We start from the raw sequence: 116,966 nt of genomic DNA on the forward strand, positions 1-116,966 counted from the left end.
GAGATGCTAGGGATGGAAGAAGACAATTATGTCCATTCTGCTGCAGTTTGTCTTCTGACACAAACTACATTATTAGCCTCACTTTCCGATTTGGCAGAGTTTTACATTAATTGCTATTATTACGTTATTACACACCATTTCAATGCAATGGTCATTCATTTCAATACACAGGGAACTCAATACAAATAGGCAAAGAAGCCATCAATCATGCACCACTGGTGAACTCAAAACAAGAGCGAATACCAATCGTATTCACTGAATTGATTTCTGTTCCAGACATGGGACAAGTAAGTGAACATCGGCATTTTCTGCACCGATTTCCATCAGAATTCCGTGACAAGTCTAGAGATGCTGAGGACTGAACCTGGGATGTTTTGCCTGCAGAGCATGGACTCTACACTGAGCCAAGGCCCTTCCATCATTTATGTCATCTGAGAGACCTTTGTAAAACATATCTACAAAAGTTACTACCTCATAAAACCCACCTACACATTCGTGGTCTTAGAAAAGAAACAGAATTGTTAAGTTTCTACACCTATTTGCCACAGGTAATGAGGAAGTAGGTTTTTACAAGGCAGATCTAGGCTCTGTGGGATTTAGCAGAGAAAGAAGTCTGAAAATGCAATGGTATGGATGCTTTTAAAAACATAATATGTGAAAACATGCATCATAAAAGTGATCAAGGTGGGAAACGGCTGCAATGCAACATCTTTGAAGACACCAGCATTGAATTTTGTAACATAACCAAGGGTTTATTCCACAATATAAACTGCAACATTTGATACAAGCTACCAAAAAAGAAGAAAAAGCCAAAATACAGCTGTGGCCATTACTTTACAGAGCTTTCTTGTCTCCTACATCACTAGTTCATCAGTGACACTAGAACCTAAACATTTGCTTTCTGTACATTAACCAATGCTAAAAGCACCACACGCTGTTCAGAAATAGAATTCCAGTCACTGAAACCAGACACAGAAGTTATTGCTCAGATAAATAAACCTAGTCTACAAAATCAAAGGGGGGGGGGAATCTAAAGTTTTCAAAAATGTTCAAAAGAGTAAACAGGGATTTCTTCAAAAAGAGGAATTATGGGAATTCTTAGTGCAGTGTTTTGCACCTAAACAGAGTTGATTAAATGTGCTGGTAAATTTCAAAGAGGTAATTTAATGCTATACATGAAAAGGTGCATGTTTTGATGCCTTCAAACTGGCGAAAAACCCCTGTCTGAACAGTCAGCATTTCAAACCTCAATAACCACAAACAGCTTAAAGGATAAAAATACAAAAGTGTCAAATTGTTTTAAGGTCTGAAAAATGATCCCATTAGGATAGAAGTAGCACCATTTGCAACTTGGCTCTAAAACCAGCCCAGTGGCTTTATGGAGGAAAAAAAAAGCTAATCTTCTGTTGTAGAGTCCTTATGTTCATCAGGCATGTTACTTTCGATATGGGGAGTCCTTTCCCATACAGCTCACACATATGTAGTCTTCTTTTTCTGCCATTTCTGGAGAGACACCCACACATACTTGATGGAACCACTGATTGCAGCAGCCATCACACTGGACCCAGTCCACCTAGACACAAAGAGAGAGTTAAAAGTCTTCACACAACAACAAATATAGTACATCACTCTTATATCTGTTTGCTAGCAAGTTTTCTGTAGCTACCTGTCTAGCAGTCTACTAGTACCATATCCCGTACTGGGCACAATACTTTGAGGAGATAGAAAAACTGGTGTTCAGGCAACAGTCTTAGGGTGAAAGGCTGAAAGAACTGGGTTTCTTTGTCCTGGGTGACCTACAATGCCCCTTCCAACTCTATGATTCTACCAAACCATGCATTTTTACATCCTTTACAGATATTTCCTTCAATTTACCTCATCACCTTCAGGCTGCAGGCAGTTGACAGCTGGGCAGATGGCATCCTCATCTTCAGATTCTTCTTGTTCAGAGAAGGACATATCCGAAAGAAGCAACTGACTTTCACCAGACCGCTGTATGTCAAACAACCTGTTTCTTTCCAGCTTGCTAGTACCCAGCTCCCTCAAATGAGATAATTTCAGTTTTTTCTTGTTGGGAGCTATTTTTCTGACTCGTGTTCTCATCTCACTGCAGAAATCTCCTCTCTCAAAATGTCTCTTCAGCTTCCTTTCCACAGAGCAAATTCCATCTCTCTTCCCTCGACAAAAATCAGTCTACAAGAAACATGCATTATAAGATCATAAAGTACCATGTAGCCAGTTCCTTATACTTCTGCATGCTATGCAGTAACCATCCACACATTTAATGAGAAGCACATATTAAGCATAATACTTCAGCATCTCTTTCTTATAGCACTTAAGAATGAGATTTTTTTGAAAAGTTTTACCATTTTTTCAACACAGATACAAAAAACCTCCTTTCACCTTTTAAGTGCAAGGGAATTAATATTGAGAGCACACACACTGGCTGTGAACTGCCACAGCATGCAAGCTATCCCTAACCACTTTTGGAGCTCGTAAGCAATGTCACAAAAACCTGGACATTAGAGCTTTGGTTTGGCAAAGCTTATGCAACAGAACGTTTGTAAGAATTCCATTGCAACTGCACATCTGGTGTGTTTTGGGGGGGGAAGGGGTACAGAGAAACAACTGAACTGGATTTCTAGTGTGCCCTTTCTATCATCTCCTGGTGGCTGATGTTGAGGGAGGGGAGAAATAAAAGTGATACACAGGAAAATGCTTCTGTGTGTGCATGTGCACTGTTGATGAGAGGGGGGAAGCCTGTATTTACACTACAGCAATTAAAACAAGATTTTCAAAAGCAGCAGATTCAAGCAATCACTCCCTTTCTGAGATGGACCCCAGTCCTAAATACTTACCTTTTCACTTGTTGGTCCTACTGGTGACCTCTGTTCTGTCTTTGCAACTGGGCTTTGCTTTGTGAATAAGATCTCATACAACTCTTGTATTTCAGGTAGTGAAACCTGTAGTAGTTGGGCTTCCATCATCAGTTCATTCAGCTCTGTACTTATGGCTAGAGTGACAAGGACAATAATTTTTAATTATCAGTGGTGAAGTTACATAGTTTTAAAACTTTTCTTTCCAAAGCACATCAAGCAAATTGAAATTATTTTTACAAACTCTCTGCCTACAAGACCCTACACAAAGGAGCTCATAATGTTATGTTTAGGATTTCACACTGATGAATGCTAAGTACAGCATACTTACCATGAAGGGGGATGCAGTTTTGTCCTGTAGAGAAAGGAGAGTGTAAATGCATGGGTCTGTTATTCCAGTCATGTGGCAAAGAGAAAGATGTAGCACCAATTGTCTGTGAAACCTAATTAAAGAGAAGCAATTAAGCACCACATTTCTTTAACATGCTGTGAACTTGAACGATCATGGTGTTAAAATGTAACTTTAAATTAACAATTGATTAAAATGACATGCCCAATATCTTAGTTTTAGAAAGTTCTATTGTTATTATTTCAATTTATTAGCCACTCTTCAGCATAAGGTGCTATGTCTGGCTACAACAATTTAAAAAACAATATTATAACCATCTAAAACAAACTGAAGTCACTGGATTAGGTCCTCTTTTGGACGGGAAACTGATTAAGGAACAGGAAGCAGAAGTGAGGAATAAACAATTTTCCACAACAGAGTAATGCATGTAGGCAATATCAGTATTGGAGCAGGTGCTATTTAATTTAGTCATAAGTGATCTGGAGTTAGGGGTGACGTAGCAAAGTTTGCAGTAAATACAGTACCAATTTATCCAGGATTGTGAAAACTCAACAAACATGTGAGGAACTCCAAAAAGCGTCTCACCAAACTGGGTGGACGGCCAGCAAAAAGGAGCAAATGAAAAGCCATTGAAATGTGAAGGGGCAAAACATTCTAACCACACATTCAGTAATAGGGTCTAATCTGTCTGTGACTTGGGGGGAAAAGTTTTAGGGGGTCAAAGAGACAACTAAGGAAAAATGTCAACTCATGTGTGTAGAAGTAACAAAAGCAAATTCCATGTTATGATTGCCTCGTCTCAAAAAAGGCACATAGAAAACAGGAAAGAAAAGGGCAACCAACATTGTTAGATAAGAATAAATGATTAAATGGGAATGTGACAGAAGTTAACAATGTTATATACTGTACGTTATGGAGAAAGTGAAAGTGTTTTATTTTTTACTCTCTCTTATAACATCAGAAATTGGGGTAACTCAATGAAACTCCTTGGCAGTAGATTCATGACATACAAAATTAAGTACTACACAGGATACCACACTAGACCTTTAGTCTGATTGAGCAAAGCTTATCTCGCACTGCCATGCAAGATGTGCCTGTCCTTTGCAGACAAAAGACTATCACATTAAGGTAGGGGAGAAAGGAGCCTCATTTTCCATGAAAAACACATAACCATTTCATTTGGGGAAGACACTAGAGTGGTCAACATTTACACCACTTTAAAATGATGGCAAATTTTTGCCTTCTCTCCAGTTTGGCCTTGTGATACCACATAGTCAAATCTAATTAGACCTTGGGGGAGGGGGGGTGTTACCCCCCCTAAGACAAATAGTCAAACAAGTTTCATCCCAACCCAGCTAAACAGACTGACATCAGATCAGCTTGTCCACAAGCAGACTGGAGGTCCATGACAGAGGAGCTGATGAAGGGCCAGAGACGCAAGACTGATAAGGAGGATTTACTCTATTCTAAATGATAGTTTAGGACAGGAACATAAGGCAGCTTAAATCCACAGCGAGGCTACATATCAAGGAGGGAGAGTAGAATTCATGGCCTAATAGGATAATCCATTAAGTAATAAATGTGTGTGAACCAAGGCTGGGAATTAGCATGTAATTCCTTAATAATTTACCACAGTATTGTTGGCTCAGAGTTCAGATAAATGTGTCAATTAGATGTTGCGCAACACATCCTGGTGAGCTCCCCGTATCAAGGAGAACCTTACCTTACTTGTCTCTTGCAACTGGCCTGCCATGGTTTGCCATCTGCTGTACAGTATACCTGAGCCCACTTTGTCTTGTACAAGTTTTATATTCCCTGAGGACAACATCTGCTGTGCTCTATGTTGCCAGTTCACGGTTCTCTCTATCATATACCGTAAAGCATCTCCCTCAGGCAGTCTCACTCGAATACGCTGCAAGGAAGCCAGTAAAGGTAGAATCTTTTCTAAAGGTGGCTTTTCAGATCTATGACAGTGAGGGCAGAGCCACACCCGAGGTTCCTGCAAAGTTCTGGGCACTGAAACACAGCTGGTATGGAACACCGCTCTGCATAGTTCACACTGTATCATTGGTGCTGCGGGCTCACTCTGGCAGAGACAAACTTTGATCTCTACATCCTGTTCAGTGGAGAATATTTTTTTTTCATTTGCTGCTCTAAGTGAATGCAGTGCTTCCATCTCCTTTAAGCGGGCTTCACCAAGTGTGGCCATCTGGAAGAAAATGACATGAAAACAGTCAAATTCCTCAGAGCAAGGTTTTTAAACTGAAGGGCTTAACTATAATTTTCTCCAAATCTTGCAAGAAAGCTTTAGATGATCCTCAGGGTCCTGCCAACTCTACAATTCTATTATTTGAACTAGGGAGTCAAACCAGATGCGTTCTTTTTGAACCTTTTTTTATTTAATGGCACATGGTCTGACACTTCATCAAATGTTAAGGGATACACTTACATGTAGAGTAAGTAAGAGGCTTGACTTTCATTAACAGAAGATCCATCCCAAACACATCTTATCTCAATCCTTAGAAAGTCCAATTTTTAAAATGTATTAAAACATGCCCTCTTACACAAAAAGCTATACAGTCATACCTCGGGTTATGAACGCTGCGGGCTGAGCGGTTTTGGGTTGCAGACTGTGCTGAACCTGGAAGTACCGGAACGGGTTACTTCCGGGTTTCGGCGCTTGCACATGCGCAGAAAACAAAATGACGTCACACGCATGTGCAGAAGTGCAAAATCGCGTCACGCGCGTGCGCAGACGTGGCGCTGTGGGTTGCAAACGTGCCTCCCGCACAGATCACGTTCGCAACCCGAGGTATGACTGTACTAGACAAAAAAGGATTAGTGTGCATCTCCACACCAAAGGAAATGGAAAAAATGAAGCATCATAAAAGAGAAAAGCTTAATCTACTCAACACCTATTTCCAAACCCATTTCTAACAGTATACATACCGCAGCAGCAGTTTCCTTACTCTCAGATAAAGCTCTTTCTAAATCATTTAAACTCTCTAATTTGGTGCTCTTCTTTTTTCCATTTGGGACAGGCTCTTTTAATTTCTTCATTCTTCTTTTAAATCCCAATGTTCCAATATCACATCTTGGGCACAACACCTGGTGAAGAGTCAGAACAACCATTATTAATCCTGGTGTAAAACAGCATAATCGTATCTGCCTTGTAAATGGCCAATCCACAGTAGCTGTGTTAGTCTGTTGTGGCAAAAGCAATAAAGATCCATCCGAATCAGGATGTTCTATGCAAGGTCATGCTGTCAAAAAAGAGAGATGCAACAGGACACTGACCTGTTTTGCAAAACACAGCAAGACAAACTTGTAGGTTCCTGGAGAGGAGCTCACAATAATTTTACTCCTCCCAAGTACTTTTTACTACTGTGCCACACCTAGTTAAACCAAGGTTTGGCTTAATGCTTTACCAGAAGTGCTACTCATGGTCCAGGGGTCCTTTACCTTTACCTTACCCTTTACTCATGGTTAACTGCTCACTAAACATGAGCTGTAGCCAAGAACAAACATGGGAGGGGGCATACACTGAACAGAAGACTGCACATACATCTTTTAAAATATGATAGTCATCAGTCACCTGAACCTTCAGAGCTGTCAGTTCCAGCACTTACTTCTTGTATAATCCCACTTCCCATATCATAATGATCTGGGAATATCAAGGGCCAAACTAGTTACTGCACACAGTCATGTATAACATCGTCCTGATAGACCTCTCTGAACTACGAAAGCCACCTTTTGGAGGGACAATTAGGATTAATGTGGTCCAGCTCAGGACTTCATGGCTTCCATGACAACCATGGATCAGTCATAGGTTTGTCACTGGCCTGACCCAGAAAGCATATACTTTTGTCTTTGCCTTGATGAGGAACTTGTCAATATGGATTCTTGCATTCTAGGTGAATTCCTGGCAGCTTAAGATGTGGAGGCCTTAGTTTCACTGTGGAATGGTGAGATGTGATAGGCCATTGGCAGAATGGAGCCTGAATGCCCCTGTGGTTTTCTGTGGAGCTTCAGGCCAGACAATGGCTTAAGCACAATAGGCATAAGGCCTGCTGTGAGGGTAACTGAACATTTACTACTAGAACACATAATTGTGCCTACTGCATAGTGGTGAAGGCAACAATGAAGGCTTAATTTGCAGCCTCCATCAAATCCTCGAGTAGCTGCCCAGCAGAGCTTTTGACAGAGGTGAAAGGTTTGCTGATATCTGCCACAGGAAACAGGAACCCTCAGAAGCCTGCTATGGGAGTTTTGCTAGGCAATTTTAGGCCAAAATTCTTGATTTCATAGTGATCCAAATACCATAGTTGGGACAAATCTATGTCAGGTGTCTTGTCCAGTTTTGTGGGATACTTTCAGTCAACCCTTGACTCTTAATTTCTATGTGGTGTGTACATATCACAAATACTGAATTAAAAGCATGTATACACCATAAACTGCTTACCTCAAGAAGAGAATAAGGTGAATTCTCAGTCAAAAAAGTATTGCTTGCACACTCTTTCCAAGTTTGAACCTCGGCAACTAATGATTCTAATCTTGGCAGATATTCAAGATGTACTGGAATAGAGCGACTTCTAGACACAAGTTCCACAAGTGTATCTAACACAGGCACACGTCCACCAACCTAACAGTGTAGAAACATTATTTTAAAAAAACATTAAAGTAATTGCATTATTCTGCTGCATGCCTATCTAAGGCAGATACGGAGAACTTGTGGGACTCCTGATATCGCTGGACTACATGCTGGCTGGAGTTGATGGGAGTCCCAACAAGATCTGAAGGATCACAGGTTCCCCATCCCTACCCTAAGGAAACATCAGTTGTACAATTTAAATTTCTGCCAGCAGTTGAACACCACACAGTCTACAGAAACAAATGAAGTTAGAGTGAAATCACGGATGATCAGTAGATATATCTTTCCTACCTGCAAGCCCTCCACTTCCTGTAGCCAGTCTCTGGCCTTTTTTACAGCCTCTTTCAGAGCTATGCCATTTGGAAGGTAAGCAGGAATTTCCTCAATCTCCTTCACTGCTGCTTCAAGACTACTTAATGACTGCCGTGGTCTTAAAATAAACAAACGTATATGATCAAAATGTTGTATTATTACTCAAATGCTAGTGCAAAATTGCTATTGGCCAAACAATTATAGCATCATAAGGCACTTCTTGTCAGTATGGGATGTCAACAGACAAATTAGAAGCATATATAATTCAGTTTAAATTACAGGCAATCCCCCATTTATGTGGGGGTCACATTCCAGGTCATCACATGTGTAAGCCCACCCTGCTTCTCTTCCAACGCTGAACATGCACAAATTACAAATTGAGAATTGCCTGCATAAGGTTCCCATATCTTGAAGGCCAATAAGGAGGACGCGGGGGGAGGGATTCTGGGGAGGTGGGGGCTCCTTTAAACTTCTCCACTGGGGGTGTGCAGCTGCCCGCCTCTCAATGGAGAAGTTTAAAGGAGACCCCCACCAAGCCTCCGGCACACCAGGTGGGGGATCCATTAGACTCCGCCCCCCCAGCGAGGCAGCAGCAGCAGAGACAGGCCAGCGCACTTGCCCCATCCAAGGCTGCCTTGGTGCATGGGTTGGGCAAGGCAAAGGCAGCCCAGCATCTGCATCAGAGAGCCCTGAAGGCAGTGCAAGGGCTCTGTTGTGATGCTGCTGCTGGGCTGCCACTGCCTTGCCCAGCTGGGGAGTGGGAGCAAGCCAAAGCAGCCGGCTCCTTCCATGCTCTCTCTGCCTGCATATGCTGCTTGCAAAGCAGTTCAGCAAACACATGCATACACACACAGACTCCGTCCCCCCCACCCCGACCCCAACACACTTTTTTGCTAAGGAAAATATCCCCCACAGATGCAATTTTTACATTTTAATCAGAGGAATGGGGACCAAGAGTTGGAGGATCTTCTCAGCCCAATGGTGATAACAAAAAAATAAGAGGGAGGAATTCAACATTGCACTCTTCTGATCTTTCCTCCTCCTATGTGCTGCTCTGGGGAGTATTCCTGACCCTTCTGAGTGGATTTGGGAAAGTGGGGGAGGAGCGAAGCCCATATACACTAGTGAGAGACCTTGTGCTGGTCTTCACTAGTGCGCATCGTTACCTGAATCGGGGCAGAGTTCTAGCCTGGTCACTTTCCTGACAACAGTTTTTTATGTGCAGAGATTCTGTATGCATGTATATATATATTGTACATACATACAGAGAAGCATTGAGACACATAAGGCTCCATCTTGAAGTCTAAAGTGGTACAGGTCAGAAACAGGTTAATGCCTGTAGTTAAAACTAGGCTCAATACATTATTGTAGGACTCGTCGTCACCCAAATGCCTTCAGGTGGAAGATGGGTTAACCATTTCTTGCCTGCTGGGACAGAGAATATACCATCTCACTTTCCTGTACACAGAGTACTACAGACTCACCTTTCCTCATTTTTGTGAAAGTTTGGGGAAATAATTACTTGAAAGCAGTGTGTGGTAACTGCAATAGTTCTGAAAGAGGAAGATTCAGTTTTTACCTGGCTTTTATCAGGGTTCTAGCCTTGTCATCCCAGTGTTCAGATACTGTCAACAGCTCTTGCAGCTTAGCCATTGCCTTCTCAACAGCAGGATGAGGAGCGAGCCCAACACCAGAGTCTATAAGTCTTCTCATATCATCTAGAGTAAGAGAATTTTGGTCCAAGCAAACATGCTGCACATCTTCCAGCCAGTGGGCTTGCTCTAGGCGTATCCGTAATTCACTTAGCTGGGGAAGATCAACGTCAAAGTCAAAACTGACATCCAACAGTTCCTGTATTTCTGAAGCACTGGGAATTTCTTCAGAGAGGAGTTTTTGGCTATACTTCTGAAAGTCTTCCACACGATTAAGAAGATCCTGAAATATAAAGCAGCAAAATATGTCAACTCTCCCACCAAAATATCATGAAATCTATTCTGTCACTTTCACCTGAACAGCAAGCCACCTAGCTGGTTTTTCAGAATGCCAGGCGTATTTGTTTCCAAGAAGTAAAAAAATAATAATTCCTCAGATTTTAAGATTTCTGAACAAATCTCATTTTAAGAGCTTATCAACTTTGCCAAGATCTGCTTAAATAAATAATGACCAAAAATTCAGATGTGTTTCAGAATTTTGTATGAGTTAACCAAGTCAACTTTATTTGATTTGGATTTTGGTCAGGGAGAGCTCCAATCTGAATTCATATTCTTCCTGTTCTTAGGAAGTGACAACTCCCTGGGGTAAGGTTTCTACACCAAGAAAGCAGAGAAAATTAGTAATGCAGACCTGCCAATTTACATTCATTTAAAACTATGTTCAAATACATACAACAAAATATGATATATGTCTGGTTTGCACAAAACACTAACCCACGGTTTATTAAAACCACTGTTTGATTGCGCAGGGGCCATGCTAATCTTCTCTGTATCGTTCCAATTTTAGTATATGTACTGCCGAAGCGAGCACATATACTAAAATTGGGGAGACCAGGAGCTCACCAAGGGGGAGAGACCAGCTCACCAAGACAGTAGCCAAGTTCCTCTATTTGATTTTTTGTCGCTGAAGTATGCTACAGGATCCTGCCCTTGCTGGAAACCCACAGAGATGAGGCAGATTGCTCGCCTCTTCTGCCCTTTGGCAGGTGACTGTGCTGTTGGGGTGGTGACAAGATCGTACTGGCCTATCTATTCTGAATGTATTCTGAATGTTCTTATGTGATGCCAATAAAGGATACTTGCCTTGACTGTTTGATTGCCCGAACCCTGCCCAACAGCTTAACTATGGTTTGTTTATTCCCAATAAGTTGTTGGCTCAAGTGGCATTTGTTTCTCTATCCAAATTCTTGGAACATTCAGTAATCTGAGTGTTTTCTTAGTATTTTTTATCTGGAGCACTCTAATTTACCTTCAGCAATGTTGTTTGGCTGATGACACATGGTAAAGCATAGAGCTGCCTAACAAATAAACGGAGTTCATTCACAGTCAGCTGATTTTGAGATTTTCCTCCTCCAGACCGATACCTGCAATCACACAGACATAGTTACAACATGCTTCCAATTATTTGCATAATCAGAAATGATTTTTTTAAAGGGATTTCTGCCCCGCTGTTCAATGAAATTCCTACAGTAGATGGAATTTTGTTGCAATTGATACTTTTTCACCTGCTATTTAAACTTCATATAAGCTAGGGGTGGGGAACAGCATGTGGTCAATCCCAAGTGAAGTGTGAATGTGCTAATTTTACTCTTCTGAGAGAATAATGAGGCCAACACAAGTTTCATACAACAATGGCAAATCTTAAAGGTGCAGAAGAAAATGGTCTAATTTTTTTTACAAACACACTGCAACACATGAACATTAGAAGAACCCTGCTGGATCAGACCAAAAATCTATTAGTCCAGAATCCTGTTTCCCACTGTGGCCAACCCAGTGTCTATGGGTAGCCCACAAGGAGAACATCATGGGGAAAGTTCTCAGTCACTGTTACCCCACAATTATTAATATTTAGAGGCCACCCTTGGAACCTGCAGACAGTATGCAGCCATGAGTAGTAGCCATTGCTAGTCTTATTGCCTATGAATCTGCCTAATCTCCTTAAAAAGCTAAACTGATGGCCACCCTCAGATCCTGCAATAGTGAATTCCAAGGTTTAGCTATATGAAGTACTCCCTTTTATCTGTCTTGAACCTCCCATCATTTAGCTTCATTGGATGACATCTCTCCACTTTCTGTACACTAGGGGTGGATAACATCCAGTTTGCAGGCCAAATCTGGTACACTACTGAGTCAAAACTGGTCTGCAAGGCCATTTTCTCTAAACCACGTCCAACCGCCCATCAACTGACATCACTGGTGACATTTTACTTAGTGCCAATGTGCGTTATTTTACACTTGCATGCACTGAGCTGTATTTCCCATTTTAATGCACAGTTAGCAGACATATCTTTTATTTTTACTACCTTGAATAATTTGGTGTCACTGTTGGCCATCTTACTGCTTACCATGCTCATTCCAATTGTCTACCGCCACACCAAACATAAATTCCTCATTCAAAAACTGAGAAGCTGCTTCTGCCACTGAAAGAACTGGTGCACTCAAAATACATTCAGTGTAAAAAAAGAAAACTTGAGTGCTTTTGAAAGAAAGTATTTTCTTCAGTACCATGTGATGCTTGCCTCTGTGTCTTTTCCCACTCCTGTTTTGCTCCTTCTAATCTCCTCTGGTGTTTACCATTGCTAAAAGAAGCCTAAGAAAGTTACACTCTGTTCCTGCCAACACCCCTCCCCTCAAGATATGGGAGATTGCCACCAAGGTTCCCTTGATGATGCAGGAGTGTCTGTAGCTATTTCCTATTAATTAGGTCAATGTGGCTATCTGAGAACAGCAGAATGAACAAACAATTACTTCATTGTGTTATTTGCTGCAAATTTCCAAAGGGAAATTGAACATTGCTCAGCTCTCTTATAGCTCCAGGTAATGCCCATCAGGAAGTGAGAGCTGGACCATAAAGAAGGCTGATCGCCGAAGAATTGACGCTTTTGAATTATGGTGCTGGAGGAGACTCTTGAGAGTCCCATGGACTGCAAGAAGATCAAACGCATCCATTCTTAAGGAAATCAGCCCTGAGTGCTCACTGGAAGGACAGATCGTGAAGCTGAGGCTCCAATACTTTGGCCACCTTATGAGAAGAGTAGACTCACTGGAAAAGACCCTGATGTTGGGAAAGATGGAGGGCACAAGGAGAAGGGGATGACAGAGGACGAGATGATTAGACAGTGTTCTCGAAGCTACAAACATGAATCTGACCAAACTGCGGGTGGCAGTGGAAGACAGGAGTGCCTGGCGTGCTCTGGTCCATGGGGTCACGAAGAGTCGGACATGACTGAACGACTAAACAACAACAAAGCCCATCACCAATGTGGATGGCACTGTGGGTTAAACCACAGAGCCTAGGGCTTGCCGATCAGAAGGCCGGCGGTTTGAATCCTCACGACGGGGTAAGGTCCCGTTGCTCGGTCCCTGCTCCTGCCAACCTAGCAATTCAAAAGCACATCAAAGTGCAAGTAGATAAATAGGTACCGCTCTGGCAGGAAGGTAAATGGCGTTTCCGTGTGCTGCTCTGGTTCGCCAGAAGCGGCTTAGTCATGCTGGCCACATGACCCGGAAGCTGTCTGCGGACAAACGCCGGCTCCCTCGGCCTATAGAGCGAGATGAGCGCACAACCCCAGAGTCGGTCACGACTGGACCTAATGGTCAGGGGTCCCTTTACCTTTAATGCCCATCATCATAGTAACTGATGATGCCAAGCAAAGATATGCATGTTTCTATTCACATTTAACCTCAATAAAAATGTAGGTAATTTAGCTATTTATACTATAGGGTTGTATTCAGCATTTTTAGAAGCAAAAAATGTTTAAACACTCACAATAATTTAAAGACATGAAGCAAGTTTTCCTAATAAACCCCCTGGGAATTTGAAATCAAGCTACAAAACACATATTAAACATACCTAGTTTGCCGTTTGCCATTAAGAAGCTGTTGTGCAACTGAGGCACATTTCTCTGCATCCTGAGTAACTAAACGAAGGTGTCGCAGCAAATCATTGTCTGGAAACTTCCTCATTTCAGATTCTTCAATTAAAGCTTTGAAATTCATGAGACCTTTGGGAGAACCAAAATTTATGGTAATTAGAATAGTAAAGTGCACTATTTTGGGTCTGCACTCTTATAGTAAACTATTCTACTTTCTTATTTATTTATTTTAAATACTGAAAAGTCTTAAAAATATATCCCATATTTTTCCGTCTATAAGATGCCCCCATGTATAAGACCCCCCCCCCCAATTTTGGTGGACTCAGATTTATAAGACACCTCCTAATTTTCGACATTATTTTTTAGGAAAAAACCTAGTCTTATACATGGCAAAATACGGTATATCAAAGCAGTTTACAGCAATAAAATATAAAACTGTACAATAAAAACCATATAAAAAAGTATAAAACAGGCATTAATTAAACTCTGTGGAAGAATGTATTCTTAGTTGCCTACGTGGCCTGGGGAATCTCTATTAGCAGAGTATTCCACAGGATTGGGCCTTTAATAGTTGTACAATGAGCCTTCATTAACTTGGGGAACGACCAATGGCATTCCTGCAGTTGATTTTAGTGACTGAGCTGGGGGGAAAGGGTTCAGGAGAGCTCTGGGGTACCCTGGACCTAAGTTGTTCCAGGCTTTGTAAATTAATACAAAAAGCTTGAACCTGGCTTGGTAACAGGCTTGGTTGCTCATCTTCAACCTATACAGAACTAGGCTGCAGTCATATGTACATTTAGTGGAAAGTAAGTATCACTGAACTTAGTGGAATTTCTGGGTACATGTGATAAATAACAGCCTGATAATATCAAACTAATAATATTTGACAATATGTAGTCATAGCACAAAAACAAAAAGGTAAAGATACATACTTTTTTTATTATTAACTTTTGCCTCCAAAGCTTCATTTACATTAGAAGCCCATTCATTGTAGGATTCAGCGCGCAGCTTAAGTGCATTCATCATTGGATAGAGTTCATCTAATGTGTAACGATATCTGGAAATAGTACAGAATTTCTATAAATACTTGCAAATTTGAAATTCTAAGTGAAGCATTTTGGCATGTACTATTCTACTACAATCTGCACAGTAAGCTGAAATGTTACGGAGACTGTAGCCACTGCCAAAGGTAGCAGCCCCACTTCTCCCCTTTCTAAGAGCTAAGAAACAAAAATGAATGATGCAATGTCACTGTGTTTTAAAGCTTCCCCACCTCCACAGCCAGAATTCAATAATGTGAACTGGGGATCACTGAGCCTGTGATGCAGTTACGTCATATTGACACATTTTTATTTACTAATTGATGGGGGAGGAAAAGGAAAGGAGAAAAGATGTGGGGTTGACCACACTCTGTCAATTCCCTATGGGAACTGACGACAGGGAACTGAACTTGGCTGTCCATTTTCCCCCATCTATTCTTCTCTCATCAAGAGTTACTTCTGACCACAGAAGTGGTCCAAAGGTCCAGACAGCTGTGGAGAAGTGATTCCGAAAACAATGGGATGGGGAGGGATTTGCTTTCACCTTTGCCCTCCCTGTGGAACACCCCCCCCATCAGATGTCAAGGAGATAAAGAACCATACAACTTTTAGAAGGCATCTGAAGGCAGCCATGTATCAGGAATTTTTTTAATGTCTGACATTCTACTACGTTTTTATATGTGCTATAAGCCACCCAGAGTGGCTGGGGAAACCCAGCCAGATGGGTGGGGTATAAATAATAAAATTATTATTATTCCATGCAAATGAGATTATGCCCATTTGCCTTCAGTAGCAAGTAAAGCTCTGCAGGATGAAGTACAATTGCCTCTGGTCTATTTTATGGGAACTCTGCTACGTGTTTAAGTTTTTTCCTCCTCCGGAGATGACGCGTCACTCTACTCTTTAAATTTCTCCTCAACCCCTGCTTTAGAAGGAAGGGATAACAGGTAAATCAAATGGCAGGGCTGCATATATATATGCAGGTATATATATATATGTATACCTAAAGTGTGATAGCCGCAGCAACAGGTCTGCAACACAACCATGTCTATATAACACCCCCCCCCCCAAATAACCTACACAGTGGCAAACAGCAGCATGGAAACACTTCCTGGTAGTTTGTACCTGCTTTTCAGAGATACAGTATTTTAGAGCAATAAGGATGGGGAAAACTTGGGAAGGAAGTCATAAAATCAACTACAGAGAAAATACATAAGTGACATAAGCCAGAAAGGACCAATCATATCATTTTTTCAATCCAACAACTTCTTCCAAAATAATGTATTACAATATTAAGGTATTTATTAGCTAAACACTGAGGGGGGAGCAAATCCAAAGATACACTGCCTATCCCCAAATGAAACTGAAAATGCAAAGAATTCACCTAGAACTACCCCAGAAAAAGCTATGCTTCTGTAACTTCCCTCCCTCCCATACATACAACTATGCTCTGTTGCTGTTTATTTAAAAATCTAACCTATTATTGGCTGTGATAAGAAACCAAACAAAATTTGTTGTTTAAGCTTCTAAGATGCAATCTTTTACTACACACAATATTCAGCAAAAGCAGGAAAAAGAAATACAATTATACTTTAAGAGAAACATTTCTATTCCTCGGAATAGATTTTGCAAACAAAATCTTACCCCATTTTGTATTTATAAGCGGGACATGTGCAGAGGTCCTCTACATGATACAGGCATGCCAATAAGTCAGGATTACAAGAACAGTAGACTGCAGACATGTAACAAGTGGTTTTACACTTTATGCACTGTCGTTCATCATCGGGCAATATTTCCAAATTCACTCTCTCTAAATCTGTAACCCCCTGTAATAAACAACAGTCATTCACTTCATAGGAAAGTAAAAACAAAGCAGTTCATGGATGTTTGTAAATTTCAAGAATGGCAAGGTACCATCCTGAGAGATTCAGGCATAGCTACTTTCCATAAAAATAAATTGATTCACTGCATGTAAACTCTACATTTATGAGTAAATTACCCCATCATGCAAATTAAAATTATTAACCATTATCATTTTTTGGAATTAAGGATTTTAAATAGTGAAGCTAAACAGCTAAGACATTACCTTACCAAAGTTAGTAAACAAATAATTAAACTTTTCAAAAAAATAAACGTTACCTGAATTAACGACCAAACATTCTGATTGTTTTTTCTAATATGGACTACCCATGAGGCAGCTACTATGCAAGCAATAGAAGTAGGAATCTTTCTCCTTGCTAGTTGAGAGTACAGGACATAGAAATGTAGGAAGCTGCCTTATGCAGTGTCAGAACATTGATCCATCTACCTCATTACTGTTGGCATATTTGAGAGAAGGGACATTCCCTGCCATACCTAGAGATGCTGAAATTGAACCTGGAAGCATGGCCAAACAGAGACGTACCTAGGAGGGCCATTTGCCCCAAGGCCTCAAGTTCAAAGGAAGCCTCAAATTTAATTCAACACTTGTTATTTTGGGGGAATTTGATGTTTCACAACTCATTTTTATGTACATTGGACCAGATTGCGACACACCCTCCCAGCTTAGAAATGCAAATTTAAACAAATGGATGATTTGCTAAAAGACACCATTTTTGGTTAACTGATATGGAGTTCTGTCATATGCTTAATATCAACTGCTGTTTTACATGAAAGTACCATTTTACCTCAGTAATTTATGCATTTCCACAGGAAAAGGGTAGAAAAGCCTAAATTTTAAAAAATCAAAATATGTCTATTTTTCTGTTGTGGTTCCTTATTTTGTTTTTGTTTGTTGTCATGTTTCATAGTTATTATGGCTGGGGCAGTGGAGCCATTAGGGCAACCAGGGCTTAAAACACCAAGTGCTTTTTAACACCCCTCCCCCCAAAAATTGCAAAGGCACATTTTTTCCTGTTCCATATATCCTTCCACAACCAATTTAAACTCTGAGAGAAGTGTGTGTTCTCCAGGAGGACCTTCTCCAGCTCCTGTTCACTGGCCTATCAACTCTCTGCACAACTCAGTCACTCAGTCCAAAAGTACTCCTATGGCCAGGAGGTCTCATCCATCTGAGCCGTGTTTTTAACCCTTTATCTCTCAAGTCCCATTCCACTCAATATTCAACACCACTTTAAGTATTGAAGTGAATAACTTGGGAGGAAAAAATGTTTTTCCCCATAGCTTGGAAGTTCATGGGGGCCCTTGTGTGGCACCTTTAACACTAGCGGTTTCAGGCTGCAATCTTGTACATACTTATCAAAGAGCAATCCCACGGAACTCAGTGGATCTCAAAAGTAAGCCACCACTGGCTAGGGGGCCTCAAAAGTTGTAAGTGGCCCAGGGATCTGAGATGGCCCTGCTTAGAGAGACCTGTAAGCAAAGTAGGTTGCTACCACTGAACTGCTTGCTTTGAAACAATTTCACTGCTAATCGCTTAACTTCATAAAACATACCAGTTTACACACAGCCTCCCGTAAAGCCTTTTCATCTTCAATCATAATAGCCATGTCTTTCTCAACAGTAGATGCTACCACTACATCAAGAGTCTCTGCTTTGGCAGCCATTCTGCATATCATTTCATCATGAGAAAACACACAATAGCGGTTTAATAAGCGATAGTGCTCCACACATTGACGTCCTAATGGCAACTAGAAGAAAAAATACAATAAACAGATTTTCTTAATGTTCTCAGGTGAGGTGAAGCTGTATAAAGCAACAGGTTCTTGCCAATACATCACTGGCCAAAATATTAAATTAATGCAGTCCACTTGATCCAGAATAAACAAGGTAAGCACAGCCCATTCTAGGACCCTGTACAAATAAATATTTAAAACCATTCTCTGCAGAAAGGAATTCAACGCTAATTAAGATTGTACAGTGCTATGTACAAAACAGAAGCATAACCAGAAACTTGGCAGCACACTTCCAGCTGAAATGTTTCAACCATTCACACAATTTGGAATACATCGGCAGAGATATATCCATTTTACTTCAGTGGATTGGAAGATCTCGGCAGTCAAGAATGCTATATGCACAATGAAGCCCTTCTACAAAATTTTGAATCAGAAACAAAATGTATAACATTCGTTTGCTTCTTAAGGTGAGATGATGACAAGGTGTCCAAAGAATACAGCAAGATCTTTTAAAACCGGATTTCATATTCTAAAAAAAGAATAAAACTCATACTATCCACACTGTGATCCAACTCACAGAAGTGTTTTGAAGGTTAAAGGAAACAATGGCCACACCTTCAAATTTCAGAATATGCTTTCCAACAAGATGGCAATAAAATGGAAAACTTACCCAGTCAACAGTGCAAAAATTAACAGCTTCAGCAAAGTTGAAACCTTGATTAAAGCCACTATGATAGGCTCTTGGAAACGTAATCACAAATTCACCAGCACACTGGTTGGTACGGTAAATCTATGGCAAAGCAAAGCAAACCAGAAAATGCTGAAGTTGAAAATTTAGAATTTTTAGGAATCTTTTAAAAAGCCATCTAGATCAGACCAAGCATCCATTTGGATTCTAACCATAGTTAATCAGTTGCATCCAAGAAACCCATAAATGTGGTGTAAAGGGAGAAACAACCCTCCATGTTCTTTGTCCCCACCATCTGGTATCCAGGAGTATGGACTGCTTCTGTACATTTACATATCAAATCTATTTGGTGCTGACAGAAATATACTGTGAGTTTGTCCAAGTCTTTCTTTCAAGCTATCTATGATGACAGCCATCATCAGAAAGAAGTCACTGCTGTTCGCAAAGTGGGACAGCTGTCGAAACCCATGGATACTGAGGGGTTCAATTATCCAGGTGACTCAGCCTCTAACTCCAATACGCTCCCTGTCACATTATGTTGGCAAACATAAAGGGGCTAAATATTAAGGAAGCTATTCAACTAAGCTTTTACTCAGCGCAGAGCCACTGAAATTAATGAACATGACTAGCCCAGAGCTAGTCATTGCAACAGGTTTGCTCTTTTTAATTTAACATGTTTATTAAAGTTTTGTAATAGTACAAAGAGAACGTTCAAGTAACTAATCAATGTCTCTGCTACGAGTAAAACCAAGTTGGACACAACCTGTTTTACCCAGCCTACAACCTGTTTTCCAGTGACAGCATGCTACTGGTGCTGCACAAGATGATGCAAATTAAATGGGATGCGTAATGCTGTGGAGCTGCTTTTGTGGCGAAAACATGAATGCAACTCTCAAATGTGATCAGGAGAGTTTGGTGCTTTAGCTATTTTATATTGTTTTGATTTATCTTTTGTATATTTCTTTTGTACTACTATGTCATTCACTGCTTTGGGGGATTTTGAGCCAAAAAGTGGTATGTAAACAACCCATAACTCCACATCTTTTGGTACCAGGCCAAGACTCCTCGGGATTTTATTGTAAAATGTTTTCTCTTGCTACTTGAAGAGTTTTGTTAGTTCCTTATTGTAATGGTTATCTTACTGCTGCAGCAGGGGAAGGGGGATTTCAATAGCTCATAATTGGTATATAATCACTGTTATAAGGATGCTTCCATCTTCACTTTAAGTCAGACCACTGGTCCATCTAGCTCAGTATTATCCACACAGATGTTTTGTTGCATAGAATGTTTATATCTTACTTCTGCAAGTCACCTTTAAAGCTTTGTAGTATTGGGAGAAGGAGAGGGAGAGGAGAAGAAAAACTAATAACAACTCTTTCCGTTTATATTTTGCATTCTGATGTAACTTTCCACCTTTATTCCTTTATAGGAATTACTCCAAAATAGTGCCCTTGAAGAAAAATCATTACATCATTTTACAGTCACAGAATTCCTACCTGGAGACTAATTTGCACAAAAAGCAAGCAAAGTGTAACAAAGGAATTAATAATCTTCCACTGTGGAATTGTGCTCCTTTTTTTTGCACAATAGGAGCTTGGAACAGCAAACAAAAATTGGTTTTGATAGTTTCAAATTAATTATTGAGAAGCAAGGACAGTATTGCTCTTTCTATAGCTATACCTCATGAAACATCACAACTATTAAGTGTTTGCAAAAAAGCTTGAAGTTTGTCAGGTACAACAAAACAACTGCTTAAGCTATGAACTTTGCACTGGAAAGGGTAGGGGTGAAAACAAAAGCTCAATGACATACAGGCACGCCATGAGACATTAATGTATTGGGATTCATAATTGTAACCAGCTGGTGTAAAAGGTCTGGCTGAGATTCAAATAGCTCAGGAGCCAACTTCTTCATTACATCTTCCAGTTGCTCAGCTGCATATCCTGGGGCTCCATACCATGTTTTAGGCTCCCCCCTGCAAACATAAAAAAGCAGATAAACTACAATAATCAACCATTTGCAGGTTTTAGGATCATAATTATGTCCTATAAGTGGGGAGACAATTTAGGTATGCAGAGATACAAATACCTAGATATTAATGTTAAAAGGAAAGGAAACATTATAATTTAGTCTGGTGCACAAACATATCTATATGTTCCATTCCCTATAAACTCACCAGTGCAGATAGTTGATGGAATAGCTCCAGTGATCCTCAATATGCCAGCAAAATGAAGAAAAGCACATCCCTACATATAGCCAAGGCAACTTCATTCCACATATATCTGCAGTGATGTGAGCAAGTACAGACTGTTCCATCACAGGCATATTGTTCAAATTCCATCCACTATCAAGATACTCCTGAAAGCAAAGCAAATGGGAGAGTCCACAGGTTTAACACAAACCACATTTAAAAAGCAGTTTTCTATTTGAGGAGGACATTTTTCTAATTTGATAACTTTAAAAAATGCCATAGAATATTGCATGGGTACTTTACCACCCGAAGTCTAGCTATTGCTTTAACATTAGCTTTTCCAGTAAAATAAATTTATATTCCTATTAAGTTCTTATTGCACTTGTATCCTAATACATGTATTACAGATCACCTGGGCTGCTTGGAAGTAGGATGTCTTAGCATTGCTGAGGTATAATTCTCAGCTGTAAAATAAAATAAAAATAATGGTTCCATACTGCAGTTAATACTGTTGCTTCATTTCCATTAGCATCCAGGAATGCCCAGCCGTATGCTGAAGGGCCAAATGAAGATGGGTACATGTGGATGTCCACACACAACTGTAATTTTACAGAACTTATGAAGAGAAGGGGATGCAAGAAGGGTTCATCGAGGAGCAGGGAAATTGTGGTTCTCTGGACTCCAACTCCCATAATCCCAGTCCACTAGCCATACTGACTGAGGCTGATGGGAATCCGATAACATCAGGAGAGCCACAGGTTTTCCCACCCTGGATTACTCCTTCCTCCCACATTTCCTTGATGTGCTGAACATCAGAACAGTAAAATAACTCTCAGTGCAGATGGCATGGATTTCCCCCTGCCTCTTCTAACTCACATGAGCTGCAGAAATCAGAAAGCAACAAGAGATCCTGCTGCTTTCCACCACAGCCCAGTGCAAATGAGAGCGAGATCTTCCCTTCTCAGCCTTGAAAAGCAGCAGGACCTCTCACTGATTTCAAGAAACAAACAAATAATATTATTATTTATACCCTGCCCATCTGACTGGGTTTCCCCAGTCACGCTGGGTGGCTCCCAACAGAATATTAAAAACACGATAAAACATTAAACATTAAAAGCTTCTATAAACAGGGCTGCCTTCAGATGTCTTCTAAAAGTCAGATAGTTGTTTATTTCCTTGACATCTGATGGGAGGGTGTTCCACTAACTCCAGTGCCATATGAATCAGAGAACGGAGGGGGATTTCATAGTGTCTTTGAATCATTTGCAAAAGGTATTTCACTGTTTTGCAAACCTCCCCAGCTTTATGCCACACAAAGTCCTCTTCCTTCAAATTGGAGTCTAAGGGCAGGGGGTCGGGTGGAATTATGACAGTAATTCTATTCCAGTGCAACAAGGAAGGGTGGGTGGGAAACCTGGGCTAGAAATGTAATGAAGGTAGGTATGGGACTGTAGGACAAAGGTGATGTACACCAGCCAGGGCTACAATGGTCTTCTGATTCCCTCCCCTTGCAATAGTTGGAATTTATGTGCTCCAAAAAGGAATGTGAGACAAACAAGACAAAGCCAAAACAACAATTATTTGATGGCCAAGTCATCTGGATGATTTGTTAAAAAAATAGTATGTGAACAAAAGATTGTGATTTTGGACTAAATAGCTAGTTTAAAAGCTTCCATGGTTGAAATAAGCATAGAAACTCTGAGCAGCTAAGTAATTGGCTTCAAATTATTCCCATCTGGGATATTTTTGGCTTATTTTACCACATTGGAAAGGAAGTGCTTGATCTGGGGGAGTATATTGTTGTTCCAGAATCTCATTCACGTCTAAAGTGATAGCAAAGTGCTTTCCTCCCTCCTCTTGGAGAATCAGCAAGATGGCCGTTTTGGAACTGAAAAATACCATAACAACCACCTAATTCACAAGCAGAGAAACCGCCAAAAGGCTGAGGCCAGTCCGAGTTGCTCATTTCTTACTTTGAATCCATGAAATTTTATATATGTTTCTAAACAGCCAAATATAAGTTAATAATCAAATCTTACCTCTTCTTCTGGTTTTAATTTGATTTTCCCACCTCTCACAGGAAACCCACTGCCAAACTCCTTTGAAGCAATATCAGCACCATATTCCACTGTAACATCCTCTTCAATTGTGCTAACAAGACGCCAAAACTCTTTCTCAACCAATTCTGTAGGAACCATCTGAACAAGAGGCAGGTAAAAGTTACTCACTAACAAAAAATAAAACAGCAGCATGTTATAAATATAAAGGGCCGAAACGGAATTGTGAGGTGGTGAGGGTTAAGTGTTACTATCCCTAACACAGAATGCCATCCCCTATCAAAAAACAGGGGGAATGTAGCAGGTATGCTGCAAATACAAGTAGGAGAGGCCACAATGAAACCAGACAGACAAAGAGAGCTGGAAAGGAACTAGAAGTGCACCTTAGTGGTGAAAACCATTAAAATGAAGGAAAATACCACTTTCATTCTTTCCCTGGACCAGTTGAAGTGCCACATAGAAAGAAACTTGGGGGTCCTTGCATGAATAGAGACATGCCAATGAGAAAGATGAGATGGACCAGTGGATGATTCAGGCATCTCAGGTTAATAGTTAAAATATTTTAGGTTGGGGAAATCCTATTCCTAGGGTCATAGATTTAACAGTCTCTAATGGGCATCAATAAGAATTACCGTATTTTTCGCCCTATAAGACGCACTTTTTCCCCTCCAAAAATGAAGGGGAAATCTGGGTGCGTCTTATGGGGCGAATGCAGGCATCGCGGACCTCTCCGCTAGCAGCGGGAACGCTCCCGCTGCTGGCGGAGAGGTGCCTGCATGCCGAAGCCTGCGCGCGCTGAGCTCAGCGCGCCCAGGCTTCGCGGACCTCTCCGCTAGCAGCGGGAACGCTCCCTCTGCTGGCGGAGAGGTGCCTGCATGCCGAAGCCTGCGCGCGCTGAGCTCAGCGCGCCCAGGCTTCGCGGACCTCTCCGCTAGCAGCGGGAGCGCTCCCGCTGCTGGCGGAGACGTGCCTGCATGCCGAAGCCTGCGCGCGCTGAGCTCAGCGCGCCCAGGCTTCGCGGACCTCTCCGCTAGCAGCGGGAACGCTCCCGCTGCTGGCGGAGAGGTGCCTGCATGCCGAAGCCTGCGCGCGCTGAGCTCAGCGCGCCCAGGCTTCGCGGACCTCTCCGCTAGCAGCGGGAGCGCTCCCGCTGCTGGCGGAGACGTGCCTGCATGCCGAAGCCTGCGCGCGCTGAGCTCAGCGCGCCCAGGCTTCGCGGACCTCTCCGCTAGCAGCGGGAGCCAGCACTGGGCTCCCACGGCTTGCAGAGAGCTGCCTGTTTGGGGGCTGGGGTCGGGGGAAGCTCGGGCTTCCCCAACCCCGCGCCTGGGGGGGAAATAATTTTTTTCCTTTATTTCCCCCCCAAAAAACTAGGTGCGTCTTATGGGACGGTGCGTCCTATAGGGCGAAAAATACGGTATACATGAAATGACCAGTGATACTTGCATGCAACATTTTGCAGGGGTCAGTACTTGCTTTCTGTTACTACAAACACATGCAGTTTTAGGGAGTCAGTAAAAAATTTTTATTATTTACACTGGTACTGTTAGAAGATATTGTACTCCACAACTCAGTGTTAAACCCTTTTAACTAACACATTAAATCAGAATAAATGCTAGAGGAAACATTAGAAAAGGTGACAAGATAAGTTTGTCAGGTAGTAACTAATACCAAAGGACTTAGCTGATGGGCGGTATGGAAGTGTCATGGCAAATAAATAAGTACCAAGCAGGATATAAATCCTTTCTTGGGCCGTCAAGTTGTTAAAGTAGCCACCTGTTCATTAAAATGCAAGTTACACCGAATTCCTTTAAAATGCCAGGATAGCAGTGGGAGAGGGAGGCAAGAATCTTTCAACACCTTAACTCCTTCCCCACACTGGTTCTGCCCAGAGTGTCAATTCTGAATCTTCAACTTTATCATGTAAAAAAACCAAATGGGAAACAGCTGCCATTCTGTCTTATAATCGCATTGCCACCCACTTTATAAGGATGAGATAGAAACACTACTGGCAGCGTTTTGTTTCCCACTCCAAATTCATAACTAAATTCTCCATTTTTGTTTTCTAGATACCAACACAAGAGTTTCCCCTGAATGCAAATTTTAATAAACCCAATAATGAAACCCAAGTTAACAGACTCATTAGAAGTGTGAACATACATGCACTGGCATATTGAAATAATCTGACTTGAAGGCATCTGCCATTTCTCCAAATGTGCGAAGTGTGTAGTCTCGTGCTGCCTGTTCAAAACCAAATGCTTCTTGTGGTTTATTACACTCCTGTGTAATTAAAATACAGCACTGAATTAACAAAGAGAAAACATACCATACATAAAGCAAGTATTTTTTAAAACAAACAACAAAATGGGCTTCATCCAAGATGGACTAGCACGGATCCATTTTTACAGGTTGACAAAAGGAATTGCAGGTTACACTACACGGATAAACAAGGAGTAGAGAAATGTAGATGGTGCTCTTCAAAAGCTCCACCACCTTTTTCTCAAAATGAGTACAAAGCATTGGGGAGAATGCTCATTGGCAGTTTGGGGGACAGAGGGCTGACAGTGGGAGCTTCCCATCAATCCTGGGTCACAGGGTTCAATCACTCACATCTAATTATCTAAACCAAAGGTCCCTGTGAGGCATGTATTAAAAACTGACCATAACTGGATGGAGTGCAACATGGTGGCAGTGTACATTTACCATAGTGGTAATACAAATCACCTGAGTAAGAGAAGATGTCAAGCATGCACATGTTCTGTACCCTTCTGACAATATAAAAGAGTATGGCCAGGGTGTGTGTGGAGAGAATGAGGCTGGACCGGGACACAGAGCAACTGACATTAAAAATTAATTAGTAGAAGGCCACTCTTAACATCCCAGACCCATAAATCAACCTTGGAGAGGGAACTGCCTAAAAGGTAAGTGGGAAAGCTACTGATAAGAGTGAAATTAACTCCATAAATACAGGACAGTATTGGAAGGGGTTTTGTAACAAGACCCAGGCAGACACACACTATACTAGTATGTGCGGGTGCCCTATGATGAGAAGAATCTTAAATTGTCTCCAGGAGGAACAATGGAGCCACCAGAACCCTTTGTTGAATGATAAGAAGGGTCTGGGGCTCTAGGAGTATGCTGAATCTAAATTAACTCTTATACTGAATGAGTAATTGCACCATGGGGTTTGGTAGGATGAAGGTGTACAACAGTGGATTGTCTCCAAAGTAGCCTTAAGTTGCAGTCCCATCAGAAGAAGGATTACTACTTGGATAACTACTTGTGCAACAGAACCCCCCCCCACACCTCCATACACCCTGTACAGCAGATCTGGGAAAGGAGCAGGGCACTTGTGCAGATTAAGTACCTCTGGAAACCCTTCTGTTGGTGGGACATATTACTTGGATACCACTCAGTGAACTCCAAGGTAGAAGAGAAGTCAAAGATTTTTGCTTAATGTATATTAGTCTACTTGGGTGCTGGCCTTTTATATTTGTGAGCCCTGGGGGGGGGGGGATATTTCACCCATATTTTATTATTACCTGAGCTAGGCATTGGGGGCATCTCCAGTCCCCCTTGGGAACATCATGAAGAGGTGGTATTAAGCAAAAGGTATGGTAACTGTCATCACAGCCATCACATAGGAGCAGACGATCCTCATCATTACCACTGCCGCACAAGAGGCAAACATACAAATCCACCTGTAAAAAAAAATTGCCAAAGTGAGGGATGGGGGATTGGTCCCATCATTACCTTGCTTACTTCTATGCATGGTTCTTGGTAAGAAAACACTTGACAGATAGATATGATGTAGGCATGTCATGTGTATGCAGAAACACATTTCATTTCTTTATTCTTACAAACATCTCAAGCTAGAAGCACTGTGATCCAAACGCCCTTTGAAATGGTGAAGATTCATGAACTGAATGTTTGAGAAGAAGTATAACCTACTAGCAGCACTCCACAGAAAGCTCCAAAACAGGGCATTCTGGGGGAGCAGTTGTGTTGCCCCAAGACTTCACTGCTGTGACTTGATGGCACTGGGCCCAAGCCTGATAGCTGTGCCAACTCCAGACTGGTGCAACCTTCGGTCCTGGGCAGCTTGGGTGGCAGAGGTACAGAAGCATCCTGCCACTTCATTAAACCCTACTGCTGCCAGGCCAGGTTTGGATTGCACCATTAATGCCCCAATTGTTTGGAGTGCGTTATCTATGAATAGATGGATGAAAAAAAAGAGTAAAGAAAACCTGGTGTGCTACCATCAAAAACACCCTTATTTTCTAATAGTTATCCCACCCTTCCATCAAGGAGCATAATGGGATGCATGAGCCACCTCATTTTATCATCTCAGCTGTGGCTGCTATAAAGAAATATGCAGTCAGTCTGTCTCCTAGAAGAGAAAAAGGATCCAGTAACAGTTCCAAAGCTTCCTGCATCTCAGCTTTTCAGAAAAAGCAGCTTTCCCATTGCACAGCAAGATGAAGCACATGACACAGATATCAGATGGAATTTGCCATATGTCTACTGGACAGCTGAATGCCAAAATTGAGATCTCATTCTAAATGAATGAGGTAATTGTAGAACCTCATTTGGATCAACTTTTTGCAAAAACATGTTACAGTTAACACATCATATTTTTTCTATATTAACCAAGAATCAAAAGTATTGCATCACTGTATTTCACAATACAACATACCAAGAAATCCTTTTTCTACTGACTACTAAGTTCAAACTACAAGCCCATAATTTTCTACAATCAGCATTAAAGGGGGCGGGGGAGAAGAGTACTCACTGCATTAAAGCTTTTCTTAGAACGTCCCTTTGGTTTTTCTCTTTCTGTTTCCCAGATGGGTTGCTTTTTTTCAACAGTTTCCCGTTTCACAAGGCCTTGAGACTCTTTATCTGATTCAGGAAAATATATTTAGAAAATATTACTCAAAAGTGTTTGAGACAAAATAGAAATGCTTTTAGAAGAGTTTAAATAGGGCTGTCACCCACTTAAAGAATCCTTAAGTGATTAAATTGTGTGAATATTTATTAATTTATTAAATCTGCAAGTCAGGTAAAAACAAAGAGAAAGGGAATAGGTTCTTCTAAGATGGTGCCTACCACCTACTTACAATTTGTTAATTTACTTATTTTTTACAGAAGTTACATTTTAAAAAACCAACAGTCTCAGCAATGTATTTTCTCTTGTTAAAGGTCAGCAAGTTCATAAATTTCAAAGCTTTATTTTAAAATAAAAGGTTTTGCTTCAAAGCCACCACAATTTTGGCAAATACTACATCCAAATGAATATTGGTCAAGCTATAACTTGGATGTTAAAAAGCAAATGCCTACTATTTTATTCCCCCCCACCCCCACCCCACTGATACACTTACCACTTTCAGGCTCAAGCTTTGGAGGTGTGGTTCCCATTCTACGTCTCAAATTGTGAGTTTTGGTTTCTGTAGCTTCCTCCAAATCAGTTTTAATATTAGTAGCCTAGAGGGGAGGGGAATTAAGCTTAATCTTTATTTATTCTTCCTTTTTGTTCAGTACAGAATCACCTGTCATGAGCTTATAATATGCAACAGTAGACCGCTCCTGGAATAGTTATTTGGATGTGTTCAAATGTATAGTCTGCCCCATAACTTATTGATGACAATAGTAAGATTATGCAAAGCTGAAAAGGAAGGAGTGCTTCTGACTCCTTCCTCAACTGCTGGCATTTGAATTTCTCTTATGGAAGCACAGTAACGACAATGCTGAGGCATGTTTGCCTGAAGTATCCAACACCTACAATTAATATTTTACTGATAAACTAGAAGAATGAAGTCCCATTCATAGACATTTTGTTCCCTACTAAAAGTAGGTAAGAGTTTCATGTACAGATATTGCTCCTGCACAGCTGTAGGTGGATGCCTAAGTCAAAGTCAAGGCAATTCACACAATCCAGGCTAAAGCTGCATCCCAGACTATTCAGAAAGTTTAGATTCAGCTGCTTTAAAACAGATGTGCTAGTATATGATTAAAATTACAAAAAAAAAACACCACCAATTCAGACAATTGATAAGTCACCTTGGTGGTTCTCCAGAGAACTGTAAAGCTTCAGGGATGCTACACTTAGTTTAAGACACCCAAATGGAAATTTTTCCTAAACTAGATTCTAGTAGGAATTCAAAAGAATGTTATGTTGCTTAAGGCCTTCGGTTTTCAAGGGCAACCAAAATTGTGCGTGACTCATGATTTCTGGATCGTCAGCATTTCTCAGCCTCAGTTTACTCAAAAGTGGAAATTATGACATATATTCTACAGAGCTGTTGTATAGATGACTACAAGAGATTCTAAACCCCAATGTGTATAAGAAATGTTGTATGAATATAAACTGCATTACTTAAGATGTCAACAGCTTCAGACAATATGAGGAAATGCTAGTGAAATCTAGACCCTGGTTTCAAATCCTTGTTAAATGGGAACCCTGGTTATCCAGTTGCTGTTAGTGCTAACACAAGACTTCACTGTGGTTAAGGCTGAAAGATTTGTGGGAACAAGGAAAGGCAGTGTGATCCTACAACCCACTCATAATCTCTCAAAGAGTATGTCTTCATCAGTCCATAAATAAAACTGTAAGTGCTCCTCAGAACCATAGGCAGTGATGATGTGGAAATATTGGAACTGCTGTTTAATTTCTGGCAAGGAAAATAACTACTTATAAAGTATTTCTGTGGCTTTGAATTATGGCATTTTAGAAATCAATACATGAAAAGTCAATCCTACCTCTGCTCTCATGCGTTTTGCTCGACGAGCAGGTGGACAAGTTTCAGACAGCTGAACAGACTGTCTTTGAGGAATATCATGTGGTTTATATTCCTTGTCCTTTGTGCCACTGGTAATATCTGGCTTCTGAAGACACTAAAAAAACAAGCAAAAGTGATTTTTTCCTTTCTCTGTTTTCTAACAAATATTTCACACTTTTTTTAAAAACACACACCAATGCAAGGTATTTTTAGTAGCTAAAATAAAAAACCATACACGATTATATTCACTACAGATGAATTAAAATGACCAATCTGTACTTTCTAAAATGGTTTAATAATGGCAAATTTATTTGAAAATAAATATGTTACAAGTTTTGTGTTCTATACGGCATTCCAACAGTAACTGCAGAAGTAAATCTGGATCCAACAATCTGGCAGTTTTGCAGTGGTGGCAACTAATGACAGTGGATAGAAGAAAAGTAGATTGCGATCATTTACATCCAAGGTACTCTGCATGGGACCTGCAATAGAATTCTTGACAATTTCACCATTCCTGTGGATTGCTATTGATAATAACATTTGAGTTTTCTGGGCAGTGGGAAGAAAATACCAAATCTGCTATGAATATACTGAAGTATTGCATGTTTTTCTCACCCTTCCTTCCTAGAGAGAAGGATAGTGTACATTTATTCCCTACCATGCACATTTTATTGTCACAACAAGGCTGTAAGATAAGGTTAGGAATAGAGTGATGACTGGCCCAAGGTCTCCCAAGGAGTGTCATGAAAGAGAATCTGAAATTGGGTCAGTCCTGGTACAACATTCTAATTGCAGCCCTCCAACCACTGGCTCTCAGGTAGGCACAAATCATTAAATGTTTTGCTGAAGAAGCAAAGAACACAAGTAGTTACCAAGCATAAATGTTTTACTGCTAGGAAAAAAAGAGAACAATATTTATATTTATTTCACTAAAGTTATACACTGCTTGATGTAGAAAATACACTTTTTCTCCATGCCCACTTTAAAAAATAAATCAATCTTGACTGCTATTCTAATGGAGGGGAAGATTAAGTCAACATACATGTACCTGCACCTTCCCCCAGCAGGATTAGCAGCAGATTTGCAGCAGGGGGATATTAAACAGAGAGTGTTGCTTTTCCCAGTATTAAAAAAAAGAAAAAAAGAAATGCACATCTGTTTTGACACCAAGGTGCCATAGTCATAAAAAGCTGAACCTGAATTCTTTGTAGATTTAACAGAGACACAGTGAGAAACAGTTCTCAACCTTTTGATCATTCCTCTTCTGCCAGCCGTGCATTGAAATATGTTTCCTAGCAAATCTACAACTGAACTTACAAATCTACAATTGAACTGAAGTGTTGTCTGATCAAAATGTGGTACATAGGTAAATACCACATGGTGGTAGCACAGGGATGCCCAGACAAGGAAAAAGCTAAAATGGCCTGGATGCATCTGAAAGTTCTCTCTCTGCTTGACCATGTACACCATGCCTTTTAAATAACCATAATTTTAATCATTCACCAAACTACTTATATAAACCTCTACATGCACAAAATGGCGTTTAACTTTTTCCCCACACAGCTTTCAAGAATCCAAAAGTTACAGAAGCACCAATAAAACAAAATTCCATAGAAGGTTGTCAATTCTCATCACAGTGCTAATTGTTCTCCTGAGGAACATTTAGACTTCAAACAAAAAGCTATGAAGATACAAGTAATAGACAGGGGAGAAGAATAATCATAGCTGCTAAAGAATCATTTTGCATCCAACAACAGCACTTGCTTGAAGGGTAGAAGCTTTACATATGAAAAAATAAAATTTTAAGTAAATAATTGCAAAGGTATATACAACAACAAATACCACAATACTCCATAATATCACAAATATATAGCTGCTTAAAAATGAATGCAAGATATTAATAAGAGGCAACTAATTTTTTATACAGCATTTGCCTCCAGATCTCCCTCTCTATATTATACACTAACACACAATCACGGAATACAGGAAATACTGTCTGAGTTAGGCAATGAACACTCCACACTAAATTAAAATACAGTGAATAGGCCTGAGTCAATGGATCAAGGATAAACCAAGTTAATGTAACATGCTTTTATAGAAACATTATTGAAAACACAGATTCACACAATTCCTTGATGCACTTCACAGAATATAGAACTATTTTGCACAGGTGGATATAGAGGAAGCACCTAAAACAGTTTAGAAGAGAAAAGGGAAAGGACCATCATTTAAAAAAAATGTTGAACATACCTTTTCCAGAACTGCATCATCCACTAAACACATCAGTTTGGAACAAATGTCTGGCGCCTATTGCAAGAGAGAGCTTGGAGAGTTACAATTTAAAGAAGTGTGACCCTGTGAAGTGGGGTCACAAGTAGCTATTTGAAAGTTATTTCCTTCTAAGTGGTCCTTTTCTGAAAAGCTGCAAGTTTTCATTTCAGGAATATAAAGACACCTATACCAGGACTAGATTTTCAGTAAGTACATGGGCATTAAGAGAGCCCTGTTTTAAGATGGAACAAAAAGATCCTCTTCTATAAGTTCCTATTACAATAACTATAAAAACCTGAATACACAAGGCCAAAGTAGCAGATCTTCATAAGATGCTACCATGACTATATAGCCTTTAGAGCAAAACACAGACTGCAATGATTTACTGGCTTCTACTGGACAAACAATAGGAATGTATTAACAAAGTTAATGACAGAAACACTAAAAATGCTTTTCTGATACAAAAATCTAGTATTTTTACTTCAAAGGTTTTGCCCTTGCATTATTAGCATTTTTACAAATAACCAAAACATTCAGAACTTTGAAAAAACACACATATAGATATACTTCATTGAGAAAATATGAGTTTTATTTTTACAACCTACAATATACCATTATGGTTATTTAGTAGAAACAAAGGAATCTACTTTCTATGAGTTAATTAAACCCTTTTAGCTCACCAGCAGCTATGTTTCAGTTGGCCTATTACAGTCCCTCCAGAATGAGGTGGTTCTATGCATATTGTGCAAACACAGCCACTGTAAGTAAGCTTATGACACAGAGACCATTAAGTTTAAAGTGCCTGTCATATTGCAGAATGGGATAAAATTAGAAACAACAGCTTTCTGCATGATCCTTGAATATGAAGAGATCCCGGTTATTACAGACACAGCTAGAGTTTGACGGCTATTTTGATTACTACCATACATCCATAGCTTTTACTGTGTAGGCTAACTTAGTGAATGAGCACCACAGTGCCACATAGACCTACAGATAGGTTAGTAAATGTCTTAAAAGACAAATTCTAAAAAACAATACTATGGATATTTAGAATGACCTCTAATGTGCTATCAAACAGCACAACTACTATGAAGAATAAACAAAGACTAATTCAAAGTATTCTATGCTCAAGATGGGAGGTAATGCAAGCACAGCCTTTTAATTGTGATAAAGAAACCTTGCACTAAAATGTGCAGCTTTCTTTGCAACTTCAGACTTCAGTTTAAAGCCTATCCACCTTCTGAATTTATATCAAACCAAATAATTTCAACTTATTTTTCTTTTTTTTTTAAGGAGAAAGAAAACAAGATCAGTGTAAAAGAAAGGAAGGAAGGGTATAGAGGAGTCTGTACACACAAGGATACAACTTCTCTCAAATTCCAAAATAAAAATGCCTTTTAGCAGACCAAACTAGTTTTAAAGCTAGTGTTACATATATAATTTGGATCTCTCCTTTTGCTCAAAATACTTCAATTATTTAGAAATTACCAGAAGTGATCTGTAAATCTTTAAAACTCCTGTATTTGTGGGTAAGGGGGGAACCCTTTATGATTTTCATTTGACAAGAGAGAGAGACAAAGAGAGAGGGGGGTGTCTGGGAAATCTGCCTGGATCGTGAAGTTCTTCCCATTCTATTCACTTATTTATCAGATAAATTTCTACCCTACGTTTTAGGGCTTGCAATAAACAATTTTAGAACAGAACTGACATACAGCATAACAAAAATAGCATTTGATAAAGTTGATGGGAAGGGAACAAAAAATCAAAATCTAAACAGAATAAATATTTAGGACCCAATTAAAGAGTTCTAGGGAGAAGAAATTATACAAGGGTAGGGACATCACTATATAGGCCATGTCCCTGGGACCTGGCTGCCTGAATAATGGGGCTGAGATAGGACTTTAGAAATCAGTACCAGCACTAAGTCCAGAAACGAAAAGGTAAACCAACGCAACTAATACAAAATTAGTGTTATATAATCAAACTGCCTAATCCTCACAAGCATCCTGGCATCTGTTTCCAGACTGTCTTCAGAAACAACTCTACATACAGAAAATTACAGTAGTCTAGTCTGGATGTACCCAGTGCATGTGTAATGAGTTCTTGGCCATAAAAGAACTGCAGCTCAGTGAAATATAGCATCTGCTTTGCAAGCAGAAAGTCCCAGGTTCAAACCCCAGAATCTCCACATGGGGCTGGGATTGTCCCGTCAGAAGCCCTGGAGAGCTGCTGCCAGCTGCTGTAGTTAAGTGGCCCAATGACTTAAGTATACGACAGCTTCCTATGTTTCTATAGCTCAGCGGTTCTCAACCTGTGGGTCCTCAGATGTTGTTGGACTACAATTTCCATCATCCCTGAGCTCTGGCCTTGCTAGCTAGGGGTGATGGGAGTTGTAGTTCAACAACATCTGGGGACCCACAGGTTGAGAAAGGCTGCTATAGATGGTCTAAACTGGTCTTTGATCAGATGAAGCCTATCCTTTCTACATACATTTCTACTCTTTCAATAAAGCAGTGTCAAGTCTTTTCAGACATACCAGCTTGCTATATACCAACTGCACAACTACCTCAGAAACTGCAGATAAACTTTAACCACTTTGGGTCCAATAAAGTAAGAAGCTTACTCCCATTCAGTGGAAGCTAGGGAAGGAACCCAAGCAGGCTAGAACTGCACAAATGTAAGCTAAGAAGATTAGGACACCGAAAATGTGTACTGTAAAAAAGTGCTGCATAGAGCCCTCAAAGCAAAGTACAGCTTTAGATGTGGTTCAAAAGCTAACTACCTTGTTTCTAACTGTGAGGAAGGAGCAAAGCAGTCCAAACCACTTCCTTTCTACTAGGCAAGAATAGCCATTGTAAGTATCAACTTCTTGATCAAGCAAGAAGATAAAAACCCTAAAAACAGCAGCTAATATACCACTATGTCTTTGTGCTCAGTGAAACCTTAAAAAATTATATTAAAATTTCCATGACTCTACTGTAGCAAGTCTTTTTTAGAACTCTAAAAGCATTCACCAAAAAGGAAATTGAAAGCAATGTTGAAACATTGGAGAACACTTTCCCACAATGGAAAAATAGTCAATTTGTAAAGAAGTTCACAATCTAGGAAAAGTAGTCAATACTCACCAGCAGACTAGCTCCAGTCTGAAATAAATTGTAAGGGTAAAGAATGCGCTCATAATGAGCACGAATATGTGAGCCCACAGCTTTTCCAGGAGCAAACCCCATCTTGGTAGCTATTTTAGTCCATTTTCTGTCCTTACACACCAAGTCAAATCCACCTTCTTCTGCAACTAGCTGCAAATGAAAAGGATTGCACATCAAGATTTACAATTTTACAGGGTCATTTCCGACAAATATAACTCAGAAAAGGAAACTGCTTAACTCCAGTGAGCAGGTGCTATCTTATAAATAAATGTCAGATCCAGAGGAAGTTATTACCTTAACACAATTACTTAGGGTGTCAGACAAAAACAAAGCTTTAATTAATACAACTACTTAATCCCCGTTTATCTAGATGCTACATTCTAAAATATTTATCAACTCAAGGGCCTTCAGGACCAAACAAGTTTATTTTTACTTGCTTACGACTGAAAATTAGCATGACTTCAGCCTAAAAGCATGTGAAACTTACCCTATTAAGCTGGAATAAATCCAAGATCTTTCTTTCTACATGTGGAATTTTCAGTGTGCATCCCTGAAGTTCCCAAAACTTTGCAATCTGGTCCAGAAAATTCAGTTTTACGCGGGTCTGAGCCTGTTCAGAGTGTGGATTTATTATACAGTTTAGTTATTATTTTCAAGTACAAATTTAATATTCTCCAATCTATTATGCATAATGAACAAAGAAAGTGAAAATAAAGGTGATTACTGTCTCTTCAGGTTAAGAAGCACTCATCATCCTGGGATGCAAGCAGAAGTATGGAGGAAGAATCTGCTGTGCTTTTAAGCAACCATGTACACCACCCAAATGTGAGTTCTTCTCGGTGCATGTAAAAACTACATCTGGTGGGACTTGAGCTCTACCTACCTGTAGCGAGCAGAATTTGCCGTTTTAAAATTCTGGATGTTCTAGAGCTCTAGTCCTTTTATGAAGCTAGATCTTTGGAGAGCTAGGAACACCATGTGGATTCCCATAGATGGGTGGAATCTATGGTGAGTGGGAGAACATTTGAGCAAAGCACCACAAAGGAAATGTTTGACATATGGATGAGAGCCTTGAGTCTTGCTCAGATTCTCTGACAGCACAGCTGAAAGGACTGGTGACTGGAGCTTTAGGGTATGAGGTTTGAAGCCCATGCTCAAACCAGTTTGAAGTAATAACAATTCTGAGATTCCAACTTTTTGTGTGTGTGCAAGAGCCCTTTCTTATTACACCATTTAAAGAGTACTTTCCAAGAGCTTTGATATATCCAAGGAAGGAGGATGCTGGAGAACAACATGGTATCAGCTACTGGGAGAAAGGCCCAACTTGATTAAGATACTTCCACTCAGTCTTCAAACATGCAGGTTCTGCCACACTGGAACTGGATAATGAAGCTCTCCCTAAGTCAAGAGGTTGTCATGCAAAAGAAGAGTCCATGGGAATGCCGTCCCCATCTTGGAAAACCATGGCCTTTAAGGCCAGTATGGGACCACAAAGTGAACTGAACCCTCTCTTTTCTCAAGATTTGGGAGAGGAGTAGGAATGGGGGGAAGGCACAAAGCATTCCTGGAGGCCATGGTGAGGACAGAGCGATTGACTAAGGAGGTGAAGAGATCCACCTGGACTGTCCCAAAAGTGGGACACAATTTTTCTAAACACCTCAAGATGAAGCATTCATTCTCCACGAAGGAGGTGCTCCCTGCTCAGTCAGCTGGCTTGAGCATTTTCAATCCTTTTGAAGTGCTTTACACAAATGGAGAACACATGTTCTTCCACCTCTAGTGCCACTCTGTCTGTGTGACTGTTGGTCTGTGACATTGCTGGTTAAGATTAGGATCGCCCCCAAATGTCCCTTGGTTGCAAAGTGCTGGACTATGAAGTGGGCTGCCCTTCATTCCAGGTTGATGAGGAGAGTCTCCTCTGAGGACTAGGTGCCTTGGAGCATCCAGCTGCTGGAGAGAGGCCCTCTGTCTATCTGATATGATGACTGTCCAAGGGGGTTGTCTGAGAGGGAATCCCTGGTGAAGGGAGGATTTCTGAAGCCACCACTGAAAAGAGTGACATACCAATCTTGGCAGGGAAATGAGGATATGTCACTTGGCAGCTATGGAACTTCAATGAGAGAGCAGCAGCCACTGAAGAGGTCAAGAATGTAGTATTGCCATGAGACCCAGAATTTGCACCCTGAGGTTCACTCATGATTTTGACAGAACTGAGTGCCGCTTTGACCTTGCCTATCCTCTCTGGAGACAAGGACATTGTTCCCACAACAGAGTCCACCAGGGCTCCCAGATGAAGAATGCGCTGCAATGGAAGGCTTGAACCATGCAATCAGAAGAGGTCAAAAAAAGTGGCGAGATAGAATTTTAGCCTGGGTCGATGAGAGAATTAACGCTCCAGAGTATTCAGAATTTTAAAACAGTGAATTCTGCCTGCTACCACTAGGTGGCATTTAAGTCCCACCTGATGTCTTGCATGCACAGGAAAAGACTTCTGAACAAATGCAAATACTGTATAGTATTTTAATACACACTACATATATTTATTTACTCCTGCTTCTTTAAAACGACAAAAATAATAATCATCTGATATTTTGGGTAGAATGGAATGTTAAAAGTAGTCAAAAGGAGCTTGCAGAATGAGCAGAACAAGCTTAGTGACTGTTCAAAACAAAATAGCTGTCAACACACCACCAAAATGCACTTCTGAAGCACCTCCACATCTTAACCGCTGGAAAGGGGAAGGCATGACTCAATGTCACATAAAACATGTAACAGCCAAGATATTTAGAGGAAAAGTGGTAGAAATACCATCTAAGATTGTCTTCTCCTGAAGTCCTTCCCAGATGAACCAGTAGTGTGGTTTTTCCAGGCTTATGAAGTACCCCTTCTTCACATTTCTAGAACATTTGAAACTTTCCACTTTTCTGTATCTTATTTCCCATCTCACTCCTACGCGGATACTATTTTAGGATATCCTCATGTTCATTACACTTAGATGAGAAGGCCCTCTTGGTTGCGCTACACTTTAGAGATGTGAATTTGGCAGTAACCAGGAAGAGGGCCTTCTCTGTAGCAGCACCTTCCCTATGGAACTATTTACATCTTCTGCAGACCAACACTAGTGTATTTCAGCACTCATAAAAAACATACCAATGCCCCCCCAGGCTTTTGCTCGTGTTTGATTCCACTATAGGGTATCAAACTTTAATTTTCCTTGGATCACTTTTGTATTTTTAATATTTTGGGAATGGATCTTTACTGATTTTAATTGTTCTTAATTGTTTAATCTGTTTATACCTTTGTATACCATGAGATGCCAAATGAAAGAAAGCATACTTAAATAATATATCCCTGGGAAGCTGAACATTAGGCAGAAAAATATGGTGTATACTGTCTCCAAAGAGACATCTTTAAAAGGTCAAAATGTTTGAGAAGCCAGCCAGAGAGCTAGCAGCTGAGGCTCTCCAGCTAGAATTTATGTCTTTGTCAGATCCTCAAACTGTGGAGGGAGAGGTAGCATTCTAGAACTTCTCTATCCAGCCTTACAGATCACAACAACATGGTGGCTAATCACCACACTTGTTTCCTCTTTTTGTCTGAAAAGGAGATCTGCTATTTTAATTAAAAATACTGCATTTTTCTCAACAGTTTTAGGCACCCAATCCATCAATGGCCACTGGGAAGTATTTACGATTAGTTAATTCATTACCTCCAACTCATTCAGCCTTTGGATTCGTGGAGTAAAGTGAAGTTTATCAACATCACAGGCAAATGGAGGCTGCCAATCCTAGGAAAGGGGGGAAATAATTCAGTACAGAGAAGAGAATTGTTTGACAGACCAAAACTGATATACAATTTAAAAGATCTTGTTCACTTTATTTTCAGATGTAGAAAAATCTAACAAAAAAATATAGTTCACAGTTACTTCTTTAACCTCCATCCAGCTTTGCAGGGTAAGACACTTACTGCAAGCACATTTCTCACTGTGCAATTTACTCACACACATAACCACACACAAATTGTCAGCTGTACAGCATTCCCAAGTTTGAGCCAGTTACCACTTACTGATTTAGTAGTGTAAACAAAAACCACCTGCAGCATAAAATGGCCCAGAAAAGCATTGAATTTTGCCACTGGGGTGTGTTTATTACTCCAGCCAATTTAGTGGATTGGGGTAGTAAAACACTTCACTGTTTTTTCATAGACAAATGGTCATGGAAAGGTCAAGCAAATGTCAGTTGGTTGGCACAAACTATGTTAACACCGTTTGGAGGACCTTTCTCTAACCAGGAAGAGTTTTCTTGTAGGTTTCTAAATGGGGTAAGAAAAACATCCCCCCCCCAAAAAAAAACCATTAATGTTAATTCTCAGTTGTAATTTCTAGACATTTTACAGCATTTTCTAGACATTTTACAGTATTTCCAGAGCATTTTTAAAATATAGTTTTTACACTTTGGAATTGTTTGCAATTTAAAATAAAAACATTACTTTCTTGTTTATACAATATCCCATGAATATGTTTTCTGGTTCTGGGTGTTTTGGGTTCTGCTGAGCACACTTCATTCGATACTACAAACACAAATATTATACGGGGTAAAAATGCTACCTCACATCATACAGTGCAGATCTCATTGGCATTAGAAAATGCATGCCAAAAACCACTAGTGCTGGAAATCTAGTCAAATACAGTAGAATGCTGTCATCACCAATATTACTACCTTTTTAAACACTTTTCAAACACTGGAATTAATCCAAGTCATTGCATGAGCAGAACAACTTTAGCTTGCATAATGGAACCTCTCATCCTTCTCCGACCACACACCACCCCCAAATCTGTTCCAGGGGAAGGCCCAGAACAGGTGTGGGTGGGGAGGGCATGTGGAGAGAGGAGAGGAGACGGAAGTTGCACCGTGTGGGTAGAAATTGTTTCACTTGCACAGTGATTAAGTTGGATACAACTCACTGTTTCCTTGTTTTAATTTTTTTTATAATACTCTCTAAAATTTAATAATAAAAATTAAAAGGAAAACAATGTGTACCAAGTCAAAGTAAATATGTATTTATATGGAAATATTTTGAAGTACGGAAATCTATATAGAGAACATAGATTCTATGAGTGTGGGTGAATGTGTGCCGCTGTAGGCTGACTGATCTACAGAGGAGTTTGTAGATGTGGATACTGAGAGAGGTTAAGTGTACTGAGTGAGTGCAATTCTACATTTTGGAGGTTGATCTCTTATATTCTCTTATATTGTATTATTTATAGATTTTGATATTTTCCATAATGTATCTATTTTCATTGTATTTTTTGCGTTTCCTTTGCATACTGCTTTGTGATCTTTTCAATGAGTGATGGAGCGGTGGATCCAGTGCTCAAGCAGCCAAAAGAGCCTTAGGATTAAACTCCTCATGGAATTTGTGGACCCAACCTCAAAATACCTCATTTCAGAATGTACTGCCTGCTTCTGCCAATGGGAGACCCATCAGTGGGAGCCTTCCAGCAGGCTGAGCACAGCTACCTCTCCCACTAGCTGTGCTTCACTCTAATGTCAGAGGCCAGCAGAGAAGCATCACAATCCCATCTTAACCTTCTCTAGCCATAAATATGGAAGGAGAAGGAAGTACAGTTAGCCTCTGTTGTCATCCAGAAAGACAAGGCAGCAGAAATTTAAATTTAAAGGGGGAGTTACACAACTGCCACACTAATATGAAAATTACCCACAACGTAATTTTCTCCTCCCCCTCTGCAAGTCCTAAAATCAAAAATCAGAGAGGGAAAGTAAGTGCCCAGACAGTACCTACAGGAGAGAACCGAAGGGGAAGAACACCCCACCCCATACACAACAACCCACTAGTTTTCTTCTGCAAATGTTCCCTAGCCCACATTGCCTTAGAAGGGAAAATACTGGAAAACTAACTAGTTTTTCTCCCATAATATCAGGTTTGGCCCACTTCACACATGGCATTTTTTTTTCTATATAAAGATGGCTTTCAGATGGTCTAGTTCACACTTCACATTAAGCCATAGTTCAAAGTTAACTATGGTGTAATATGAATGCTCATCATGCTATCACATGCAGCTAAGGATTTCTCACTCCACCTTCCCAGCTCCTGCCAGAGTCTGGCTTGTGATTATATCCAAACAAGGATTCCTGGTTCTTTCAAAAGCACAAGCAGTGGCCAACATTGCTTGTTTCCTAATGGTTCATCAGGAGCAAGCAAAGAGAACAAAAACTTTCAGTGGCATTCACTACAGTGCATTCATTTTTTAAAAAAAACTGAAGTGTGGTTTAATGTGACTTGTGAAGCAGACATATGGAAAGTGGTCCTGATACAAGCCCACTCTGGTAACTCTCTGTTTCCTGTTAAGTGTATGTTCTGAAATCTCCATAAAGTTTTCCAATTCTGTAGACTGCAAGTGCTATTTTTCTCTGCTACATAACCTTTTCACACAAGTTACCACACTGAAAATTTAGCAAACCTATCATCCCTTTTCCGGACTTGGATTTTAAAATATTGCTAACTTTTCCCATACTGATTTATGTTAATTTTCTCCACATTTGTTCTCCCTTTTCTTTTCACTTATGCAAAGTAGCTGTCACCCCCCACAACTACTTTGGAATGAGTTATAAATCAGCTACAACAATATTGTGTGTATAATTTCTAGCTCATCACAAAGCCATGAAATTAATCAAAAATTTGCTTGAGTCCTTTTCCTTAATATAGAAGGATTAATGATAAACTGTTGTTTTGCTTCACAGAACTGAGTCTTGCTATATGAACATCAGACAGAGAGGGACTGTGGTACAGTGATGAAATTATTTTTCTAGTATGTTCCTTCAAGATAAGAAATCATGAAAAGACATGGTCCACGGTATAAAACAGTGATGTGCCAACTTAAAGATAATAATAATAATAAGGGCAATTACTGGTAGGAATATCTAAAAGATATATTTGATGGCATGCTCTGGAATTCTTTTAATAGCATTGAAAAGGGTCAATGAAGTCTTGAAGACTTCATTACCTGCATAAATCCAGCATTTCAAATACTAAATTTGCCATTTTTTTTAAATTGCCCCACACAGATAACCCAAAAAAGCTTGATCATACAAAAAGTACTTTGTATTCAAGTGCCATCTTACAAGTACTACCCAATTAGTGCTTCATACTGAACTCTCCATGGGACGTGGGTGGCGCTGTGGGTAAAACCTCAGCACTTAGGGCTTGCCGATCGCATGGTCGGCGGTTCAAATCCCCGCGGCGGGGTGAGCTCCCATCTTTCGGTCCCAGCTCCTGCCCACCTAGCAGTTCGAAAGCACCCCTAAGTGCAAGTAGATAAATAGGTACCGCTTTATAGCGGGAAGGTAAACGGCGTTTCCGTGCGCTGCGCTGGTGCCGGCTCGTCAGAGCAGCTTTGTCACGCTGGCCACATGACCCGGAAGTGTCTCTGGACAGCGCTGGCCCCTGGCCTCTTAAGTGAGATGGGTGCACAACCCTAGAGTCGGACACGACTGGCCCTGACAGGCAGGGGTACCTTTACCTTTACTGAACTCTCCAGCCCGGGTTGTTTTAAGGTGTTTATGTACACCAAGCTTCTTAGTTTGTGCAGTACACCAACTCCAGGCTATGTTCACTGCCTTAGGTACATTCACTTGTCTCTGTCTGGTTCATAACACATTAGGCATGCCTCAGCATGCCACAGTTCATACAAATAACCAGATTGGTTTCTACATGTTTCTACAGCGATGTGATAATAATGCACAGGTTTTGCACAAGAAATCACTTTGATCTATGTATGCCCTTTTAGCAAGACTTGTGTATTACCAGTTGAAGTTTCTCTTGGGAATGAAATTGCAATATTAAATTACATTAATATAAATCAGACATGTGAGGTATAGTCTCTGTAAAATTCACTTCTAGGTCTTTGAGAAAGAGGGGAGGACTGATGTTCAATAAGGCATCACTGATCAAGCCCTAGACCAAACTCTTAAAAGTTTTTTATAGTTAGACCAAGATTGGGGATATAACCTGAAGGTAGAGGTTGGCTGGAATTTCTTCAGGTAGGATGTTGGGTTTATGAGGACTTTCCAAGGGCAAGAAAGCAATTGGGGAAAACCACCAAGAACTGCAGATTTTCACAACCAGTCAACCAAATTGAGACTACTAAGAAGCAAGTTCAGAGAAGTGGTATTTAGCAAATGAACTGCAATGCAACTGGTGATCCTTTACTAACAATGGCTTGAAAAGAAAACTTAAAAGGACCGTGTTACAACTTTTCTTAGAGAAACAGAAGCTATCATTTGAAAAATTGCACAGCCCCTTTTAAGTCATGCAATGTAGAGTTGGTTCCCACATCCCTTTGTTGGACCTCCCAAAAATAAGAGTGTACTCTTGAGACCAATAGCATGCACAAGGAAAGTGTTGAAAACTATTCCAGAATTACAAGTTTTTCATCTGATTGTCCCATCCCAATAGTAGAATATGAAAACTAAGATACAGATTAGATTTAAGGTAATGTCCATCATCAGCAGGTAGGTCCCCGCTTCAGATTTTCCAAATGTTCATATTTTTAAAAGCATATATTTTGAAATTAACATTTATACCACCTGAATGTATAGACTTAGGGAACTGCTAGAATTTAATCAAAGTACCAGTGTGCCAAGCTTTGGCAAGTTTAGGTCTGGTGAAGGTATTTTTCTTGGCAAAGATCATGTCCTTTTGACAGCAAAAATCTAATATGCATGACCTCCTGACTCCATTCCAGGAGAAGCACCTGTTGAATTCCTTTTTGCTATCAAAGGTACAATGTCTATGCCAGGCAAATACAGTGAAGAGGTCACAAGCTTGATTGAAAGCTATCGTCTTATGGTAATGCTAGAAGACTGTACTCCATGTTGCTATAGATATGACACTTCATATAGAATAGTAAACAATACTATCATAACCTCATTTCAGGAAGCAAAATGCCTAAGAAACAGACTAAGTTTCACCTTTTTATGAAGGTATGTATATTAAGTCTTCTACAACTGGAAGGAATAAGGCATGTGATGTTGAGAGTGATTCTGCTATCCCAGTTGTTCACATCAAAGGATCACTTGATAATAAATAAAATTTGAAGCAAGATGCATATTCTTTATGTTCAGAGTAAGGGCTTGATCGGGGTAATAAAAAAACGATAGTTACATGAACAAGCTCAAACAAATCTTAGGTATGTGCACTTCCTTTCCCCTTCATACAAAAAAAGAAAGATGTAAAGCTACTATTCCTGGTTAGAAACAAATTGTGGTTTGTTGGTTTACAAACTTGGCAAATGGTGGTTTGTTAATAAGTTAGGCTCAAAACCTGGGTCTGATCCAAGGCTTGTGCCAGCTCATTCAAGTAACAACAACCTATTTCAGTGCCGCCACCAAGAAGGCAATGTCAAATGCTGAAATGTGCACATTTAAGCCATTTTAACTGTCTTTTTTTCTATGAAATGAACATTATTTGAATCCAAACATTCCCGTTTGATGATTTCTGGTTGGGCTATTAGGAAAATGAATTCTTAGTCCAGAAAGGAGGTTTTCAGTTACATTATCAACATTGCCTTTATAGTTCTGGTGCAGATGGAAAGAAACATTTGGAGATCTGGAAGTCATTTTACCTGCCTGCTAGACATCAACACAATTACAGCTGGGAACAAGCTTTAATTTTCAGAACATCGCTTGCTACAGCACCTTTTCCAGGGAAGGCCTGGGAGTGAAGATTCATCTGCCTTCTGGATAGAGCTCCAGAGAAACAATCACCCATCCCACTTAACTTTACAGCATCTCTACAACAAGTAGGCATTTAGCAGATGGTGTCCACAAAACCCACTATCCTTTGGGTGGCATTTGGGACTGGTAATTTATGGTGTGGGCATTTCTTTTCTTTTTAAAAAATATAAAGGTTACAACCCCATTTTTTCTTTTTTGGCTTCCTTTATCCCTCCCGCCTCCCCATTGGTGTACAGGATTTTAAATCTGTAGATTTAATTCAGTACACAAGTTGCACTAATTTCAGTGAGACTCAATTATCCGTAACAATCACCCTGATCAGAGTTAGGAGCATCTAAACCCTTTGAAATCCATGGTCTTAGGCATGCCTAAGCACACAATCAGGCTGTGTGCTGGACTGCAGCCTATAATATTAAGTATTCTGAGACCAGTGCAAAAAAATCTTCAGTTTAAAAGCAGATGGAACCTACGGTCCAGAATTTAATTTCACATCAAATACACCAACATGAGGTGTTGAGTAGCATTATTTGGCGATATTAAATTCCATGGGCATTTTGTCTTCTACATCATTATTTGTGTGCTTCATTATTCAACAGTTTCATTTGAAAACATACAATTCTCACAAATGTCCCTCTTTTAAAAATATCTGTCTGCTCATATAACCAACAAAAGTTGGAGTAACAAGTTTAAAAGAAACACACTCAAAGAACATGGTGGTAGAGTGTACCTCATTCAAAATGGCAGCAGACTGCATCTTGAGTCAGAACAAAGCATTAGTGTTATGGGTTGGAGGGATTATTACATACATACAATTCTCATTGCTCCTCCCCCCCCCCTTTTTAAAAAGCTCTTCAGCAAGGCAACAGAAACAAAAGGGATGTCATTTTGTCTCTGTAGAGCTGGAAGCAAGAAAGCAGGCTCCTATAAACAATTATTTGCTACCAAGCGCTGCCAAAATTAAGTGACAAAAAAAACCAACAGGCAAACACCCAGCAATGAATCCTTTGGAACAGAGATGGCCAACTTGTGTCCTTGAGGGTCATATTATAGTCTAGATACTAATCCATGGGCCATCAATATTTTGTGCGCTCTGACCCACTCAGGGATGAGCAGGCCCTTTTATAAATATGGTGTCACCTACCAGCAAGGATCTCAAATATATGGGACACAATGCTTTCATATGATAAAAGGCCTGTGGTATGTGCTTCCTTAAAAAATCACCTCAAAGGGCAGCCTGGCAATACTTTACCTTTCTAGAATGCACCTAAACCTGAAGTAATTTCTGTGAAATGTATGTCTCATGACTTATTTTCCTAAAAAGTAAATCTTGATTGGTAGGACCACTGGGACCAAACAATCAAGCCAGGCCATCTCAGCATTAACAACATACATAACGCACACACACTTTACCTCCACCCTATTCAAAGGCGTTAAAACCACAACCAACCACCAACAATAATTTTACAAACACAGGGATTTAAAATGGATGTCATGTAGGTAGGTATGATACACAATCTTAGGTGCTGTTTTTATCTTGTTCAGCCAGACTTTTTAATGCATACACATGTACAATTAAAACATAAAAATGAAACTGAAGAGAAACTTTAAAAGATCATATATTAAATGGAGTTACTTTCAAATCAAAAGGCTGTCCTACTTAAGTGTATATGTGAGTTCCACCCACCAATCACTCTTTGCACACAAACCTTACTGAAATAAATGGAATTTAACAGGAACAAAGGTTGACAAGATTTCACCTAGTAGAATAAGAAAAGTTCCTACAAGCTACTTTCTTCAGTCAAGGGTCAATCTTCAGTTATGTTTTCCAGTTAGGACTGAAAGTCATACTGAAATGTAACTGGATACAGAGAATGAATAAAATTCAAGTTTCACTGCAGAACTCAAGTTCATCAATATATCTCATTTATACTCAGCTCCAAATTAACATTTCAAGTATTTTAACTAGAATGCAAGTTGTTTGAATCCATATTTACCAATACATCTCCCTAAATGAAGATTGCCCTCTTTTTAGTGAAAGTAGTGTATACCCCTTGTAACAAACAAATCTTTGTTTCTTCAAATCCTTCCTCAATCACAGTTTACCTTTTTTAAAAAGGAAGTGCAAATAACTGGGGTAATAAAGCTGAAGCAAATTATACTGAGAAACATTTTTTTTTTAACTGAATTGAGTTAGTGGCTCAAAATCACCCCTTCTATAGCCCTCTGTAGTGTCTGTTTATACTGGTAATGATGAAGACTTATCACCCTTCCCACTATGTATCGCACTCTAAAATGGTGGCCATGTCTGCCTAGGATTCTGAAAGAAAATATCTCTGAAAACTCAATGGCTTCTATTTATATATTCCCAACTTTAAAATATGGGTGCCAGTATTAAAATTAACCCAGATGGAACTAAAGTGGCCACAGAAAAGCTTTTTGTGGGTACAGAAAACATGGAAATAAGAAAATCCACAGTCCTAGCTCAACCACAATGCCAACATGGAGGGCAACACCCAAGCAGCTGTCTCAGGTTTTAACACAGTGACTGCTATAAAGTATTTCTCTTGATATTAGTAGCCCAGTCCCCAAGAATTTGACAATGCTTAAACTTTGTTAGACAAACCATGTGGAACAAACACTTATTTACCTTCAAAATACCCTACTATAAAAAAGGTAAAACGGTGACAATGGCTGCCTCTTTCTAGCCATAAAAAAATCAACTACTTCTGCTGCATTAAGTCTTTAGGAAATAAATAAATAAATAATGTGTTCTTTCTTCACTGTAGTTGCCTGTGAGGTAAAACTTGTTCCCTCAATTTAAAAGTGGGCTTGCAAGGCAGGTTTTGAGCCTTAATAAAGTTTCTTCCACCTCCCCCTTCCTCACTCATTCTAAAAGCTACACTCTTATTACTTAACTAGCTCCTAATATGATCCTGTGCAGAGAAACAAAAGCCTCAACTGGGTCTTGAGAGGCTTTTGCCACTGGAGCTACACTAGCACGAGTCATCCCAAAGGAAGCACTTCGGGACCAACTTCCCCGTTTGATTTGGAAAACTAGCAGCTGAAGAAACGTGCCTCATTGTGTGAACGGTGTGCGTTTCTTGCTTTTTCTCTTTTCTCCCCCCCAACCCGCGGGATAAGACACACAAGGCAACTTTATTTGGGTCGTGGAAGAGGAGGAGATGGGGGAGACGCGGGAGGGGAGCTCCCCGAGTGGAAAGTGAGCCAGGGGCCAAAGTGAGAGAAGAGCCATGGGGGCGAGAGGGGGAGAGGAAAGGAGGGAGGGAGGCGAGAGAGAGAGAGAGAGGCAGAAAGCTCACTGGCAGCCATATTAGAGTGGGTCTCCCTCGGGGAGCCAAACCTCAAAAGTCCGCTGGGCTGAAGCGACACAAGAGGGCCATTCTGCACTCCAACCCATGACCCCGTTTCTGTGGGGTAAACGCGAGCCTGGCCTCCAAAGCGAGTCCATATGGGGACAAGGACGCCTTTGAGGACTCTCTCAGAGCTCGTCCAGAAACCCAACGTTTGCCCATCATTCAAGGGTCAATGGGTGTAAGTGGGGGGCTCTTTCCCCCCATGAAGGCGTGCAGGGGGGGCGAATGGAAGCCCCCCGAGACGCGCTGAAGATTAAAGGGGGGAGGGGGACCGACGGAAGATGTACAAGTTTACTGAGTGGGGATGTGTAAAATGATACCTGCCCCCCCCCCAATGCAGGGGTCTTGGGACCGGGAGTTTTTAGGAACTTGGACGGCGTGGGGGGGGGCAAAAGGCTCGAAGGGGGAAGAGATGTTGTTGTTGCCCCCAGACTCTCTGCACGCAGGCGCCCCCCCCCCGGTTCCTGCTCGGCCGTCCGCGGCGTTGCTGCTGGGGGTGGGGGGTGAAGTTGGCGCACAGGTCGGTCTCCCAGGCTCACTCACCGGCGGCGGCCGCACCTTGCAGATCCCGGTCTGCTCGGCGATGGGCCGGATCTTGTGGATGAAGGCGAAGGGGTCGGCGAACTCCTCCCAGCTGGGCTCGAAGACGGGGCACTCGGGCGGCGGCAGGAACTCGGCCATGGTCAGCCCTGGGTCGCCGGCAGGACGGGCAGCGCCGAGTCAGGCAGCCGTTCCGAACAATCCCCCAACAGCCAAAGCGTCGCCGAGCGCCGCTGGAACGGCCCGTGTGCCTCCGCCAGAGCGAGGGGAGGGGGAGAAAAAGAGTCCCGAGGAGGAGGCCCGGCCCTATGGAAAGTGCCTCCTGAGGGACCCGCCCGCCCGCTCCCCCACGCCACATGGGGTGCCAGCCCCTTTTCTCCACCGCACCCCTTTGTTCGGGTTGGCTCGCGGACGCCCAACTCTCTCGTCCGAAAGAGCTTGCGCAAAACACGGGTTGCCTGCGTGCGGGCGTGCTCGCTGCTCTTTGCAGAAAGGCCTCTTCTGGGACGGCCGAGTATAGGGCCCGTCTTGGCTACGCCCTTGGGGCCCATATGCGTAAAAAGTAATGGGGCTGCAGCAGGAGCAAAGAAAGTATTGCAGCCGGGGCTGGTTCAGCTGTGTTTCTTTCCCCCTCCCCCAAAGGGAATGTGTCTGTTTTGGAAAGAGGGAGCGTGTTCTCCCTAAGAGGTTAGGCCTTCAGGCCCCATGGCAGGCTTTCATTGTTTTGGTGGGATCGATCCAGTGATCCAGGAGTCCATTTGGACTCCTGTTTGCTGACAAAATGGGACTGAGGAAAAAAGGAGCCACCTTTGCAATTCGCGTTCTTCGTCTGGGTACCCATTATTTTGTTTCAGGGTACACAGTACACTCAACATAGTCACTCCATTTTGTTTCTCTGACAAAACCAGGAACCCCTAACAATCATCTTCATTACATGCCTTCCACTCTAAAATCTGTATTTATAACTTAATTTCATCGTTTTCCCCTAATTAATAACTAATAAAATGATTCAACTAGCTGTGCTTTAAATAGCTGTTTCTGACTTACTCGGCACCTATTACGACAGAACAGTTTGTCCATAACAGGAAAATGTCCAATCTTTCCAAATGTGCAAAGATTGACATTCTGATTATGAGCATATTTTCTTGCTGGTTTTAAGTGAAGTAGCTTTAATTTTGCCAGCCCCAGGCACTTTTAAAACAAAGCACAACATATTTATGCATTTAAAATAAGTTTGTTTCACATATGGTGGGATGAAAATCACATTTTGTTTTATTAGGATGCTGTATTCTCACATTGATACTGCCAAATGATTAGCAATTACATAATTCTGAAAAACTTGTAAATGTTTTAAATGTGCTATAGCTTAATGTTGAAATACTTAAATATGCCTAAATATGCTTCACGTGTTTAAATATGCTTCAGTAGGCAGGATTCTTACCTTTTTTATATATAAACATACAACAGATCCACTTGTTTTTTCAGATGCAGTAGTTAATTCTACAAGGGAATAATGCACATGCAAGGAAGATTAGGACTCCGTGGTTTTATTTAGCCATGCATTGTTTTAAACATACTTCATTGTCAAAAATATATTAATGTGTCTCAGCAAGGTACAGTATATGAAACAAATAATAGTCTGACATTTAAAACTGAGTTTGGGTTTGCTCATACTTTATACTGTTTCATAGATAGAATTTTGGTTTCTTTATGTGGAAACCATTCCTAATTCAAAATGGAGATTGAGCCAATAGGGTTAGCAGTATCTTTTCTCTCACATTAGTTTTCTTTATTTTCTTTATTTCTCGTGCATTTCTAATATTACCTTTGCTTTTTTCAAATTAAACAAAATAACAGCCTGATTATATTGTATGTAGGCTTATGGGTAAAGCCCACCAACTTCAGTTATTTGTTTAATTTTGTAACTTCCCATAACCCAATTATTTCTTGATCCTGATCTTTAGAGAAGCCAGAGCTTTCCAAATTGTGTGTTGCAAAACGTTAGTGTGTTGGCTGCAGTGTGTAGGTGTGTCCGCACAAACGCTCCCAGTGCTTCTGCTAGGGCTGGAAAGGGGTTAGTTTAATCTCAGGTTTGCTAGGAAAACTGGATCACTTTGTCATGAAATGATGCATGTCTAAGAAGTGTATCACCAACATGAAAAATTTGGAAAGTTCTGTCTAAAGCTATGATCAAAATCATGTGGTTTTGTATTGATTCCAAGAGAATGCTTAAGGCTGCAATTATAACTTATTTACTTGGGAGTAAGCCCCATTTAACTCAGTAGGACTTCCTTCTGGGTAGATACGTTTATGCTTGCATTTTAGCTCTAATAGTGGGGAGGGGGACACTGAGGGAAGTTTATTGTGTGGCTTGTACATTTTAAGTCATGCACAGATTATACATTTGATCACCATAGTCAACATCACATGATATAAATTGTGGGTTGCTTTTCAAGTAGGTATGGATCATTTTTAGTACCATGCATTTTGTTAGAAGACTGCAATCTTCAGTCCATTTCCTTCAGAATAATACTGCTGTTTTAAATTTAGAACTAATGAGGAATAAAATGAGGATATATATCTATCCCAAGTGTGTGTGTGTGTGTGTGAGAGAGAGAGAGAGAGAGAGAGGATTCCATTATTAAACCACAATAATTATTTTATCCCTAAAATATTATGTTCTGTATAAGTTAATGGCTCCTCAACCAAAAGATAAAGGCCTTTTCCAAACTTCTTATTAAATTAAGTAGAGCAGGAGTACCGCAGGATTGGCAAAATCTCGTTTAGTCCTGTTGTGCAAAACTTTAGGATTTGTCTTTGTGGCGTGGGGGTGGGGACCTACAACGTGACTGCTGCAATGACAGATTCCCTTCAGTTTCGCCAGCAACAGGGGATCACTAGAGGCCTCTAAGCTAATGAGCTCCATGCAGAGAACGCCAACCACATGGGTTTCTACTCTCTAATCCACCTTCTTCGCCTTTATGATCTATGTTTACATGTGCGGAGGGATCCTTCACAGCTGACAGCCACCTCAGTGCCGGCACTTCTTTTTTTAAAGAGCCTCTCTATTCTCTGGGATAGGCCAGGGCTTGGGGGGACGTCAGAGGGGGAGGGAGGCCGAGCTGTTTCATTGTCTGCGCCTAGCTCTGTGCAGTGGGGAAGCCTTCCCTTTCCAGTGCAAAGCAGTGCGTGCGGCAAAGGGGAGGGGGAGCGCACTGTAACACTGCTATCCCTGTCGCTTCCTAGCGCTCATACAAGACTTGGAGGCCCCTTGGTTCAGAGGGGACTGTAGGCAGATCACTGGAGTCCCCAGGACAATGGGAATTAATGGTTGGATGGGAGAAAGAGGGCGGGGGGGCACTGCTCGGCGCAACTATCTAGCAATCCTACCACAGGTTTACTTAGAAGTAGGCCCCACTAAGCTCAATAGGATTTATTCTCGAGCGTAAGGCTGCAGCCTTAACGTCTAGGCTATCTTTATAAACAGTGCCACGCTTCAGGGGGAGGGGCGGTGATCCACCGGGGAGCTGGCAGTTGTTAACAGTGCTCCGCCTACTGATCTGTTCTCCCTGGTGGGGCTTCCCCCCCCCAAAAAAGGTAGCTTTGTCGCTGTTCCTCTCCCCACACCGGGCCACAACCTTTCCCCTCCCTGCCCCATACCTTCTCCATGAGATGAACTGACACCATCACCCCCGCCCCCCGTTTTATAATCCTTCCTTCCCCAGCAGAACCCCTTCGCTTCCAGCAAAGACCGGGCTCCCTTCCAAGGGGGTGGGGGAGATATTGGAACTGTTCCAAAAGTTGTGCACAAAAGAGGTTCCTCCTCTTCTCCCCCCCCTCCCCAAATGGAGCCACTGACAAAGGTTGCTGAAGGGGTCCGCTCCAGACCTTCTTCCTCGGCACCCACGGTGCTGATCAAGCCATCTTCTCAATAGTACCCCAATACACACACACCCCAAATCTGGAGACGCCCATTGTAATCTCATACCACCCCGAACTCCTTAGTAGTTATGCCTCCCTCCTTTAGTATTGCACAAAGCTCGTGGGTTCCGCTACCTACCCCGCACTAGCGGGGATGTGTCCCCCCCCGGTATCAGTTCCAGCAATCCTCCAGCAGCTGTCCCAACCCTCCGGATGAGTATCGCCCCCTCCCCCCGTGTAGTCTTCCATGCTACTCTAATCCTGCCTCCGCACCCCCAATTTCATTACTGGGAGTGGGTGAGGAACTTGGGGTTCGGGCCAGGTGATCCTGGGGGGGGGGTGAGCAGCCCTAAAGGCGTGCAGGTTAGCAAACAGACACCCCCTCGGGCCCCTACTCCGGGCCACTGCCCCCGTCGAGGCCGATGAGCAGGACAAAGGGAAGGGGCAGCCCCCTCTGGTGTCAGCTTCTCCAAGGGAGGCGCAACCCACCCCGGACGCAGCCAGGCCCCCTCCCCACCCCCTCCGCATCTGGCAGGGGTTTGCCTTATGGAGGCCGGCGAGGGGAGTCGAAGGAAGCGCCTCCATTGGTGAAGAAACACATCGAGCATTATTACCAAAGGGAGGGAGGGCGTGTTGGGCTGGCGGAGGGGGGAGAGGCATGAGGCTCCCCTCGGGGGTCGACCCAGCAAAGAGGGATGATGGAGCCAAAGAGCCGATCGACAAGGCAGCCACCCCACCGCACCCCACGGAGGTGGCTCCCCATTGAGGAACTCTCTAGGACCCAGGGGAGCAGCGGGCGCTGCACGTAGCACACGTGTATTCGCTCCCGCATTTCTGGGCCAGCCTGCTCCTCCCTCCCGCCCCCCTCCGCCGTCCAACATTGCAGCCATCACTCCTCTTTCTCCGCGGTCCTGACACCGCCCCCTCTATTATCCCGACTTCTCCATTGCCCCGCGCCCTTCTCTAAGTATGCGCTAGGCAACTTCTTCAGCATAGCAACAGCTTAAGGGGAGCCTTCGCCGTCGAGCCACATGGGATCAGGTCTTTTAACTTCCAGCGCCACCCTGAATTTCGAGGGGACGTCGTTTCCACACTGTGGAGTGGGGGCGGGTTTGCCAGCTCTAAAGCGTGGGCCTTTTATCCACGCGGGTCATCTTGACGAGGAAGTTACTGAGTTACGGAAAGCAAGGCGTTGCCCCACCTCCCAGTACAAGCTGTGGGTGAAGTTCAGCACAGCTGTAATCTAAGTTAGTTGCTGTGTCTACAGAATCAGGGAGTGGTGTTTTTTATGATGGATAAATAAAAAAATTAGCAAAAAGGGCATGTGTGTATTAAAAGCTACAGTGGAGCACAATCCTTTGTATGTTTACTCAGAAGTAAGGGTCATTATGCCCGAAAGTAAGGCCCAGGTAACAGCACAATTCTAACCACAGAAGCTCAGAAGCGAATGCTAATGATTTCAGTGTGGCTTATTTTCAAGTGAGAATGCACAGAATTAAACAGATGTAAAGAAAGCTTTCATCAAATGCATTATGCTAAGAAGGCTTTTGTATGATCATGATAAAGGTCAAATATATGTGCCTGCATTAAAAACAAACAAACCCACAGCCTTAAAGTCCTCTGTAGACTTTATGCTGATATCCAGTGCTCAGCACTGCTGTATGCAATTTTTAATGCTACTTGATATTTGGCATTCAATATTTATTAGTTAAGATATTTTAGGCTGTCTTTTAGGCCTAGGATCCTGACAAGGCAGCTTCCATTAGACAAATACAGAATCATATTTAATACAAATAAAACCACCATAGAACATCTAAAAACAATAGGAAAGCCGCAGAAATAATAACTGTAAAAGAACAACAAAGCAAAATTGGCCACTTTTGAAAGGGGTAAGGTAGGATTAAGGAACCAATCAAGAAACATTGTCTGCATTGCCAGTAAAAAAAGCATGCACCCCACAGTCTAAAGCACTCACATTTTGAAATAAAATTTCAAAATCAAAGCTGAATTTTTAAATTTCAACAGCCATTGACATCTTGAGAAATTCTGTTTTAGCTCTCTTGCAAACATGTTCCTAGCTGACTCCAAGGCTCGAATAATCCCAAGGCAATCTCCTCCTGCAATAAAAAACAGCAAACAGAAAAGGCCAACATATTATTGAGAATCCACTTCCCCCACTGACTGGTTCCCTACAACTCCTATATGATGGACCAGACATGGCCTTCAGATTCCAGCCAGACTTCTTCACTCTGTTCTGTGTCCTTAGACCAGGATGGGGAACATAAGTAAAAGGGGGCAGAGAAATGGATGCAACTCTTAGCTTTACACAAAAGGCTAAATGGCAACCACTGAAAAATCAATGGTATCTCTACATACGTCTCTCCACCTGTCCCATTTTGCTGCCTGAGGCGAAACAGAAAGATGCCACCTCCTGTCAAGGTCATGCTTACTGAGGTTAAGCGGCAGTGTCTTCTGGTGAGATCTTGTGAGGTGGTAGGCAAGGAGTTTGCAGTGATGCCACCCACAGGATTCCGTCGCCCGAGGCGGCTGCTTCAGTCTACCTCATGGGCAGGCCAATCTTGCCATCTACGCATGCAAGAGGCATCATCAAAGTTCAAGGACACATTCCGTCCAAGTTAAAACACGCAAAAAGAGCCAAAAGGAAGGCCAGTGAATGTCTGACATTATTTTATTACATTTCTATCCCACCTTTCTTCCATTACAGAAATTGCAGCAATGTAATGGGATTTGCAGGCAGTTTCCTATCCAGGCCAGAGTTAGATCTCACCAGACTGAGATGTGCAAAAGATCACCTAAGAGGCTGTGCCATATGCCTTCAGACCAAATCCTGGAAGGATGCTGGGTATTAAGAGTAAAATGGTGTGATTATTTTATCTATATATAGATATTGGTTCCCCCAAGCATACATGCCTACTCATAATCTCACACTCGTGTGGATGGTTCTATTTTGGCTACTACATGAAGATCCATCCTAGGAGGACAAATTGATGCTTAGAAGTAGGATGTTTTCATCTGAAACCAAAATGAAAATAATCCAATCTTGATTTCTTTGCAGATTTGGGATTAGCAATGGCCAGGCAACAAGAATCCACAGGAAAACATTTGTAGTGTTTATAGTTAAATGACGATTTCTGGCAAACTAGCCAACTCATCATATAAACTCCTCATATACCAGATCTGTTCTTATTCACATGTTCCACTAGATGGCAACATATAAAACAGGATGTATTTGCCTCTAATGGTCAAACGTTAGGACACAAAAAGTTTGCTTCGGAATACAGGCCAGCGCAAAGCTAGCTGAGTGACGAATGGGATGGGATGTTAGGCAGTGAGAGTTTGCCGTCTCTCTCTCTCTCTCTCTCTCTCTCTCTCTCACACACACACACACACACACACACAAACACAGCAGCCTCAGATAGGGGAAGAAAGAATATTCAATGGCAATAAGAAACAAAAACCTAAGAATCAAACAAGCCACACATACAGAGGACATCCTCTTTCACATGCTTTTATCAGCACTTGGATTTGTGGCGGGAGTTTTTATTGTCAGCCAGATATGTATCTACCCTGGCAGGACACAAGATTCACTTTAAAGCTCCTGCCATCTGCAACAAGCTATGCAAATGCATCTATATTTCTGTTCTGATATCTCTCTTGTAACAGCTCAAATAATCTTCCCCTTAAAGTGGCCTCTGCTTAAGAGAGGGATAGGTTATCTCTTAGGAAAGTTTTTGAATGTCTGGAACTTATTTTCTGGCTATGTGATTCAAGGAATTTATTTCCCTTTCTCAGTCTATGATACCCATAATACTTGTTCTGCTTTGGCAGAAAGGTGTATAAGTGTGGCAAATAAATAACCTTAACATCTTAAATGCTGCACTATATTAGTTTTTAATATGTATTGCATTTCTATTTAATTTCTTTTTGGAAAGGAGGTTGCTAGTTATTGTAGAGAAAACAGACATGACATTCGCAATGTAGGTTTGCCAATTTACCAGAAAAGAGCAGCCAGGGTTGCATGTGTACCTTCAACAGCAGCCTGATCTGTTAAAACCAGCAGGTGAAAGTTTTACATGGGGCCAGCCAGCACAGCTGATGGGAGCTGTGGTTCAAAAACATCTGGAGGGCACCAACTTGGAGAAGACTGTGAGATAGCAATTAATTCCAGTAACCGGGTATCTCCCTTCTTCAAACCCCTATGCTGCGGACAAAGAAAAAGAGGCCAGATCTCACATAGTATTCCACAAACATTCTGCAATATAGAAAGATTGAGATGTACCTTTACACAACTAAGAAAACACACATTTCGTGGCTACTTCAAATTGTGACTGCATGTATGGTGCTTTACAAACATAACTGTAGCCAGTTAAATTACCAAGTAGTCCCAGTAACTGCACCATGTCTCTACACATCATAAGAGACGGTTTGCATTGGCTTTGTGATGGCAAGTAGCTGATTTATCCAGCAACCATCAGAAAATAAAATACTTGTTAAGCAGAGCAGCCTTCATGCAGGAATTTCAACCAGCTACCAAGTAGCTGATTGTTTGTATGAATGGAACCCAGTTATCTGAGACCAAACATCAAAAGTATTCTCTCTGTCCACTTGGGGGCTTAAATAAATTTGCAGATAAGGGCATTCAATCGCCACAATGCACATGGAATTTTAGAAAACTCATTCTGCCAAATAGCCTCCTGGGAACAAATGAATTTAGAAATGGAGAGCATCTGTTTCTGATCAGGCCAGACCAGTTTTGCTAGGCACACAACCTACCTACACATGCCTTTTCCCACATAGCACTGAGTCATCAGCTGTGGCATAAGTTTCCTTTGTACTTTCACCATCTATAATACGGAATGGCAATTAACAGCTTTCATTTCAGACTTTGCACCTCAACAGGACCTCAGCTTTTAACTTCTAAAAGGATTGGATGAGTTTTATCTAGAAGCACAATCTGTAATTGTTGCACAGTGCACTGATACCTCCCTGGCACCTTCAAAGTCTGCAAACCCCAAACATAGATAGCAGCCAGAGACTTCACAACCAACCAAGGAGCCATGAGCCATGGCAATACATACTATTGAGACTGGTGTTAACCACTGGTGGAGGAACAGGGGTGTGGGGTGAGCGCACTGCCCCTGGTGGCACAATCCCAGTGGGGTGCCATCATGGCTGCCCCCTCGCCCACGCTGGGTGCCACGCCATGCCCCCAGGACATGTGTCACGCCCCTGCGGGTGGTGCGCCATGCCCCCAGGATGTGTGCCAGCCACGCCCCCGCCTGCTCTCTGCCCCCCTCTCTGGAGCTTGAAGCTCCGCCACTGGTGTTAACACCCATACTAACCTCTGGCAGAAACCATTGCTCTGGCCCAATCACAGCTGAGCTGGTGGTTGGTCCCTAATAGCTGATTGTGGATCACAAGGTGGCTTGTGGTCAGAGTTTGTCTGCTTGCATTGCTTTCTGGGGAGGTTGATCGCACTGCGCCAATTCAACAGTTTCTACAGGCAGCACTTTAGGCACGCTGTCTTCAGTTTAAGGCAGCTGAAATTATTTTTTTGCCACTCGTTTCTCTCCTCCTTTTTTCTTTAAGGCTGCTGCAGCTTCAGATGTGCATTAATGAAACATGTATGCTGCATAATTCAATGCATACATGCACGAAATAATTTCTCATTCCCCCCTGTAAACTGATGTAGTCCCACTGAATGAGGATCAAGAGCCAAAACTGGCTTCTGGCCTTGTACTAGAGCAACCTTTCTCAACCTGTGGGTCCCCAGATGTTGTTGAACTACAACTCCCATCACCCCTAGCTAGCAAGGCCAGAGCCCAGGTATGATGGGAGTTGTAGTCCAACAACATCTGGGGACCCACAGGTTGAGAACCACTGTACTCGAGCTTAACTGGGTACTGGATCCCCCCCCAATGTATTAAAAGGTCTGGATGCATTAAGACGTAGGCAGCAAGTGCAGAGATGCAAAAAAAGAGCCAGTGTGAAGTAATGGCTAAAGTGTTTTACTTAGGCAAGGGTGACCCAGCTTCACATTTCTTCTCGGTCACAGAGCTCATGGGGTGCCCTTGGTCCAGTCACTTTGGCTAATGGACTCCAGAGGATTATTGTTGTAGGGAGTAATGAGGAAATATCATCTTCTTCTTGTTTGGCGATCACTCATAGCCGAGTAAGATTGTCTTCCATAAATACGATTTTAACAGTGAGTCTGTCAGTGACTGTGGAGGCCAATTCTGGATCCCTGCACTCCTTGGAGTAAGAGGATAAAAGAAAAAGAGGCTCACGGTTTCACCAACCCTGCTTTAGTCATTTGTATGGCAAGAAGGATTAAGTTTGCAATTTCCTTTCCTTTCCCTCTTTTAGTTTAAATTCAATTTCTTTGTTAAGCTCTGACGACCGATGTTTAATATGCTGGTCTGGGATTCCAGACCTTCAAAGGAACCTACTTGCAGCCATTTATCACCACGGCACGAAACTCTCTTGAATTAATGTGGGCGACAAGAAACCAGACCACATGGGCCATGGAACAAGAAGCAACAGCGGCAAAAAAAGACTTGACAGGAAATGCTCAACACAGGAAGGAAGTCCTATCATGCTTTTGGCAGCACTCTGTAAACAGTTATAAAAACCAACACAAAACAATGTCCAAAAAGGCCTCCAGTGTGAGTATTTGTTTGTTTTAAAAAGTATCAGCATTTCTAAAATAACAGTCATTACCTTTTGGAAGTAATAATTGGGCTTTGGGTTTGCTTCAGCTTTAGCCAGATTTTGAAGCTGTAAGGATCACCACTATACACCTTTACCTGGGAGGAACCCCACACGGTGGCACATACTTCTGTGTAGACATGCCTAAATCTACACTGTTACTACATACTACTATCAGTATGCGGATGATACCCAGCTCTATGTCTCTTTCAAACTGGAACCAGTGAAGGCGGTGAAGATCCTGTGTGAGTGTCTGGAGGTGGTTGGAGGATGGATAGTGGCTAACAGATTGAGGTTGAATCCTGACAAGACAGAAGTACTATTTTGGGGGGACAGGAGGCAGGCAGGTGTGGAGGACTCCCTGTTCCTGAATGGAGCAACTGTGCCCCTGAAGGAGCAGGTGTGCAGCCTGGGAGTCATTTTGGACTCACAGCTGTCCATGGAGGCACAGGACAATTATGTGTCCAGGGCAGCGTCTACCAGCTCCATCTGGTATGCAGGTAGAGACCCTACCTGCCCGCAAACTGTCTCACCAGAGTGGTGCATGCTCCGAGCACAATTCATAGTGTTGGTGTTGACCTTTAAAGCCCTAAATGGCCTCTGCCCAGTATACCTGAAGGAGCATCTCCACCCCTATCGTTCTGCCCGGACACTGATATCCAGTGCTGAGGGCCTTCTGGTAGTTCCCTCACTGTGAGAAGCCAAGTTACAGGGAACCAGGCAGAGGGCTTTCTTGGTAGTGGTGCCTGCACTGTGGAACGCCCTCTCATCAGATGTCAAAGAGATAAACAACTAGAAGACATCTGAAGGCAGCCCTGTTTAGGGAGGTTTTTAATGACTGGTGTTTTTAATCTTTGTTGGAAGCCGCTCAGAGTGGCTGGGGAAGCCCAGTCAGATAGGCGGGGTACAATTATTATTATTATTACAAACATAGGCCCTAGGACAGGATGGGCAGCTTGCAACACGTGGCCTAGTTTCATAGAGTTTGGATTTGATATCCCGCTTTATCACTACCCTAAGGAGTCTCAAAGCAGCTAACAATCTCCTTTCCCTTCCTCCCCCACAACAAACACTCTGTGAGGTGAGTGAGGCTGAGAGACTTCAGAGAAATGTGGCTAGCCCAAGGTCACCCACCAGCTGCATGTGGAGGTGCGGGTAATCGAACCCGGTTCACCAGATTACGAGTCTACCACTCTTAACCACTACACCACACTGGCCTCAAATAGGGCTGGAGTGGTGGTGGTGAGCAGGGGCCAAGGCAAGGGTGTCAGAGTATGTTGTCAGGTATGGGCCAATGGGCAGCAGTCTGGAGAATACCAAAAGCTAGGAACAAGAGTCCAGTGTCAGATGACTTACCAGAATCCAAAAGTGATCAAGTGGCTGAGCTGGAAAACAAAGTAAGGAATGCTGAAGAAAAATCAGGATCAGAGATCAAACCACAAGACAGGACTCTGCTAGAGCAGCATGGTGAGAAATGCAGGACATGCTAGAGCTCTGGTAGGCCTTGTTCAAGAAGGAACATAACAGTGGACCACCCTTGATACCTATAGGTCACAAGTAGGGCTTCCCATGAGCTAATCCAAATGGAAAAGGAAGTCCTTTGGCTCCTCTTAGGCTGGAAAGAGTCTAATGGGAAGCCTGGGCTGAGAGAACCAGGTCAGAACTAGAAGATTCTTCTCAAAGAGGCTCATGCAGCTCACCACATAGGGCAGTGGCCAGCGGTTCTTGAGCGAAGGGGTTGGCTGGCTTCCCTTTTGCTCTGACCCCACCTTTTTTTTTTGCTTAGGACCCACCTACTCAGTGTTGGATTTCTATTCCTTTCGCAGTGCAGATACTGTGTAGGATTGGCTCATCACATGTCTGTGTTATGCATTCCAGCACCAATTGTTGGAATCAGCGGAGTGGACGTTTACTGTACTCTGTTTCCGTTTGTTTTTGCTTTCACTTCTGACTTCTCTTTGAGGAAGACGAGCAAGAGAGAGGAGACATGTTCTGCATAATGCTTAATACAGTAGCTTTTAGTGCTCACAACTCCAGCCTAGCTCTGTCTGCGTTTATCTCTGCTGGACTCTGAATGTGCGCTCAGTGTCTCCAAGACTGAAGGGAGAGTCAGGCTGGAAACATTCCTGCCGTATGTCTGGGGGTCATCCTAGCCCCCAGCTGACACAACACTCCGTCTCAGCATGCTTTACTTTACAGTGGTACCTCAGGTTAAGAATTTAATTTGTTCTGGAGGTCCGTACTTAACCTGAAACTGTTCTTAACCTGAGGTACCACTTTAGCTAATGGGGCCTCCCGCTTCCGCTGCACGATTTCTGTTCTCATCCTGAAGCAAAGTTCTTAACCCGAGGTACTATTTCTGGGTTAGCAGAGTCTGTAACCTGAGGTACCACTGTATTGCCATATAAAGTAATTTAGGGATATCATGCCTCTTTGATCTGCAAGGTTTAAGAACAAGATCCTGCAGTATATGCCAATTTAATCTAGGCAGACTGTTTTGCCAAAGTATTTCCTACGAAGGCATCGATTCTCCCTGTGACAGAGGAGCATCTCTCCCCATAAAATAAACTAAAGGAAAAATAAAGACGCCTACAAAATTACTAGAGTCATGAACTCCCCACAGCTTTCTGCAAAACGTCTGTTACTGGTAGTCAAGGCCAAACATACAAGGCTAAACATACATCAAACCTATTCTGTTCCATGCCTCCACTGAAGCTTGGGCAAATAAGAGCATGACCTATTTTCGGGAGTCTTAAGCTTTTTTCTTTTTGTGCCAGGAACAGCATGTGACTGGAAAGTGACATATTAAAAAAGGCCTTGCCTGCTTTTAGGCAATGACAGAGAAAATTATTAACAGGGAACTCAGACTGTACCCACACCATCACATCATAGCTCTGTGAAATGTGGAAATATAAATACACACCAATAGCATGATGTGTTTACAAAAGTGGATCTGATCAGAAATGTAGTTTTCTCCTCCCACAACCCCCATTAACAAATAGTGTTTAAAATATTCCAGATTTTTTAACATCAGGAATTGGTCAGCAATAGTAACAAATACCAAATTTATTAGATCTCTGGCACATTGCCAAACAGTAACCAGTGGCAGAACTTCACAATTTGAGTGATCTAGTAAATATATGTGATTTTAAGGCCTACCTCCCGCCTCCTCAGACACTTTATATAACTACCGTATTTTTCGCTCTATAAGACGCACCAGACCATAAGACGCACCTAGTTTTTGGAGGAAGAAAACAAACAAACAAAAATATTCTGAATCTCAGAAGCCAGAACAGCAAGAGGCATCGTTGTGCAGCGAAAGCAGCGATCCCTCTTGCTGTTCTGGCTTCTGGGATAGCTGCACAGCCTGCATTCGCTCCATAAGACGCACACACATTTTCCCCTTACTTTTTAGGAGGGAAAAAGTGAGTCTTATAGAGCAAAAAATACGGTAAGTAGAATTTGAGCAGCCATGTGCCACAGACAGACAGACCTTCGATACTACCAGATTACTTTGGATTGCCACCTGTAGCTAAGCAAAACTCTTTACATAGGTAGGCTGCTAAAATATGCCATCTTCATACAATACGAACAGGCATCAACTGGTTCACATAATTAGGGGAGCAGCAGTTGATACAGTATATCCAAATTTTCATTTCAACCAGCAATTCCATCTTACCTGGGTTCCTCTGCAGCTTCTCTTCCCCTTTTCTCATCTTCTACACCCTCTTTCATCCTATTGCATGTGGTATCTTGTTCTGGAGGTGTATTTTCCCTCCAGTGAGTGGGCAGGTTGTGAGGAGCTAGCCATTTACTCTTTTGTTTCTACTTTTAATTAGACCAATATTTAAAAGTTTTCGTTATTTAGCATTTGGCAATTCTGAATAAGCATGTCTAGGACTGGAGTATTTTATTAGCTAAAAGTAGAATTTATACACACTACTCACAACAATGATTAACATTTTCAAGCACGTTTGAAAACAGCTTGGCTTTTCGTTTGTTTGTTAACAACTACTTGCTAGTGCAAGAGCAAGTAAACTGACCACCGAAGTTTGTTAGTGGCTAAGCCACCAACGTAACCCAATTTCTTCCCAGTGATCTATCTCCTCTCCCTAAAATCTGCCTGCTTCAAGTGTTTAGGGCATGTAGCAATGAGACAAATACTCCATGTTAGTAAATAGAAAGGTGGTTTTATTTGTTTGCATCCAGCTGGATGCTTTAATGCTTGCATCATCATCAACTGGCAAGATATCTCAGTTATAAAAGTGTTTATTCCAAGCGCTCTGGCATGGAATGCCAGGTGTTCTGTTTACATTTGAGATTTGCTTCCCATTTACTTTATTACAAAGTAGCAAATGGTAACAGCCATACAACAGACATGCGTGCAAGTCTAATACTCCTCGCCTTCATCGTCACCATCCAAGGAGTCTGTGCCCACTTCTTCATAATCCTTCTCAAGAGCAGCCAGATCTTCTCGGGCCTCCGAAAACTCCCCTTCCTCCATTCCTTCTCCGACATACCAATGGACAAAAGCACGCTTGGCATACATCAAGTCGAATTTGTGGTCCAGGCGGGCCCAGGCCTCCGCAATGGCTGTGGTGTTGCTGAGCATGCAGACCGCGCGCTGGACTTTGGCCAAGTCACCACCAGGAACAACCGTCGGAGGCTGGTAATTAATACCCACCTAGAAAACAATAAATAGAAATGCAGACAATGTAAATTTTCCTATATCACAATAGTATCTAATTTGTGTGCATTTTCAAGTCAGAAAGGAGCTGCATCTGTACACAAGCCAGCAAGCTCAAAGTCAAGATCATCCTGCGTTAAGAACACCGGGGCTGGGAGTGTAGAACTTCACATTTGTTCTAAAAATCTTTTGATCTGGGCTCCTTTCCCACATTGATTTAAATGTAAGAGATGTCTAGTTATATCCATTTCCTGAGGGGTATCCTGACACGTTCCCCACAAAGTAGCAGTTGTGTTATGGGGAAAACTTTTACCCATTTGCAAAGTGCAGTATTTTGCGCTGCTATTCTTCACAGCTAGCATAGTGGGCAGCTCTTATAACTGACACATGGATGGGACTTTCAGATACCCATTAGAGCATTAGAGCCTTCTTCCAAAGGCTGCCTGTTCTTTCTTTCACCCTTTTCTCCTCACCCAGTGAGAAGGATTAACAAATAGCTCTTGCCAGAAGTCATAACAGAGAGATTTTCTACCTCCTCCCATTTCAGCTTTCCTTTCTTTCCCGCCCACTTCTCTCACGTGGCATCTCAAGGGATGCAGGTTTCCCACTCCTACATTAGAAGCTGAAACATCATTAGTCATCAACATAATTCTTTTCTCTCTACAGGCCTACATCATTTTATAATTTTGTTAGGAGCTAGTGCTCCCATTTTAAACTGCCCCCACAAATTGTACATTAATCTACCATGACTAACGTTAGAAGGCATTTTTATATTGAAAAGTCCTGATCGTCAACGTTCGAATCAGCTTTAGTTAGTTCATATATATGGCAAGCTGAGTATTTACACCCTCTTTCATGTAGGGTCTGCAAAAGCAGGAAATGGTAGATACCCTTCCACCAAGATTGTGATCAACCATCCAGTTCAGGGGATGGCTGCATGCCTTTAGGTCATCTTAAGACTGAATCACAGTTAATTAAGCCTGCCTACACCATTTATAAAATTACAGTGGTACCTCGCAAGACGAATGCCTCGGAAGACGAAAAACTCGCAAGACGAAAGAGTGTTTCGTTTTCCGAGTTGCTTCGCAAGACGGATTTCCCTATGGGCTTGCTTCGCAAGTCTTGCGCCTTTTTTTTTAAACCGCCAATGCATTCCTACGGGAAACCGTCAATACACAGTGGTGCTTCGCAAGACGAAAAAACTCGTAGAACGAAAAAACTCGCAGAACGAATTAATTTCGTCTTGCGAGGCACCACTGTATATACTTGAAATGTGCTTATTCAATCACCTACAGATCTTGACATGAATCAGACCATTCTGAATGCCATCAGCAGCGCTTACCTTAAAACCAGTAGGACACCAGTCAACAAACTGAATGGTACGCTTCGTTTTGATAGCGGCAATAGCAACATTGACATCCTTGGGGACAACATCTCCACGATACAGCATACAACAAGCCATGTACTTGCCATGGCGGGGATCACATTTCACCATCTGGTTGGATGGCTCAAAGCAGGCATTGGTGATCTCAGAGACAGAGAGCTGCTCATGGTAGGCCTTCTCTGCTGAGATAATGGGGGAATAGGTTACCAGAGGGAAGTGGATCCTGGGGTAAGGCACCAGGTTTGTCTGGAACTCTGTCAGATCCACATTTAAGGCACCATCAAATCTGAGAGAGGCGGTGATTGAAGAAACAATCTGACCGATGAGGCGGTTGAGGTTAGTGTAGGTTGGGCGTTCGATGTCCAGATTCCTACGGCAAATGTCATAGATTGCTTCATTATCAACCATGAAGGCACAGTCAGAATGTTCGAGGGTGGTGTGGGTTGTCAGGATGGAGTTATATGGCTCAACAACAGCAGTTGAAACTTGGGGCGCTGGGTATATGGCAAATTCTAATTTTGATTTCTTTCCATAGTCGACTGAGAGGCGTTCCATAAGCAGAGAAGTGAATCCTGACCCAGTGCCACCTCCAAAGCTGTGGAAGATCAGGAATCCTTGCAAGCCAGTACACTGGTCAGCCTGGGGAGGGGGGAAAGGACATTATAGCAGGCTAGTAATCCTAACATTTGAGAATGGGTTTTGCCCATTCACTTTTCTACCTTCTAGTGTGGTATTCTGCCCAGCAGCAAAAAGTTCATTTATCATTCAACTCAACCACTAAGCAGTTGTAAGAAAAAAGCAGAGACCAAATGTAGAACTCATCAGCAGGAACTGTGAGCAGTTCCCACACCAACCAAACAGATCTGCCAGTTGGAGGTAGATATTTCTTATTACATGGAGGTCACAAGCAAATTTTGCAAGTTCATTGACTGAGCAGGCCATATGTAGTTTTATTTCTTTAGAGTATTTCAGTCACCCAATAACTTACATTCTCTGGGAAATCACAGCCTAAAAAGATTTTTTAAACTCACAAAATACCCCCCCCCCTTCGGTTCTCTAACCCAATACTATTTTATACATAACAATTGAGAAAGCTAAAATCTATACCAGACCAACAAAAATAGCAATCTAAATATTTTAGAGTGTAAGAAAGTCATAGCCCCCAGAATTATCTTATTGTAGTTATCTATAGCCTCATTCTTCTTTGACTCAATTCTAAAACCATGAGAGACGAGACCAAATCCATAAAAAAATGGCAGAAACGAATGTAAAACATTGTATTAGTTGCCTTACATAGACCTCCTAGACAAAGAGGTAGTACAGTGGCTAGGGAAGGAAGAGGGTATGTTTGCTCAAGTCTTATTAGTTTAACCCATGGGTAGGCAAACTAAGGCCCCGGGCAGGATCCAGCCCAATCGCCTTCTAAATCCGGCGTGCTGATTTAGTGTGTTTTTACATGAGTAGAATGTGTCCTTTTATTTAAGATGCATCTCTGGGTTATTTGTGGGGCATAGGAATTCGTTAATTCCCCCCCCCCATATAGTCTGGCCCCCCACAAGGTCTGAGGGACAGTGGTAACCACACCAAACCTGTCACTTCAGGACTGCCACATGGTTCTAACCAGAGTAAAAAATACATGAAGCAACAGTCTGTGTTCTAGTAGCATCAAAAGTTAAATACCCCCCCCCAAAAAAAAAATTAGATGGAGCTACAAAAGAGCTCGAGGATATTAACATTTTGACAGGCACAGATTGACGGGTGAACACTTGTTGACAGAATTAATTTTTAAACAGGGCAAAATGTTTCAATGCAAGTTTGTGCAAAAGCAACAGAACTTACCAGTTTCCTGACGCGCTCCAGTACGAGATCAATTATTTCTTTGCCTACAGTGTAGTGACCTCTTGCATAATTATTAGCAGCATCTTCCTTGCCAGAAATCAGCTGTTCTGGGTGAAAGAGCTGTTTATATGTCCCAGTCCGCACTTCGTCTGAAAACAAAACCACAAGTTATTGTACAATAAAAATGAAACAAATAAAATTTACAATTTTGCTTGTGCTTGAAGCACCCTAAGTAGTTTTGCAGGTTTATAGAACTTGAAGAGAACTTTTTTTTCTACTGACAGGCACTGCTAGCGATTGCCTAGAACAGGTTTTGTTAGTACAAGAACAACTGATGTTTAAACAATATACAGTACACAGGAGTATAAACAGCTGGCAACAGTATCCAGTATGTGGGTTAAAATGTTTTTCCAGCTACAATTTCCACAGGGTAGAAATGCTAGTCTGTTGTAGCAGAGTGGAACAAAGAGTCTTGAAACACCTTAAAGCAGGCATGGCCAAACTTGGCCCTCCCGATGTTTTGGGACTACAATTCCCATCATCCCTGACTACTGGTCCTGTTAGCTAAGGATGATGGGAGTTGTAGTCCCAAAACATGCCTGCCTTAAAGACTAGTAAGTATGTTAAGTGTCTTACCTGTTATACGCAAAGTAGACCCACTGAAATAAATGGACATGACATAGTCCATTAATGTAAATTGGTCTACTCTGAGTAATAATTACTTGGATATAACCTTTCACCTTTTAAGATGCCACAAGAATTGTCCCATCCCCTCATCTGTAAACACTTTCTTGTAAAAACTTAGGCAAAACTCAGTATTTCACATACCATTACAGATATTCATAAGTGACATCTTAACCCAGGCTTCACTTTCATCCAAGTCACAGCAAAGCACTACCTAATTTCTCAAGGATTACTGTATCTTAACTTAAGGTAAAGGTACCCCTGCCCGTACGGGCCAGTCTTGACAGACTCTAGGGTTGTGCGCCCATCTCACTCAAGAGGCCAGCGCTGTCCAGAGACACTTCTGGGTCACGTGGCCAGCGTGACATCGCTGCTCTGGTGAGCCAGAGCCGCACATGGAAACGCCGTTTACCTTCCCGCTAGTAAGCGGTCCCTATTTATCTACTTGCACCCAGGGTGCTTCCGAACTGCTAGGTTGGCAGGCGCTGGGACCGAGCAACGGGAGCGCACCCCGCCACGGGGATTTGAACCGCCGACCTTTCGATCGGCAAGCCCTAGGCGCTGAGGCTTTTACCCACAGCGCCACCCGCGTCCCTGTGTACCTTAACTTAAATAATGATAAATATGTTAACCACATGTTTAGAAATACTGTGCCTTGCTCTGGCTATGTCTACAGTTAAGGTCATGCAATGTCTTTTATACAGAATCTAAATTACAACAGGGAAAAACTGAATCCTCACGTTCCAGACTTTTTATTATACAACTATCCCACATCCCATCTCACGTCCATTCCAACCACACAGGCTGTATTTACTTTACCTATCACTGCTGGCTCCAAATCCACAAACACAGCACGAGGGACATGTTTTCCTGCACCAGTTTCACTGAAGAAGGTGTTGAATGAGTCATCTCCACCACCAATTGTTTTGTCACTTGGCATGGTGCCATTAGGCTGGATCCCATGCTCCAAGCAGTAGAGTTCCCAGCATCCATTGCCGATTTGCACACCAGCTTGGCCAACATGAATTGAGATGCACTCACGCTGTGGGGAAGGGAGACAGACAGAAAAGGTTAATGCCCAGTTTCCTCCTCCTTTGTTCTTTACTGAAACTGAAATGCAAACTGCCACCAAACCCATTAAAAGAGGAACATGCACTTAAAGAGAAGCTACCCAACCACAATTCAATTTACAGTTACCAATATCCTGTGGGATAAAAAAAGAGAGGATTAAATAGTCTCTGTGTCCCATAACTGCCAACCTAGCCACTACTGAAATAGTACTGATAGCAGATGGCCCACCATTGATTGCATATACAATACAGTGGTACCTCGCAAGACGAATGCCTCGCAAGACGAAAGAGTTTTTTGTTTTTTGAGTTGCTTCACAAGACGAATTTCCCTATGGGCTTGCTTCGCAAGACGAAAACGTCTTGCGCCTTTTTCAATGCGTTCCTATGGGAAACCGTCAATGCATTTCCTATGGGATACCGTGCTTCGCAAGACGAAAAATTCACAAGACGAAAAAACTCGCAGAACGAATTAATTTCGTCTTGCGAGGCACCTCTGTATATGAATTATTCAGTTGAAAACAAATAAACCCATCTAATTTAGGTTGAAAACTCATCTTACCAATAACCACCTCTCTAGCTGCTGTACAGCTCAGTCAGTAAATCATGAGACTCTTAATCTCAGGGTTGTGGGTTCAAGCCCCACGTTGGGCAAAAGATTCCTACATTGCAGGGGGTTGGACTAGGTGAACCTCATGGTTTCTTCCAACTGTACAATTAATTAATTTTGAATTTATATACTGCCCTATACCCAGAGGTCTCAGAAAAGATTACAATGTTTATAAAATAAAAATAATAACCCAATAACACCCCCCCCCAAAAGAGCCACATTTTAAAAGGGTATAGGATATCTACTACTCAAATTATTTCCCAGTTACTATCTTGCCCAAGAAGTAGAAAAGGTCCTTGGCCATCTAGAATCCCTGGCAGCTCTGCTTTTCTAGAACCAATCAAGAAAAAAAAATATTAGAAACCCAAGATGCTTGAGCTTTGTAATTAGATTCCCATATACATTCTTATAATGCACTGTGTACAGCATTAATAATTTTTTATTGTGAGTCACCCAGGGAGCCTTGACTAAAGAACGGTATACAAATATGCCAAATAAAGCACAGATTAGTCCATTTAAAGAAAAAAATGGTCTTTTTCCAAGGAAGTTGTCGTCAGTTTGGATTGTGATGTTCATGTGCAAACATCAAGCCAGATGGTGATATATTGCCATACAGAAATTATGTTTCAATTGGGCTAACACAAATCCTAAATCTACCCTAGTTAAGGTTCTCCCCATTCCAGTTACTGTTTTTTTCCAAGGTCCTTCCCCCCCAATGTAATTTAAATATTCATCTCTCATACTACTTGTTGACTGGTGCTGCTTTTCCTTGGTTTATTGATTTTTTAATGCAAAAGAGAAGAAGTTAAGCTTGTCCCCAAAGTATTCTTTATCTAGAAATAATGATAAAGCTAACTCAATTAGCAAGCTATTGGTGCACTTTTAATTAGCTGTCCTAATTTGTTAACTTTACTCCCATGTGTCTCAAAGCTCAGGTGATGCTCTCTTGTAAGGCCTATTTTGAGATATCCCTCCAGTTCTTACATTTAGATATTTCTGTCATCAATTATCCATACTTGGTAATTTTCTTTTACCACGGAAGGATAATGATCTAAATTATACAGCTCACAACGGTATTTCAGTTTTAGTTTAAGCAGCAGTTAATAACTTAATTGTATATATTTTTAATGTTAGTAAGTGCTTTAAATCTCATTCTGTTCTTTTTCCCATCAAAACTTGTCTCCCCTTTCAGAAGGTCTCTTTCTTTCCACCTTCCAGACACCTTATTAGTGGTTCCTGGATAAATGGCCAAGGATATAGTGCATGAGGTTTAATGCTCCCACCATCTTTCAAGCTGAGTATTTGCTTAGTGTGAAAAGTGCCACAGGATTCTCACTTCATTTCAGCAGCAAGCTGGGAGGCACAGAACAGGAACATCCAGTCCTTGGCTTGCCAACACTGAGAAAACAGCCTCATGGCTGATTCATGTTCCTGCTATCTGCCTTTCATCTATTAAGCAGTGCACTTCATAGGATACCCATCGAGAGTGGTGGTGGCTTACTGGGCAATCCAGCAGTATTGTCAGGATTTGCAGCTACAACCAAAAATCTGGAGATTTAGTTCTCAGACATCTGTGCACATTCAAGGGTTGTACCCAACTTAAGTTTTTACGTGAGTGGAACTAACATTGGTTTACAACCCCAAGTCTTTTACTACACCCCCTCAAAGCCAGGGACAGCTGTTAATGGAACGCAGGCACACCTCAGCTAAGGCAGAATGAAAAATATGAAGCACAGACAGAAAGATGACCTAATCAAAGTAAATAGGTCCACAGCTAGCTAGCAGTGGCTGTAACTACAGTGGAAACCTGGAAACATTCGTTCAGTCGAAATATCATACACGGGAGTTAAAGCATATCAAAAGTGCAACCCTGAGTGTGTGTGCTTGTGTATGAGGCTTACTGGCTTCATAATTGAATAAACTCTCAAGAATATTAGGACAGCAGATGAAATCTTCAGTTGTTGATTAGAGTTTCCTTTGCCTAAGGAATCATGAGGAGGAATGATCAATAATTTCTGCTACCTGTTACAGTGCTCCCTGCTATTTCATGTCTGGCGGGGGGGGGGGGGAGAGAATCACATCCCTTCTTGCAGTTATTTAACTGGAACAATCGGAATTGTTGGCAAGTCACTCTTGATGCAAGACATTTGTAATCTAAAACTCAACTAAGGCCATAATTTTGATGGACAGAATACAGCACTTTAGCCAGATGTTAAGAAATGCCCTCTAAGACAGAATTCAGGTCTCTGTAGTCATTTCAAGATTTAGTGTCTATCACCATTACAGCAATGTTTCTCTTGCCTTTTGGGGTTTTTCGGTGTGTGTTCACAAAGTTGTACTTGGAGAACTCACTAGCAAAAAAGGATGGAACGTAACAAGAAAGCCCTGGTGCCAATTTTGAAAGAATGAAGTGTGTATTTGTGCATGTGTGTACGTGTACACACACACACACACACACACACACCAGTCAGTTTGACAGGATGGAGCAATTCACATTAAGGGATAACACAAAATAGCAATGTGAACTTTGGGCTAAAAATCAAAGAGACAGACTTAAAAACAACAACCCTAAAACCCCAGGATGTTGAAATACCAGGGAAGGGAAGGACTGAGAGAGGCAGCCATCTTCTTTAAAAACTTCCCACCATTTTGCAGCAATGCTGCTTTATAAACTTGTAAAAAGGGGAGTGCAGTGAGTGACCAACACAGCATCAAACTAGTTCTGATACCCAAGAAAGCTTCCAGCATTCTTTAAAAAACCACAAAAAAACCACTACCTGGTCAAAAATAACCAATTAAGTCTTGAAGGACTTAAAACGGAGGCAAGCAGGACAGAGGGTGGTGGATCAAAAACTCTCGCCCCTGCTGCCCCTCCTTCCCATTCCAGACAAAGGAAGGGGGCTCGGAGATGTCAGCTCGAAGTCTCCCAGACAAGTGAGTCATGCCCAAGCCATTTTAAGTCTCAGCTTCCTTTTTGTTGGTCCTTTGATTTGATTTGAGGGCATGTAGGCATCTCTTGCATATCCCCAAATGCATGTCTAGGCCCTGAGACGATTAAGACTGCGAATCTCAGCAGCGGAGGTTTCAAGAGGAGCTGGCAGAAAGGACAAGCGGGGCAACTCGAGGTTGAGGCAAAACGAAACACTGAATCGGAGAAAAGAGTCCAAGTCCAGCAGCAGCAGCTGTTGGCTAGTCTCCCACGCGAGGACTTTGGACGCTGACCTTTTGCAAAAACCCGAAGCTCAGCCCGCCAACTCAGCTGGACGCGCGACTCGGGCGGGGAACCAGGAAACGAAGAAGGGCCCGATCCTGCTTTACTAGCTTCACAGAGGCCACCCTTAGGGAAACCTGTGGGCCTTCCGAGATCGAGGGGACCCCCACCCACTCTGAACAGTCCTGCATTTCTGTCGTAGCTGCTTTCTATACATGGACTGCGGTCCTAACCGCGTCTACTCAGAAGTAAGTCCCGCTGCATTAAGCAGGGCTTACTCCTGTGTAAGCGGGGATAGGATCGTTGTCTTAGCAAAGACTTTCCGCTCTGTTAAATGCGCATTACACACCGATCTACAACCCTCTTTCCCGCCCCGAAGGACGCGGAAAAGCCCTTCGACATCTCCACTCGCCCCAGCGTCGCTAGCGCGGCACCGAAAACGGAAAGGAGGATGTTAGAAAGCCCGACGGCATGACATTACGTAAGGCCAAAAAAAAAAAAAAAAAACACATAACGCGCGCCTTTATTAATAGGCACCGAGGGGAGAAGCAGGAACCCGGCGGGAAGGAAAAACCAAGCAACCCTCACCATGTCTCCGACAGGCTACGAGGAGTCTGTGAGGTTGTCGGTGCTCTGGCTTCAGCAGACGCGCTACGGGTCTGATCAGCACCACGAAAACAGCTGCTCTGAGGACCGGGCATCCTTTATATAAGGGGCTCCGAAGGAGCGCTTCTCTCCTCGCAGCCGATTGGACAGCGCCGGAGTCCCCTTGCCCCGCCCCACGCGCCCCATTGAATAGGGAGCCAAAGGGAGACGCCCCCGGCCCGCCGCCATTGGGCAGCGGGTATGAATTTGACCATTCGCGGGCAGCCATAGGGTAATTCGTAACGAGGCGAAACTGGGAGACGAGTTCCCGCCAAACCAAAAATGATCGGGATAGGAGCGAATCCCCCAAGCTCTCTCTCTCTCGTGCTATATCCACCACTGGCAGAACCTGCTTTTATGTCAGGTTCACATACCTGGGCTTGACTGCGGCCTTGCGGAGTCCAGCACAAGGCGCTGCTTCCCTGATTTTGGAAAATTTCCAAGTGCGTCGTCCCCCGGAGGCTGGGGGTTGGTCAGTTGTTTCTGGACGTGTCCCTTGAGCAGTCAAACCTTCCGCCCACCTTGTGCTGAACCGCTTGCCGGAGAACCCTGCGCTCCTCTTTTGGCTGCGCTTTTCTGCACAACTTGGCGACATCCCGCGAGCTTGCAAGACGGATCAGGTTGAAGAATGAAAGCCGGCGGGAGGTGGGTTGGACGTGAATCCGACGGGTGCCAAGAGATGCACTGATCGATTCATTCCCGACGCACTTCGAACCATCGATGCTATTGGGAAACAAATCCAGTTTAAATTAGGTTGAACCCAGCGCTCTATATGGTTGTGATGAACTTACTTCTCCAAGAGTTGCCAGGTTTGGGTCCCTTTTTGAGAGGAGGTTACTAGAGGCTCACTGGAACTTTGTAACATTTGCATTTGGTGACAAATTTGCCGGCTGCCCAGTTTAAACACTCCAGCAGGCACACAAAGGCCGCTGCTCCCGTGTGACGTCTCCAAGAATGAGAGCGGGGTGGGTGGGTTAACTCTATATCAGCGATCATTAGGAAAGAGATAAAAAACTGCCCTTGATGGAAATCTATGGTAGAGCCATACTTCGAATACTGCATTATAGTTGCCATTGCTGTATTTCAAAAAAAAGTTTGCAGAGTTGAAGGAAGGGATAACCAACATGATCAGGGAACTGGAGTAAATACCCTAACACAATTTGGAGCTTTTAGGTTGGGAGAAAAGAAGAGTAAGGTGTGTTTGTTGGGGGGGATGTATATGATAAAGGTGTATAAATGTATGCACAGTGTAGAGAAAGTGGATAGAGGGAAGTTTCTCCCCACCCCCGCCAACCTCATACTAGAAGCTGGGGTCAATCAATTAAGCTGAATTGTGGAAGATTTGGGACAGATAAGAGGGGCTACTTTTTCCGCACAATGCTAAACCATGGAATTTAGCTACCACAACTATGGTGGTGGCAACCAGCTTAGAGAGCTTTAAAAGAGAATTGGACAACTCCACAAGAGAATAAAGCTGCCATTGGCTACAGTGGTACTTCAGGTTACATACGCTTCAGGTTACAGATGCCGCTAACCCAGAAATAGTGCTTCAGGTTAATAACTTTGCTTCAGGATGAGAACAGAAATCGTGCTCCTGCGGCGTGGTGGCAACAGGAGGCCCCATTAGCTAAAGTGGTGCTTCAGGTTAAGAACAGTTTCAGGTTAAGTACGGCTCTCCGGAACGAATTAAGTACTTAACCTGAGGTACCACTGTACTAGTCATGGTGGCTGTATAGTATTCCTCCCTCTAGAATCTGAGGCTTCCTGCTTTTCAGTGTCATTCACTGGGGAGCCCAAGCAGAAGATAAAGATTGTGCTTTTGCCCTGATTGTGGGCTTCCTCTGGGCATCTGTGGGAAACAAGATGCTGAACTAGAAGATATTTACTCTGATCTAGCTGGGCTCTTGTGTGAAATATCAAGCAGAGCTCCCACACTGTTAATAATTGTGTAAAGATTTCAGCAGGCTGGGCTTGTCATGCAAGTTACACATGCCAAAATTCTCTCTCCTACATAACTATTAAGGGTGTTGGAGTCTTGTCCACTCTTTCATCTAGTAAGACAGGTGTGGGGAACCTTCAGCCTGCCAGATGTTCCTAAGCTAGGATTTCCATGAGCTCCAGCTAGCACAGCAAAAGCCCAGGGATGATGGAAATTGTAGTTCAGTGGCTTCCCGAGGGTCAAAGGTTCCCTACACCTGTAGCAGGGAGGCAGGTGTAGCATCCTAAAATATGGATAAAGCCCAAGCTGAGTCCTCTGCATATTTTTCTGTTTTTCTCAAACTGCAGCGTATGTTTACACATGGATTAACACATTCTTAGCTAGTACCTTCTCTGATAGTTGTCCAAATCAACAATCAGTTGGCTAATTATTTATTAGTTCTCATGCCAACACATTACCAGCACTCTTGTCAAGTCTACTTATTGCCTCAGGGCAACCCAGACAGCTGACAGAAATCTGATAGAAAACAGATACAATATAACTGAGGTTTTGCCAATATGTTACATACTGTGAATTGTCATTCCAAACACTTATGAACTAGTGAGACCCAGTGAGTTTGGGGATACATTTCTGTCAAAGTAAACGTGTATAGGATTATGCTGATAGTTAACTAATCATAGATAAACTATTATTTCCAGGAATGATAATAAGAGAATGGATTTTTTGGTAGTAGCTCCCTGTCACCATTTAGTAAAATCCTGTGATATGTAAATATTAGTTAGGGTAGTTATGTTTTATTATTTACTTTGGACAAATTGAGGTTCATTGGCAGCAGCAGCGGGGGGTCTGGATAGATCAAGGGCTCTTGGGAATTGAGTGTCTCATGAAACAGCTGCCAGCTGCTGGAGATTTACAGCCCCTTATCTCAAGGCTGGTACCCAAGTTTCTAGGACACTCACCTGTTCCCAACTAGTAACATCTTACAGCCGGGCCTGTTATGGGTTTTTATCTCCTGACTAATTCTGGAATGGGTATGTCTGATTTGCACAGGGCCACCCAACACATCCACCCAGGTCTCAGTTAAATATGCCAAGTCTGCCCCTTCATTCACAATCAAATCATGGGTGCTTTATGTTTTATTCTGGACAGACCTGGCATTTAGCAACAATACCACCAGTTTCTGCATCATGGTAATGGAAGAGCCATTATCACTGTAAATTATAACAGCAGTATTTAAATATCATTTTCCAATGATATTTAGCACTTCCCAAACATTATCTCAAAAATCCTCCTTACAATAACCATCTTTAGGGATATCAGAATTATTATCCCTATCCTGCAGAAGGGATTTGTACAAGAGGCTAAGATAATAATAGATTGTTCAAGATAGCCTAATGAGGTCACAGCAGAATTTGAATGCAAGACTTCCAAAGACTCTGTTCTTGATTGTTTTTGTGTGTGTGAGCAAGCCTCTTTCTCATTTAAAGCAGCCCAGCAAATGTAACCTGGTTTGTCCTTGGCCTTTTCCCAGTAGGAGACTCTTACTATAGAGAATTTAATTATTGCTTCATGGTTTCTGGAAGGAAAGAACCTGACCAGGAATTAACATGGTATGTGTGTGTGCAAGGGGAACGTGGGTTGGTATTGGCAAGAGAAACACAGGAGGAGTATTTACAGCTCTGGGAGTTGCCTGCCTGCTGTAATTGCTGTATGTGACTTACTTATTAACCAGTCAGACAGGCCAGGCAAGATAGACCAGGGATTATTTTGCATTCTTGAGTGTGTTAGGTAAGGCTGAGGGATTTTTAAACACCCGCATAATACATTTCGGTGTTTTTTTTCCCTTTCATGTTCTTTAAATACTTGTGCTTTGCAGTAATCCACATAGCAGTAGGGTGCATCACACACTTGGTTTCAGAGCCATTGGTTGAACAAATAAATCTAATTTTTGATGGCATTTGGCTACTTTTTTGGCTGTAGGTTTTACTTATGAGTCTGCTTGAATCCATGCATGGTGTTTTGGAAAAATTGGGGTTGGCTTTTGCAACCCAAATTCCCAAGGGACTTAGAGTCCCTTAAGTCCATGATCGGTCAGAGAAGAATGGATCGAGGCAAAATCCAGTGAAAGAAGGAAAATATTTATTTTTCTGTTGCAACAGAGTCCTCCCCACACTCTTTGCAAGGAGGTGAGCAACCAAGAACAAAGGTGTGCAAGCCCCTTTAAAGACTTTTGAAATTGCCCAACCCCTTAACCAAAGACCACCCCAAAGCACCATACATACATCACAGAAGGAGACTGTCCATAGCAGAAATTTGAGTGCATGGCCTCTCTCCTGTCTGTCAAGATACCCTATAATGTTTTACTGATTGTATTACCTGGACAGCCTGACCATGCTTTTGAGATAGCAAATACTTTAGTTCTTGAATCCAGGTAACAGGCATACCCTATTCATACACAAAATATGCCCTCAAGACAGGATTTGAATGATTTGTAAGTGAAAGAACTGTTGGGAAATATTTCCCCAATATATTTCCATCTGCAGAGGAAATATTTGGAATCATTAGGAAATCCAAGATGGCTTTTTGGGATTGTTCTGTCTGCTAAAATAAAGTGTAATTTTTCTCAGGGAATATTTTGTGTGTCTGCTGTGTGTGTGCACCCTAATCTTTTTATAGCAATGGGAGTTCGAAAGCACATCAAAGTGCAAGTAGATAAATAGGTACCACTCCGGTGGGAAGGTAAACGGCGTTTCCGTGCACTGCTCTGGTTTGCCAAAAGCGGCTTAGTCATGCTGGCCACATGACCTGGAAGCTGTATGTCAGCTCCCTTGGCCAATAAAACAAGATGAGCGCCGCAACCCCAGAGTCGGCCACGACTGGACCTAATGGTCATAGGTCCCTTTAACTGGTTTTGTGAGCAGGTTGCCACCACATGTATGAATAACTGATGTGCCTGTTTTGAACTGCGTGAGCTCCCAATAGATGGGTTTGTGTAGTAGAGAAGATGCAACTGGGGGTAGATATTGGCCAATGAAATACATTTGAATATGTCTTACTGCAGAATTACCCAACCTGGTGCCCTCTATGTGTTTTAGACTACAACTCCCATCAGCTTCAGCTAGCATAACTGTTTAATGTCTACCCAGCTCTCTTCTCACATTCTTGATCAGCCTCTGGTACAGTGGAACCTCGGTTTTCGAATGTAATCTGTTCCGGAAGTCCATTCGACTTCTGAAACGTTCGTAAACCGAGGATCAAAGGGCTGGCAGCAAAAACCATTGAAAAAATGGAGAAATGTGCCTCAGAAGCCATTTGACGTCTAAGGTGCATTCGAAAACGGAAGCATTCACTTGTGGGTTTTCGGCATTTGGCTTCTGAAACATTCAGCAGCCGAGACGTTTGAAAACTGAGGTTTGACTATACTCTGCATGTGAACTTTACACTTACATTGGGCTATATCCAGCTCAAACTTGAGAAATGTCCCATGCCAAAAACAGGGCCCCAGGGCATTCTTGGCTGAATCTGGCTTCTATCAAAATCAGTCCTGAATGATTCACCAATATTACTGGGCTTGAGTTGAAACCCAGAGCAAGGCAGTATAAAGATCGCACATGCATATGGCAGAATAGCTGGAAGGAGCTCTGGAAGGAGCTCTTTGTACTTCTAGGCAGGGCTGTAACTAGGGGGTGATGAGGTAGGCCCTTGCCATGGGTGCAGGTGAGGGTGAGTGCGCAAAATCAGCTAGAAATATGTCCATAAATATGTCTATAAATAAAAATATTGATAATTGCCTCATAAGAAAATGTTTTAAATAGAGGGTGAATTGAATGGGTGGAAGAGAGGTGGAAAAAAGAGCTAATTTGTCAGTGTCTAGAGGGTGCAATCTGGACGGTTCTGCCAGGGGTGCAAGATCACCTAGCTATGGCTCTGCTTCTAGGCAGGAGTGAGGAACCTTTTTGGGCCTGAGAGTCACAGGCCCTTCTGGGAAGCCTTCCAGGTGCCACATGCCAGTGGTGGGCATGTAAGTTTTAGGGTTGTACAGGAGGCTATTTTCTACATACACTCATACACCCCTCTCTTGTCATTTCTCCAGGCACACAAGAGGCAATGTAAAGAGTACAAGGACATATTCCTTGGGAGAATTCCTAGGGTCAGGTGAAAAGGCCTGTGGGAGGCACATTCAGCACCCGGGCCTAAGGTTCCCCACCCTGTTCTAAAGGGATGCATTTTCATAGAATTGTAGCATTGGAAGGGAACATAGGGGCCATCTAGTCCAACCCCCTGTAACACAGGAATGTTTCGTCCAATGCAGGGCTCGAACCCCTGACCCCGAAATGCTCTACCAGCTGAACTTTCTCTATTCCCCTTTGCTGCGATTCTAAATGCCAGGCATTTTTACTGAATTGCACAAGGCTTGAAATTTAACCTCACGGGTTTCATTTTGGAAATAACAAGATGAATATGGGGATAATATCAGTAAAGGATAGTTTGCAGTGTTGTCTTTGACTCATCGTTTGTCACTCAGATTGGAGGAAAAGAGGATAGGAAAGTTGGCACTTTTAACTGGGGTGGGAAAGTCCACACAAGGAATCACAGAGATAGTGCTGTTTCAGCTGCTAAGGTTGATCCCATACATGGTTTTGCAGGACAGTCTTCCTCAATTTAATCATTGCAAGAGTTGATATAATAAATGTGTGATTTATGAGGTGTAAAACAACAATGCTGTATTGTTATGGGTTTCCTAGTAGATCACTATGAATGGGTTTTCTGTCCATGTGAGTTGCCTTGAAGAAATACCTGACTAGCCTCTTAGATTTTACAAGATAATTGATAGCTATATTAAGATGGTGTGTATCTGTGTTAACTAAGATAGCCCAAGAAAACTAAGTGAGCCTTGGGAAATTTTCTTCCTTTTAGTCAAGGGAAGCATGACAAGGTGTGAGAAGAACAGTTGACTGCAGTTTTGAGTGAGACCAGAGTTTTCAGAAAAGCCCAGAGACACAGGAACTGCTTAGCTTTTGGACTTTGTGAGCTGGCAGTGTTTTGGAGTGCTAGTTTTTTTTCCTGGCTGGAGTCCTGAAGTGAGAGCATTGAACTTTGGCTCTCATGTGGACTGTTTAAGCTATGATTCCATGTGGACGTTTCCTCTCTGCATATATAATATTTATATATCACTATCAAACACCTAATTTTATCTTGACAGCTGAAAATCAAAGAGTACAGACAGCTTCTCTTTAATTTAAATTTTAATGCATGATTTTATGAGATTTCCACTATATTTAAAAATGAGACTTGCAACCGTACCATATCATTTTGCATACCAAAGACTGCAGAACTTGATTTCTTGTTTAACCTGTTAGGAAGGAATCGGGCCTACGTAATTGCGTCATCATATTTCTTAATCCATTCATTACCAAATGTCTTTTTAGTCTTTCATCCAGTACAAAAACTCCATCAAATGTATTTCAGAAAACCTGCTCTTTTAAATATGTCTTAATCCATACAACAATGTTAACCATAATTAGAAATGAATTGCAACATTTAGGGCGCAACATATATCACATGACTGCTTTGTTGCAGAAGGAAAGCACAGTTGTTACGCGGATCCACACAATACATTTCAAACACATTCAATGCAAATTTAAAACACCTTTGCACCTGAAGGTTGCACATTCCTTAATTAATTGGCAATATAATACACTTGAGTGAATACGTGACAAAACAGCTTAGCTGTCTGCATGGGCTCTCCGAGTGAAATTGCTGCTCTTTCAGAAGAACATGAGAAAAGCCTTCTGGTTCTGGCTAATGGCACATCTAGGCCAGTGTCTCTGTTCGCACAGTGGCCAACAGATAGCAAACCTGAAAGCAATATCTAAGCCATGGTTAGGCAAACTAAGGCCTGGGGGTTGGATCCGGCCCAATCACTTTCTAAATCCGGCCTGCGGATGATCCGGGAATCAGCGTGTTTTTACATTAGTAGAATGTGTCCTTTTATTTAAAATGCAACTCTGGGTTATTTGCGGGGCCTGCCTGGTGTTTTTACCTGAGACGAATGTGTGCTTTTATTTAAAATGCATCTCTGGGTTATTTGTGGAGCATAGGAATCCGTTCATTTTTTCCCCTCCAAAATATAATCCGGCCCCCCACAAGGGCTGAGGGACAGTGGACTGGCCCACAGCTGAAAAAGTTTGCTGACCCCTGATCTAAGCACAACAGCTGTCACCAAAACCCATGATTCCCAGTAACTGGAATTCAGAGGCATACTGCTTCCTACAGTGGAGGTGGCAAGTAGATGTTGTTTGCCTTATCCTGCACGAATTTGCCTAATCCATTTTTTAAGCCATCCAAGCTGGTGGCTATCACTACTTCTTGTGGGAGTGAATTCTATAGTTTAACTATTATCCACACTTAGCTTTTGCCCTGCTCTTTCCAGGCACAGGCCCACGCTTAAAAGCTCAGCGTCCAAGTTGGATTGTCCCATACCTGGAGCTTTCCCCACAAAAATCTGCTCTTTAGTGCTTAATCAGCACAAACGTCAATTTGGGTTTTCTGTGGATTTTCACTTGCTCTGATTGAGCTTTAAAGAGCGGGTTTTCACGGGGAAAGATCTAGAGTGGAAAAAGGGTGCTTAGGCACAGAGCTTTAAGGCGCAGTCTGTGCCTTGAAAACATGGAGGAAAGTTAAGTGTGGATAAGTGCTATGTGTGTGTGAAGAAGTGCTTTCGTTTGTCTATCCCAAATCTTCCAACATTCAGCTTTATGGGATGTCTCCAGGTTCTAATATTACAAGAGTAAAACTTTTCTCCCTCCATTCTCTCCAGGCAATGCATAATTATATACTTCCTTCTGCAAGATAGTGATATCTTGCAAAGGGCCTCTTTCTGTTCAACCAGATGTTCTGAGTTTGCAAGAAGAATGATGAGGTGAAATTCTCTGGTGTATATCGTAGTGGAGATATGCCTGGGTCTAATTTTTACATATGATTTGCATTTATTGTGCCAAAATGGTGTCTAGTTTCATCAGTGGGTTTTAGGAATCTATGACGGATACAGATATCACTCCATAACGAATCAGCGCTTCCTCTGTGTTTTTAATTATTTATAAATTCCCCACTTTCCCCTTTAATATTACATGAGGCAAGGGTATAGACATTATAGATTTCTAAAGAACTTCTAAAGAAGTTGATCATTGTAAAGAATGTTTCTGATGCACAATTTTCACAAATGGCAAAGACTTCTGAACAATAGTATAAATATTATATTAAATTGGTAAAGTAAATACCTGATTTTTGAGTGAACAGAGATTTACCTGCCAATCTACTATATACTTTGCAATGTTGCCTGCTTTGCTATGCATTTAGATACATCCCAATATATACAGTATAACCAAATTTTGCATGGAATTGCGGAAAGCAAGGAGCAATTTCAAATATGTTTTGATGCAATGGGATGGCAGTTTCGATCAAAATAGCAGAATTAACTTTTCAAACCAGCACTGATGTTTTGGACCACTTATAAACTCCATCTCCAATTCCTCGAAAGATTCCATCAATGGTGTCTCTGAAAATTTTTACACATCACTTGGGAAGACAGGAGAACTAATGACAATGTACTGGAAGAAGCAACGATCACCAGGGTTGAAGCAATGATTCTTCAACATCATTGGACTGGTCACGTTGTTCGGATGCCTTCCAAAGCAACTACTCTATTCCCAGCTTAAGAATGGAAAGCAAAATGGACAACAAAAGAGGTTTAAATATGCTCTCAAGGCAAATCTTTAAAAATGTAGTTTAAACACTGATAACTGGGGAACACTGGCCTGCAAGTGCTCCAATTGGAGAATAGACTTTACCAAAGGTGCCATGGACTTTGAAGAAGCATGAACTCAGGGCAAAAAGGAGAAAGGAGCTAAGAATAAGGCACTTTTGGCAAACCCTCAGCGGAAACCTATGTTCCCACTGTGGAAGGACATGTGGATCCAGAATTGGCCTTCACAGTCACTTACACACTCACTGTTAAGACTGTTTTATTGGAAAACAATCTTATTCGGCTACAAGTGATTGCCAAAGAAAGATGGGCTTTTAAATGTGCTTGTAGGAGGGTTTTTTATGTTGTCTTTAATTTTTATGTTCTAATGTTATGTATTTTGCATTTTCATTTTGTATTTTTATGTTATGCAGTGGACAGTGTACTTTTTTCTTATCTGATAGCATGATTTAAGTATCCCTTCTAAATTTAATCCTACCAGATGTTCCCCACATATACCTATTGCTTAACAACTCTTCTTCTTCTTCTTCAAATTCAGTATTGTAATAGGTGGCTGTCAAAGGAGACAGCCCAGGAGTTAACATGTTCTTGGATTTCTGCCAGTTCACAAATAGAGCGCTAGGACACAAATAGATCTCTGTCTCTAGGGGTAGAATTTAATAGTTAATAAAAGTTTTTGATTGCAATACCATAATGCATGCTTTAAATCTGCTGTTATGCCTTGCTGCTCCAAGGTCAATAAGGAACTTTCTCATGGTTTTTTGCGTTAACATGCAACTTGGAAGCTTAACTGAAACACTGTTGAAGAAGCGCACTTTACACTGAGACTCTTGAGTTTTGAAAATAAGAAAGCTAAGTTTCTTAAAGGAAACACATTCTTGATAGGAAAGATCCTAGTTCTCACTCAGGTGGAGATACATGGAGCTCACTGATGTCTGCTGGAGAGACTCATGAAGATGTCTCATCTCCCAGGATGAGCATGAAGAAAAGGAAGTAGGAAATGAGGCCAGGGGCTCTGAGAGTATCAGTATAATACTGAATAAATAGATCAGCAAAAGGAAGACTGGAGGTTCCTCCCTATTTACCCTTCCCATGCCAGTCTACAAAGCAAGGTGAGTTGCAGCCCAACGCCTCCCTCGGCCAAAGCTTTTAAATGGGCTAGCATGGCTACTTCATAATTCCACTTTAAGCCGGGGTCAATGGGGCTTCCTTTTAAGCACTTAGGACTGTAGCCTGTCATAAATGGATGTATATGCAATGGTTCATGAGCATATAAAAATTATTGATTAAAAATATTATAAACATTCTTTTAAAGGAAATCTGCTTGATATTTGATATTGCTTTTTTGTTGTTGTTAAAGAATAAGTCCCCAGTCTAGCAAACGTTAGTCATGAGTTAAGTTCCACTGAAAACAAGGGAAACTTGGTAGATTGGGAGTAAAACTCCAATTCTAAACATGAACTCAAAGTCCCATTGTGCTAGCAGGAGTCCTGGCACTGGCTTCAGCCAGCAGACCTACTTAGTTGAATCTGGCCCACTGCAATGTCCTTCAAATCTAGTTCCCTTATAATAACCCTCCGCCTGCCAAATTTCCCTATGGTACGCACTGCCTAAAGGGCCAGTACTTCAGCCTCTTCTTCAGCCTGTCCTGGCAGAATGAGCCAAGTCATGATCTGCACAGAAAGGAGAAAAATAATGAAGGAAAGGCAAGAATTTCCTGGCGTTCCACACATAGTATCTCGTGAAGGAATGTTCTCCAGCTAGCACTAAACAGTAGCTAGGGGCCTTTTGTTCCATCGCAGGACGATGCTGCCTGAAGCAGCCTCCTCTGACAGGTGCCTGTGCTGAAAACTGTTGATGTGGCATCCCTTTCCTGACTGTTCTTAGAAGCAGCTCTCTTGGCTGGGGGACAAACACACTATGATATACCAGTCCAGTTCAGTTCAAACAGGAGCGGCCAAACATCTTCCTCTCAAAGGCCACATTCCCTTAAGGGTAGTCTGTCAGGGGCCACATGTTGACTATGGATAGGGCTGGTGGGAGGCCACCCTGTTCTCTCTCTCCCACTGTCGCATGTCCAGCAGGCTGCTGTAGGAGGGGCACATCACTCCTGTCAGAGGCTTGAACCAATTTGCTTGCAGAAATTAAGCCAGATGGGTGGGGTATAAATAATAAATAAATAATAATGATAATGCTGATGATAATATTGCCAATACAGTGGTACCTCGAGTTACAAACGCCTCAGGTTACAAACGCTTCAGGTTACAAACTCCGCTAACCTGCAAGAGTTACCTCGAGTTGAGAACTTTGCCCCAGGATGAGAAAGGAAATCGTTTGCCGGTGGTTCAGCGGCAGCAAGAGGCCCCATTAGCGAAAGCACGCCTCTAGTTAAGAACAATTTCAGGTTAAAAACGGGCCTCCGGAACGAATTAAGTTCGTAACTAGAGGTACCACTGTACAGTGGTACTTCGGGTTACATACACTTCAAGTTACAGACTCCGCTAACCCAGAAATAGTGCTTCAGGTTAAGAACTTTGCTTCAGGATGAGAACAGAAATTGTGCTCCGGCGGCGCGGCGGCAGCAGGAGGCCCCATTAGCTAAAGTGGTGCTTCAGGTTAAGAACAGTTTCAGGTTAAGAACAGACCTCCAGAACGAATTAAGTACTTAACCCGAGGTACCACTGTATTGGTACATAAGCTGAAGCTGGACATAGGCTTTCCTAGCCACAGCCACCTTGGCCTTGAGTGACAAAAAAGATGATTTCAGGAGTGTCCCCAAAATACACAAACTTCAAAAGAAGTGCACCCTATCAAGAACAGCTACCGTAATTCTGCCCCCTCCAGGGCACCCATAGCACTTCTGCCTTGCTTGGATTCAACTTCAGTTTATTTATATTACATTTCTATCCCATCTTTCCTCCAAGGAAATCAAGTCAGCAGATATATTGGTTCTCCATTTTATCCTCATAACAACCCTGTGAGGAAGGTTAGGCTGAGAGACAGTGAACTGGTCCAAGGCTACCCAGTGGACTTCATGGCTGATTGGGGATTTGAGCCCATCTCCCAGGTCCCAATCCAACACTGTAACTACTACACTACACTGAAGATGAATTATTGGGTCAGATCTAGCTCACTACCACCTCCAGGCACTGACTGAGCAGTTGCAGTGCCTTGCTTGGTACAAGTGGAAAAGAGAACACTGTGTGTGATATCAGCATACTGGTGACTTGGTGCTCCAATCCTGATGGCTACTTCCAGTGGCTTCATACAAATAGCATGGACAATTAAGACTAAACTGTGCGCGACTCTGCAAGAAAGCTAGCTCTGGCCTAAGCAGAAGTCACCCAGGGCTATTGTCTGAAGCTGCCACAGAATATGAATGGAAGCACTGCAAAGGAGTGCTTCCTACCTCCCACAGATGGCCCAGAAGGATAACATGGTCAAAAGCCACTGAGGAGAATCAGCCACTTAAGAAAATGTAGTAAAGAGGTATGAAGGAAGCTGCTGCACTGGAAATAACCACTGCTTTAACAGGGACACATTCATTTATTTGCAAGACAAGTGCTGGATCCCAGAAGCAAAAAAACTCCACACTACAGCCCTGAAGCAGTGGTGCCACCATGAGGTGTACATTTGAAATGGAAATGTCATCATGCCCTCTCCGTTTTACTTTCCAGGTCATTTCAGATGCTTGCCAAGAAGGGCAATGGCTTCTTCTCTGGTGTCCCAAAGGACTGGACAATATCTAATGGGTTTAAACGATAGGAAGACAGACTTTAACTAAATTAGGAGAAATGCTTTGAAGGTTAAGAGCATGTCAACAATAGAACTAATTCCTTAGAGGGCTAGAGGGCTTCAGGAGAGGTTGGGGGTGCTCTAAAGCTGGGTTTTCTCAACTAAGCAGGATGTTGGCACTAGAAATCTACTCACTAGACAGGGGAAGCCCAAAATCTAGATGTTGCTGGACTCCCAACTGCCACCAGACCCTGCCAATATGGTCAGCAGTCAGGGATTATGGGAGTTGTAGTCCAGCAATAGCTAGAAAACAGCACATTGCCTATTGCTGGTCTAGAATATTTTTGCCTAACAAAAGCATTGGGCATTTCTCTTCGTGAAGTCCTTTAGCAATGTTCTGTAGTTCTAATTTACAAATAGTTCCTTTGATCTACCAGAGAATCATAGAACTGTAGTGTTGGAAGGGATCCCGAGGGTCATCTAGTCCTACCCCATGAAATGCAGGAATCCCAACTAAAGCATCCATGACAGGTGGCCACCCAATCTCTGCTTAAAAACCTCCAAGGAAGGAGAGTCCACAACCTCTTGAGGGTGTCCTTGCACTGTCAAACAGCTCTTACTCTCAGGAAGTTCTTCCTGATGTTTAGTTGGAACCTCATTTCTTGTAACTTGAATCCATTGGTTCGGGTCCTAGCTTTGGGAGAAGGAAACAAGCTTGCTCCATCCTCCATGTGACAGCCCTTTAGATATTTATCTCTCCTCTCAGTCTCCTCTTCTCCAGGTTAAACAGTCTCAACTCCCTCAACCCTTCCTATGATGGGTGTTTCTACATGTGCTACTTTGTTTTTATCCGTCACTGTTATTGAACATAATTCTCATTTCCACAAAAGTAGTGAGATTTACATTTAATATATTTTATCAGATAATTGTTTTAACATCAGAATTCTGTTTCTATAAATCTAATGGGTCATTTTTGGCAAGGAAAATTGATAAAAATCGAAAAGGACTATGCGGAGAAGTGGAAGTAAATCCAACTGAAGCATTCTTTCTTTGTCAAGATTTGCTGTGTTTTTAATTAGCTAAGATTCATTAGGTTCATTATCTCTGGCAACATTTTATAGAAAGATCACAACATACAAATTGAAAAGCTTGGTTTACATTTAATTAAATACAAATATTTGTAAAGGATTAGAAGGTTAGCTCATCCAATGACATTCTTTTCTTGTACTTTTCTTCTGCACTCTCAAAAGCTTCATTTTATTTTCCCACATTTAAAAAGTCCCGCAACCAAGAATTGGCTTTCAATAACATTTATAAGATAGAAATTATAAAATGTCAATTATAAAATGTCAATTGACAGAGATATAGCAGTCATGTCTGTAAACATTAAAGTCAAAAGTATGCACCCTTTGGTCCAAAATACAGCAGAAAACCATAAATCTGGATATGATACTGCCCAAAAGCAAAAAAAATAAAAAAATAAAAATAAAAAAGAGGCTAGAAGAATTCTTCCAGTTGCATTAATATGCTCATCTTACAGGGGATAGATGGTTCAGTGTATCTCAATATTTTTCTTTCACTCAAAAATTAAATAAAGCGAGGTCTTTGCTTCAAATTACACCAATGTAATCTGCAGGATTTTAGACAAGAACAGCACTCAGGGCAAGAATTAAATGGGGAAGAAGGGGTTCAAGGGAGTCGTAAGTCACTTGACAAGCAATATAAGCAGACACTTCTTTCAATGCAACATGTTAGGGCACCATTCTTGAGCCGTTTTCAAGGCTGCATGTTGGCATTACAAAGTAGACATTAGTCTGCTAGTCTGAACCAGCCGACAGGAAGATCATTGATCTTTTGGTCACCAGCCAGCACATCATTCATGGGACACACGGTCCAAGGCCACATAAAAACTCTTTTTGTCATCCAAGCAGTGCCAGCCAATAGGACCGATTTCACAGTCTGCACAGATCAGGAACTTTATATTTCCAACATCCTTGGTGAAGCCAACATTTTCAAAAGAGAACATGTCATCAACCAGCCAGTGGTCCTGTAGGACATCCCCATCCAAGTCACTGTTACCCACCAGGGCGGTCTTCTTCTTCATAGCAGGGAGGAAAAGCTGTCGAGCAACAAAACAAGCAAGTCAGCTGCTTTTATCGTGAAAGGAGCAACATGGCTGACATGATGTGCTGGTACTTACTAGGGGATAGTTAGAGATCTCTACAGTTTCCCAAACACACAACTCCCTGTCTCTTCACTGTTACTTTGAATATTCCTCAAGAGTGGCTAACTTGTGGCCCTCCAGACATTGTTGGACCAGAACTCCCTGACTATTGACCACGCTGGCTGGGGCCGATGGGAATCAGAGTCCAATAACACTGGTTAGCCTCCCCTAGCATACACAAGCTGACTAGCAGCAAACAGGGGTGTGCCTAGGGGCTGCCCAGGTTGGCCCCTGCCAAGGGTGCAGGCCCAGGTGGGTGCAAAAATTGTGTCTCTCCACACCAATAGATCTCCTTGCCAAGGGTGCAAGGGAAGACAGGGGCGAGACAGCTCACTGCAAAGGGTGCAAGGGAGCCTGGGTACGCCTCTGGCTACAAAGTAGGCTCTCCACCTAGATTTTGGATTCAGGGCTTCATTTTAGGCAAGATCTATCTCCATAATTGTAAAGCATGTGTTAATAATAAGTATGCCTCTTAGCAGGGACACGGGGGGCGCTGTGGTCTAAACCACTGAGCCTTGGGCTTGCCGATCGGAAGGTCGGCGGTTCGAATCCCCGCGACGAGGTGAGCTCCTGTTGCTCGGTCCCTGCTCCTGCCAACCTAGCAGTTCGAAAACACGTCAAAGTGCAAGTAGATAAATAGGTACCGCTCTGGCGTTTCCGTGCGCTGCTCTGGTTCGCCAGAAGTGGCTTAGTCATGCTGGCCACGTGACCCGGAAGCTGTACGCCGGCTCACTCGGCCAGTAAAGCGAGATGAGCACCGCAACCCCAGAGTCGGTCACGACTGGACCTAATGGTCAGGGGTCCCTTTTCCTTTTTATGCCTCTTAGCATCTGCAGGGTGTCTTCACAGTCTTCCCATTCTGCAGCCAGACAAGTCACCAAGCGTCTTTCTAAACGTCTTTCCTTTCATAGCCATTATTTTCACTTATAGCCCGGACTTTAACAAGCTCAACATTGCAGATATCAACCCCCCCTCCCTCCCACCGCAACATATCCCATTTTTAACTCGCAACCTCCCTGCAATGTAGCATTAGTTGAGTCTGAGAGAATGACTGGCCCCAAATCACGGAGGGCTAGGCAGAGATTTCTACCTCTGGCTCTTATTAAGCAAAGCACCACCGGAGGAACGGGAGATTTCCGGGGAAGCTCCTCCGAAAACCCCGCCCTGGCCTCGGCAAGCCGGTCTCGCGGCACCCGGAGGCGGGCCGAGGACGGGCGCCCCAGCAAGCCCTTCTCCCGCTGCCTACCTCTCGGCGGGTGAAGGTGGCGGTGCCAGGCAGAAGCACGCGGGAGCTGCAGCGCTGGCACAGGACGGCCTTGCGGTTCCGGCCCCGCGCGCACACCAGCTCCTCCGGCCCCGCCGCGCCCGCCGCCTCCATCTCCGAACCGGGCGCCGCCATAGCCACGCAGGCGCAAGAGGGCGAGGGCGGGGCGACAGCAGCGGGGACGAGAGAGGCGCCCCGCTTTGTTCCCCTCGGCCGGCTCTGCAAGGCGCGCGCGCAAATTACGCGGCGGCTCTGGAACGGGAAAGCGGAGAGGAGACCGAGCGAGCGGCGCAGTCCAGCGCTCTTCAATTGCTAAAGCTCTTTTCTTCTTTTTGCAATCCTGCCGTTGCACCAGTTCGGGGTTTTTTTTAGTACTAATATAATATCGAACGGAAATAGTAAAAGTAGACGCCGGCTGAATTCATCAGCTACGAACCCGGGGGGGGGGGGGGAGATGAGCAAATGGCTCTGCGCCCTTGTTCACTTGCTTGCAAGTTGTCACGAACACGTCTGCGTGAATGGAAGGCAGCTTCCCGTTATGCCAGGAAAGGTGGTAGCGCGCACATCCCACTTTCGTTTTGGGAATAACGCCCTGCTAGTGCTGATACTTCTTTGTTCCCGTTTGCTAACTGGGGAATTATTGAAGGCTGGCATAGATGCCGTAATGTGTGTGTGTGGTTTTTTTTAGGCGGGTGGGATTAGAGAAGTAAATGTAAGTAGCCGAAAGGAGTCATCCCAAAATAAAACGTGACTCCATTCACACATGCGGCCATTGTGCCTACCAAACAACTCATTGTGCCCGTGGGTTCTCTGTTCAGAATACTACTCAGTTTTCTCTCCTGTAATGTATTTCACTGAGTTCGATTAAGATACAGTACTAAAGAGGAAGAAGAATATGATGGCTTCTTGTGTAAGGAGATTGATACCTGGCTAAAGCTCCCTGCCTCTCTTTTATGGTAAGATATTACAGAGAAAAGTGGAAGGGCTCAAAAGAGTACGAAAACACACAGAATTATTTCTTGGCAACTTCTTTACCAGATGATGAGATGCATTATTCATTTCATTCAGAGCCTGCCTCAATAGAGGACAGCTCCCTCCCTGAAAGGAGCAATGGGTTCATACTATAATGTAAGCAAGAGTGGAAAAAGAGATCTGAAAATATGCAAGATTAAGAAAGCAGCAAATGCATCAAAGTAAAAATAATCTTCAGTTAGTTAAGAGTGTGGTGCCAATAACGCCAAGGCTGCAGGTTTGATCCCCATATGGGACAGCTGCATATTCCTGCATTGCAGGGTGTTGGGACTAGATGATCCTCAAGGTCCCTTCCAATGCTACAATTCTATTATTCTATAAACATTTTCTTAATCCCCATCACTTTACTTTCTCTTTAAGAAATAAGCTGTAAAAAAAAGATGAACTTAAGAGAAAAGTGGGCAAATGTAGACTCCACCAATGCCCACTTGGCACCTCTTCAGAAGAAGCCTACATAAAAAGGCACACTTCAACAAAAAAATGGTTTAAATAATAAATGCTACTGCAAAAATAAAGGCAACCTACTTGGAGAAACCAAATGTTCACATGTACCAGAGATACTTTTATTAAAAAATACGTAAGAAATGAATCACAAACACTGATGTGATAGGACAGGACTTATAAACTCAGTGTTATTCGAAAGTGCATCATTCTCCCATGCTACCATATCCCCAAAGCAAGTAGTCAATATCACCCAGCAAATAAATACATTCACCCCTTGGCTCCCAATAGAGCTGTGTGACACAGGAAGAGGCTCAGTGGGTCATGGGAGAGAGAGAGCTCCAGGATCATGCTGAAAGTTTAGGGCACATCCATGAGGGGTTGGAGGCGCATTATCCACAGGCTCAGGTGTCCATTTCAGCAATGTGGTGTGAATTCACATATCTAGTACAAGCTGCATAGCACACCAGAGGGGTATTAAAATAGGCAAGGAGAATCATAAATATGCCACGAAAGAGATGCCTTGAGCAAATGTTCCAGTTCACGTGAAATGCCTTGTTGTAATTGGGTCTGGAGAGAAATGACACCAGGTAAAAACCTACAATGCACTGTAAACATTAGTGTGCTCTTAACGAAACAGAACGTATCATGCTCCTACTTCGGTGCTAAAGCAGAAGCACAATAAAAACTGAGTGTAAGACAACCTGTGCTGACAATGCTCATGCAGAAGGCCTGCACAGGGTATCAGGCTTAAGACCAGTGTGGGGTTGAGAAGAGATGTTCAGTGATTTGTGGAGATTGAAGGGACATTCGCAATGCAGCCTAAGTGGCCTGGGCAGATGCACCCTTTCCAGAGCACATTATACTCTTTCCCTTCCAATATGTCAAGATTTGCTACTTCACTGCTCCACTAACACTAAAAAAAACTTGGCTTAGATAGCAGATGTAAACAGGTTTTTTGTTCACAAGTACTAGAACACACACCCTCTCTTCAGGTAAAATTGGTAAAAACACGAAATTCAGTATTTTCTTCCCGTCTGCTTGCCTTTCTTCCCAGCAGATAAGACTGAATATTCCAGCAGGGTATAGTCTCCGCTGCCCCCTTTTCCATTATGGTGGAAGGCCAGATTGCTTATACCAACACACAGAGTCTCTATCAGTTGCATGCATCAGCCTCTGGCTCTTCTCCCCAGCACCATGGGCAAGTCTGTGCAGAACGTAAAAAGCGTCCAAAAACAAAACACAGTGTGCCCACACAATGCTCACTAACAGTATGTCTGCACTGCAGCATATTTGGTACACAGAAACATTCAGGCACAAATCGTTGATGCCATGCTCAAACTTCCTTGTATGTGCCAATGTTCTAGAGATGCAGCAGGCCAGAAAGCATAGACATCTTTACTGCTTTAGGCAACTCACTTTCACAGGGTTAGCATTACACGAGCATGTGATTTCTCTGTTTTCAGTTCAAAGTGCCTTGTGTGTGGATTGTTTTTTAAATGGAATCAGTAGCTTTGAAGATGAGCCTGAAGGTCTGCAGCGCAGGCCAGGTAGCAATGGTCACTGCATCCACAGCTACAAGAGGAATAGCTGCAAGTGAGCCAGTACTTTCTCCCATAGTCTCTTTGCTCCACAGAAGTGCTCTTGCAAGGCCTTCCCCCTAAGGTCACTTCTCACGCAGCACACAAACGCCAGCATCACACCGTTGGGTTCCCAGTGACGTCACCACTTCCCAGCTGTCAATGATAGGGTCATAGCACTCAATACTGCTCAGAAGCGAGTTCCCATCGTACCTACACGTGAGAGAAGATTACTGATGAGAACATGTTGAAGTCTGGAACTCTTAAAAAGGAGATGATGACTTGATCATAGTTTGGAGCGGTGGCGCACCCATCCCTATTAAGTCATACGATGACAGAACTCTTGTATTTTGTGAGAGGTCAGTGCAAGGAAACAGTTGCCATGTCCATCTTTGACCATGTTACCACAAACCCACCCTATGGACCAATCTACAGCTTACAATTTCACAGAAGGAAGACTCACGCCTGGTATGCCAGTAGCTCATCTATTTCGGCATCCTGTTCTCACAGATACCTATAGGGAGGCTGCAAGCAAGACTGAGCACAACAGCATTCACCCCACCTGTATTTTTGATCTTGATCATGTGCCTCAGTGCGCCAAAACAAATGCTGTATCAGATGGGCCTTTTGCCTTGTTACTGGGCATCTAATGCACTTATAAAAAGTATAGACAGACTTCTCCAGCTATGTTAGGGCTTAAAAGGTATTTCTGAGTGAAGCTTGGCCCCCTTACCCTGCTATGGCATAAAGTCGTCCCCTCAGGACTGTTGCTCCCACATAACAGCGGGGGGTTGTCATGCTGGTCACTGTGGTCCATGAGTCTGTGCGAATGTTATACGCCTCCACAGAGGAGAGATGTGCTGTTCCATCAAACCCTCCAACCACATAGATATGATCATTCAGCAAGGCTACTCCAGCTCCTGGGAAAGAAAAACGTATGAAATGTGGCACCAAATCCCACAATTAGGCATATCTGGATGGAAGATTGTGCCTCTTGCCTTCTGAAAATGAACAAGCCCCTTGGTGGGTGAAGTTATCATAATGCCTGCCTCTTTTAATAGTCACAGTCTCCCACTGCAAAGGTGAAGGGGGGAAAGTAATCTTCCCGGAACTGTAATGTTTGCATAGGATGTCAAAGTTACTTAAAGATATCCAAGAAAAGTATACATTTATATACATTTAAAGACAGTATGCAAACTGTCTTAATTGTATAAAGGAGTGAGAGAAAACAGATGTTTTATATTGTGAAGGCTATTCGGATACTATGAATTGTATCTAACAGTCCTCACAAAACAGGCTTGTGCAGTGTAATAGGACATCTTCTCTAACCCTAATCCTAACCACCACTACCAAAAAAAAAATCTGCTCCAGGAAGCTGGGGGACTGTCTGGAGCAGATGTTGGGAGCATGCAGGGGGAGGGGAAGTGGAAGTCACATTGCATGAGCAGAACTCCATGCACTGTTTGATACAACCCTGTGGTAGTTGGAGAGCTGCTGGGAAGAGAGGGCTGGTTACTGGCGTCCTTGGCAAATTCCAGACTCATTATTTGGAAGCTTCAGGAGCTCTACGCTGTAGGAGTACAGATGCAGGGAGAAGCAAGAACAAAATTCTCACTCTAATCAGATGGTCCCTATTAAACCACCGTTACTGTTAAAGACAGCTGGTATACTGCCAACAGCTCCCCACCCTGATCAGGACTCTCACCTGAGCGCTTTGTGGCCATTGGAGTGACATTTGTCCAGTGCCCAGTGTGGGGATCATATCGCTCCACAGAATTTAAGATGTTCAGACCATCATAACCACCTGAAAACAGAGGAACCCATTAAATTACTTGTATTACTTTTATGAGGGGCTATTGCCCCTGCTCGCTTCACTTCACTCACCAAGCCAACCTCTGCACAAAAAACACCCACATCCCCTTAAGAGCTCACCAAAAGCCTTTTACAATCTCCCCATTGCCACCACTTCTCCTTTGCCTCTCCTGATGTCAGAGGTGCAAAGGAGGAGTGCAGGGAGGATCATGAAAGACTTAAGACTTTCTTGTGCTGTTGCCAAACATTTTAGGATGAAGAGTCAGACTGGCAGGAGGAGGACTGCAGGAAGAGGAAGGCAGCAGCAAGCCAGCCTGGAGATTGGCGGTGGCGACTGCAGCAGTGGATTATCAGGCCAACTATCCACTGCTTCTACCAACTTTCCGTGTTCCCACACTCCTCCTGTCAGACTGACTCCTAACTGGCCAGCTGGCAGCAGTAGAAGCAGCAGCAGATCCCCAAGCTGGCTGGCGAAGTAAGGTGGCCAGTAGTGGCAGTGTCTGGCCTGGGCATCTGGATCCTGGAGGCAGAGGCTTCAGGGTTGGTAGGCTGAGGAGCCTGTGGAGCTGTGCTGCATCTACTATGCTGAACAACTCTTAAGCACCTACTACGGATTTCTTTGGGATGGTTTCTTAAATATTAAGTCACCTCTTAAAAACCAAAAGATACAGGACCAATACAATGCAACAATTCCTAAGCCCTGTCCTGCAGAATCATTGCCTTTGCTCTGTTTCTACATTTACATATGGAGCCTACTGCTTTCAGATATTGGAATTCTGAATTCAAAGGCTTTCCACGGAAGAAACCTTTCATACTTGATGGGCATTCCAGGGCAAAACAGAACTTACAAATGCTGTGAAATTTGCAAGATCACTTCCTAATGACAGCTTCTTGCATAGTCATTTCACCAGACTGCAGCTGAGGCACTACCATATAAAAAATTGTAAATACACTGAGGTTACCTACCAAGACAATAGATAACATTATTAGCAACCACCAGTCCTGCTCCTTCTCGAGCTGTCTGCATATCTCCCAACATACTCCACTGATCAATGTTGGGATCATATCTTTCCATACTGGTGTGGCGCCGACTTCCATCAAAACCTCCAGAAACATAGATCATGTCTGTAACACAACAGTTAACTGAATTAAACAAATCACAGTATTTGAAATCAGTATTTTACAAATATGCATTTATGTTGGTTGAATAAATGAATTAATTTCCCCCCAAAATGAATGTACTTAAGATTGTTTCCAGCAATGATTATCTGTAGGGGAATTAGAATACATTTACCAATACATACCTCCTAGGGTTGTAGCCCCTGCTAGGCCCCGTCGAACGTTCATGGGAGCCACAGAGTACCAGATACTGTCTTCATCAGATGTATAATCTAAGCATTCCACAGAACTGAGGCGAGAACGGCCATCATAACCACCTATTACATATATCCGATCATGCAAGGAAACTGTGGCAACATAGCGTCTTTTACGGCTGATACTCTATGCATAAAGAAAAAAATGGAAACAATTTTTTTTGGTATCTTTAGGTATGATGGGCACCTGCAATTTCCTAGTGATGCCATACAGAGATAGTGCGATCAATACAGACAATGCTGCACTAATGTGTCAGGGCTTATCATTTCTATATATCCTGTTTATCTACAACAATATGTTCAATATATTCAATTTCACACGCTCACATCTTCAGTATGGAGCACACTTTTGAGGTTCTCTGCATGAGATGAGAAGAGCCTCAATGGAATGCAGTATCAAAAAGTTTTGACATACAGAAAGCAAACAGCTCACCAGGCGATTTAGAAAACATTAAATTTCAGATGGCTCTGTGAGTCATCATCCAGAACCTCCCAAATTCTTCATCTCAGACTACTTTACACAAGAGGCCTTTCTAACATTTATATACGTACAATGCTTTCATGGGTTCAAATAGTTTCACATGCCTTTTCTGGACAATCCTTATAATAGCCCTATGAAGGCAAAAAAGGGCAGTATTTTATTAAAAGCCTATGCCACTCTTCCTCCCAAAGGAGTTGAGGGTGGAAATTATTAGGGGGGAGTTGGTGGGAATGGAAGAGTGTGGCTTGCCCAAGATTACCCAGTAAATTCAAGGAAGAGATGAGATTTGAACTGGGGACCTCTGACTCACAGTTCATTCTTGGTAATTATTATCCTAGCATGTGTCCAAGACTGTGTTGCCACCCACATACTTGGTGTGAAGTCACCCTTCAGCTCCTGGTCAGAGACACATGTATTATTGCCCACAGATGATGCTGTACAGCAGAGCTGGCTAACCCTTTTTTTAGCCAGATGTTAGCCAGCTTGATGCTGCTGAGACACACATGTGAGATACACACATTGCAGAGAGTTAAACACCTCTCAGCCCAGTGCTGCAAGGGATGGTAAGATTTTGCCAATGTGTGGTGAGCTACTTGCATTGGTTTGGCAGGCCGAATCCAGCCCACTATTTCACAACAGTGGGACTACAAGGTTTATCCATCTTCCTACATGGAGAAGATGCCTGCATTAGAAACATCTTTGTGAAACCTTCCCTACAGCAACTCCTCCAACCACAAGGTTCAAAATAAGCATTTCCAATTGCAAACGTATGTCCACCCCACGGAGGAAAAGCGATCAGAGAAAAAACAGAGGGCAGAGAGATGGTAAAGCAAAGAATTACATACTGGTAAGAAACTCCACTCCTGTGTCTTCGGATCATATTTCTCCACCACATCAATAGGTGATTGCTGACTTCCAAAGCCCCCAATTACTAAGAGAACCTCATTGGCACCTGAATAAAAACGGACCACTTTAAGGTTAATATCCTAGAGTATATACTTTTTACTTCCATTATTGGTGTACCGATCCTCACTTTAACTCCAAGTAGTGGGTCAAGAATAGTAGAGCTGAGTGACACACTAGTTCAGCCTTGAAAATAAAAGCACAAGTGTTACTAGCCTTTGTTTTATTTTTTGATAACTTGCTAAGGAGCTAAGGATTTTCATGCCAGCTGTGGAGAACAGAAGTCCATCACCCGTGGTCAGCATGGAAATGCAGGCTACTGAAAAACTGCAGACTGGTGAAAGGATAGGGTGTTTCATTCTCCCACTGCATTTCTGTGATGGTTGTGGAGGAAGAGGCTTTCCTTCCTCTGTTGCTAGACTGGAAACCAAGTGGGCTGGCTGAGGAGGATGGAGAAATCCATCTCTCAGCCAGGCCTTTAACGCATCTACATAGAATTCCTATGGCTGCTAGGTAAGTTGTTAAATACAAGCCAACATACTCTTAAGCCACTCTTGACAGATTGCCTAACCTTTTTAAACTCTCCAGCAAGAAACACCTATTTTATTAAGCAACTGATTTCATTGCACTTTGTAGTCTTAGTAGTCCCCCCTCCACTTGCCACCCCTGAATTATGTCTAAATCTATACTGCTTCCATTTTAAACACAGGACACAATTTGCAAATCTTGAAGCTTAAGCATTTAATTTTTTAAAAAAATTCAATAGCATGTAAGCAAACCTATCTACGAGTTGGTGTATTTCACTGCATTTTGCTTTTTCTTACATGACTGTGAGGAATAGTTAATCCTGTTTTAACAACAGCCTTAAGATTGCTATTTTGCCCATCAATCTACTAAAGGCTAGGTAAGTGTGACAATAAGAATCTAGTTTTGGTTTAACGCCAAACTGAACTATATTAATATCCCATGTCTGTGAATCCAAGCCAATAACCCTTGCTCTTTAATTTTCAACAGCACCACCACACAGATGACTCATGCTTAGCTTGTGCCATATAATCTTCATTTCTCTCTCTTGACAACCTTACAGCCCATTTTGCAGCTGTGCACTTGGGCTTTGTTTCCCAACCATATTTGCCCTTGGCAAGTCCATTCTATTAATTTCCGGTTAATTGCTCCAATCCAGAAGATAATAGTGAAGCTTCAAGGATGTTTGTCATACCACATGAGAAGCCTTTTTGCTCACTTTCCAGAACATCCTGAACATATTGTCTTAAAAAAATATGCTTTGACTTTCTCCCAGCATCATCAGTTTGTCATTAACAAATTTATGTTGAATTTTCACCTTTATACAGAATCTAAGAATAGTAAGTATCTGTATGCTTGTCACAGGCAAAGGCTTGAGTATCTGAAAATTACCACTGAGCTGTAATATTATCTAATAACTTACTTCCATTTTCTTCTAACAAACCTTCATTACACAATGCTTCAGTTGAGAGTAATATTAAATACCATACTGCAGCAGAAGTATTTTTATATGCTTGCTTATCATATACAGAGATTCTCTTTTGCTTGGAACACACGTTAAGAATTTTATTTATCATTTATACCAGGTTTGTAAGATGCAATTTATATGGCTGTCTTTCGTGATTAACAATAGCTTCCAGGCATGCATGCAAGCAAGCAAGCAAGCTAGTATTAACCAATTTCATTCTCTTTTAAGTCACATATGCCATGTGGGCAAGTATGGGCAGATAGGCTAGCAAACTTTTCTGAGGCTAGACAGTTTGCAGAAGTATTTGCAAGGCAGTTAACACCCATCTATCATCCATCTAAAACATCCATCTATATCTTTAACATCCATCTATATATCTAGACACACTAATCCAAGTAATTAAAAGACCTAGCTGACAATTATTTGTTTTCTGAGCATTGTTTATGTTTGTGCAGGACCTGAGGTATGTAAATGAATATGTTGGCTAACTACAGGTGGCTTTCAGCAATTTTACTTCCCCAAAGGTGTGTTTGGGGCAACAGCTGCTATTCCCAGTGCTTTTTTTCTGGGGATACACAAGGATACGCATACCCCTAAACATTTTGTGAATCTTTGTACTTTTGTCCATTTACTGTGTTTGTTTTTCCCCATTGGAACTATAAAATGGTGATTTTCTTGAGTCAAAATGAGAGTACCCCTAAACATTTTTTTTAGAAAAAAGCACTGGTTATTCCTATAAAGCAGTTATTTAGACAAAGCTGTGAAGGTGCTTCTTTTGTATCATACAGCTGCTATCTGGGTCCTTGTACCCACATGTTTATTAGGTCTGTGCAAATGAGCAGTATCCCCCCACATCCTTCCCTATATCTCTGGGGGATGGCCTGAAGGCACAGCTTTATTTACTTTTAAAAATCATATCCTGCCCTTCCTCCCAAAAGGTCCTGGGCGGCAAACATTTCCATAATAAAAACATTATTAAACATAAAATAACACATATTTAAAACATTTCAAGAATGGTTAAAACATCTAAAAGCAATAAAAGCATAACAAATTAAGAACAGATTACATATCAAAATTATATGTCTGGATAGGCCCACTGAAACAAAAGTTTTCAACAGGCATCTAAAGGATTACAGTGACAGTACCTGTGTAATGTCAACAGACAGGGAGTTCCAAAGTCCAGGTACACTAAAGAACAGACTCCTTATAAACATGAAGCACTGCTTCATTTTGAGCCTGCCAGATGGCAGAAGACATTAAACCATACCTTTTTTCAACCATTTTGATATGCACTTCTCTGATGCTTACCCAAACGTGCTCTGGTTCTGGGACCTTGCATCTGACTCCGAAGTTCAGGTCTTAGATGAAACTTCTTCGCTTCATCTACAAGGTCTCTGCATTGCAAACTACATCGAATAAAAGGCTGCAGAAGACATACAGGCATTGTTTTCACTTTATCCAATTCTTTATACACTTTTACAATTCTTCAAAATACCCTATAGCTAGTAGAAGAATAGAAATACTTGCACATTATGACCCACTGCAAAACCCCTAATATTTAATGAAATTAATCTAAAATTAGTCCAGTTACATTAATTCAAGTACTGTAATATAAAAGATATGGAAAAATCAAGCTGGCGGAGCATGCAACAGAAATCTTCATTCAAATACAGTTCCCAGGATTAAAACTTAAAACACTGGTTCCAGAAGACCTTTGCATTAACTTATTTGGTTTGAATGTAAAATTATATACTAAGGATACTGATTTGTGAATTTGATTTTGGCCAATTCTCCCTTCCTTTAGCAAAGCCCTGTGCCTCATCCCACACCATTCAGGAAGGTCCCCTTTTTGAGGCAATGCAAAGGACTGCCTGGGGTAGGGTGGCAGGTAGCCTTCTGTGAGCTTCCTTCTATTGTCCTAATTTTCAAGGATACAGCACAGAAATTCCTTCCTCAGTTATTGGAGGGAAGAACCCATTGGCCAAAACTGCAAAAATCTTGTTTACCTACTTGTTAATACTAAAAAGAAGGCTACTCTGAAAGCAGCCTAACTTTTCTATGGCAGCTGCAAATATTTGTCCAAGGAACACTGACTTGTGTAGTAGATTGCAAATTAGCTGTATTACATTTATTAGAACTGATGTTATTTTGTTATATTAAGTCATCTGAATAGCTAAGGCCTGTGGCTAAATAAGTGAAAATTATGGGATGGGGTTTTTTTTACATGGATGGGGAAATTAAAAATATACAACTAATGATGAGTTTCCCCCTTTTTCTGCACAAAGGCTATACCAGAATTGGATTGTCTTTCTCGTTTCTATGTTTAGGCATCACAGAACTCATGGCTACCTCCAGTATTAATACATATTACTGAAGGAAGGAGGGGAAATGGGGAGCAGTTAGGCTAAGTCATTCATTTCACTGCTGAGAGGCATGTTCAGCTGACTTGCTTTAGATAATTTTTCAAGTTCTTACACAGTAAAGCAGATGGGTTTGAGGTTAGGGTTTCTCTTCAGGGAGAATTGCAGGGGTACTAATCTTTGCTCCCATATTCTAACACGTATATATGCAAAGGATCGCCTAGAACACATTACAAAGTTACTATTATGAGTGAGGTTTTCCTAAATACAGCAGTTGTTCTGCAGGACTTATTCCATGAGCTGCTTAACAGGGCAACTGGCCCTACCTCAGTGTCTATGACATCGGTAATGTAGCGTGGGGTGAGTAGTGGCATGCGCACATACTGCAGAAGCTCTGGCAGGGATGCTTCCCGTTCCTTCTTTGAATGCTTTACCCAATTGATAACAGCCTCAAAGACAGGCTCTTCAGAATCCACCTATAAGAAAAGGCATGGAATTAATCAGTCTTTTGAAAAATAGATGGCTGCGACATGGGAGGAGGGATTACTTTAAGGGGGGGGTGCAGCATAGATTGTACTTCTGGTGTGGGGAAGCTGCATTTGCACAGAAAATTATGGTGGTTGGAAAGCAAGATCCACCTTGCAAAGCAAGCACAGGCAGCTCTCTAGAGGGGGAAATGTGTAACTTTGTCGTGTAACTGTGACAAGCATATAATGTGCAATGTCAATGATGTGATATACTTCCTTTTATTTGTATGCCGCCTTTCCGTAGCTAAAACCATGCTCAAGGTGGCTTACAGCATGAAACAAATTACATAGTTACAAATGTAACCATAGCATCAAAAACAATAAACACATCAAAAAGTACACAACCAAACTGAACAATTTCCACACAAATCACAGCAAAATTTAAAAATAAGGGTAAAAATAATCAGTTAACAGCAACAAGCACCCCTGCAACCCTCCCTAAACAGTACTCTAACCCAAGACCAGCACATATTCCTCACCATGACCATGCAAGATTTTTTCTTTCAAAAAGCATTTTCTCTGAAGAAAGTGCAGTCCCTTTTATTTTTATTCTTTATTAAATTTCTATACTAATCCTCTGTCTGAGGATCTCGTGGCGGTTTACAACATAAAACACAAAAATCCATATCAAAGTAAAAAATAATAACACACACCCAACTCAACTTTGGGTTTGCTCTTTTAAGAAGGGGGACAATCAGGTTTTGTTCATAAAGCAAATATCTCCCATGATGTTAACCTAGGCAAACATATATTTAACAAGATAGGGTTAGCATGAGTGTAGTGCAAAGAGGGCTCTTTCCTACTGATAAAAGGGTGATCATATTTACAAGCGCAAATGTGCTTAAGATCTGGTTGGTGCCTTACAAAATGCTTCAAAATCTTTCAGAGTAACTATCAAGACTGCACTTCTCACTTTAACATTCTTCAACAGCTTCCACCAATTTTAAATCATTCATTTACTGCCAATGATTTTGTAGCACAAAATTAAGTATTGATTTATAACTCTTCAAGAGCATGGACCAACTGTTAAGAAAACCCACACCCTGTGTCTCAAAAGCCCTGTTTAGAATTTCAGAATCTTGGTTTAACACACACACATGGTGGGGAAAGGGGCACAAGGACATGAGCTCTGGTCACTCTCATGTTCCTCTGAGAGTTCAAGGGCTACTGTTTGCAAAAGGAAACTCCCTGTAGTTGTGGAGACACCCCCACATTGTGTCACAGGGAACATTCCTGGAGAAGTAAGTAAGGGCTCCTCTTGAGTGCAGAGATCTTCTCTAGGTCTTCCAGGGACTTTCCTTGTAAATCTGTATTGATTATTCCAGACTTCCATCTTGTACACCCTGCCCCCCTTTCTGCCTCTGAATTCTGAATTCATTCTAACCCCTTTTTGTTCACATTCTCTCTTTTGCCATTGCTTCTTTAAACAGATCTTGGTAACTGTAAAGGCTACCAACTTGCTTTTATATTGAAATGAAAACTAGGATTCTCAGAATTCTAGTAAGATCGTACAAGTGCTCATGGATTGTAAATTGCTAACTTCCAAGGTATGAACTCCATCCTTCAGTTCCACAGTATTTTACTGGTTAATTCCTAGGTTGTGTTTGGTTCCTGTATCAAATACTAGAACTCAATAGCATTGCTTTGGACAACAAGAAGGAATATTTTACCTGAATCTCATCACATTTTATTAGCTTTTCCACTTCTTCTTGATTTAGGAGAATAAATTCTTCATGTTGAACTACATCTGGGAAGTGCTTCTGGCTAAAAACTTCGGCTGCCTGCATTAAGTCAACACAATTGTGTGTTTCAGCAAAATCTCGAATCCCCAAACAGTTGGAAGGATCCAGCTGGCTTTCCAGGAACTCACAGCAAGCCTGCTTCACTCCTGTGAGAAATGACATGATTTGCACTTCAGAGGGCTAAGTCACTGTTCTGAAAAGTGTTTAAGAGGGGGGGAAACTGTGCTTAACAAATCCATCCATTTTCCTAACAAACACCAAATCTAGTAAATAAAAAGCCATCTTTTTATCTTAACCAGCCTGCCATTTTCCTTGGTAGTTAATATTGAGATTCTTTTTGGTGGCGATAAATTCTAAAAATGGTGTGACATCAGTAAAATACATTCTTAACTATTGTATTTTATCCATATTACAAAAACAATATCTACCCTTTCACAAAGACATAAATATCTTACTACCCAGAAAACGCTCCCAAACTACTGTACTAATCAACAGCAGTTTTACAATTTTATCTTTTCATTTGTTCTCAGGATTGCATTTCCCCCAGAACTCAGTATCTTAGCATATAATAAAATTTTAAGGATGTCATCAAGCTAAAGTCTGTGTGGCCAATGGGCAGCCATGCAAATTGTGACATAAAAGGGAGGGGGGTCGGCCAGGCTTAAAAGGAGGGTGGTTGGTAAGGAGCAGTGGGGCTGGCAAGAAGTGCTAGCAGGGATGCAGTTCCTAGTATGCATATAATTTCAAGTTTAACAATCTTAAAATGGGGAGACTCTCTCACTAAAGAGTCCCTGTATGAAAATTTGCAAAAGTATATACCTTTTACTATGGTGTAATGGGGGTTTTAATATTATTTTATATGTAGTGCTGGTTGTATAATTTTCTGTACACTGCCTCTGAATGAATTATGACAGGCAGTTCATAAATTTCAGTTTCTATATAAAAAGTGTGGCACTAGAGAACAGTTCCTATTTGCTGTCCAATTACAAAATCAATGCACGAGGCATGAAACCACAGAAATACCACATCTCCACCAACATCACCTGATGTAGCATGTTTTACTGTGCTTGAATAAGAACAAGCAGAGATGTTTGTGATCCTTTTATTCATTATGGCAAAATTTCTACTTTCAAAAAGGAACCCTCCTTGACTTTTATATTGTTCTTGGCTTTCCTTATTAATCAAGCTACACTTCTGGTGAATCCTTGGAAAACCTTCTGCCCTTTGAGAGCATGTTTCAAGATATTTCTTCAGACCCCAGCCCACTAAAGTATCACCCACTGGTATCTGCAATGTGGCATTTTCAATCATATTACTCGAGTGGTTGACACACTCAATTGAATAGGAACTCAAGCTACAATGCTTTTGTTCATGTGGGCTTTTAGACAAGGTTAGGCTCATGTTGTATTAGAAGCTGCTGGTTTTATATTTGTTTATTAGTCTAAATATATTTGTTTTCTTATTGTGTTCACCACTTTATAAATATCTAAAAAAATGGGCAATACAGATCAAGGATTCTCAAAAGCTCTTCGCTCCTGATCTACACTGTATGTTTTTGTCATTACCTTTCAGCTGAAGCAAACAGGCTGCTGGAAGCAACTCCTGAACATTCTCCACTGTTACATGAACGGTCTCTGTGTATACGAAGTCCAGCAATATTTCCATAGTTGATGCTGTTAGCCCTTGAATATCCACATAAGGTTTATCCTTCTCTGAAAGCTGTGAATTATAAACAAGGGAAGTACTTTTTTATTCCCTGGGTTTTACAGGGTTCCAAAACATAACCTGGAAACTACAGTGTGGGCAATGGGGAAGAGATATAAAGCATTAATAATCTCAAATGAATATTTCAGCAAATGGAACATATAACAAATACCCTACAGACATTTTGGTGCAAGGATAATACTTTGAAAAGTTCTAGTTACAGGTAGGTAGCCGTGTTGGTCTGCTGTAGTCGAAACAAAATAAATAAATAAAAAATCCTTCCAGTAGCGCCTTGGAGACCAACTAAGTTTGTTATTAGTATGAGCTTTTGTGTGCATGTATCTGAAGAAGTGTGCATGCACACAAAAGCTTGTACCAATAACAAACTTAGCTGGCCTCCAAGGTGCTACTGGAAGGAATTTTTATTTATTTATTTTGTTTTGACTTTGAAAAGTGTTATTTTAAATATCAGAGAAACAGACTTTAATAACATGCTTTAAATAGATGCTGTCAAGGGGCAGGCAAATTAATTCCCCAAAAGTAATTAACATGCACCTCTACATATAAATTACAGCAATGTCCTTATTACACTGAGTTCAGGGTTGAGAGGAGAACATAGTAATGCCTTTCTATCCTACAAAAATTCTGCATGGCTTGTTTACCCATTATGTACTTACATGGGTCACTTGCAACCAAATGAAAAAAGAACCACCAACATTTGTAAAGCTTCCTTCCTGGTAGACCAGAAGACAAAACACATTTGCCAGCCAGCTTGGTAACAATTTAATAGTGTGGATTTGCAACAGAGATAACATTTTTTTAAGCCTAGCTAACCAAGAAAGCTAAATTGTATATAAAGTTGAAACATTAGGAAGCCTACAATTTAACTTTTCTTATACAGTGGTGCCCCGCAAGACGAATGCCTCGCAAGACGGAAAACCCGCTAGACGAAAGGGTTTTCCGTTTTGGAGGTGCTTCGCAAAACGAATTTCCTATGGGCTTGCGAGTTCCTGCGGGGGTTTTTTCCTTCCCCCCCCTTTTTCCCAAGCCGTTAAGCCGCTTAACAGCTGATCCGCTAAGCCACTTATCAGCTGATCCGCTAAGCCGCTTATCAGCTGATCCGCTAAGCCGCTTATCAGCTGATCCGCTAAGCCTGCTAAGCCGCTAATAGCGCTAATCCCGCTAAGCCGCTAATAGCGTTAATCCGCTAAGCCGCTAATGGGCTTGCTTCGCAAGACGAAAAAAACCGCAAGACGAAGAGACTCGCGGAACGGATTCTTTTCGTCTTGCGAGGCACCACTGTACTGTACTGGCATGTTGAGATCTGCTAACAAGACTGCCACCATATGATTCTTGTGGCAGTGCGGGAGAGGGCCAATTCTATGGTGGCCCCCAGGCTGTGGAATGCCCCCCATCCAAGGGGCAAATGGCCTTGTCTTAGTATGATTTTTGATGGGAGGTGTCTAGATCTTTAGGGGTACAGGATAAGACCTGATGTTCCCTACTGCAGTGCTGTTGTTGACCTTAATCGCAATTTAAGATGGATTTAATTGCTGAGTAAGTGAAAAGCATTACATGGCTTTGTGCGTAATGTACATTAGGGCTGCTTGGTGAAGAGCAAGCTATAAATGCATACAAAATTGCAACCTTAATGACATTTTTGCACTTTTAAGTTGCATTACAAGCTACTTTCTTATTTGCATGAATAAAAACAAAAATGTGTGTACTCTGCATCTTGCCTACCTCACTGGTGAACATAGCACAGAAGTAGTCACTGCAAGCAGCTAACACAATACGATGGGCTGGAAAGTCTTTCTGCTCCACACGAAGGGTCACATCACAAAGTGTGTTACTTTTTCGTAGAGAGTTCATTGCATTGAGAATGGACTTGGCATGAGAATTAGTCATTATATCTTTAGGAGCCATAGTGTATTACTCCAGTCAACAATAGCGTTGAGAAGGTAGGTTCAGAGTTTGAGTAACCTGTTAAGAGAAGAGTCTGCTTCACTAATGGCATCAAGCTTGAAAGAGGTAGAGAATGAGGATCTTGGTTTCTGCTGGTTCTCTCTTCTATCCCATGGGCCTGTCGTCTACCTTGATTCACTTCTAATTGTGCTACTCAACTACATTCAGATGACCACCATCCCTACCTCACAGAAGCATAGGCATATCATAAAACATAGAAATTCTATGTTTTAATACAATAAAATCTCAGAACAGTACACATCTATTTACAGTGAGATGTGTGCTAGGCAAATTGCAGAACATCAAAGCATTTCAGAACTACAGACTAATAAAGACAAAGACAAGATTTAGCGGAAGGACAATGGTGGAGCACCACCTGTCCAGGAAAGCACAACAGTGTGGCCAAAGTTAAACCATATATTGCCACCTATTTAACTTTCCCCCATGTCAATTACTTCAATTTTATTTGGAAGTTAAAGAGACAAATATATGAATATTTCCTAATGTAGATCAATAGAACAAGACTTCTACAATGAAAGCCTCTGCCTTTGTTTTATAAAGTGTATAAATGTATGTTAATAAACCTTCAAGAACTTACTACAGCAGATACTCAAAAATCATTATCTGCTGTAGTAATTACTTAGAAGCAAGTACCACTGAATTTGATGGAACTCACTTCAAAACAAGGGTGCACAACTCAGAATAATAGCCTAATCTTTCTTGTTTCAAAGGTTGTTAAGGCTATACCTCCTAGCCACCCCTAGCTTATCAATGAAATGACAGCTAACTTACTGTACACACAAGTTTTACTTGGTGTTTAGTTGCAGCAACTGTAGCAATGGTTCAAAGACAAATTCATTTGCAAATAATGTGGGCAGAAAATATCCATTTTAGAGCTAATTCTGCTCCCTACCACAAACAGTTGTTAACCGAAGAGATTCGCTGACCATTCCAGTGTGGGAATAATATTCTCTTGGAGTTGAATTCTCCAACAAACCTACAGAACTTCCCTCATAACATTGCAATTTTTGGGCATTCCTGAATGAGATACATAGACCTCAGCTCAAGCAATGGGTCCCATTACCTAGCACATAATTGGGGAATCTCAGCCCAAAGGCCAAATGCAGTTCCCCAGGGCTCTCCCTGTTGGACCTTCAGGTGCCTCCCCATGCCACACCTGCCAATTCCCCTGCTTCACACCCAAGTATTTATCCTAGTTGGAACTCATCCCTGACCTCTGATCATGCCTCACGCTTTTCCGGGTGGAGGTTAGAGAGCTGTGTGAGTGTGTGTATAAACTAGCCTAAGAGTACAAAGGCAAAATTTAAATTTGCTACTTCGCCCACTTTGGCCCCACCCACCATAGGCATGCGGCTCCCAGAAGGCAATAAATATGGCCCTCCGACTGAAAAGGGCTCCCACTCCTGACCTACCTCAACCATCAGTGCTTAGGAGAAGATTTAGCTACCCAATTTGGTACTATTACCGGTGCGGTCGCCAAAACCCACAGCAGGATAATACCTCTATTTTGAAATACTGGTACCTATATATTTGGCTGTTCAGCAGCAGCGGCTGGGAAGGGAGCTGTGGCTCAGCGAAAAGGGAAGCTCTCCTTCTCCCTTCTTCCCCAGGGCTTCATGGACCTCTTCCCCTGGGCCCGTGGAAGCCCTCGGCGGGAGCAGGGGCTCAGGAGCTCCGCTCAGCAGCACATGGAAGGGGGCGGGCCGCGCAGCATTTCTGCCCTCGGGGCCTCCTCCCCCGTCCAAACTCACCGCCGCACCCTCCCCGTGAGGGGAGAGATTCCCGGCTCGGCTCCTCAGGCCCACACGTCTCCTTCCTCCTTCGCATCTGGCGCGCCTCGATGACGTCACTATTGTGGACGCCAAGCCGCAGGCTTCGGGAACCATCTTTTAAATAGGAAGAAGCGCGGCGGATGGATTCGGCTCCGCCTCGGTTGCTAGGCAACAGAGATTCACAACGAAGCTGCGCGATGTCAGCTGCCGACCGCTGGATAACTCCGCCCGAACGCTGCAAAAGAAAAAGGAAGAAAAAAGGCTGTTCTTTTCTTGCCGTCGGTGGACTGCCATACGCCGTGAATTTCCCGGACATAACCAGTAAGCGTCAAGCGTAGTTTAGGAAAAGCGGCTAACATGTCCGGTAAATCCATGGGCGTATGGCAAGCCAAATAAGAAGTGTTGATTTTTTTTTTTTTGCGATTTCCCCCAAAATAGGTAAAAAACTTCATTTTGGGAGAGATTTTGCAAAAAAAAAAAGCAGCCTCAATTTCCGAGCAGGTCAGATTGCATGCAGAGGCATGGAAAAAGCCACGACTACTGTATTATTATTACTGTTGTTTTAAATAAATGAATCAGGTGTTGCAGGGGAAACTATTAATCTAGCCCAGTATGATACACTCTCACCACACAGGAGAGAAGGTAATGGGGAGTGCAGTTGCCATTGTTGGTGAACTGCTAAGGGCCTAACCTGCATACTAAGTGTGCATTTAAAAACAATACTCTCAGACCACTTTAAAAAAAACAAACCGGGTGTATCCCGCTTAGGATTCGGATAATGGAGATTTCACCCTTTCCTCCAAATGCTGTTTTCCTGCTGCCCCATGCCTTTCCCTAGTGACTGCTTTTTTGGGTGTGTTGGTTTTCTTTTTGGCAAAGCACCTTTGGGTGTTAGCAACAACTGGGGGACCTTTTCGTGGGAGAACAGTAAGTGGAGGGAAGAGTCGGCTCACTCCTTGGCTGTGCAGCATGGTTCTGATCTGGATCAGGGCTTCAGGTGACTCGTTTTTCTAGACATGTACTTTGATCCTACACCACATATTGCTGGATGGACATTCATGACTGATTTTTCCTTGCAGGATCAGATACAGTACATGACATCCGAAACTAGAGACAGAGTTCCTGAGCGGGGCTGTGCTTATTACCACCCCCATTGTACTTATTTTGCTCTCTATACATTGGAGGGGCAACTTATGTAATGGGGAGCCTGCTGTATTCATTGGGTTATTAGGATTCTAAATCATACAGCAGTAGATTAGCCTCCCCAGTGCAGAAGTTACCCTTCCAACACATGGAGGGTAAAGGAACATGGGGAGCTGTCTTATAGGAGTCAGACCACTGGTCCATTTAGCTTAGCACTACACTGACTGACAACCGCTGACAGGGGCTTCAGACAGTCCTACCTGGGCCTGTGACCTTATGCATGCAAATGAGATGCTAATTTGATGGAGAGAGGGAGCTAATCAGCATGTCCTGTTCTGTCACATCTTCCTAATTGGGAGGCCGAATGATTTTTGTTTGTCTTTAATTAGCCACTCTGTTATATATTAAAATTCAAAAGCAAGCACAGAACAAAATTATCACAGAAAACAGGTATGGAATTTGAAAAAGAGACAAAAAGCAGGCCAGAAACATCAGTAACACATTCCAAACTTTTTATATAACAAAAATGATAACAAGTCACACAGTCCTAATTGTATTGTTTTACTACTTTGGTGTCGGCTCCTTTGAAAGAAAGAGCAGGATAGAAATTAAACAAACAAACAAACAAGCAAACACACACACACACACACACACACACTCCCCTACCCCCATGGACCCACACTGATAGTGCCACAATACTGTTGTTTTTGCTGCAACATGCTACTACTGTATTCTGGAAATTACCAACTTGGGCATCCTTTTTTCTTCCAGAAGATGGCAGACTTTCCTAATTGTTTCACATTTAGCTGTACAAATTTAGCAAAACACTTTCATGGTTGATTGGGAGAGGGAGAGACATTGTAGACAAGAAGGAAAGAAAGAAAAAAGAAAGAAGTTTAATAACATTTGTGCTATTCCAGGCAAGTTGAGATAGTGGTATTTTTAGCCATTCAATAAGATTACTAATACAATATAAATACACTATAAATAATTCCAGACCGTATCTGGAAAAAAAGCTTTGGTCCTATTCAGAGCTTTAGCTCTTCTAAGACAGGATCAGTAGTGGGACCTCTACTTTTTAACTTGTTCACAAACATTGGGGTGTCTCACACATTTTGCTTGCCTAGGAAATGCCAGCAGCTTTTGATAAAGAGCCAGAAAATCTGGGCGTAAGAGGCTGTTAGTTACTGCAGCAGTCGCTGCTCACAAATTGACAGTTGATACTGCCTATGAAACTGAATAAACAAGTAAACTGAAAGAGAACATAATTTTGTGACATACAATTATGGCAATGCATACTTTGGGGGGGGGGAAGGTGCTAGGTTCAAGCCTAGTTGGGAATGCACATGTGCACAAGTCTGTAATGTCAGATTACACTGGCTAACAGTGCTTATTCATTGAAGAAGGAGGGGGAGAGCACATTTTGCATGTGTGCTAAGCCCCCTTCTTCTTGTCTGACTGTTGGCTTGCTATGCATGCCCTGCTGCTGTTTCCAGGATGGAACACTAGTTCCGTTTAAGCTCCCCAATTCTGGCTCATGACACCTCAGGCATGATCCATCCTTGGGTGGCCAAGGATTTCCCCTAAAAATAAAAACAAAAACTTTTATGATGCTCTCCTATTGTCTGGTGCGGCACTACACTGCGTTTCCCAGAGAAGTGCTTTGGGGTGCATGCATGAAATAAAAGGCTACTATAACCGACGTGAGATATGCGAGGCGATTTGCAGGGGGGCCTGGGACCTCCACATGACCTCGCCCCCTCTCGCGCCCCAGCAGGCCTAGAGGAGAGGCGAGCACTTCTGCACATTGGACCGGTTCCTTCCCTCGTGGCCGGCATTCTGGAGAGGGCGGAGCCAAACCCGGGAGCGTCGAGGCGGGGGGCGGAGCCGAAAGGCGCGGAAGGCGCAAGGGACCACGTGGATGGTGGTGCAGCCTTGGGGGAAGTGGGGTCGGCGGTCCGGGAAGGGGGAGGGAGCAGCTCGCGGGTGCGAGGATCAGGAGGAGCCTCGGCAATGCCCTTCTCCGTCCCTACGCTTGACTCCACGACAGCTGGCTGGATGCCATGGCCTGCTATCACGGCAACCCCGTGGCAGGATGGAGCAAGGAGAGATTCGCACCCGTGCCAATCTACCTACTCCTAGGGGCCGAGGTCCCTCCAAATAAAACTTTGGGACGCCCTCCGCCCCAAGTTGATGGGCATTGCCATTCAAATAGTGTGCATGTGCCGCATCATGTGATCGATTATGTGGGGCGCGGCTTACCTGTCCTCCCCCCAATACGTATCTCTCTCTCACACAATTTTTGTTTATTTTCCATGTAATACGTTCACATCATTACGCTCCACTTTACGTCCCTGGCTCTTTAGGGCCTGTCAGCTTCCTTCCCTCCCGCCTCATGACTTTCAAAATTAACCTTTATATCATTGCACTTTGTACCTTTTCCAATTCTAATTACACACATTACAAAATAACTCAAAATTTAAATGAATATAGAAAGGTAGGAAGCTTCTCATTATGTAGCCTTTCTAGGCCTTTTTCACGGGTAGGAAGAGCATTGCGCCCGGGGAGGGAAGAAGGAGCCAACACAGACACCGAGGGGTTAATTCAGAGAAAGAGCTTTATTCTGCCATCGGGGTACCCTTCTCCCCCTCCTTAGGAGCCCTGCCTCATGAGTTTACACATGAATGTTGGCAGAAACAATCTTCCATAGAATTGTTTCTTTCTCGCTCTCTTGGCGCTGTTCGCGGAAGAAAGTTGCAATTGGTAAGACAATGCCACTGAAAGCCTGGGAAGCAAAAAAGCATTGTTTTCTCAGCATTTATTGTTACAGCAAAACTAAAGCTAGCTAACGCTTTTTTAGCTACTGAACCCTCCTCAGAGAAAGTAATTTAAAAGTCTTGAGGCCTGCTTGGGAGGGGGGTGACTACACAGGTTTTTGGGTAACCTAACCTGTCCTCTTCAATTACAAGTCTTCAAACAACCCTGCTAGTGATGTTAATTGCTTATAATAATCTTTCAAATATAGTATGAATTTACTCCAGTCCTTTTGGAATACTTGATCTTGCTGGTTTTGGATTTTTCCTGTCAGCTTTGCCAGTTCTGCAAAGTCCATCATCTTCATCTGCCACTCTTCTTTCGTTGCTACTTCTTGTTGTCTCCATTTTTGGGCTAAGAAGAATTCTTGCTGCAGTTGTTGCATACATAAACAATCTTTTATCTTCCCTTGATATCTCTTCACCCACTAAACCCAATAAAAAGGCTTCTGGTTTTTAAACAAAAGTATTTTTAAACATTTTCTTTAACTCATTATATATCATTTCCCAGAAAGCATTTACTTCTTTACAAGTCCACCACATGTGGTAAAAGATACCTTCCTTTTCTTTACATTTCCATCACTCATTAGTTCTTGTCCTATACATTTTGGCAAGTTGAGCTGGTGTTAAATACCATCTATACATCATTTTCGTAACATTTTCTTTAAGTGCGCTGCATGCAGTAAAATTAATACCTTCCTTCCATTACCTTTCCCATGATTCTAATTGAATATTATATCCAAAATCTTTAGCCCAGGCATAGGCAACCTTCGGCCCTCCAGATGTTTTGAACTACAATTCCCACCATCCCTGACCACTGGTCCTGTTAGCTAGGGATCATGGGAGTTGTAGGCCAAAACATCTGGAGGGCCAAAGGTTGCCTATGCCTGCTTTAGCCCAATGTATCACAACTCCTCCCCAATATTTTATTCAAGTTGGCACCCCTGGGCCCAAACCGCTTTCAGCTCCATCACGTGGCGCAGCTGGACGTAGCCAGCAGAAAGGGTGGTGTCATTCAAAGACCTCCGGAATGGAATAGGGGCTAAATTGTGCCAGTGCAATTTATGCTGCCGTAATTGGCGCAGAATTCCTACAGTTAGGATTGCTCTGTTGCAAGATGACTCCTGTAGGAGTCTGCTGTGAAATACTGGGTGCCACAGTTGGGAAGGTGAGCCCTTGTTTATGGGCTCACCTTCAAGTTTTGCACTAGTTCCGCATCAGTGTGTGTTCCTACCTCTTGGACATTTTATGGGCCAGGAAAGCTTCTGGTCTTACTACGAGGTTAAGAAACAAAGGAGCTTCCTAGCTTCTCAACCTTCCTATGGTTTACATTGCCACTCTGTTTCGCAACATGTACAAACCAAGCCTGGGGGTGGGTGCATGAGAAGATGCTTGGCTCAAAGTATATCCATCTCAACAATGTTTTTGCACTGTTCTTACTTGCTTTTTGAATCTTGTTACAATGTGGATTATTTTAACAGCAGTGTTACTTTGGTTGAAACAATTTTGTATATAATTCTGGATTGGGGGATGTGTGGGTGATGTTTCTGGTGATTTGCCTGAACGTCAATGTTTTTTTTAATTCCCTACTACTCTAACAGTACCTTGCTAGCAAAATCCCACCCCGCTAAAATCATTGGAGTACAACCAAAACTCACCAATTCATGCTGTCTAAATCTCCAAAAGGACACCAATTTATGCTCCATCCTTAACCCAAATTCATTCCATTAACTTTCCAGGTCAAGAATTAAATTCTTGACTTCTATTCTCCCCCTCCCCAATCAATTTAATACATTTAACTTCCTCTTCCCTCTAAAATTTATTTAATAAATCTCTTCTTCCAAAATTCATTTCCTTGCCTTCAAGCTTATTTGACAGCAGTCCAACTGGCCCTCCCTACCCAACACCATTTGTTCTCCATTACAAAGACTACAAATCACAACACACAATTTGCTCACCAGTGCTTATTGTTAAGTGCTAAAGTGCTGCTGCTGGCTGCAACTGCTTGTCCCCACTCTGATGTATTCAGCAGAACTCTGGACAGATTGCTGAAGGTCCACACTTTGGCTGCTGACAGCATCGCAGGCAGCTACTCAGTAGTGCTGTGCTTATTTTTATCTTATTTTGTGTGCGTGCATGCAAAAGAATAGAAACAGTACCAAAAAGCAACAACAACAGATGTAGATGGTGCAAAGAAAATATTTGGACTGTTTCATTTATTGAACGCAGTAAGTATCACTGTTAATAGTGCTGCCAGAAATTAAGGCAAAGCATTCTTTACAACATGGAACTATAAAGAGCTAAAAGGGAGCCATTTTGGGGGTGTATTTAGAAAATTACAGAGATGAAAATTACCCATATTATACCCAAGGGTTCTTGGGGAAACCTGGGGAAACCCCCCCCCCAACCAGCACCACTGAATTTGCCACCAATAAATGTTGGGGGTTCTATGGGCCACCAAAATTATCTTGGCAGGCCACATACTGCCCATGAACTAGCCATTTCTGCTTTAAGTGCTAGCTATATATTTTTAAATAAAAGTTGAAATTCTCATTTTACCCAGAATAAGTATCTGGGCTTTTGTAGTATGATTAAGGAACTGTAGAATTCATTGTTTTGGATGATTTTGCCCACAGGCTTAGTAAGTGAATGAGTATAGGTTTGGTGGAAGCTTGGTAAGGTTGGTTCACCTGGATGACTCCAGAAGCTCCTTCTGCAACAAAGGACCTTGCCCTCTGATAACTGAGCTGAATACATTTCTTTCAGGCCATGGTGAGATGATACTAAGGAACCATAGTGGGGAGGGTTTTGGTTCTTCTCAAGTCTGATGCTCCCAAGTATGTACCTGGGGACCTAGGTGTATGTGTGCCA

The 116,966-nt window shown here is 42.2% G+C and overlaps 4 protein-coding genes and 1 long non-coding RNA gene across 16 annotated transcripts; 1 reads left to right on the plus strand and 4 right to left on the minus strand.

Annotated features, from left to right (window-relative positions):
• Positions 1-726: 726 nt before the first annotated feature.
• Positions 727-49,755, minus strand: KDM5B (lysine demethylase 5B). Of its 2 annotated transcripts, XM_083444120.1 has the most exons (28): positions 49,234-49,755; positions 39,271-39,348; positions 36,049-36,171; positions 35,541-35,711; positions 32,395-32,451; positions 30,125-30,259; positions 28,747-28,849; positions 28,158-28,267; positions 26,908-27,066; positions 25,526-25,645; positions 23,348-23,506; positions 21,294-21,475; positions 20,930-21,092; positions 19,100-19,219; positions 18,250-18,444; positions 16,460-16,641; positions 14,708-14,832; positions 13,754-13,904; positions 11,150-11,264; positions 9,768-10,123; positions 8,168-8,306; positions 7,688-7,867; positions 6,175-6,333; positions 4,949-5,434; positions 3,208-3,319; positions 2,859-3,013; positions 1,876-2,193; positions 727-1,573 (listed from the first exon to the last, which is right to left on the minus strand). In XM_083444120.1, exons 1-28 carry the CDS (start codon positions 49,369-49,371, stop codon positions 1,436-1,438), a joined length of 4,629 nt encoding a protein of 1,542 aa, XP_083300246.1. In that variant the 5' UTR covers positions 49,372-49,755; the 3' UTR covers positions 727-1,435. The 2 variants fall into 2 exon arrangements, with proteins under 2 accessions (XP_083300246.1, XP_083300247.1); XM_083444121.1 differs by lacking the exon at positions 32,395-32,451 and having other exon boundaries at positions 49,234-49,738.
• Positions 49,756-52,247: 2,492 nt separating this feature from the next.
• LOC310679260 lies at positions 52,248-56,373 on the plus strand. The gene is made up of 3 exons (XR_014512182.1): positions 52,248-52,415; positions 55,877-56,031; positions 56,228-56,373. It is a non-coding gene; the product is annotated as an uncharacterized lncRNA (long non-coding RNA).
• Positions 56,374-64,050: 7,677 nt separating this feature from the next.
• Positions 64,051-74,112, minus strand: LOC310680232 (tubulin alpha-1C chain-like). 2 transcript variants are annotated; one of them, XM_083446585.1, is made up of 5 exons: positions 73,951-74,112; positions 69,294-69,516; positions 67,791-67,939; positions 65,910-66,590; positions 64,051-64,564 (listed from the first exon to the last, which is right to left on the minus strand). In XM_083446585.1, the coding sequence occupies exons 1-5, from the start codon at positions 73,951-73,953 to the stop codon at positions 64,271-64,273; spliced, it is 1,350 nt and encodes a 449-aa protein (XP_083302711.1). In that variant the 5' UTR covers positions 73,954-74,112; the 3' UTR covers positions 64,051-64,270. The 2 variants fall into 2 exon arrangements, with proteins under 2 accessions (XP_083302711.1, XP_083302712.1); XM_083446586.1 differs by having other exon boundaries at positions 64,051-65,580; positions 65,834-66,590; positions 73,951-74,099.
• Positions 74,113-88,586: 14,474 nt separating this feature from the next.
• RABIF (RAB interacting factor) lies at positions 88,587-91,086 on the minus strand. Its single transcript, XM_083447219.1, has 2 exons — positions 90,917-91,086; positions 88,587-89,565 (listed from the first exon to the last, which is right to left on the minus strand). Exons 1-2 carry the CDS (start codon positions 91,067-91,069, stop codon positions 89,320-89,322), a joined length of 399 nt encoding a protein of 132 aa, XP_083303345.1. The 5' UTR covers positions 91,070-91,086; the 3' UTR covers positions 88,587-89,319.
• A 1,421-nt stretch (positions 91,087-92,507) lies between these two features.
• On the minus strand, positions 92,508-110,426 carry KLHL12 (kelch like family member 12). Of its 10 annotated transcripts, none has more exons than XM_083447225.1 (13): positions 110,119-110,426; positions 109,260-109,384; positions 108,125-108,364; positions 106,243-106,396; positions 104,606-104,823; positions 102,735-102,884; positions 101,357-101,471; positions 98,499-98,605; positions 97,104-97,299; positions 96,766-96,924; positions 95,693-95,791; positions 94,721-94,907; positions 92,508-94,200 (listed from the first exon to the last, which is right to left on the minus strand). In XM_083447225.1, exons 3-13 carry the CDS (start codon positions 108,305-108,307, stop codon positions 94,074-94,076), a joined length of 1,695 nt encoding a protein of 564 aa, XP_083303351.1. In that variant the 5' UTR covers positions 108,308-108,364; positions 109,260-109,384; positions 110,119-110,426; the 3' UTR covers positions 92,508-94,073. The 10 variants fall into 10 exon arrangements, with proteins under 10 accessions (XP_083303351.1, XP_083303349.1, XP_083303352.1 ...); XM_083447223.1 differs by having other exon boundaries at positions 109,139-109,384; positions 109,890-110,244; XM_083447226.1 differs by having other exon boundaries at positions 109,139-109,384; positions 110,119-110,229.
• Between the last annotated feature and the right edge of the window lie 6,540 nt (positions 110,427-116,966).

The sequence above is a fragment of the Podarcis tiliguerta genome (assembly GCF_965153285.1).
Source record: "Podarcis tiliguerta genome assembly, chromosome: 6".
Taxonomy (NCBI): domain Eukaryota; kingdom Metazoa; phylum Chordata; class Lepidosauria; order Squamata; family Lacertidae; genus Podarcis; species Podarcis tiliguerta.

Excerpts from the sequence above, each read along its gene's own strand:
- KDM5B (XM_083444120.1), bottom strand. The coding sequence starts at position 49,371 with ATGGCCGAGTTCCTGCCGCCGCCCGAGTGCCCCGTCTTCGAGCCCAGC. Across the intron at positions 28,850-30,124 it reads CAAAACGCATGAGAGCAGAG|GCTACTAATATTAAAACTGA; the intron begins GTAGGATTGACT and ends CCTCCCCTCTAG. Across the intron at positions 28,268-28,746 it reads AAAGCTTGAGCCTGAAAGTG|ATAAAGAGTCTCAAGGCCTT; the intron begins GTAAGTGTATCA and ends TTCCTGAATCAG.
- LOC310680232 (XM_083446585.1), bottom strand. Across the intron at positions 67,940-69,293 it reads TTTGGAGCCAGCAGTGATAG|ACGAAGTGCGGACTGGGACA; the intron begins GTAAAGTAAATA and ends TTTTGTTTTCAG. Across the intron at positions 66,591-67,790 it reads TGGAGCGCGTCAGGAAACTG|GCTGACCAGTGTACTGGCTT; the intron begins GTAAGTTCTGTT and ends CCCCCTCCCCAG.
- RABIF (XM_083447219.1), bottom strand. The coding sequence starts at position 91,069 with ATGGCGGCGCCCGGTTCGGAGATGGAGGCGGCGGGCGCGGCGGGGCCG. Across the intron at positions 89,566-90,916 it reads CCACCTTCACCCGCCGAGAG|CTTTTCCTCCCTGCTATGAA; the intron begins GTAGGCAGCGGG and ends GTTGCTCGACAG.
- KLHL12 (XM_083447225.1), bottom strand. The coding sequence starts at position 108,307 with ATGGCTCCTAAAGATATAATGACTAATTCTCATGCCAAGTCCATTCTC. Across the intron at positions 106,397-108,124 it reads GTGCTATGTTCACCAGTGAG|CTTTCAGAGAAGGATAAACC; the intron begins GTAGGCAAGATG and ends TATAATTCACAG. Across the intron at positions 94,201-94,720 it reads CGACTTTATGCCATAGCAGG|GTACGATGGGAACTCGCTTC; the intron begins GTAAGGGGGCCA and ends TCTCACGTGTAG.